This window comes from Mobula birostris, chromosome 9, assembly GCF_030028105.1.
Source record: "Mobula birostris isolate sMobBir1 chromosome 9, sMobBir1.hap1, whole genome shotgun sequence".
NCBI lineage: Eukaryota > Metazoa > Chordata > Chondrichthyes > Myliobatiformes > Myliobatidae > Mobula > Mobula birostris.
The window spans coordinates 149,061,943-149,206,121 of NC_092378.1; the positions used below are offsets into that span (position 1 = coordinate 149,061,943).

Consider the following 144,179-nt stretch of genomic DNA (forward strand, 5'->3'; position numbering starts at 1 on the left):
TAAACACAAGAGATTCTGTTGAAAATCCAAAGCAGCACATACCAAATATCTGAGGAACTCAACAGGTCAGATAATAGCAATGGAAATGAGTAAATAGTTGACGTTTCGAGCTGAGACCCTTCATCAGGACTGGAAAGGGAGAAGATGCTAGGATAAAAAGGTAGCAGATGGGGAAGGAGGATAACTAGGAGGTGATAGGTGAAGCCAGGTGGGCGTGATATGTAAAGGGCTGGTGGAGAAAGAATTTGATGGGGGAGCAGAGTGGAACATAGGAGAAAGGGAAGAAGGAGGGGACTGAGGGGAAGGCGATAGCCAGGTGAGAAGAGGTAAGAGGCCAGAGTTGGGGAATAGAAGAAGAAGGGAGGGGGAGGGAAAAACTTTTTTACTGGAAGGAGAAGTCGATATTCATGTCATCAGGTATTTTAAATTGGACACTTGATCTCATAATCTACCTTGTTATGAACTGCACCTTATTATCTACCTACCTGCAACACTTTATTTTGCATTGTTATTGTTTTACCTTGTTCTATCTCTATATGTTGTTGTAATGAATTGATCTGTATGAACAGTATGCAAGACAAGTTTTTCCTGTACTTCGGCACTGTACATGTTCAAAGTTCAAAGTAAATTTATTATCAAAGTACTTATGTCATCATATACAAATCCAAGATTAATTTTCTTCCTGGCATTGACAGTAAATACAAAGAAACAATTAAATTAAATTAAAAGCATCCGTTAGTCTTGCGAGACCATGGATCTGCGCCTGGAAAGTCTTCACTCTCCAGGGTGCAGGCCTGGGCAAGGTTGTATGGAAGACCGGCAGTTGCCCATGCTGCAAGTCTCCCCTCTCTACGACACCAATGTTGTCCAAGGGAAGGGCTTTAGGACCCACACAGCTTGGCACCAGTGTCGTCGCAGAGCAATCTGTGATTAAGTGCCTTGCTCAAGGACACAACACGTTGCCTCGGCTGGGGTTCGAACTCACGACCTTCAGGTCGCGAGTCCAATGCCTTAACCACCTGGCCACATGCCTGCAAAGAAACAAACCAAACAAAATAATAATAATAAATAAATCAGCAAGAAATATCAAGGCTGTGAGATGAAGAATCCTTGAAAGTGAGTTCATTGGTTGTGGAAACATTTCAGTGACGGAGTGAGTGCATTTGGGAAGTTATCCCCTCTCATGGGTTCTGTATAGATGTGCTCAATAGCGGGGAGGGCTTTACCCATGATGGGCTGGACCATATCCATTACTTTTTGTGGATTATCTGCTCAAGGGCGTTGGTGATTCCGTATGTCCCCCTCCTATATGTTGATTCGTCACCGCCTTTGATTCAGCCAGTGAAAGTGGTGTCATCAGCAAACTTAAATATGGCTTTGGAGCTGGGCTCAGTTGCACAGTCATAAGTGTGAAGCGAGCAGAGCAGGGGCTGAGCACACAGCCCTGTGGTGCACTTGTGCTGGTGGAGATGGTGGAGGAGATGTGGCTGTCAATCGAGCTGAATGGGGTCTGCAAGTCAGATTCATGTAATACATGTGACAATAACAAACCAATTCCAATTCCAGTTTGCTATCCCTCATTATCATATCAATGAGGGCAGATGAATGAGTGGGAGTTAAACTCACCGCTCTACCCAGTGCTGTAGGGTACAGAAAACTAATTGTTTTCAATGAACTAGTTTTCAAGGGAGTACATTGGATAGTGCACGTCCTTGCAGCACCGGAGTCCCAAGTTCAATCCTGACCTCGAGCACTGTCTGTGTGGAGTTTGCAAGTTCTACCTGTGACTGCATGGGTTTCCCCCAGATCCTCCTGTTTCCTCCCAGATCACATAAGACATAAGGTAGGAACAGAATTAAGCCATTTGACACACATCGAGCCAGTTCCGCTATTGAACCATGGCTGATTTATTATCCCTCTCAACTCCTTTCTCCTGCCTTCTCGCCATAACCTTTCATGCCTTTAACTCATCAAGAACCTATCAACCTCTGTTTTAAATATACAGTGGATTCCGGTTAATTGGGCCATCCATTAATCAGGGCAGCTTATTTGGGACAACTCTAAAACAACAAAATCTAATCAAGAAAATAGCCGGGATTCCCTTTGTTTATTTGGGATGCTATGCCACTTAATTGGGACGGGGTCTGTCGCCGAACAGTTTCTAACGAGCGTCAGTTGCATGCACCTACTTGGTCGTCTGAAGCACCATATGAAGGCAGTCCATTTTCTGCACCAGGTGTCTCTGCTGATCTTGTTCATTGACAGTCAATCAAAAAAACGTGGCAGCCTGCACTGGATTAATTCCTCTGTCAATAAATATTAGGAAGTAATACACAGTTTTATACACTGTTGTAGCATTGGTAATGTTCTAATTTGTTCTGTATTTCATTTAGATACATAATTTTTGTCACTCGGTTTGTCTTTTTTATATCTCAATGTTCAAAGTTCTAAGTAAATTTATTATCAAAATACATAGCTATATGTCACCATATACAACCTTGAGATTTGTTTTCTCATAGGCATACACAATAAATCCAAGAATAAATAAATCACAATAGAATCTATGAAAGACCACACCCAATAGGATGGACAATCCATGAGCAACCAAACTGTACAAATACAAAATGAAAAATAAAAGAAGTAATAATAATAATTGATAAATAAGTAATAAATATTAAGAACCTCAGATGAAGAGTCCTTGAAGATGAGTCCATCGGTTGTGGGAACAGATCAGTGATGGGGCAAGTGAATTTGAGTGAAGCTATCCCCTCTGGTTGAACAGTCTGATGGATGAGAGGTAATGACTGTTCCTGAACCTGGTGGTGTTGGTCCTGAGGCTCCTGTACCTCTTTCATGATAGCAACAGCAAGAAGAGAGAATGGCCTGGAGGGTGGGGTTCCTTGATGACGGATGCTGCTTTCCTGTGACAGCGTTCCCTGTAGATGTGCTCATTGGTGGGGAGAGCTCTATCCATAATGGACTGGGCTGTATCCACTAATTTTCATAGGATTTTCCATTCAAAGGCATTGGTGTTTCCACACCAGGCTGTGATGCAACTAGTCAGTACACATCCACAGAAGTTTGTCAATGTTTTAGAAGTCATTCCAAATTTTCGCAAACTTCAAAGTATACTGTTTCGACATGTGAGTTAAACCAGGTGAGGGAGGCTGGCTGGCTGGCCTCATACCATGTTGAGATAGGGACATGCCTGTCCTAACATGCGTAGTCAACTCTGGCAGATTAGGTGGATGAGATCAACAGTGAGATCCAACAGCCAGGAAGGCTGCTCTGCAGCGCAAAGGGCGTGACGAGGCACAGAATAAGTCATGGTCAAACACTGCAACCAAGAAGGATCCAAATTGTGATTACTAACTGTACCACTGGACTTGGACTTCTGAGTTTGAAAGAGTGGAACAGCCCCAGTGCAACACCTTTTCCACTTTAAATACTCTCCTACATTGGTGTCCTGTTTTCATCAGATACCGCAGGCAATAGTATTGATAGTGTTCTAATTCGTTCTGAATTTTATTCAAATACATAATTTGTTACTCAGTTAAGTGGTAGTTTGTCTTTTTATACCTTTTAAACTATTGCCATGAAACTTCAGCTAATTGGGGCATCTGCTTAATTGGTCCCAATGCGTCCACTGTATTCAATAACATGGTCCCCACAGCCATCTGTGGCAATAAATTCCACAGATTCACCACCCTCTGGATAAAGAAATCCCCCCTCATCTCTGTCCCAAAATGATGTTCTTCCACTCTGGGGTAATAGATTTACCCACTATTGGAAACATCCTTTCCATATCCAGTGTATGTGGACTCCTCATTCTTCTAAACTTCAGTGGGTACAGTCCATCAAACCTATAATTGCTTCAATATGTTTGGCCCAGGATAGATTTTCAGAGATATTGACACCCAGGAACTTGAAACTGCTCGTCCTTTGGAGCATGATGGTGTCTGGGGTGGGTGTGGGATGTAGTTCCTCTAGCATCTCATTGGTTGATCCAGATTCCAGCTGTTTCTTGTGTCTCTGCAGTTAATAATAATAATAACTGTAGAGACATATGACTCCTGGGCCCAACTTACTATTATTAAAAGAGGAAATTGAAAGACTATGGAGCATGAACAATGTATACATTGTCCCAATAGTAATATCTACAAGTGGTCTCATCTCAAAGTCATCACAATAGCATTAAACAACCAGGCCTACACAGTAATATCTATGTAAATCTGCAGGAAGCCACAATACTAAACACCACTAGAATAGTCCAAAAGTTCCTAGCGATTGAGAATTGAGTGTGCTTGGCTTTGCCTGGACCCCAGGTTGTACCAGCTCCAGTGGAGAATAAAAAATAGTAATAGAGAAATTTTCATATGATTATGTAGTTTGATGTGATTTACAATGGGATAAAGTGCAAACATTAAAATAAGTTGAAAAGTAAAAATAAACATGAAAATAAAAGACAAAAAATTAGTTAAAAGCAAGATTAAATAAATATGCTTTGAGCTGATATTTAGAAGTGTCAACCGAGTCTGCATCTCTTATAGTTTTAGGTATTGAATTCCACAGTTCAAAAAGCTAGCCGGCCAATTATCTTTTGAGGGAGATTGTTTAAATTTAAGGGACTGGCAAAAGAACACCTGAGAGCTCGAGCAGGATTATAAAAAAGTGATTCTGTGTTGTTCTCCACTCCCAGACCATTAAGAGCTTTAAAGATAAGTAAGAGGACTTTAAAATCAATTCTAAAAGATACAGGCAGCCAGTGCAGAGTAGCAAGGTCGGGAGTGATATGCTCCCCCATTCTGGTTTTAATTGAAAGTCCAGCAGGGGCATTCTGAATAAGTTGAAGTTTGTCAATAGATTGCTTAGGAAGGCCAGTAAAAAGTGTATTGCAGTAATTTAGTTGATTCAATATAAGGTATGAATTAGTTTTTCAGCATCATAAGGTTAAAGCCTTTGTGAGTTTTAATCTATCCCACACTGTACGTTGAGTACGCTGGACCAATATTTCACTCCGTAGCTTCACAAACTAAAGCTGATACGCCTGCAACAAGGGTCGACCATGCACTCATTCTGGGCTTGTGTCAGAGACAGGTTTCTGGCCTCTTGGAGGTACACTCAGCAACCAATTTATTATGCACTGTACACCTGCTCGTTAATGCAAATATCTAATCAGTTAATCATGTGGCAGCAACTCAATACATAAAAGCATGCCGACATGGTCAAGAGGTTCAGTTGTTGTTCAGACCAAACATCAGAATGGGGAAGAAACATGACCTAAGTGACTTTGACCACAAAATGATTGTTGGTGCCAGACAGGGTGGTTGAGTATCTCAGAAACTGCCGATCTCCTGCGATTCTTCATGTGCAACAGGCAGTTCGGTGGCTGAAAACAATTTGCTAATGAGAGAGGTCAGAGGAGAATGGCCAGACTTGTTCAAGCTGACGAGAAGGCGACAGTAACTCAAATAATGATGTGTTGCTACAGCGATGTGCAGAAGAGCATCTCTGAATGCACAACATGTCGAATCTTGACGTGGATGGGCTGCAGCAGCGGAAGACCATGAGCATACAGCCACTGGTCGCTGTATTACAGGAGGTACCTAATGAAGTGGCCGCCGAGTGTAGATTAAGTTTTGCTCAACTGTCTTTCTCCAGTTTGTTCACTTCTATAATCACCACTTGAAATAAACATTCAGTCCAGCAACTGGAAACAGCTGACTGCTGTGGTCTGTCCGCGAGGCAAATCAGAGAAAATAGTTTCCACACATTGTAACGGCAAGGGGATAGCACGAGATATATCTCACGGATAAGTCTCTGTGATCCATTTAATGCTTTAATTAGCAATTTACAGAGGGATAATCAGACAATTAAATGTATGTAGGGATCAGTTCTGTACTGAATTATTAACCCAGTGCAGCCTCAGCTTTGTGCTAATTTTACAGCAATAGGGAGAGAAGTATTTGGGATAAGCCACAGTTTTATCTAGGGAGGTTGAGTCCCTTGAGGAGTTTTATCGGGGTAGTTTATTTTTTTTATTTAGAGCCCAACGAGCCACACCACAGAGCATCCCACTGATTTAACCCCAGCCTACACTGATTTAACCCCAGCCTAATCACGGGGCAATTTGCAATAACCAATTAGCCTACTAACTGGTACGGCTTTGGACTGTGGGAGGAAACCAGAGCACATAGCAGAAACCCACGTGGTCACGGGAAAGGCATAAAAACTTATTACAGACGGCGTTGAAATTGAACTCTGAACTCTGACATCTCGAGCTGTAATATCAAGGCATCTGCTTGGTCATCATGTGCTTTATTGGAAGTGACTTGGCCTTTCAATAAAAACTTCTTGAATTTTCATATTTCTTTATTTTCCTGTCAACGCCTGCAAGAAAATGAATCTCAGGGTAGTATATGGTGGCATATGATAATGAAGTTTACTTTGACTTTCACTTTAATCATGGCTGATTTATTGTCCCTCTCAACCCCATTCTCCTGCCTTCTCCCTGACACCTTTGACACCCAAACTAATCAGGGGCTTATCAACTTCCAAAGTTCAAAGTTGAAAGTAAATTTGTTTTCAAAGGACATATATATCACCATTTATGACCCTGAGATTCATTATTTTGCAGACATTCACTGCAGAACAAAGAAATACAATAGGATCAATGAAAAAAATACACACAAAGGTTGACAAACAATGTGCAAAAGCAGACAAGCTTTGCAAATTTAAAAAAAAATGATAATTCATAAACAAATAGTAAATAAATAATAGATACATAAAAAATTACAGCACAGAAACAGGCCGTTCGGCCCAGCTAGTCCATGCTGAACCATTCAAACTGATAAACTCTCACGCACTTGCACTGGGACCAGAGCCCTCCATACCCCTACCATCCATGTACCTATCCAAACTTCTCTTAGACGTTGAAATCGAGCTCGCATGCACCACTTGTGTTGGCAGCTCGTTCCACGCCCTCACCACCCTCTGAGTGAAGAAGATCCCCCTCATGTTCCCCTTAAACTTTTCGCCTTTCAGCTTTAACCTATGACATCTAGTTGTAGTCCCACCCAACCTCACTGGAAAATTCTGCTCGCCTTTACCCTACTTATACCCTTATAATTTTGTATACCTCCAAGGAATAAAGTCTTAGTCTATTCAATCTTCCCTAATAGCTCAGGCCTATACCGAGAACATGAGTTGTAGAGTCCTTGAAAACGAGCCAATAGGTTGTGGAATCAGTTCAGAGTTGAGGTGAGTGAAGTTATTCACACTGGTTCAGGACACTGAATGTTGAGGGGTAATAACTGTTCCTGAACTTGGTGATGTGGGTTCTAAGGCTTCTGTACTTTCTTCCTGACGGCAGCGGTGAGAAGAGGAAATGGCGTGGATGGTCAAGGGGGCGGGGGTGGGCACTGCACAGGATCAGAAAAATCTGCAGAATGTTGTAATCTCAGCCAGCTCCATCATGGGCGCCGGCCTCCCCAGCATCGAGAACATTTTCAAAAAGTGATGCCTCAGAAGTACAGGGATGTTTGAGTATCTCAGAAATTGCTGATCTAGGATTTGCATGCACAGTCTCTAAAGTTTACAGAAACTGGTGTGAAATACAAAAAAAAACATCCAGTGAGTGGCAGTTCTGTGGGCGAAAACACCTTGTTATTGAAAGGTCAGAGGGGAATGGTCAGACTGGTTCAAACTGACAAGAAGGCGACAGTGACTCAAATAAACGTGTGTTACGACTGTTGTGTGCAGAGGAACATCTTTGAATGCACAACACATTCAACCTTGAAGTGGACGGGCTACAGCAGCAGAAGATGGTGAACATACATTCAGTAGCCACTTTATTAGGTACAGGAGGTAACTAATAATGTGGTGAGTGAGTGTCCAAACACTACACAGTAGGGAACATTTCATCGACATTTTGTCTTCAGTCCACATATGTCAGCTCAGCAAAATCGTGTTTGCTACTGCTCCTGTAAATCTTGTCAGGGTGCTTATATACACGATGAGGCCACTCTCAGGTTGGAGGAGCAAACGCACATATTCCACCTGGGTAGCCTCCAACCTGACAGCATGAACATCTAACCTCCAGTAACTTCTCCTCGCAGCACCCCTCTCTCTTTTCCCTTTTTTTTCGTGTGTGCGTGCCTTATTGTCCGTGCGTGCTGCGTGCGTGCGCGATGTTGGCGGGACGATGTCTTTTTCATGCCTTTACAAGGAGCAGAGTGAGAGAGAGAGACTGTGTGGTGCACCACTCCTCACACAGACATTTCGCAGTATTTTCCCCTTTATTTTACGAGGTCGAGTTGCGATCTCGACACTCAACCCGGCACAGATGGAAAGCGTACTCGGGAGTGGCCCCAACTGGGTTCGAACCCGGGGACCTCCGTTCCAGAGTCTGGCGCTGATGTCATTGCGCCACCAGCTGGCGCCCCCCCCCCCCTTTTCCATTCCCCGTTCTTGTTTCCCTCTTACCCCTTCTCTTCTCCTCACCTGCCGATAACCTCCCCTCTAGTTCCCCTCCTCCTTACCTTTCTCCCATGGTCCACTCTCCTCTCCTATCGGATTCCTTCTTCTTCAGCATGTTATCTTTTCTACCAATCACCTCCTAGCTTCTCACATCACCCCCCCTCCCCCACCCACCCACTCTCCCCCTCACCTGGCTTCACTAATCACCCATCCTAGCTTATCATTCTTCCCCTCCCTCACCTTCTTATTCTGGCTTCTTCCCCCTTTCCTTTCCAGTCCTGATGAAGGGTGTCGGCCCGAATCATTGACTGTATATTCCTTTCCACACATCAGGGGTTCCCAAACCAGGGTCCACAGACCCATTGGTTAATGGTAGAGGTCCATGGTATAAAAAAGATTTGGAACCCCTGCTCTACATAAATGTTGCCTGATCTGCTGAGTTCCTCCAGCGTTTTGTGCGTGTTGCTCCTTTAAAAATGTTTTATAAATTGTTTTTGATCTGATCAAAAATGGAGTGAGTTCGCTAAACAACACACACAAAACGCTGGAGGAACTCAGCAGACCAGGCAGCATCTTTAGAAAAGAGTACAGGCGACGGTTCAGGCCAGGACTCTTCAGCAGGACTGGTGAAGGGTCTCGGCCCGAAAGTCGAACGTATTTTCTTTTCCATACTGCAGGTGCAGCCTGGCTGGCTGAGCTCCTCCAGCATTTTGTGTGTGTTACTTGGATTGCCAGCATCTGCAGATTTTCTCTTGTTTGTGATTTCACAATTTGGATTCCACCTGTTAACATCATCTCCCTGATTTACCAGAAATAAAAATTGCCTTCCTTCTTCAGACTCTGAAAGGAAAAGTTTCGTATTCTGAGGGAAAGTTTCACATTCCCAGAATGTCCCAAAGTACCTCAGGACTACTGAAGTCATTTGGATTTTCAGTCACTGTTGCTATGCTGGAATCCAGGCGGCAAATCTTTGCACAACAAGCTCCCACGCACAGCATTGTAATAATCTCCAAATAATTTATTTATTCTTCGGAGTGCTTGGTCAGGCAATAAATGCTTCATTATTGTGTTAAAGCGATATTTAGCGCTCATTCACTCGGGAGGGAGGAGGATTAACAGTGTATTGGAAAGACAGCAGAAATCCTGACAGCATAGAAAGTGTGGAAAAAGCAAACTATATACAATCTGTGCAAAGGTGTTAGGCGCACACACACACACACACACACACACACACACACGCACATATCTAGAGTGCCTAAATGTTTGCACAGTAGATATTCGTCAACGTGGAGCAAACGACGTTGGGAATGGCGAGGGTGGTGTGTCGTGGGAGGGATGTGAGACAGGTGGCAGAGAAGGAGTGCCAGGGACGGGGCTGGTGTTGATGCAGACAAGCCCAGCCCTGAAATGCCAGTCAAGGTCATTAGATTCCAAACAATTAGCTTACTGATCATTACAGAATGTGTGTCTGGTCATCCCTGCTCCCTCCCCTCTCCCTTCCCCTTTTCCCAACCATGATTCGCCTCTCCATGTCCCCTTCCCACTCTCAGTCTGCAATGGAGATCCATGTCAGAATCAGGTTTATCATCGCTCACATATGTCATAAAATTTGTTTTTTGATGTCTTTTGCAGCAGTACAGTGCAAAACGTAAAATTACTACAGTACTCTGCAAAAGTCTTAGGCACCCTAGTTATATATATGCCTAAGACTTTAGCACAGTACTCTACTTGGGTTATATTTCTCTGAACATCATAAAATATCCCTGTTGTGTCCTTTCTCCCACTCCCCCTTCTTTCATACGACTACCCCTCTTCTTCTACAGTACTGTCTCCCTACCCTCTCTCTCCCATCTCCTCCATTTCCCTTTCACTCTATAATGATTCTCACACCCTCCTACCTTCCTCTTCCTCTCCTCCTCTTTCATCTATCCACCCCTCTTCATACACACTCTTTCCATCTGCTCCAACTCCATTTCCCTTCGCAACATCTCTCTCTTCCTCTTCCCTCTCACTCCCCTTCTCCTTCTTCTCTATCCCTCATCCTCCTCTTCCCTTCTGCTCCTCGTCTGTCCACTCGGACAGGAGGCACAGGAGCCCTGGGTCCCACGCCACCAGGTTCAGAAACAGTTGTTATCCCACGTCCATCAGGCGCCTGAACCAACGTGGGTAATTTAACTCACCTCAGTGCTGAATTGATTCCACAACCTATGGACTCACTTACAAAGATTTTACAGTATTATTTACATAATATTACACACACACAGTATATATAAAGAGAGGGAGAAAGAGAAAGAGAGAGAGAGAGAGAGAGACAGGAAATATATTTATATACCCTTTTTATTTGCAGAATTAGTTTTCTTTTGCACATTGGTTGTTTGGCAGTCTTTATTTATGTATAGTTTTCCTGATATTCTCTTGTATTTCTTTATTTTCCTCTGAATGTCTGCATTGAAATGAATCTCCGGCTGGTATGTGGCGAGGTTCACTGTCTACAGCAAACACTTTGGTAATAAACTTACTTTGACTTTTCCCGTTGCTCCCATTCACCTTCCTTTCATCCTCTCTGACCCTCCTGTTGACCAAACGTTTGGACAGCCCTCCTCGTATTTCCTCCTTTGACTTGGCGTCCAATGTTTTGATTGCATTTCTGAGTCACTATTTTCCATGTTAAAGGAACTTCATCAAAGCACGTTGTTGTATATTTTTCATTTAATACTCCCTGCTCTCCAAACCTCAGCTTCTATTTTCAATCCCGAGCAGTTTCTGAACTTCCCTTTACCTTGGTTTTGTGTTTGGTTTGGCCAACCTGGTCAACTCTATGCCCGAGCAATAAACTCTCGTTTGTCCACATTTTCTACCTTTCTTGAGCTCCTCTCCTGTCCCCAGAATGCCAGAGGGAGAGTCGTATACGCACTGTAGCAATGAAGTAGAAAAAGCAGAGAACCTTTCGGAGGGTGCAGATGATTCTTTGTAAGAATTGGAAAGATGAAAAGGAGATTTCATCAAAGTGTCCCAAACAACACACACCAGCCTCTGGTTCCCAGGTCTGCACCATGATTACGGACTGTTGAAGACCACATGGCCACTTTTCCAAAGGAAGAGGAGCCAAGAGTGAGGGAAGGAGGGAGGGAGAGAGAGAGAGAGAGAGAGAGAGAGAAAAGAAAGAGAAATAGAGTGAGAAAAGAGAGAAAAGAAAGAGAAAGAGAAATATGGAGAGAAAGAGAAAGAAAGAAAGAGAGAAAGAGCGGAGAGGGAGAAAGAGAGGGAAAGAGAAAGAGAAAGAGAGCGAAATAGAGAGCGAGAGAGAGAGAGAGAGAGAGAGAGTAAACATTAGGAGAGGGATGAGAGAACTTTATGTTGAAGTGAGATTACTATACAACACTTGCCTCACGAAGGGTAGAATCGGTACCAGAATCATATCATCACAGATGTGAAACTTCTTGTGGCAGCTGTTCAGTCCAAAGACATACAATTACTATAAAGTACAAAAGTAAGATAACAAGTGCAAAACAACAAGGAAGCTGCGATCATGGGACCACTGCTGTCTGTAAGGAGTTTGTACGTTCTTCCTGTGAACGCTTGGGTTTCCTCCGGGAGCTCTGGTTTCCTCCCATAGTCCAAAGACGTACCGGTTAGGGTTAGTGAGTTGTGGGCACGCTGTGTTGGCACCAGAAGCATGGCGACACTTGCAGGCTGCCCCCCATCCTCGTTGACGCAGACGATGCATGTCACTGTATGTTTTGAAGGACATGGAGTCAGAGTCATGCAAAAGTACAGCACATAAGCAGGCCCTTCGGCTCATTTAGTTCATGCCAAACCATCTTTCAAAGAAAGCTAATCTTTATCTTTTCGTTTGCTCTTTATCTTTAGAAACAGGCCCTTCAGCCCACAATGTCTGTGCTGAATATGATGCCGAATTAAATTTAATCCTCTCTGCCTGCACATGATCCATATCCCTCCATTTCCTGTGTGTTCACATGTTTGTCTGGAACAGGGGTGGCTGAACTGGGGCGCGGACCCCTTACTTAACGGTATTGATCCCGAGAACAAAAAAGTTTGGGAACCCCTGGTTTAGAAGCTTCTTAAACAACTAGTTATGTGATGTCACAGCAACAATCTTGTACTCTATGTCAGTAAGACCAAAGAACTGATTGTGGACTTCAGAAGGGGTAAGACAAGGGGACTCACAAGGGAACTTCCCTCATCAAGAGAAGTGGAAAGGGTGAGCAATTTCACATTCCTGGGTATCAACAATGAGGATCTATCCTGGACCCAACATATTGATGCAGTTACATAAGGCCCAACAGCGGCTATATTTCATTGGGAGTTTGAGGAGATTTAGTATGTCACCAAAGACAGTCACTAAGTTTCTTTCACGCATATTTACGATAACTCATGTTTTTTTCTATTATTTTGTATTGCATTTTATTGGTGCCACAAAGATAACAAATTTCACCGCATAAACTGGTGATTTTAAACCTGATTCTGAAACTGATCACAGCATGTTTGCGAATGACAAAAGGATTCAGCAATCTGATGTCAAGACTCTAATCCTACAGCCCGATCAGGTGTGGGGATCGTCCACGCGGAGAACCGATGATGTGCCACAGCCAGGTTAGTACTACTTGCATGTGGTTTGGAAACTGCGTGAAACTTTGACGGGGTGGGGGAAAAGGGGTCGGTGGGAGCAGGGGCATAGAATTAGTAATGATGGGGCTGGAAGGAAGGACAGAGATGGGGGAAATCAATAAAAGTTCAAAGTTCAAATTAAATTTAGACTTAGAGGTGCAATCAAAACGTTGGATGCCAGGCCAAAGAGGGAAATATTAGGAGGAGTCTCCAAACATTTGGTCAAAAGGAGGGTTGCAGAGGATAAGAGGAAGGTGAGTGTGAGGAAAGGGGGTGGGAGCAGAAAGAAAGGGAGAACGTTAAGGGCAAAAGAGTGAAGGAACTGGAGAGTGAGAGGAGGAATCAAAGTGGAAGTCAAAGTCAATTTATTATCAATGCACATCAATGTCAAACTCCACCATGGATGGTCACAAGCCTGGCTGTGAAATGAGCATGGCTGGGCACAGGGCTAGCAGCTCCATCCCATAAAAACCCAGAGCTGCAGACACACCAACAGAAGCTCCATAAGGCTTTATCCCTGGGAGAGGAGGTATCTTCGCCTGGAAGAGAGGGTTCAGTACACAGACAGGATCTCCCAGTAGCCACCCACTTCAACTCTGCTTCCCACTCCCATTCAGATATGTCCATACATGGCCTCCTCTACTGCCATGATGAGGCTATACTCAGGTTGGACGAGCAACACCTCATAGACCGTCAAGGTTGTCTCCAGCCCCTTGGTATGAACATAGAATTCTCCAACTTCCGGTAATTCCCTCCCCCTCCCTTCCTCTATCCCTATTTCACTCTGCCCCCTCCCCCAGCTGCCTATCACCTCCCTCATGGTTCCACCTCCTTCTACTACCCATTGTGTTTTCCCCTATTCTTTCTTCACCTTTCCTGCCTATCACCTCCCTGCCTCCCCCCCCCCCACCCCTTTATCTTTCCCCTTACTGGTTTTTCACCTGGAACCTACTAGCCTTCTCCTTCCCACCCTCCCCCCACCTTCTTTATAGGGCCTCTGCCCCTTCCCTCTTCAGTCCTGACGAAGGGTTCCGGCCTGAAACGTCAACCGATCTTTTCCACGGATGCTGCCCAACCTGCTGAGTTCCTCCAGTGTGTTGTGAGTGTTGCTTCAGTAAAGTTTCGATGAATGAGAGGCCTGGAGGCCAGAAGCCTGGAGAAGGGCTGGAGTCCTGGGTCTTGAGCAAGGTTTAATCAACGGGGTTTGTGGATTGGACTCTAGTTCACTTTGTGATGTGTTTCTGGTTTTTAGTTTCTCCTCTTTTTGTTGTTAGTTTGTGTGATTTCTCCTCTTTTTGTTGTTAGTTTGTGTGATTTGATCAGGGCGGACTGGCTCTGTGAACCACAGATAATGAACGACACGGCGCGAGATTGGACTGAACTGAATGTGCCTGGACGCTGCTGACGACTTTGTGGTTTGGTGTTTTATATTCTGTGTTAACTGCTCTTTTTTTTTGGCATTTGTGTGACTTGTTCTTTTTTTTTTGCATATTGGGGATTTGATGTCTTTCTTTCAATGGGTTCCATGGTTTCCTGTGTTCTGTGGCTGTCTCAGAATTGTATACTGCATACGTACTTTGGTAACAAATGTCCTTTGAATCTTCGAAACGGGCCCAGGACAGAGAACTCCGGCGAGCTGTGGTCAGTGGCCCATGCCCCAGTAGGGATGACCAGTTTAAGAAGAGGACATATATGTCACCATATACTATCTTGAGATTAATTTTCTTGTGGGCATTTACAGGAAAATAAAGAAATACAATAGAATTTATAAAAAAAACTACACACACACAAAGACTGGTAAACAGCCAATGTGCCAAAGAAGACAAGCTCTGCAGGGCCAGTAGTGTTCTGCTGTTCACTGTTCAACTTGTGTCATAAATGGACCTTATTATTTATTTGTGGTAACATTACCTTATGTGTGATGTGTGTGAGTTATATCTGTGTTATACACCTTGGGTCAGAGGAACATTGGAGGTGTACAGATGGATGACAATAAACTGAAGTTGCACTTGAAATAAGGAAATTAATAATTCTGAGAGTTTTTCAGAGGTATTTCATTGGATGTGGGGAGTGTGCTGGGATGTCCTAAGGACACGCAAGGTACTCTAAAAGTATAGGACTTAATTTGGGACCATCCTGTCCAGCTCCTCCATAAGCCAACCCTTCCCTACCCCGTTGCTTTGCTATTTCGACGTGTCACACATTGTCCAGCCATGATATCGGTAACACTCAGTGCAGACTAGAATGGATGCTTGGGATTTCTGGTCTGGTCTCGCTATTATCCTTTAAATCCTCTGGAAGAGTCTGCCAAGGGCTGAAGCAACTCCCCTGGGGAAAGGAGGGAGATCGCAAACATCTCTGTCGCAATCAGTCTGTCTGCCCAACGCAAGCTGGAAATCAGGATTGCAAAGTCTTTTCCAGGCACAAATATCTGACATTCACTGCCAGAAATTTGTTGTCTTCTTGCATTACGGGCTTGGAAGTGACTGGGAGTGGCTGTATGAGTTAAGAGATGCTGCCTGTGTCAAGAATGCAGAGGTAGTCCATCACAGGAAAATCTCTCCTCCACCATTCAGCACAGCCAAAAGAAAACGACATCGGTTATCAAAGACCCCCACCATCCAGGCCATGCTCACTTCTCACTTCTGCCACCAGCAAGGAGTTACAGAAGCCTTAGGCCTCTCATCACCAGCTTCACAAACAGTTATTACCCTACGACCATTTAACTCCTGAACCAACATGGGTAAGTTCACTCACCTCAGTACTGGACTGACTCCACATCCTATCGACTCATTTTCAAGGACTCCACAACTCATAATCTCAGTATTAATTATTTATTATTGTTTATATTTGCCCATTTTGTGTTCTTTTGAACATTGGTTGTTTGTCAGTCTTTGCAGTTTCTCATTGATTCTATCTTTGTTCTACTCTGAATGTTCGTAAGAAAAATCCCTGGGTTGTGTAAGATGACATATATGTACTTTGATAATAAATTTACTTTGATACTCGATCTAGTGCTGGGAAACACAGTAGCAAGGATAGTCCGTCTGTCTGTCTAGGTACCATATCCGATGTGGTTTTCCATATAGATCTATCCTTCGTTTGTTGGACGACTTCCATTTCCTCGATGTGTAGCCACCTGGCTATGCTTTTGATGTACATAAGCCAAGATCCTCCTCTAGGTTTGCTCCCCTCGATCTTTCCAGAGAGTATGAGTTTAGGATAGTACTGCTCAGATGTGGTCTGGAGTCTGCTTTGATGGGATTGGAAAGGAGGGGAGGAGAGAGGGGCAGGTGCAAGTGGGAGCAGGGGATAGAATTAGTGATGAAGGGGTTGGTAAAATAAAAGGACAGAGATAGGGGAAATCAGCCAAGGTTCAAAGTAAATTTATTATCAAAGTTCATACACTCAGTGGCCACCTGTACAAATGTTTGTTAATGCACTTTAATAAGTACACCTGTACATCTCATTAACACAAATATCTCATCAGCTTATCTTGCAGCAGCAACTTAATGCATAACAGTCAAAAGGTTCAGTTGTTGTTCAGACCAAACATCAGAATGGGGGAGAAATGCGATCTTTGACAGTGGGATGATTGTTGGTGCCATTCAAGGTGGTTTGAGTATCACAGAAACTATTGATCACCTGGGATTTTCACGCAGAAGAGCTTACAGAGAATAGTGAGAGGGAAAAAAAAACATCCCGTGAGCGTCTATTCTGTTTCAATGATAATGAGGTTGAAAGCGAGTCTATAGCGTGTGGAGTCAGTTCAGTGTTGAGGTGAGTGATGGTCCTGGAGCCTGTAGGTTGAAGGATAATAACGTTTCCTGAACCAGGCAGTTTTGGCTTGGTGGTGTGTCCCAGAAGTCCCTCATTGTACCTACAGCCACTGTGTGCTCCTTCTCCAGACACACCTAGGCCTGGACATTACCTCAGAAGAGAGACAGGCAATCAGCTCAGGCAGAACCCTTGACTTCTGGACTCACGAACAGCCACCGTGGCCAGGCCCAGGAGCAAAAGGCGTTTGAGAAGATTTGGTATGTCACCAAAGACTCTAGCAAATTTCTGCAGATGTACTGAGGCGAGCATCCTGACTGGCTGTATCACCGCCTGGTTTGAAGGCTCTGAGGCACAGGATCGGAAGAATCAGCAGAGGGTTGTAAGCTAGACCAGCTCCACCATGGGTAGCAGTCTCTCCACCACTGAGGACATCGTTAAAAGGCGATGCCTCAGGAAGGCAGCATCCGCCACTAAGGACCCTCAGCATCTGAGACGTGCCCTCTTCTCGTTGCTACCATCAAAGAGGAGGTACAGGAGTCTGAAGGCACACACTTTTAGGAACAGCTTCTTCCCCTCCGCCATCAGATTTCCGAACGGTCCATGAATCCATGAAACAACCTCTCTAATTTGCTCCCTTATTTATTTCTTATTGTATCTTGAAGTATTCTTTTTATGGCTTGCACTGTACTGCAATCTATACTGTATGTCGGTGATAATAAACCTGATTTTGATTCTGAAACTGACCAGGAGTTCCCCCGAGTGAACCCCCTATCCCCCACCCCCTGGAGACCGAAGATCAGGAGGGTGGTGCTGAAGTGTAGCCAGTACTTGAGGGGCAGCCCCTTCAGGCTCCTAATTGAGGGTGCAACCCCTCGCGCTCCCTATCCACATGAGGCACTGAATTCCGAAATACCCAACACCCTCCGCCTTCGGAATGTGCATGGAATTCTTTCTAATTTTTTCCGCTAGTATTCCGGAGAAGGTTTCCCCTCTCCTTTCAAGGGCTAGGGATTAATTCAAATCATGATAGATTCCTGAAACTTAGTGGTTCTTTGTTCCACGGGAACAGCTGATGAAAGCTGAGCTGGTGAAGTCGAGTGTGGGATCAGTTTCCCTCTCCTTTATCGACGAGGCAGCTGGAGACATTTTAACTGTAACATTTCGCCTCCGACATTTCGAAGGCAACAGGTTTATCCTCGCTGGGAAGCACCATAGCCTGCTTGCCCCACCATCCCACCACCCCCACTTATCACTCCAAAACCTCTTGCACATTTAATCGTGCAGCTCGGGGTTTGAGTATCTGGAGGTTTTAATCGAAAAGTCTTTCCGTAGTTTTGTGTTTGTGGAAAGTATCTGCTCATCACGGTGTTGATTTTCCAAAAGCTGTAAACGGAGAGCTTCATGTGCTGTGGAACTCAGTGGATCAGGCAGCATCAATGGAAAGGAATAAACAATCAATGTTTCGGGCCCAAGGCCCTTCATCAGGATAATTTATTGTGCATTTTTTATTAATGTCCTCTTTGTCTTATGGTGTGTTTTTTTTTGTGTGCTGCATTAGATCCGGATTAACAATTATTTCATTCTCCTTTACATTGGTGTGAATGCATGCAGGCTTTTTCCACTGAGGTTGGGTGGGACAACAAGAGGTTGTGGGTTAAGGGTGAAAGGAGAAAAATTTAAGGGAAACATGAGGGGAAAAGTAGTTTGTAGAACATAGAACATTACAGCACAGTACAGGCCCTCCAGTCCATGACGCTAAGGCAACCTTTTGACCTACCTTAATACCAATCTAGCCCTTTCCTCCCATATAGCCCTTTATTTTTCAATCATTCATGTGCCTTAAATGGGTGGTGTAGTTTCTTAAATGCCCCTAATGTATCTGCCTCTACCACCACACTTGTCAGGGCATTCCACGCACCCACCTCTCTGTGTTTAAAGAGAACTGTCTCTGACATGCACCTCTATCCTCCAAACAGCTGAAAATATTCCCCCTTGTCGTAGCCATTTCCACCCGAGGAAAAAAGTTTCTGGCTGTCCACTTGATTTATGTCTCTTATCATCTTCTACACCTCAATCAGGTCACATCTCTTCCACCTTCTCTCCGAAGAGGAAGGCCCGAGCTCGCTCAACCTAGCCCCATAAGAGGGAGGGATGTGTCTTGGGCAGGGAATTCCGGTGCTTCGATGTGAGCAGCTGAAGGCACGGATGCCAGAGCGAGACTGGTGTCGCAGGTGTGATAACAACGCACACTTGCCCCCGGTACAGGTGGCAGGACAAAGCCGAGCGGGATTCCGTTCTGGTGGCAACGTCCCGGCTGAACTCTGCAGTGGCATTTCAGTCACACTCACAGCGCATTCTGCATGCATTCCTTTCTGCAAATCTGCTCAGCAAATTTTTCCCTTCTCCTCTCTCCGAGAAGTTCTGGAAAGCAGCTGCTTTAAACTGTGGGTCTTATTTTATACTTCAGATTCAGAGTGAGATTGAGATTGACATTCAGATTTGGATTGAGATAGAGATTCAGATTTATTCATCAGATGTATGTACATAGAAATACAGGGTGAAAGGTGTCATTTATGTAAACAACCTGCAAACATTACATGCCCAAATGTTCAGCAGAACAACACAAGCAGCAACAACAACAACAACAACAACAACAAAAGAACACTTGCGTTGAAGTGCAGGTGAGAGTCTGATTAAGCTTTGACTGGGGGTCTGTAAGTGAGCTGGGGCTTTTCTCTTTGAAACTAAGAAGGGTGAGAGGTATAGATCGAGTGGACAGCCTGTGTTTTTTTTCCCAGTATACTATACTCCAAGTGTTGTCTAACCAGAGTTTTATGGAGCTACAACATATTTCACAGGTTCAAGTTCAATTTCAAGTTTATTGTCATTCACTTTGCATACATGTACACACATGTATGTGTATGGAGTGCCCAGGAAGGGGTAGCAGTACCCGAGTGCAAGAGTTTTTCTGCTTTAAAAACTCTCCCGCACAGGTCTCCTGCCATTGTTGGACATAATGGACAACCACTGTGCTGCCAAGTGAAACAATGTTCTTTGGACAGAGGTGCAGAACACAGTACGTACAACTCACACCTTTTATCATATCACTCATTTATCTGCCCAGCTTTCAAGAGTTAAGATTCAAGGTTGTTTAATGTCATTTCCTGTAAGGTCATAGAGAAGTACAGCACAGAAACAGGCCTTTCAGCCCATCTAGTCTGTGCCAAACCATTTAAAATGCCTACTCCCATCAATCTGAACTGGGACCATCGTTCTCCATAACCCTACCATCCATGTACCTAGCCAAACTTCTCTTAAACATTGAAATCGAGCTCACATACACCACCTGCACTGGCAAGATCGTTACACTCCCTCATGGCCCTCTGAGTGAAGAAATTTCCCTCACGTTCCCCTTAAGCTTTTCTTTTCCCCTTAACCCATGACCTCTTGTTGTTGTCCCATCCAACCTAAGTGGAAAAAGCCTACTTGCATTTACGCCAATGTGAAGGAGAATGAAGTAATTGTTAATCCGGATCTGATGCAGCACAAAAAAACCACATCATAAGATAAAGAGGACGTTAGTAAAAAATGCACAATAATTTGTCCTGATGAAGGGCCTTGGCCCGAAACATTGATTGTTTATTCCTTTCCGTAGATGCTGCCTGATCTACTGAGTTCCAGCATTTTGTGTGCGTGTTGCTCTGGATTTCCAGCATCTTCAGAATTGCTTATGTTACTAACTCTAAAGAGCAGAGATTTAAGGTGAGGGTGGAACGGATGTTAAGACGACCTGAGGGGCAACTTTTTCCACACAGAGGGTGATGGATACCTGGAATGAGCTGCCAGTGATGTAGTAGAGGCAGTCACTATAGCTAAGTTTAAATGACGTTTTGTCCATGGATGCAGATAAGGCTAAATGCGGGCAAATGGGTCAATCTCATGCAGGCAACTTTGTTGGCATGGATTAGATGGGCCAAAGGGCCTGTGGACATGCTATATCACGCTATGATTCAAAGAACACACGGGTTTCAATTCAATTTCTATCTTCTGCGTTTTTATTTTGTTTTTTATTTTTTTTAGATTATGAGAAAACTCAGTCCTCTTCTATTGTCATTCAGAAATGCATACATGCATTGAGAAATGATACAATGTTCCTCCAGAGTGATATCACAGAAAAACAGGACAAACCAAAAACTGACACTGACAGATCCACATAATTATAACATATAGTTACAGCAGTGCAAAGCAATACCATAATTTGATAAAGAACAGGCCATGGACACGGTAAAAAAAAGTCTCAAAATTCCCCGTGTCGATCGACCCCCGAGTCCCCGATAGCAGGCGGCAAAAGGGAGAAACTCCCTGCCATAAACCTCCAGGCACCGACAACTTGCCGATGCCTTGGAAGCAGCCGACCACAGCCGACACTGAGTCTATCCGTCTGAAAACTTCGAGCTTCCGACCAGCCTCTCTGATACAGCCTCCCGAGCGCCATCCTCTGCCGAGCGCCTTTGACCTCGCCCCGGCTGCTGAAACAAGCAAAGCCGAGAATTCAGGGCCTTCTGCTCCAAGATTCTGGTTACCACACAGTAGCAACGGCAGCGAAGTGGGCATTTCAGAAGTTTCTCCAGATGTTCCTCCGTACTCCCACGTCTGTCATGATATTGTGAGATGTTATGGTTATCTTAAATGAGACCAGGATTTTATCTGGATTCACTTGAACTTAAAATTCCCAGTGGAAAATCAAATTCCTGACTTTGGGTCAATAGTCCAGATTTCTGGGTAGTGCCTAGTAGAGCAATCACTCGAGTTGAGTATGTTGTTCTCCTAAGGAGTTGACAATTGGTGGGTCCAAGTCCCTGTAATGGTTGATCCAGGATCCATATGTTCTGGTGCAGCGTGGGCAAGAGTGAGTGGTGACTGTGGTGAGTGGTTGGGTCTTTTGGTTGTTCAGTTTCTCCTTTCACAGCTGTCACTTGTTCTCTGCGGCACAGCGGGGGACTCTCTCCTGTAGAGCAGCTCCCTCGTGAACAGATTTCCTCCAGGTGTATCTACTGAGAGCAATGTCTTCCCAGGTTTTAGATGTCATGTTGAATTTCTTCAGACTGATTTTGATGTTATCTTTGACATGTTTTCTTTGCCCACTGGGGACCTTCCTTTTTCTGGGATTAAAGGATCTGTTTGGGGAGACATGAGTTAGGCATCCAGATGAGACGACCTATCCATCGGAGTTGGTGTTGCTTTATCGTGGTGGAGGTGCTGTTCGTGTTGGCCTCCTCCAGTAACCTGGTGTCAGTGAGTCTATCCTTCCAGCTGATCCTCAAAATCTTTCCCAAGGTTCTTTGTTGGTATTGTTCCAGGGATTTCAGGTGCCGACTGTAGGTGGTCCATGCTTCAGTTCCATACAGTAATGTAGGAAGGGCGACCGCTCTATAGACCAGAAGTTTGTTTGGACCTGCAGGACGTGGTCTTCAAAGACTCTTTTCCTTAATCTTGCATTGCTCCACCAGCACGACTCAGGTGATGGTTGACCTTAAGAGTCGATGTCTGCTTTTGAGGAGGGAATGTTGCCAAGGTAGGGAATATATCCCCCAGAAATATCCCCCTTGAAAATATCCCCCATTTTGAAGCGGGATATTTTCAGCTTTTATGGAGGGCTGGATAAATGGCTGGTTGGGCGGTGGCTGATACAGGACCTGTGCCTTTCTTATATTCAAAACAAGATCTAGGCCCTATGTGCCTTGTCTAAGACATTCAGGACACTTTTCAGAGTGTGCTGCGATGGTGTTGGCATCTGCATACTGCAACTCCATGATGGTGGTTCTGGCCTTGTTCTTGTCCTTGAACTGGTTGAGGGTGAAAAGCCTGTTGTCCATTCTATACACGATCAAGATTCCCTGTGGCAGATCTTGGCCAATGAGGTGAAAGATGGCATCAGTAAAGATGGCAAATAATGTGGGTGCAATGGTATAGACATGTTTGACTCCTGTCTTGACTATGAAGGGATCTGATTTGGCGCCACTATTGCTGAGTACTGTGACTGACTTGCCACCTTGCAGAAGCCTCAGTATTCATAAGTACTTGTCAGGACAGTTATGTGTTGTTAGCATACAACAGAGAGCTTGGCAGTCTACTGTGTCAAATGCCTTTGTCAAATCTGCGAAAGCCAAGTACAAGGGTTGCCTTTGTTCACGGCATTTTTTCTGTAATTGGTGTGCTGTGAAGATCATGTCTGTGGTACCTATAGATGGGTAGAAACCACACAGCGATTCAGCGCATAAGTCTAACAACTTAACAAAGAACATAGAACATTACAGCACAGTTGGCCCATGATGTTGTGCCGACCTTTAAACCTACTCGAAGGTCAATCTAACCCTTCCCTCCCACATAGCCCTCCTTCTTTCTATCATTCATGCGTCTATCCAAGAATCTTGTAAATGTTCCTAATGTATCTGCCTCTACTGCCGCTCATGGCAGGGCATTCCACACACCCACCACTTCCTCTGTAAAAAGACTTACTTCTGACATGCCCACTTTACTTTCCTCCAATCTTATTCTCTTGTATTAGCCGTTTCCACTCTGGGAAGAAGTCTTTGGCTGTCCACTTATCATCTAATCCCTACCAGATCACCTGACATCCTTCTTTGCTCTAAAGAATAAACCCTAGCTCTCTCCACCTTTCCTCATAAGATATGCCCTCCAGTTCAGACAGTATCCTGGTAAATCTCTGCACACTCTCCAAAGTCTCTACATCTGTATGATGAGGTGACCAGAAATGAACACAATGTTCCTAGTGTAGTCTAATCAGGATTTTAAAAACTGCAACGTTACCTCGTAGCTCTTGAATTCAATGCCATGACTAATGAAGGCTAACGCACCATACGCCTTCTTAACAAGCCTATTAAGTTGCACAGCAACTTTGAGGGATCTATTGACCTGGACCCCAAGATCTCTCTGTTCCTGCACACTGCCTAGAATCCTGCCATTAACCCTGCATTCTCACTGCAAATTCAACCTTCCAAAAGGAATTACTTCCCACTTTTCCGGGCTGAAATTAATCACAATGAAAAAGTGCACCCTCAGAAGGTGTGGCTTAGCAACTATCTGGAGAGGGAATGGGTCTGGTGTCTACACTCATCCACACCATGAAGAAACAAGATATTATTTATGATGACTGCCTCAGTGTAACCAGCCATGTGTGATTAAGCAAATTTTAATTGCTCAGGATCAGACCTGGAATGAATGTGTTTCATTCCAGCTCACCCAGATCAGATCATTTCAAACACTAATGAAACAGCCCAACTCCATGAAATATAAGTCAGGTCTAATTATCCAAAGTATTTTTAAATTAAAATGCTTGTAGTTATTTTTTTCATTCTGGATGGATAAATATCCCTGAAGTTGATGGATGCAGGTTCGATTTCAATGTTCAAGAGAAGTTTGGATGGGTACATGGATGGGAGGGGTATGGAGAGGTATGGTCCCGGTGCAGGTTGATGCAACTAGGCAGAATAGTAGTTCAGCACAGACTAGATGGACCAAATGGCCTGTTTCTCTGCTGTAGTATTCTATAACTCTATGACCTTAGAGAGCCAAAGGGATGACCAGAATCACCATGGCAACCATTGCACATATACAATCCAATGGTATCCAAACCAGCAAGCCCTCCTTCCTTGCTCTAACAAGGTCGTGATTTACTTTGCTGTTCAGTTTGAGTAGCAATTGGCACCTGGGTATTGTTGATTTCATAGGAGTGGGGGCAGCTGACAAGGCAAGCAGTTCTCCTCCATGCTGTTCTATCGACCTCTCACATTTTCCTCTCTTTCTCTGCCTCCACCTGTCAATCACCTTCCATTGTCTCCCAGCTCCACCCACTCCCCTCTCCCCTACCTGGCACAACCTGCCTGATGTCTGGCAGAAAGTCTACAGGAAGCAGGCTTTTTCCACTGAGCTTGGGTGGGACTACAACCAGAGGTCATGGGTTAAGAGTAGAGGGTGAAAAGTTTAAGGGGAACATTAAGGGAAACTTCTTCACTCAGAGGGCTGTGAGAGTGTGGAACGAGCTCGATTTCAATGTTTAAGAGAAGCTTGGGTAGGTACATAAATGTTAGGGGTATGGAGGGCTAAGGTCCATGCAGGTTGATGGGTATAGACAGTTTAAATGTTTTCAGCATGGACTAGATGGGCTGAAGGGCCTGTTTCAGTGTTGTACTTCTCTATGACTCTGGGCCGTGGTGGATACAGCCCAGTCCATCACAGGAAAAGCCCTCCCCATCACTGAGCACACTTACAAGGAGTGCTGCCACAAGAAAGTAGCATCCTTCTTCGAGGACCCTCACCATCCAGGCCATGCTCTCCTCTCACACTAGGAGGTGCAGAAGCCTGAGGAACTACATCACCATGCTCAGGAACAGTTAGAAGGGAGGAGAAGATGGCGGTGCGATGCAGCACGTGCGGCCGTTCCAAATTGATATTGTATTTGTGAAGTAGGATGCCATGCACAATCCTGATTTGATAGAGACAGACGTGAAGAAACACAGAACATCTGGAGAAACTTCTGAAATGCCTGCTTTGCTGCCGCTGCTACTGTGCGATCAAGAATCTCCGGAGACGAAGGCCCCAAATCCTTGGCCTTGCCTATTGCCTGTTGCCGGGACCGGGGTCGAAGCGCTCAGCAGAGATGGTGCTCGGTGCATCAGTGTCGGGGAGCTGGTCGGAGGCTCAGAGTTTTCGGACGGACTCGGAGTCGGACTGCGGTTGGATGCTTCCGGGATGCTGCATCGGCAAGTTGGCGGCGCTGGAGGTTTACCGTCTGCGTGAGATGATGGGACTTTCGAGAGACTCTGTGACTTTACCATGCCCATGGTCTATTCTTTATCAAATTACAGTATTGCTTTGCACTGTTGTTACTATATGTTATAATTATGTGGTTTTTGTCAGTCTTTCAGTCTTAGTTTGTCATGTGTCTCTGTGATATCATTCTGGAAAAACATTGTATCATTTCTTAATGCATGCGTTACTAAATGACAATAAAAGAGGACTGTGGGTCCTCATAATCTAATTACCTCTTAACCACCAAGCTCCAGAACCAGCGTGGATAACTTCACTGAACTGATTCCACAGCCTATAGACTCACTTTCAAGAACTCTACAACTCATTCCACCATTCTTCCTTCCTCTACCTTTGATGTTGCCCTCAAGTGCATCTCATCCATTTACCAGACATCCGCTCTCACCCCATCTTCCTCTTATTCCGTCTGGGTAGCTCCAACCTGACGGCATGAACATCGATTTCTCTAACTTTTAGTAATTTATGCCCCCCTCTCCCTTCCCTCTTCTTCCATTCCCCAGTCTGGCTCCCCTTTCACCTCTGCTCTTCTCACCTGTCTAACAGGGATTAGATTTCCTCTTATCCTCACCCACCACCCCATAAGCCTTTGTATTGGTAAGGTCTGACGTAGACTGGGGAAAGCTATGTCAAGCATTCGCAAAAAGTAGGATTTCTCAGTGACCAGCCGTTTTAATTCCAATCCCCATTCCCATTCTGACATGTTGGTCCGTGGCCTCCTCTACCTCCGTGATGAGGCCACTCTCTGGTTGGAGGAGCAATACCTCTTATTCCGTCTGGGTAGCTCCAACCTGACGGCATGAACATTGATTTCTCTAACTTTTGGTAATTTATGCCCCCCTCTCCCTTCCCTCTTCTTCCATTCCCCAGTCTGGCTCCCCTTTCACCTCTGCTCTTCTCACCTGTCTATCACCTCCCTTGATGCCTCTCCTTTCCCCATTTTTCCCACAGTCCACTCTCCTCTCCTATCAGATTCCTTTTTCTCCAGCCCATTACCTTGTCCAACTATCTCCTCCCAGCTTCTTATTTCATTCCCCCCTCCTCCCCACCTGTCTTCACCTATCACCTGCCAGCTTGTACACCTTCCCCTCTCCCCACCTCCTTATCCTGCCTCCTTCCCCCTTTCCTTCCCAGTCCCAATGAGGGGGCTCAGCACGAAATGTTGACTGCTGGTTTCCCTCCATGGATGCTGCCTGGCCTGCTGAGTTCATTCCTCTGCACTCATGTCGTCAGTGTCGTTTATTATTAATATTTGCACAATTTTAGATTATTAGATTATGAGGACACGCAGTCCTCTTTTATTGTCATTTAGTAATGCATGCATTAAGAAACTATACAACGTTTTTCCAGAATGATATCACGGAAACACATGACAAACCAACTTAAAAACTAACAAAAACCACATAATTATAACATATAGTTACAACAGTGCAAAGCAAAACCGTAATTTGATAAGAACAGACCATGGGCAAAGTCTCAAAGTCTCTCGAAAGTCCCATCATCTCACGCAGACGGTAAACCTCCAGCGCCGCCAACTTGCCGATGCAGCATCCCGGAAGCATCCGACCACAGTCTGACTCCGAGTCCGTCCGAAAAACTCCGAGCCCCCGACCAGCTCTCCGACACCGAGCACCGAGCACCGTCTCTGCCAAGCGCTTCAACCCCGGCCCCGGCAACAGGCAATAGGCAAAGCTGAGGATTTGGGGCCTTCCCCTCCGGAGATTCTCAATCACGCAGTAGCAGCCGCAGCGAAGCAGACATTTCAGAAGTTACTCCAGGTGTTCCTCCGTGCTTCTTCACGTCTGTCTCCATCAAATCCGGATTGTGCACGGCCCCCTAGTTAACACGTAATCGATATTCATTCGGAACGGCCGCGTGAGCTGCGTCGCGCCGCCATCTTCTCCTTTGCACATTGGTTGTTTGTCAGTCTTTGTTTAGGTATAGTTTTTCCATATATTTTGTTGCAGTTTTATATTCCTGTAAATACCTGCAGGAAAATGGATCTCACAGTAGATAGTGATATATATATCCACTTTGATAATAAATTTACTTCGACTTTGACTCCTCCTCTCACTCTTCAGTACCGTCACCCTTTCTTCCTTACTTTTTCTCCTCCCACTCTTTTTCTCCCTCTCTCTCCCTCTTACTTTTTCTCCTCCCATTCACCTTCCTTTCATCCTCTGCGATCCTCCGTTTAACCCCTCCTCAGTCTACCAGTCACCGCGGACTCCTACCTCCCTTCTCCACTCTCGGTCCTGATGCAAGGTTTCGACCCGGATGTAGACAATGCTTCTCCTCCCAGAGATGCTGCTCGACCCCTCCCCCCGAGCCCCCCCAGCAGATTACTTGGTCCAACATGAGTCTCCATTAAACCTCTGCCCTCCAGGTTCAGACTGCCTTATCCTGGGAAAGACACAGCCCAGAAGAAAGTTTGCCAAGAACAATCACAGTCAAAGACCATGATCGCCCATGTCATATGACACGGCACATAATGACAGTGATGTTTATCCTGGGAAAAAGATCACTTACAGTCAACCTCATCAAGTTCAGAATCCTTTTCCCAAGCAAGAAATGTCAACTACTAGAGGATGTGCATTTAAGATAATGTTGAATGTTAATGTTGAAAGACATGGACAGAGTGGATGTGGCAAAGTTGTTTCCTATGATGGGGGAGTCTAGTATGAAAGGGCATGACTTAAAGATTGAAGGACGCCCATTTAGAACAGAGATGCGAAGAAATTTTCTTAGTCAGAGGGTGGTGAATCTATGGAATTTGTTCGCACAGGCAGCAGTGGAGGCCAAGTCATTGGGTGTATTTAAGGCAGAGATTGATGGGTATCTGAGTAGCCAGGGCATCAAAGGTTATGGTGAGAAGGCGGGGGAGTGGGACTAAATGGGAGAATGGATCAGCTCATGATAAAATGGCAGAGCAGACTTGATGGGCCGAATGGCCGACTTCTGCTCCTTTGTCTTATGGTCTAATGGGTTGGTTGTGGGGGGGGGGAGGGGCAAGTTTTTTTACACCCAATGGTGGATGTCTGGGGTGGGCAGTCAATAGTGGTGGTGGAAGCAGATGCTATGGAGGTATTTAGAGGCTGTTAGATAGACACAATATGCAGGGAATGGAGGGATAAGGATCATGTGCAGGCTGAAGAGATGAAGTATAATTTGGCATTGCGTTCAGACAGACCTTTAGGCAGAATGTTCTCTTCCTGTGCTGTAGTGTTCTGTGTTCTATATTCAGAATGCAGAATACAGTGTCACAGGGACAAAGAAGATAAAGTACTGCTGTGTACATACATCTACTGATGGTTCTGGACACATCTTCAGTGATGCTCCTGGAATCACTAGGTGTTTTGGGTCTTTCAACATCATACAACCTCCTCCAGGTGACCCAGCCGGGGCTGATCAGACCCCAGCTTGTGTCCAGATGGCTAGCTACTTATGACTCCATGGCTCCCCTCTCTTGAGCCACAACCATCTCGAGGCCCTCTCTGCCGCATCGGTGGTACTGCGGATGGCTCTCCTCTTCCTCTCTCCCTCGATGCCCAAAATGCTGAAGGCACTAACTAAGGAACAGGCTGCAAATCCCCTACAACCAACCTCCACTGGGAGACACCTCGCTTTCCATCCAGCCTGTGTACAATTAGATATAAAATGCAAGGTGCACAGTGAGGTCAGGAGTCTATTTTATTATCCTAGGGAGCCGTCCAATAGTCCTACAGTAGTGGGGTAGAAGCTGTTCTTGAGCCAGGTGGTATATGCTCTCAGGGTTTTGAATCTTCTGTCCAGTGGGTGAGGGAAGAAGAGAGACTGCACAGGCGGGTAGCTGGCTCCTTTACTGAATCGGCAAGAAGTGCAGGCAGAGTCCACAGAGGGGAGGCTGGTTTCCGTGATGTGCTGAACTGTGTCCAAAACTCCCCGCAGTTTCTAGCAGTCCTGCTGCCAAGCTGTTATGCATTTGGATAAGATGCTTTCTAAGGTTCATCACTACAAGTTTTTGTGGATCAAAGGGGCCATGACAGATTTCTTGTCTTCTGGGGAAGTAAATGCTTGGATGAGCTTTCCTGGCTATGGTGTGTACCATCAAGAATAAGGGACAGGAGCTTCAGGACTCATATCACCTGGCTCAGGAACTGTTATCAGCCCTCAACCATCAGGCTCCTGAACCAAAGGAAAAACTTTACACAAATACCCTCATCCCATCACTGAAGTGTTCCTACAGCCAATGGACTCACTTTCAAGGACTCATCATCTCATGTTCTCAATATTTTTTTGCTTATTTATTTATTATTATTATTATTGTTTCCTCTTTTTGCATTTGCAAAGTTTGTTGTCTTCTGCATTCTTGTGGAGTAGTCTTTTATTTATTCTGTTATGGTTATTATTCCATAACTTATTGAAGATGAATCTCAGGGTTGTATATGGTGACATGTATGTACTTTGATAATAAAACTTACTTTGAACGTTAAGTGTGGTTGGACAATGGCAAATTATTGGTGATGTTCACTCCAAGGAATTTTAAGTTCTCAACCCTGCTAAACCACTTGGGATTTCTGAGTGGTCGGATCACAACTTACTGGAATTATATTGTGATTTGTTTTGGTTAGGTAAGAGTAGAAAGTGCTGGGAATACGCAATGCGCTGAGCAGCATCCGTGGAGAAGGAAACAGTGTGATAACTTCTCATCTTCCAGTTGTGTTAACTTTGTTGATCAATCTTCCATTCTTCCTAACAGAATGTAATGGGATCTTGTACACACTGGCGGAACAGTAGCGTAGCTGTTTGCGCGATGCTTTAGAATGCCAGCAATCAGTGATCTGAGTTCATTTCTCACCGCTGTATGTAAGGAGTTTGTACATTCTCCCTGTGACTACATAGGTTTCCTCCAGGCGATCTGTATCCTTGCATATTCCAAAGACGTGCAGATTAGGCTTAGTAGGATATGGATATTCTATGCTGGCGCAGGATGCATAATGAAACTTACAGGCTGCCCCCAACACATCCTCGGACTGTGTTGGTCTTTGACGCTCTCCACTTAACGTTTCAATGTTCTGATGTACCTGTGACGATAAAATCAATCTTAAATCTTATCTTGATCTCTAATCTCATCGATATACCTCCCTACGAAGGCAGACAATCACTGCTTTTATTTGTGGTTGTTTGGGATATTTTAAATTACATTGGCATGAGCTTAATTATGGCCCTCATAATTACACCCTTAATATTGGGTTTTTCAAAGGGATTCTTGCAAAATGGGAGTTGTCAGTTCTTGTAGATCTTGGAATTAAATTGTGATTATACCCGAATTAATACATATTATTAGCTTCAAAATTAATGCCTAGTAAGCCGTCAGTATTAGAAGTACTAATTGGCAGGAAAAGACGAGAACTAGTCTTCTCTTTGTTGCTGTCCGATCGTGTTGGGTTGTGTGTTGTACGTTGTTGCCCTAAGCATGGTGTTCTTAAAGGGGGAGGGACACCTGCCCGCGCTTGAACGAATGTTTGATGTTGCATCTGAGGGGAAGTCAAGCGTTAATAATACAATGTTAGCCAATGAAATGGAGGGGGTACATGGGATTGGCTTGGCGGGAAGAGCAAAACCATCTACTCAGGAAACAGTTGAGGAAAATTGGATTAGCCACGATGAAATGGTGGAGCAGACTCGATGGGCCAAATGGCCTAATTCTGCTCCTATATCTTATGGTCTTACTCTACATTCAATCTCTTCCCTCCCTCAGACACCTCCATTTTTCTATCATCCATGTGCCTATTCATGAGTTTCTTAAATGTCCTTAATGTATCTGACTCTACCACCACCCCGGCAGGGTGTTCCATACAGCCACTACTCTCTGTAAAAAACTTACCTCTCCCCCCTATACTGTCCTTCAATCTCCTTAAAATTATACCCCCGCCGCCCCCCAGTATTAGTCCTTAATGATGAATGCAGCCTCCTTAAGGCATCCAGTTGATCTTTCAATCAACTTCACGAATTACTATTTGAGGGAGCTGTCTGCCGTTGTATGCTATGTTACAGTGACTACCCTTCAGAAATATTTCATTGGCAGGAAAACACCGCAAGAATGTGAAGAGATCCGGCTTCCTTTAAAGTTAAGACCAGGTAGTGAACAGACGAAGAAGCTGAACATTCCTCACCCAGATGAGCATAGAATTTCTTCCAAAAAAAACCCCCACATAACATGACCCCATCAAAGTTCCATGTGATTATTCGTGATGAATGAGGCCCATCTCCACCTTCGTCTTGCTATTCAACATTGTGTTCTGGCTGAGGAATTTAGGATAAGGTTTAATAAATGTTCTTCATGCAGTTCCACTTGTTTCGGGTCACAGTAGTAATCAAAGGGTGCTGAGGAATTTACATCTTCAGCTATTCATCCAAGTGAGTGCTAGAGGTTTTTAGCAGAGAAGTAGTTAACCCATATTATTTATCGGCTTTGCAGTGAAGCTTGTTAAATAAAAGCCAGTGATATACGCTTACACTTGCCTGCTGCAACTTCTCCCTTGTTCTTAGATTAGATCTGGGGTTTTCTACAATCACCCTTGAAAAAGACTGATGCGTTAACTCTTGGACAACACTGACTTGCCTTTTCGCAGCATCATCCTCTGAAGCGGAGGTTTTTGGAGGGAGGCTTTTGTTCCGTGCACTGAACACCACTTCATCAAAGGAAAGTTCAGGGGCATTAAGTTTGAGAGAGACATTTTTACCCCTGTCAGTGTCCCCTGACAAGCTGCACGCAATGTTTTAATCTTCACTCCCTCAACGCCGTCAAGGCTTTTGGTTTCCTAGACAAAGAAAGAACCAGGAAGGACAATCAGGAGTCATGTTATCACTTATGGGAACTAATGACATGAGCAGACAGGTGAATATTAATTCTCTGAGCTCCCTTTGATGTGAGATATATTAATTACATTTAGTTCCTGCTCAAAGCAGGTGATGGCCTGAACTGTCAACTTCTTAAACACTGCTGAAAGTATAGAATCGATGACAGACATGAAATTGCTGGCTTCTGCAAATGCCAGCTCCTTTTTAACCCTTTCCCTTCTAAAGCTGTACGGCAATCTCTTACAGCTTTATACTCAGCCAGTGAAGAACTAGTTTTTATGCTGCTCTGCTGGGTTATAGGATGCTTGCACTGAGTGGAAATGAAATATTGCATAGGCTTAGCCTTGAACTTGACTTTCCAGCAGAGAACTTTGGAAAGGTATCATAAGAACATAAGAACCTAGGAAATAGGAGCGGGAGTAGGCCATCTGGCCCTTTGAGCCTGCTCTGCCATTCACGGCTGATCTAACCATGGACATCTCCACCTACCTGCCTTTTCCCCATAACCCTTAATTCCCCTACTATGCAAAAATCTATCCCACCTTGTCTTAAATATATTTACTGAGGTAGCCTCCACCGCTTCATTGGGCAGAGAATTCCACAGATTCACCAGCCTCTGGGAAAAGCAGTTCCTCCTCATCTCAGAATCAGACTCAGGTTTATTATCTCTAGTATGTGTCGTGAAATTCGTTAAATCCCCATCCGAAATCTGCTCCCCTGAATCTTGAGGCCATGTCCCTTAGTTCTAGTCTGACCAATCAGTGGAAACAACTTTCCTGCCTCTATCTTATCTATCTCTTTCATAATTTCATATGTGTCTATAAGATCTCCTCTTATTCTGAATTCCAGCAAGTATGGTCCCAGATGACTCAATCTCTCCTCATAGTCTAACCCCCCTCACCTTGGAATCAACCTGGTGAACCTCCTCTGCACCGTCTCCAAAGCCAGTATATCCTTCCTCAAATAAGGAGACCAAAACCGCACACAGTACTCCAGGTGAGGCCTCATAGTACCTTGTATGGTTGCAGCATAACCTCCCTGCTCTTAAATTCAATCCCTCTAACAATGAAGGCCAACATCCCATTTACCTTCTTGATAGCCTGGTGCACCTGCAAACTAACCTTTTGTGATTCATGAAGAAGCACTCCCAAGTCCCTCTGCATGGCAGCATGCTGCAATTTTTTGCCATTTAAGCAATAATCTGCTCTTCCATTTTTCCTTCCAAACTGGCCGACCTCGCTTTTACCAACGTTGTACTCCATCTGCCAGACCCTTGCCCACGAGTGCACGCAACTTCTAATCTCAAAGTGTGTGACTTCTAGAACATAGAACAGGAACAGGCCCTTTGACCCACAGTGTTGTGCTGAACTAATTAAATTAGTAATCAAATGGCTAACTAATTTCTTCTGCCCACGCAATGTCCGTATCCTTCCATTTTCCTCACATTCATGTGCCTATTAAAATATCTGTTGAAAGTCTCTCTACCACCACCCCAGGCAGCACTTTGCAGGCACCCACCACTCTCTACGTAAAAATCCTTGTCCTCGCATCTCCTTTGAAATTACCCTCTCTCACCTTAAAAAGAGGGATAAAAATATTGTTTGTCTACTCTATCTCTACCTCTCATAATCTTATAGATTATGAGAACACTCAGTCCTCTTTTATTGTCACTTAGAAATGCATACATGCATTAAGAAATGATACAATGTTTCTCCGGAGTGACATCACAGAAAACAGGACAAACCAAAGACTAACACTGACAGAACCACATAATTATAACATATAGTTACAGCAGTGCAAAGCAATACCATAATTTGATGAAGAACAAACCATGGGCATGGTAAAAAAAAGTCTCAAAATTCCCCGTGTCGATCGACTCCCGAGTCCCCGATAGCAGGCGGCAAAAGGGAGAAACTCCCTGCCATAAACCTCCAGGCACCGTCAACTTGCCGATGACTTGGAAGCAGCCGACCACAGCCGACACTGAGTCCATCCGTCTGAAAACTTCCAGCTTCCAACCAGCCCCTCCGATATAGCCTCCCGAGTGCCATCCTCTGCCGAGCGCCTTTGACCTCTCCCCGGCCGCTGAAACATGCAAAGCCGAGGATTTCGGGGCCTTCTGCTCCGGAGATTCCGGTTACCACACAGTAGCAGCGGCAGCGAAGCGGGCATTTCAGAAATTTTCCAGATGTTCCTCTGTACTCCCACGTCCGTCTCCATCAAATCAGGATTGTGCACGGCACCCTACTTGACAGATAACAGACATCACCACCGAAGTGGCCGTGTGCGCTGCCGTCGTGCCACCATCTTCTCCTCCTCCGACATACATCTATAGTAGATCTGCCCTTAGCCTCCAGGGCTCCAGAGAAAACAACCCAAGTTTGTCCAACCTCTCGTTGTAGCTCATGCCCGCTAATCCAGGGATATTCAGCAGCTCGATAGTTCCATTGAATATCAGAGAAATGTGTACAATATACAACCTGAAATTTCTGTTCTTCGCAGACATCCACGGAAACAGAAGAGTGCCAAAAAGAATGAGTGACAGTAAAAATGTTAGAAGACCAAAGCCCCCCTACTTCGTCCTCCCCACTTACTTCAACAAATAAACATCAGCATCCTCCGCCTACCAAACAAGCAATAGCAAAGTCCTCCAGAGAGACCATGATCTTCTGTACCACAAAAACTAATTGTTCACCTTGACAATTCGACATACCACAGGCTCTCCCTCTCCCCAGTAAAGGGACACAGTGAGAGGGAAGACATAAACAAACTATCTCTCTGACTTTTGATGGTAATGTCTGCTGCATTGCTTTATCTCCCAAGAGTCCTCCGACTTGAGAATCGACAGCAAACTCTCCCCCTCCGATGAGAGAGAGAGCGAGATATAGCGCGCAATTCGCTGAGTACAGAGCCCCTAACTGCCGGTCCGGTGTTCCCGAAGTTCTACTTTCTCCATGACACTTCTGTGCCGTCAGCACCAATGTAGGGTTGGCTTTTCCACAGGACCGTGAAGCCTTGAAACCCCAAAGTGCGCTTGCCTTCTAGGCTGCATCCTTAGGGTATCGGAAAACGGCCAGTCGTGAGCCCCCGAGAGCGGGTCCCACCACCACAAAGAGCCAAAGTCTGAGTGTAACTCTAGGACAGAGTGTCTGACAGAACCCCATCAATCTTGAAAAGGAAAAAGAGAGACATCAAAGGTAGAAATTGAGCTGTTTCTGCAGATGAGCTCGAAGTAGTCGCTGTTAAGCGCCATTGTAGCTCTGCCCCTCCCGTATAATGGGATATTATTCATGGTCAGTAAGGTTCAAAGGTTTAAAGGTGCATTGATTATCAAAGCATGTATCCATATACAACTCTGAAATTTGTCTTCTCCAGATAGCCACAAAACAAAGAAAGAGCATGAAAGTCATTCAGAGAGAAACATCAGTGACCCCTTCGCCATACAAAAAAAGAACAGCATCCTGATCTTCAACCACCCAAAACCCCCTCCCCACCACACAGAACAGAACAGGAGCATCGACCCCCAAACAACCCCTCCCCCGCACAAAAAACTACCAGAACATCAACCCCCAAACCCCCTCCCCCAACACAGAACAGAACAGGAGCATCGACCCCCAAGCAACCCCTCCCCCGCACAAAAAACTACCAGAACATCAACCCCCAAGCCCCCTCCCCCACACAACAAAACAGAAAAGGAACAGGTGATAAACAAACACAGAATACAAAAATTAGAAGTCTGAAATAAGTCCACAGTCCATAAACGCAGTACAGTAGTCCAATTCCAAGATGCAGAACCACGATACCATCCTATGATATCACCTAGATCTATCACAAGAGAGGGACAGCACACGAGGCAGAGAGGTCTACCCACCTACAACGCCGAGTCACACAGCGATAGGCCGCTCACAGTCTCCTTCTCCGGCAGCGATCAAAAGGCAGGCAGTCGGTGCAGAAACTCCCGCTCGCCTTCCGCACTCGCCTCGATGTCTCAATCTTCCTCAACACTTTAACCGACGATCAATGGAAACTTTATACGGTGAAATGGAGTTGAACAGTGACTCGCGATTTCTTCGCATCGAGGCCATCCGAGTACGCACTCACTTCCCGGAATCTTCTCGGAGACAGCCAAGCTTTGGGTCACGCAAACAATTTCCAGATGGCAAATTGCAGGCTCTAATCCGATCACAGAAACGCGTTTAAGGTGAAAAATAGATGTAAAGGAAGTAAAAAATATATTTTCGTGAGCTATCTGGAGGATATCAACTGGCGCCATCTTAACCAGATACAGTAAATACAGTATTTGTACCCTCACAGATTATCTCTCAGGCTTACTGTTGATTAATGGCCAGATATAGAACGTAGAACGGTACAGCACAGAACACGCCCTTTGTCCCACAATCTTGTGCTGACCTTTTAATCTACTCCAAGATCAATCTAATCTTTCCCTCTCAATAGCCTCATAGTTTTTCTTTCATCTATGTATCTATCGAAGGGTCTCTTAAATGTCCCTAATGTATCTGTCTCTACCCCTGGTGGTGCTTTTCATACACCTCCAACTCTCTGTGTTAAAAAAAAAACGACCTCTGACATTCCACCCTTATTTTTCTCCCATCACCTGAAAGTTATGTCCACTTGTATTAGCTGTTTCTGCCCTGGGAAAAAGGGTGTTGTCTGTGCACTCAGTCTGAACACAATACTCCAAGTGTGGTCTGACCAGGTTATGGTTAGGTTTTACAAACAAATCACTGGAGGAACTTTGCAGGTCGAACAGCGTGTGGAAGGAGTGAAATTGTTGAAAAGCTCCACCTGTCCTAATTCCGGCATCTGCAGTCCCCTGTACCCGTCAGGCAGGAGGTACAGAAGCCTGAAGTCCCACACCACCAGGTTCAAGTCCTGACGAAGGGTCTCGGCCCCAAACGTCGACTGTACCTCTTCCTAGAGATGCTGCCTGGCCTGCTGCGTTCACCAGCAACTTTGATGTGTGTAACCAGGTTCAAGTACAGCTTCTTCCTTTCAACCACTCTGTTCTTGACTGACACAATTGTAATCAGCGCAGTTTAGAAACACTGTGATCACTTCAAAGGTTCATTTATTATCAAAGTATACAACACTGAAATTCTTCTTCTCCAGATAGCCACAAGACCAAGAAAGAAAAGGATGGCAGCATAATCATCAGCCCCCAATTCATTCCTCCCCCAGACAAAAAACAAACAAAAACAGAATAAGCACATCAACCCCCACCCCTGTACACAAAGAAACAAGAAAGATCAGGTGGAAAACACATAATATAAAGATGTATAAGACTGGGAAAAAAAGTCTACAGTCCAAGTCCATATCTGAAACGCAGAAAACCTGGGTAACATTCACCGGGCACAGTGGCAGGCCGTTCCCTCTCTGGCAGTGAGTGATCCCAGCAGCGATAAAAAGGCAGTCGCCCCTCTCCGACAGCAGAGTGATCAGTTTGATCACTTTGCACTACAGTGCACATTGTTTTTCTTTGTTCTATTCATGTTCTTTCTTGTAAAGAAAGTATACTGACTGGCTGCGTTACAGCCTGGTATGGAAACACCAATGCCCTTGAACAGGAAATCCTACAAAAAGTAGTCAACACAGCCCACTCCATCACGAGTAAAGCCCTTCCAACCACTGAGCATATCTACATGAAACACTGTTGCAGGAAAGCAGCATCCATCACCCGGGACCCCCATCACCCAGGTTATGCTCTCCTCTCATTGCTGCAATCAGGAAAAAGGTACAGGGACATCAGGACTCACTCCACCAGGTTCAGGAACAGTTATTACCTCTCAACCATCAGACTCTTGAATCAGAGGGGATAAATGCCCTCAACTTCATTTGTTCCATCATTGAAATTTTCCCACAACCAGCAGACTCACTTTCAAAGACTTCACCTCATGTTCTTGGTATTTATTGTTTATTTATTTATTATTATTATTATTTCTCTCTTTTTGTATTTTTACAGTTTGTCATCTTCTGCACTCTGGTTAACACCCAAGTTGGGCAGTTTATCATTGATTTTGCTACGGTTATTATTCCATAGATTTATTGAGTATGTCTACAAGAAAATCAACCTTAGGGTTGTACAGTATTTGGTGACATATACGTACTCCGATAATAAATTTACTTTGAACTTTGAATTTTGAAGTCTCCATAGATGCTGCCTAGCTTACTAAGCTCCTCCAGCACTTTACATGCATCACTAACATTTACAGAACCTTTTGTGTTTAATCAAAGACCCAATCCACCCCAGACCTTCTCTCTCCTCTCCTCTCCCACTGGACAGAAGATACAAAAGATGGAAGTATGTACCACCAGGCTCCAGAACAGCTACTATCCCACAGTTATAAGACTATTAAACCGTTCCCTGGAATGTTGAGATGAACTCCGAACCTCACAATCTATCTTGTTATGGCCTTGCACCTTGTGTCTACCGGCACTGATTTTTCTCTGTAGCTGTGACACTATTCTACACTCTTGGTATTGTTTTACCTTGCACTGTTGTAATGTCTTGACCTCTATGAATGGAAATGCAAATCAAGATTTTCATTATATCTTGGCGTTTGTGACAATAATAAACCAATTTTCCAATTTACCAGTTTGAAAGGCAAATACCCCTTCTCTTCTCACCTGCTCATCACCACTCTTGAGTGCCCCTTCCTCCTTCCTTTTCTCCCTTGGTCTACTCTCCTCTCCTATCAGATTCCTTCTTCAGCTTTTCACCTCTTCCACCTATCACCTTCCAACTTCTTGCTTCATACCTGCAGCTCCACCCACCCCACCTTCCAACTTACCTGCTCTCACCTATCACCTGCCAGCTTGCACTCTTTCCTCTTCTTCCCACGTTCTCATTCTGACTTCTTCCCCCTTCCTTTCCAGTCCCGATGGAAGGTCTTGGCCCGAAACATTGACTGTTTATTCCTCTCCATTGATGCTGCCTGACCTGCTGAGTTCCTCCAGCATTTTTTACGTACTGCAGGTGCAGGAAAAGTCGGAATCTTTTCAAAGGGATAGGATGGGCCAGGGGCCAAATGGCCTCCTTCTGTTCTACAGTCACATCAGCTGCAATTGGTTAATCTTCATCTGCATACGCAAGACATTGCCACAAGCGTTGCAGCATCACTTCAAGAGAAGCACCCGGATTTAATGGCCTCTTGTCATTTCTGCCCTGACTTTCGATACACTGTTCACCTGAAGCGTAAAACTGGTGTGCAAGCGAGCGTGACTCTCTGCAAGAGCAAATGGCCAAGGAGACAGCAATAAAATTAGCTTCCATTGAAAAGGGGAGGCTTTAAAGAGCTTCAGACCAAGTTGCTTTCAACAGTTGCTGTAGAGAGGGTGAAATACAAGCTGAGTGTTGGCATCCTAATCCCCATGCTGTGGTTCTCTTCTGCTTCTCGGCTTTGAAGCATTAAGCCATCACGGCATTGCTGGTGAGAGAGAGAGTACATTCATTAGCCTGCCCTTCCCTGGTGGTCATCTACTTTAGTATCAGAATCAGAATTATCATCACTGTCATAGCTGGTGAAATTACACCATAGTATCAGAAGTCATAGGACTAGAAGTAGGCCATTCGGCCCATCGGGTCTACTCTGTCATACGATCATAACTGATTTATTTTCCATCTCAACCCCATTCTCACCAGACCTTTGACACCCTAGCTAATTAAATGCTTACTGAACTCTGTTGTAAATATACCCAATGACTTGGCCTCCACAGCTGTCTGTGGCAATAAATTCAACAGATTCACCACCCTCTGGCTAAAGAAATTCCTCCTCACCTCTGTTCTAAAGGGACACACTTATCTTCTGAGGCTGTGCCTCCTGGTGCTAGACTGGAGACATCCTCTGCATGTTCACTCCATCTCATCATTGTGTGTCGAGTTGTATGACATGGGTGATCATGGTCAATAACCATGAATTTTCGTGACAGATTTGTCTACAGGAGTGGTTTGCCATTGCCTTCTTCTGAGCACTGTCTTTAGAAGTTTGGTGACCCCAGCCATTATCATTACTCTTCAGAGATTGCCTGCCTGGTGTCAGTGGTCGCATAACCAGGACTTGTGATCTGCACCGGCTGCTCGTACGACCACCCACCACCTGATCACGTGACCCTGATCGGGGGTGCTAAGCAGGTGAAGTTATCCCCTCTGGTTCAAGAGCCTGATGGTTGAGGGGTAATAACTGTACTTCATGGCAAATAGAAGATTTGCCTTAATCGGAGTACACGTGGGGAGGTTTTGCCATATCTGCACAGAGCACTGCTGAAAACATTCTTATATCGGGTAGCATAGTGGTTAGCACAACACTTTACAATACCAGAGACCCGGCTTCAATTCCCAATGCTGTCTATAAAGAGTTTGTCTGCTCTCCCCGTGACAGCATGGGTTTCCTCCCACAGTCCAAAGACATGCCGGTCGGTAGGGTAATTGGTCATTGTAAATTGTCCCGTGATTAGGCTAGAGTTAAGTCGGAAGTGGTTGGTGCGGGTTAAATTGTGGGCAGTGCAGCTTGAAAGGCCAGAAGGGTGATAAGGAAAACTTCTGGCACATCGGCCTTCATAAATCAAAGTATTGAGTACAGAAATCGGGATGTTATGTTGTAACATGTTGCTGAGACTTCATTTGGAATATTGTGTGCAGTTTTGGTCACCCACTGATGGAAAATATATCAATATGTTTGAATGAGTGCAGAGAAAATTTACAAAGATGTTGCCAAGATTTGAAGACCCGAGTTATAGGGGAAGTTTGAATAGCTGAGGACTTTATTTCCCAAAGTATAGGAGAATGAGGAGAGATTTGATAGAGGTATACAAAATTATGAGGGGATAGATAGGGTAAATGCAAGCAGGCTTTTTCCACTGAGGCTGGTTGAGACTAGCACTAGAGGCCATGGGTTAAGGGTGAAATATTTAAGGGGCACCCCAGGGGGAACTTCTTCACTCAGAGGGTGGTGGGAGTGCGGGACAAGCTGCCTGCAGAAGTGGTTGGTGTGGGTTCAATTGGAACATATAAGAGAGGTGTAGTTACATGGATGGGAGGAATATGGAGGACAATGGTCCGGGTGCTGGTCAATGCACATTGGCTTGTGAACAGTTTAGCATGGACTAGATGGGCTGAAGGGCCTGTTGCTGTGCTGTAGTACTCTATGACTCTATAACCCAACTAGCTCATACTGACAATGATGTCTACTCAAGTGTGTCCCACTTATCTACATTTGGCCCACTTCCTTCCTAAACTTTTCCTATCCATGTACCTGTTTTCCTTTTGGAAGGAAGGATATATTTCCACCGCATACCTTGCTTTCATCTTGCCTCATGGAAAAGGGGTTTGTTTTGCTGTTATTGTTCTGTTGCTCCTTGTGTCCTGTGGTTCTGTGTTGTTCTGCTGAGCCTGCTATGCCAGGGCTCGAATGTGTGCCGACACTTGTGGGCTGGCCCCAGCATATCTTTGGGTGTGTTGGCTGTTGACACAAATGATGCATTTCTCTGTCTGCTCCGATGTGCATGTGGCTCGTCGACTACTTACTCTTTTCCATAAATGCTGCCCGGCCAGCCAGCTGAGTTCCTCCAGCATTCTGTGGTAGTTGCTCGCATTTCCAGCATCTGCAGATTTCCTCACGTTTGGGACATAGAACATAGAAATCTACAGCACATTACAGGCTCTTTGGCCCACAACGTTGTGCCAACCATGTAACCTACTCTAGAAACTGCCTAGAACTACCCTGCTGCATAGCCCTCTAATTTTCTAAGCTCCGTGGTCTCCATTAAAAGACCCTATTGTATCCGCCTCCATCACCGCTGCCAGCAGTGCATTCTGCTCACCCACCGCTCTGTGTGTGAAAAACTTACTCCTGGCATCCTCTCCGTACCTACTCCCAAGCACCTTAAAAATACTGTATGCCCTCTCATGTTAGCGATTTCTGCCCTGGGAAAAAGCCTCTGGCTATTCACATAATTAATGCCTCTCATCATCTTATACACCTCTATCAGGTCACCTCTCATCCTCCGTCACAGACAAACCCCCTATAGGCATGAGTGGGAATTGAACCCATGTATTATGCCTTGTCTTTTTAAATGGTGGACATGTGGCCAAGTGGTTAAGGCATTGGACTAGCGACCTGAAGGTCGTGAGTTCGAGCCCCAGCCGAGGCAGCGTGTTGTGTCCTTGAGCAAGGCGCTTAACTGTACATTGCTCTGCGACGACACTGCTGCCAAGCTGTATGGGTCCTAATGCCCTTCCCTTGGACAACATTGGTGTCGTGGAGAGGGGAGACTTGCAGCATGGGCAACTGCCTGTCTTCCATACAACCTTGCCCAGGCCTGCGCCTTGGAGAGTGAAGACTTTCCAGGCGCAGATCCGTGGTCTCGCAAGACTAACGGATGCCTTTAATTTTTAAATGCCTCTTAAACACAGTGATTGTATCAAATACCACCAACAGTGAGTTCCAGATAGGGCAACATGGGAGCGTACCAGTTAACGCAGTGGCTTTATAGCGCCAGTGATCAGCAGCTGGGTTCAATTCCTGCCACTGCCTGTAACGCTGCACATTTCCTCAGGCTGCGCCGGTTTCCTCCTGCATTCCAAAGACTTATGGTTTGGATCTAGGTGGAGGTAGGGCGGGGAGGGGGTCACAGGGTGTTGCTGTTCAGTGGTGATGGGGAACTCGTGTCAGAACCTGGTAAACATCATCTCAAACTCAGGTAGAAAAGGCTTTCATCCCCAAACCAGAGCTTGGCTCAAAACCAGAGGTGGAGTTGATGAGACATTGTGGTAACCACAGAACACTATTTCAGCAGAGTTCACAGGGAGGTGGGAGCACCTGGAAAGAGGCCAATGCATCACACACTATCCTGTACAATGGCAATCCTTTAATAAAACCACAAACTGAATAGGGGTGCCTTCAGAACACAGCCAGTGAGCAAGCAGTGACGGCTCCTCTTACAGGCGAACAGTTGGCTCTTGGCATGTTCCTAGAACCTTCCAACTTGGGCTTTGCTGGGAATTCCCAGCAAACTTCAGCTGCAATAGTCGGCACTCACCAATTTGTCCTGGGACTCTCCCAGAGCGGGACCTTGTCAAAGTTCTCCAGGGCCCACAGTTCTCAAATTCACTGCTCAGTTTCATAACTTCTTAGGTCGCAAGTTCAAGGATATTGCCATGATGCAGGGTATAAATACCAAGAGAATTAGTTTTTGCAGCAGAGGCATAGTACATTACAAACATAATGAACATAGCTAAATATAAACTTAAATTAACATAAATCATACATAATTTGCCAGCTGATGGCAAGGTGGCATCAGGGCTGGACTTCGGAGCGAAGGCTCCTGAGTTCAAATCCAGCCGGCTCCCTTGCACGCTTTCCATCCGTGCTGGGTTGAGCATCGAGCTAGCAACTTGGCCTCTTAAAAATAAGAAAGCCTACTAAAAAAACGCTGTCATGACGGCGACCCGATGACTCCACTTGGAGTTAAGGGCTTTCTTCTTCTTCATACATAATTTGCATGACAAAATAAACATAAAACACTAATGCAAGTTGGGAGAGCAACAAGGAAATATAATCTGAGGTTGTATTAGAGTTTTTTCAGATTGTTTCAAGTTAATAGAGCTACATAAGTTGTATAGACAGGGTAAGTAGTCATATAACCATATAACAATTACAGCATGGAAACAGCCCATCCCGGCCCTTCTAGTCTGTGCCAAACTCTTACTCTCTCCTAGTCCCACCAACCTGCACTCAGCCCATAATCCTCCGTTCCTTTCCTGTCCATATATCTATCCAATTTAACTTTAAACGACAACATAGAACCTGCCTCAACCACTTCTGCTGGAAGCTCATTCCACACAGCCACCACTCTCTGAGTAGAGAAGTTCCCCCTCATGTTACCCCTAAACTTTTTCCTCTAACTCTCAACTCATGTCCTCTTGTTTGAATCTTCCCCGCTCTCAATGGAAAAAGCCGAACCACGTCAACTCTATCAATCCCCCTCATAATTTTAAACACCTCTATCAAGTCTCTGCTCAACCTTCTACGCTCCAAAGAATAAAGACCTAACTTGTTCAACCTTTCTCTGTAACTTAGGAGATGAAACCCAGGCAACATTTTAGTAAACCTCCTCTATACTCTCTCAATTTTATTGACATCTTTCCTATAATTCGGTGAGCAGAACTGTACACAATATTCCAGATTTGGCCTTACCAATGCCTTATACAATTTCAACATTATATCCTACCTCCTATACTCAATGCTCTGTTTAATAAAGGCCAGCAAACCAAAAGCTTTCTTCCGGACTCTCTTTTACTGGGGTGGTGATTATCAAAAACAAGAGGAGTGGTTTCAGGTGAAATAAAGGAGTTCTACAAGGGAGCTAAGGGGTAAGTTTTTGATATTATCGCTGACATTTTAAAGATTAGCTTTATTTGCCATGTGTACATCGAAGCATACAGTGAAATGTGTCACTTGCGTCAAATCAAATTGGTGAGGATGTGCTGGGGGTAGCCCGCGAGTGTTGCCACACCTCCAATGCCAACATAGCGTGCTGTAGAATAAGAATCAGATTTGTTATCACTGATGTAGGCCATGAGCTCCATTGTTTTGCAGCAGCAATACATGACAAATTACTATAAATTGCCGAGACTGGAGGGCCTGAGTTATAGGGAAAGGTTGAATAAGTTAGGATTTCACTCTTTGGAGCGCAGAAGAATTGGGGGGAGATTTGATTGCGATAGACAAAATTATGAAGCAAGCAGGCTTTTTCCACAGGCATTGTGTGAAACTAAAGCTAAAGGCCACAGGTTAAGGGTGAAAGGTGAAATGTCTCAGGGGATCATGAGGGGGAACCTCTTCACTCAGATAGTGGTGCGAGTTTAGTTACAATCTGCCAGTGGAAGTGTGGGTGTGGGTTGGATTCTGACCATGAGCAGTCTGTTGAAACACCTCATCACAGTAGATGTGAGTGCCACTGGGTGACAATCCTTGGTGCAGCTCACTCTGCTCTTCTTGGCACTGGTGTGATTGTTTCCCTTTTGAAGATTGAAGATGTCCTTGAACACTCCAGTCATTTGGTTGGCACGGGTTTTCAGAGCCCTGCCAGGTACAACATCAGGGCCTGAAACCCTGCAGAGATTCACTCTCTTGAAAGACGTTCTTGATGTTGGCATCTGAGGCAGAGGTCACAGGGTCACCAGATACTGCAAGTATTCACACAGGTGTAATTTTATTCTCCCTTTCAAAGCGTGCATGAAAGGCGTTGAGTTCAGCTGGGAGTGAAACATCACTGCCATTCATGATGCTAAACATAATGTCCTGGAAACCCTGCCAGAGCTGGCATGCATCTAAATCCATCTCTAACCTCAATTGGAATTGCTTTTCACTCTTAAAATAGCCTTCCATAGGTCGTACCTTGGCTTCTTGTATAGTTCTGGATCACCGGTCCACAGATCTAGCCCTCAGCAGACTACGGATCTCCTGGTTCATCCACACCTTTAAGTTTGGGTATGACTGGTATGATTTTGAAGGCATACACTCATCCACACAGGTCTTGATGGAGTCGGTGACAGCTGTGGTGTATCGATTCATACGCCTGGACCAAATCTCACCACAGTAACAATCCAGCCTAGAGAGACAAAGAGATCTGTCTTGTGGGAAGTTATCAAAAAGTTCAGTTCAAAGTACATGTATTATCAAATTATGCATACAGTATAAATCTTGACAATCATCTTCTTGCAGGCAGCCACAAAACAAAGATGATCAAATACTGAATGTGCAAAAAAAGAGATCAAGTCACACAAATAACAAAAAGCAAACAAGTGACGTTAAAGATCAAACCACAGAGTCCCTGAAAGCAAGTCCGCAGCCACGAGTCGCTGAGGCGAGTGAAGCTGGTCCAGGAACAGTCTTGCTGTTTATGTGCATTTGACTGAAATCTCTATGCGATCATCCACATCAGTCCTTTGATCACTCTTATTGAGATTAATCACAATTCCTTTCAAGGTGCCTTTGTTGGAAATTCAAAGGAAAATGTTCAGATGATTACAGTTTCTGATTTGGTAGACTAGCACTGAATGCACAAAGCTGGCTGAGAAATGCTCAGTGCCAATGAGTAATAGGCCATGGCCACGCACTGTCACTCTTTCAACTAAACAGTCACATTCTTCACCACAGTGATCAGTTGTCTTCATCCCAAATGTGTTGGCTGGACTTTATTATGATGTCTGTCAATTCCACAACCTATGGACTCACTTTCAAGGATTTTATAACTCATGTTCTCAACATTATATGTTACTTATTTACTAATTGTTATTATTATTTTCTTTGTACTTGCACAGTTTGCTGTCTTTTGCACATCGGTTGTTCGTGTTGGTGCGTGGTCAAGTGGATAAGGCGTTCGTCTAGTGATCTTAAGGTCGCTTGTTCGAGCCTTGGCTGAGGCAGCATGTTGTGTCCTTGAGCAAGGCACTTAACCACACATTGCTCTGTGACAACACTGGTGCCAAGCTACGTCGGCCCTAGTGCCCTTCCCTTGGACAACATCGGTGGTGTGGAGAGGGGAGACTTGCAGCATGGGCAACTGCCGGTCTTCCATACAACCTTGCCCAGGCCTGCGCCCTGGAAACCTTCCAAGGCGCAAATTCATGGTCTCACAAGACTAACGGATGCCTATATTTGTCTATCTTTGTGTGTAGTTTTTCATTGATTCTATTGAGTTTTGTTCGACTGTGAATGCCCACAAGAAAATGAATCTCAAGGTTGTATATAGTGACATACACGTACTTTGATATTAAAGGTACTTTGAACTGAACATTCCAGATCGAAACAAGACTACAGATACTGGAGACCTGAAATAAAACTATTATGTTCAATTCTGGTCACCTACTTATAGGAAGGATGCGGAAGCTTTAGAGAAGGTGCAGAGGAGGTTTACCAGGATGCTGTCTGGATTAGAGCGCATGCTTTCTGAGGATAGGATGAGCGAGTTAGGGCTTTTCTCTTTGGAGTGGAATGGATGAGGAGTGACTTGATAGAGCTGTGTAAGATGATAAGGCATTTATAGAGTTCACAGCCAGCAACTTTTTCCCAAGAGGAAATGATTAATACAAGGGGGGCATAATTTTAAGGCAATTGGAGGAAAGTGCAGGGCGGTGGGGTGGTGATATCAGAGTTAATTTCTTTTACACAGAGAGTGTTGGGTATGTGGAATGAGCTGCTGTGGGTATTGGTAGAGGTAGATACATTAGGGGCATTTAAGAGATTCTTAGCTAAGCACACGGATGAAAGAAAAATGGAGGGCTATGTAGTAGTGAAGGGTTAGATTGATCATGGAGTAGTTTAAAACGTCGGCACAACATCATGGGCTTTGAGGTAGCATAACATTTTAGAATGCCAGCCGTAAGATCGGTGTTCAATCCCATGGCGTGCATGGAGTTTGTATGTTCTCCCTGTAACTGTGTGATGGATATTTACTGCCCAGGACCATTGGACCTTTTTGCCAAGCTCGGCTTTCAAACATAGTAGCTGACACTTGTAGAGATCAATGAGTTGTTTCTGAGTAAGTTGAGCTTTCTACCAATATTCTTTGTTTTGCTTCTTGTCATAAACAGGATCCAGTCTTCAGTTGTTAATGTAAATGGCAAGCAATAATCAGTCTGTAGTTATAAGATCAGTTTTTCAGACAAACGGCAATGTCTATAGAGCACAGCATGGGGCTGGCTGCTCAAGTGATGCAGTGTAAGACAATGGGGTTGCGTTAATTGGTCTGTATCAAACCAGACAGCACTAGTTCAAGGAAGTTTGTAGACCAGATTGATACTATCACCTAACACATCAAATAGCTTATCTATCGATAGTTGAAAGACTTGTGTACTCAGAGGTTCAGCTTTCACCATGTTAATTTTCTGTGTTTGTGATCTCTGTCCCCAGAAACCTTTAGACCATCTGTGTGAGAAGGTATCAGAAAAAAAAAATCACAAAAAGATATCAGGGAGCTGTCAAGCTTGTTAGGAATGGTCAAGGAACAGCAAGAAGAATGACAGAAAGACAAGGTGACTAGAATCCATTCCTCTGCCTTTGATTTCTGCGATGAACAACTTGTTGGTATGTCTTTTTAGCTCGTAGAAATTATACCGGTGTTTTGGAAATCCTTTGTGTTTAAGAAATTGTTTGTAATTTGGAAATGTTTTTAAGATAGAAATCCTCTGCGAGTCTTAAGTGTGTTTTAAGAGCTTTGTCTGGATTTAACATGTATCACTAAAAATAAATGAACTTTTTGTTAGCTGGAAGTATCTCCCCCTTGGTAGGGAGGGGGGACTCACTGCTCAAATAGTTGGTATAGGCAGCTAACCTCATCGTGGAGGACAAACGGCGAAGTGATCTAGTCTTTGATGGCTACAGTATAGCCTCCTTTTAGTGAGACCACCCGTTGCTATCTATATCTGATAGGGCTTAAGTTCTTTGTTTGAGTTTAGAACTTCAACGTTAGTAAACCCAATATCTTCGTGGACTTCCTCCAGGTGCTCAAGTTTCATCCCACATTCCAAAGATATATGAATTAGGGCTAGTAAATTGTAGGCATGCTATATTGGTACCAGAAACATGACAACACTTGCAATCTGCATCCTACACATCCTTGGACTGAGTTAGTAGTTGACACAAACAATGCATTTCACTTTATGTTCCAGTGCTATGCAAAAGTTTTAGGCACATATACATAACAGGGTGCCTAAGACTTTTGCACAGTACGCATTTCTCAACGTGGAACAGTGACTGAGTTTGTAAATCAGGCAGAAGCAAAGGATGTTGGGAATGGCAAGGGTGGAGCGCCACAGGAGGCGTGTGGGACAGGCGGCAGAGAAGGACTGCCAAGGGCAGAAGGTGGTATGGGTAAAGAGACACCCAGCCCTGAGACACCAGGCAAGGCCATTTGATTCCAAACAACTGGTTTATTGATCATTACAGAATGTCTCTCTGGTGCTTCCTGCTCCCTCCCCTCTCCTTTCCCCTTTCCCCAACCATGATTCCCCTCTCCCTGACCCCTTCCCACTTTCAGTCCACAATAGATTATGAAGTTACGTAGTCCCCTTTATTTGTCATTTAGTAATGCACGCATTAAGAAATGATACATTATTTCCTCCGGTGTGATATCACAAAAACACAGGACAAACCAAGACTAAAAAAACTGACAAAACCACATAATTATACATACAGTTACAACAGTGCAACAATACTATAACCTGATGAAGAAGTCCATGAGCACAGTAAAGTTCAAAGTTTCTCAAATGTCCCACCTCTCATGCAGACAGGAGAAGGAAGAAAAACTCTCCCTGCCATGCCGACTACAATCTGACTCTGAGTCATCCGAAAACTTCGAGCTCTGATCAGCTCTCCGACACCGAGTACTGAGCGCCATCCCTGTCCGAACGATTCGACCTCTTTCTCGGTCACTAAAAGCAGGCAAGGCCGGGCATTTTGAGGCCTACCCTCCGAAAGTCCCGACCACACAGTAACGACAGCAGCGGATGGGCGTTTCAGAAATTTCTCCAGATGTTCCTCTGTGCTTTCACGTCTGTCTCCATCAAATCAGAAATTGTCCACAGCCCCTAATTAACAGATACGATATTTTTTCACCGGAGAGCCGCGCACGCCCGGTGCGCTGCCATCTTCTCCTCCCGCCTTTGAAGAGAGACCCATATCAAAAATTTGTCATGAAATTTGTTTTTGTTTGTACAGTGCAATACATAAATTTACTACAGTCCTGTGCAAAGTCTTAGGCACTCTAGCTATATATATTAGCTGAAGACTTTTGCACAGAGCTCTACATATGACAAATAAAGCTAATCTCAGTGTGGTCCAGGAGTCTTTACTAAGTGGTTGCTGGATCAGTGTGTATTACAACACTTCAAAGAGTATATCCTCTAACTGCAGGGGGGTTCAGATTATTCAAGTTTAATCTACATGAAAACAGGTCCTATAAGATTAAAGCAAATCCCTGGGAGTTCCTCCTCACACTGTGATTCCTGCATAGTTTTGCAATTGTGAGTAAAATATCTCAGAGGCATCGAACAATGAATCACTTGCCCGAATGACAGGCATTATCTGTCATTACCTCAGGCTTTATGAGACGTTGGTCAGTCCACACTTGGAGTGTTATGGGAAATTTTGGGCCCCTTATCTAAGACAGGTTGTGCTGGCTTTGGAGAGTATCTGGAGGAGGTCCATGAGAATGATCCCAGGAATGAAAGGGTTAATAATATATGAGGAGCGTTTCAAGGCTCTGGGCCTGTGCTGGCTGGGGTTTAGAAGGATGAGGGGGATCTCATCGAAACCTATCCAATATTGAAAGGCCTACATTAGATGGAGTGAACATGAAGAGGATGTTCTCTATAGTGGGAGAGCCTAGGACCAGAAGAAACAGCCTCAAAATGCAAGGGTGTTGCTTTAGAACAGAAATGAAGCCAGAGGGTGGTGAGTCTGTGGAGCTCGTTGCCACTGAAAGCTGTGGAGGGCAAGTCACTGGGTATGCTTAAAGCGGAGGTTGATAGGTTCTTGATTAGTCAGTGTGTCAAAGGTTATGGGGAGAAGGCAGGAAAATTGGTTTGAGAGGGATAATAAATTATCTATGATAATGGTCTTGTTACTAAATGTTTGAATTTATCACTGTGGATATTTTGTTAGTAGCTCTTCGCTGTGTGTTAGTTGAAAGTGAGAATTTGTGAATGTCTTACAATAAGAAGGGCCCGATACAGTGAAAACTTAAAACCCATGGTCCAAGTTTTGCTGGAATGAGGGGTCTCACAGCAGGCCCTGCCAGTTGGACTTTTGTCCCGATTTTGTTCAAGAGTAAGCTGATGAAGTTGAGTCTGGGACCAGGTGAGTGATAGGAACCACTTTTAACCCTTGTGAGCTGAGAACGATCACAGAAACACACGAATAACACGTCAGGCAGCAGTGTAGCCTAGCAGTTAGCGCAGTCATTTTATAGCACCAGAGATCACCGATCAGGTTTCAATTCCCACCACTGTCTGGAGAGGTTTGTACGCTCCTTGTTTAATCGCGTGGGTTTCCTCCGGGTTCTCCGGTTTCCTCCCACAGTCCAATGACGTACCGGCTAGTAGGTTAATTGGTCACTGTAAATTGCTCTGTGATTAGACTAGCGTCACATAGGCGGGTTGCTGGGTGGTTGGTTCATTGGGTCAGAAGAGCCTGTTCAGCCCTGTATCTCTCAGTAAATAAACACTCCAACAGAGCACAGAAATAATCTCTGCCACCAAAAAGGGTTAGTGCAACAAGTACATGGGAGAAGCAACCCTTGCAAGATCCACTTCAAGTCATAGACCGTACTGATTCAGATTCAGGTTCTGTTGTATTGAGTTGGAGAATTGACTTGGTCCTATTGGCTTGGAAAATATCACCTTTGCACCACAGTCAGTGGGACTAGATCCTGGAATTCCCTCTCCAACAACACCTTCACTGGCAGGATAGCTGTGATTCTGGAATATGACTCTCCACCTCCCCCCCCCCCCCAATTCTTCTGGATAGCTAGGGATGGGAAGTAAATGTTGGCCTTGACCAATATTCCCGCACATCAAAAATAAATACACTCGTGGCCACTTTATTAGGTACACCTGTACTCCTGCTCATTAGCTCATTAGGTGGAGGATTACAAATACCTGGGGATACGAATTGACAATAAAATGGACTAGTCAAAGAACACTGAGGCTGTCTACAAGAAGGGTCAGAGCCGCCTCTATTTCCTGAGGAGACTGAGGTCCTTTAACATCTGCCGGACGATGCTGAGGATGTTCTACGAGTCTGTGGTGGCCAGTGCTATCATGTTTGCTGTTGTGTGCTGGGGCAGCAGGCTGAGGGTAGCAGACACCAACAGAATCAACAAACTCATTCGTAAGGCCAGTGATGTTGTGGGGATGGAACTGGACTCTCTGACGGTGGTATCTGAAAAGAGGATGCTGTCCAAGTTGCATGCCATCTTGGTCAATGTCTCCCATCCACTACATAATGTACTGGTTGGGCACAGGAGTATATTCAGCCAGAGACTCATTCCACCGAGATGCAACACAGAGCGTCATAGGAAGTCATTCCTGCCTGTGGCCATCAAACTTTACAACTCCTCCCTTGGAGGGTCAGACACCCTGAGCCAATAGGCTGGTCCTGGACTTATTTCCATCTGGCATAATTTACATATTACTATTTAACTATTTATGGTTTTATTACTATTTATTATTTATGGTGCAACTGTAACGAAAACCAATTTCCCCCTGGATCAATGAAGTATGACCATGACTATGGCCATTCATGCACAGCAGTCTCCAGAGCAGGGGTGTCCGACCTACGGTCCATGGACTCCTCAGTTAATGGTAGTTTGCAGAGAATGGTGTGGTGTGAATAAAGAAAGAACATCCAGTGAGATGCGAAAAAGCAAAAAAAACCTCTGGTGAGTGGCAGCTCTGTGGGTGAAAATCCCTTGTCAACGAGAGAGGTCAGGGGAGAATGGTCAGACTGTTTCAAGCTGACAGGAAGGCGACAGTAATTCAAATAACCATTTCCCTCCATAGATGCTGCGGACCTGCTGAGTTCCTCCCGCATTTTGTGTGTGAAAGTTTGATATGTGAAGCGCAGTAATTCCCTGAAGCTTGTGGGGCTGTTACTGAGATCCCTTTCAGTGGGATTAAACCGAATTAAACAAGGTTCAGGTCTTTCTTCCAATCTGCCACTTACCTACATAGGATGCTTCCTGAACAGCTGTTTCCTTGGACTGTGTCCAGAGTGATTTACTGACTTTGCAATAGGGAAAAATAGATCAAAGGGTCCATGTCATCTTGTCATTAAAAGTTGCCAGTGTACTTTAAAGCAGACGTTTCTTTGGTGAGTGATCACAAATGATAATTTCTTCATACATGGCTACACCTCATAATGAGCTTCATAAATGAATGTGCTGAATTATTATTTTGAAACTAAACATCAGAACGAGAATCAGGTTTATTATCACTGAACTGCACTCAGTGGCTTTTTTATCAAATACCTTCTGTACCTAATAAAGCGGTCACTGAGTGTATGTTTGTGGTCTTCTGCTGCTGTAGCCCATCCACTTCAAGGTTCAACGTATTCTGCATTCAGAAATATTCTTCGACATATCACCATTGTAATATGTGGTTATTTGAATTACTGTCACCTTACTGTCAGGTTGAACCAGTCTGGCCGTTCGTCTCTGACCTCTCTTATTAGCAAGGCATTTCGCCCACAGAACTGCCGCTCACTGGACGTTTTCTGTCGTTTTTTTCTCACCATTCTCTTTAAACTCTGGAGAGTGTTGTGCGTGAAAATCCCAGGAGATCAGCAGCTTCTGAGATACTCAAACCACCCTGTCTAGCACCAGCAATCACACCACGTTCAAAGTCACTTAGATCACATTTCTTCTCCATTCTGATGTTTGGTCTGAACAATAACTGAACCTCTTGACCATGTCTGCATGCTTTTATGTATTGAGTTGCTGCCTCATGATTGGCTGATTAGATATTTGCATTAACAAACAGGTGTATCTAATAAAGCACCCACAGGGTGTTTGTCATGAAATTTGTTGTTTTGTAGCAGCAATACAGTGCAGTATATATAGTATAAGAAATATACAATACAAATATACAATAAAAATATATATTGAAAAAATAAATAAGATGTGCAACATAGAACAAAAATAGTGAGCAACACAGACAAAATGCTGGAGGATCTCAGCAGGTCAGGCAGCATCTGTGGAAAAGAGTGAACAGTCGACATTTTGGGCCAAGATTTTGTGAGGTAGTGTTCATGGGGTTGGTTCATTTTTAGTACATAAATCTGATGGTGGAGGGGAAGAAGCTGTTCCTAAAACATTGGGAATGCACCTTCAGCATCCTGTACCTCATCTCTGCTGGTCACCTTCTGGGGGCTGGGAATTCCTAATGATGGATGCTATTTTCCTGAGGCATCGCCTTGTGAAGGTGTCCTCGACGCTGGGGAGGGTAGTGCCCAAGATGGAACTGGCTGAGTTCACAATTTTCAGCAGCCTTCTCTGATCCTGCGCAGTGGCCCCTCCATACCATATTGTGTGCTGTTTTGGTCCCCCATTCTGAGGAAAGACATCCTTGCCACAGAGGGAGTACAAAGAAGGTTCACCAGATTGATTCCTGGGACGGCAGAACTTTCATATGATGAAAGACTGGATGAACTAGGCTTATATTCGTTGGAATTTAGAAGATTGAGGGGGGATCTTATTGAAACGTATAAAATCCTAAAGGGATTGGACAGGCTAGATGCAGGAAGATTGTTCCCGATGTTGGAGAAGTCCAGAACGAGGGGTCACAGTCTGAGGATAAAGGGGAAGCCTTTTAGGACCGAGATTAGGAAAAATTTCTTCACACAGAGAGTGGTGAATCTGTGGAATTCTCTGCCACAGGAAACAGTTGAGGACAGTTCATTGGCTATATTTAAGAGGGAGTTAGATATGGCCCTTGTGGCCAAAGGGATCAGGGGGTATGGAGGGAAGGCTGGTACAGGGTTCTGAGTTGGATGATCAGCCATGATCATACTGAATGGCCTACTCCTGCACCTATTTTCTATGTTTCTATGTTTCTATACCAGACAGTGATGTAACCAACGTACATCTGTAGAAATCTGTTAGAATCTTTGGTGACAATAGTAAATCCTCATGAAATATAGCCATTGCTGTGGCTTCTCCATCACGGACTAGTCTCACTCTCCCATAATGCTGCTGGATAGTACTGGATTCCTAGGTCTTGGGCAAGGATTAATTGACTCAACTTCTGGATTGGACTTTGTGGTTTATGTTATGAAGCATTTCTGCTTTCTGTTCGCCCTTTTTTTTTGTTGCTATATTTCCCTGCTGATAACAAACACTGAGCTGAACTGAATATGGACTCTTCCAATTTTGTGTTTTACATGCTGTGCTTTTGCTCGTTCTTTCTTGAATTGAATTGATTTTATTTCTTACTTCCTTCACATACATGAGGAGTATGTCCATCTTCATCTAAATATACAGTGTGCAATCATAGTAATTTGTAATAATTTATAACAACTAGAACAGTCAACGTAACATAGAAATACTCTCAAATCAGTGTGAGTTAATCAGTCTGATGGCCCGGTGGAAGAAGCTGCCCCGGAGCCTGTTGGTCCTGGCTTTTATGCTGCGGTACCGTTTCCCAGGATAGTAGCAGCTGGAGTAGATTGTGGCTGGGGTGACTCAGGTCCCCAGTGATCCGAGGGGGTCTTTTTACACACCTGTCCTTGTAAATGTCCTGAATCATGGGAAATTCACAAGTACAGATGCACTGGGCTGTACGCACCACTCTCTGCAGAGTCCTGCGATTAAGGGAGGTACAGTTCCCATACCAGGCAGTGATGCAGCCAGTCGGGATGCTCTCAATTGTGCTCCTGTAGAAAGTTCTTAGGATTTGGGGGGCTATACCAAACTTCCTCAACCGTCTGAGGTGCCAGCCATCTTGTTGCTATTTGCATAATTTTTTTCTCTGCTAGGGGGTTTTGGTGTTTTTCTTTGAACGAGTTCAACGGTTTTCTTTGTTTCGTGGCTGTCTGTGGGGAAGATGAATTTCAGGATTGTACACTACATAGATACTTTAATAATAAATGCACTTTGAATCTTTGAATCATTCATCCTTGTCCTTGGCTCGAGGTATGAGTTGAACCTCACCATGGTAACAGAGCAACTTACAACCAAATCAATAGATAACAAGCTGGGATCAGGAAGAGCGACTATGGTATGACCTGTTTTTTCTAATATTATTTACAAGCTGCCATTCCTATCTGTCCTATATGCATATGACTAAAGGCCTACAGAAATGTAGTTGACTGATATGACATGAGACGTGACAACTCTCAGAAACCCTGTTACCCATAACCTTTATAGACCTAATAGAAACTTATAAGATTGTGAGAGGTATAGATAATCTTTTTCCCAGTTTTGATATGCTGACTATCACGGAGCATGCATTTGAGGAGAGAGGGTGAAAGTTCAAAGAGATGTGTGAAGCAAAATTTCACACAGAACATCATTTTCCCCATATACCTCCTTTAAATCAGGAGGGCTAAAGGAAGGCATGAGGTTGCACTAAGCTACTCTACAGAAATGTTCAGAGCAAAAGGATTGCAATCCTCAAGAGGAGTGAGAGGTGACCTGATAGAGGTGTATGAGACAATGAGAGGCATTGATCGCGTGGATAGTCGGAGGCTTTTTCCGGGGCTGAAATGGTTGCCACAAGAGGACACAGGTTTAAGGTGCTGGGGAGTAGGTGCAGAGGAGATGTCAGGGGTAAGTTTTTTACTCAGAGAGTGGTGAGTGCGTGGAATGGGCTGCCAGCAGCGGTGGTGGAGGCGGATACGATAGGATCTTTTAAGAGACTTTTAGATAGGTACACGGAGCTTAGTAAAATAGAGGGCTATAGGTAAGCCCAGTCATTTCTAAGGTAGGGACATGTTCAGCACAGGCCGAAGGGCCTGTATTGTGCTGTAGGTTTTCTATGTTTCACTTTATCCTCTTGTTAAGACCATAAAACAGAGGAGTAGATTTAGGCCATTCAGCCCATCGAGTCTGCTCTGTCATTCCATCATGGCTGATTTATTATCCCTCTCAATTCCATTCTCCTGCCTTCTCCCCATAACCTTTGACACCCTTACTAATCAAGAACCTATCAACCACTGCCTTAAATATACTCAATGACTTGGCCTGCACAGCTGTCTGCAGCAATAAATTCCACAGATCCACCATCCTCTGACTAAAGAAATATTTCCTCATCTCTGTTCTAAATGGATGTCCCTCAGTTCTGAGGCTGTGCCCTCTGGGCCTTGACTCCCCCACTATAGAAATCATCCTCTCCACATTCACTCTATCTAAGCCTTTCAACATTTGATAGGTTTCAAAGAGATCCCCCTTCAATCTTCTGAACTCTAGTGAGTACAGGCCCAGAGCTATCAAATGCTTCTCATATGTTAACCCTTTCATTCCTTTTTTTCTTTTTCTTTTTGCATTTGTGCAGTTTGTTGTTTTTCTTTGTACATTGGTTGTTGTCTGTCCTTCTGGAAGCGGTCTTCCATTGATTCTTTTGTGTTTCGTGTATTGATTGCTCAGAAGAAAATAAATCTCAGGGTGATATATACATACTTCGATAATAAACTTATTTTGAACTGTGAACTTTGAACTTTGAGGAATGACATTCAACTGGAGTTGCAGAGGGATGGGAACCAGAGCGCCAGAACAGTTGATAGAGAAGTTGTGGATACAGATGTTGTTAAGACCTCAGACAAAACTAGGAGTCAAAAGGTTGTACATGGTTTGATGAATCGTAGGCAAGTTATTGGAGAAAATTCTGAGGGGCAGGGTTTATGAGCATTTGGAGAGACATAATCTGATTAGGGATAGTCAGCATGGTTTTGTCAAGGGCAGATCATGCCTTACAAACCTGACTGAATTTTTTGAGGATGTACCAAAGCACATTGATGAAGGTAGAGCAGCGGATGTAGTGTATATGGATTTCAGTAAGGCATTTGATAAGGTTCCCCACGCAAAGCTCATTGAGGCTACATCCACACTAGACCGGATAATTTTGAAAACACCAGTTTCGAGTAAAAACGACAGGGGTCCACACTAGACATTTTTCAAAATATCTCTGTCCACACCAAAACGGATATTTGGGCGAATCTACTCCTACTGGGCATGTCAGACACATCTACAGGAAACAAGCGAAGAGGAAATGGTATAATATTTATGTCTCCATGGCGGCGTTGTGCTATTTCCATTGGTCAAAAACTAGAGTACCAACAACAACAGCGAAAGAAAGTTTTCAACAATGTCTTCGAGGAATACAAAGAAAACCTCCACTGGAAAAAGCAGACCGAACTTCTTCGTTTAGACAGACAATGAAGTCGAGTTGTTTCTGCGAGTTACAAATGACTACAAAGTCAGCAGAGCAGTGGAGAATGTGGAGATGTTTAACTCCAAACAAGCTATTAATGTAGACAATAAAGTAAACAACACACACATGAAGCCGTCCTCTACCGAAGATCAACAAGAGAGTGGAATCTTCTGCCACCAGATCTGCGCAGTATTTCTGACATTAATATTTTTAAAGATAGACTCAATCAAATCAGTTTAGGGGATCTAGTCAAAAAGCTCATTTTACAATTTAATTTTCATGCTGTTCACACCGACTGCAAGTTATAACAGCCGTCTGGCGGTGCTGGTGCAGTACCAAGTAGAAGCAGAAAAAGCATTGTTGTTGTGGTGTTGTCATGACAGTGTTTTTAAATATCTCCATTTACCCAGTCCACGCTACAACGCGCAACAATCGTTTTCAAATCTACACACTCTGGAGAGTGTTTTAGAAAAGCTCCGTTTTCAGGAGATGAAAATATCGTTTCAATGTGGACGGAGGGTAAAAATGAAGAGAAAAAGCTTTGTTTTCAAAATTATCCGGTGTAGTGTGGACATAGCCTCAGAAAGTAAGGAGGCATGGGATCCAACGAGACCTTGCTTTGTGGATCCAGAATTGGCTTGTCCACAGAAGGCAAAGGGTGTTTGTGGATCATTCGTAATCTGCATGGAGGACGGTGACCAGTGGTGTTCTGCAGGAATCTGTTCAGGAACCACTCCTCTGTGATTTTTACAAATGTCCTGGATGAGGAAGTAGAAGGGTGGGTAGTAAATTTACTGATGACACAAAAGTTGGAGGTGTTGTGGATAGTGTGGAGGGTTGTCAGAGGTTAAAGCAGAACATCGATAGGATGTAAAACTGGGTTGAGAAGTGGCAGATGGAGTTCAACCCAGATAAGTGTGAAGTGGTTCATTTCAGTAGGTCAAATTTGAAGACAGAATATAATATTAATGGTAAGACTCTTGGCAGTGTGGAGGATCAGTGAGATCTTGAGGTCCATGTCCATAGGACACTCAAAGCTGCTGTGCAGGTTGACAGTGTTGTTAAGAAGGCGTATGGCGTGTTGGCTTCCATCAACCATGGGATTGAGTTCAAGAGCCCAGAGGTAATGTTACAGCTATATAAGACCTTAGTTGGACCCTACTTGGAGTACTGTGTTCAGTTCTGGTCAGCTCACTACAGGAAGGATGTGGATACTATAGAGAGAGTGCAGAGGAGATTTACAAGGATGTTGCCTGGATTGGAGAGAATGCCTTATGAGAATAGGTTGAGTGAACTTGGCCTTTTCTCCTTCGAGTGATGGAGGATGAGAGGTGACCTGGTAGAGGTGTATAAAATGATGAGAGGCATTGATCGTGTGGATAGCCAGAGGCTTTTCCCAGGACTGAAATGGCTAACACGAGGGGGCATAGTGCTTGGAAGTAGATACAAGGGGGATGTCAGAGGTAAGTTTTTCACACAGAGATTGGTGGGTGCGTGGAATGTACTGTCAGCAAAGGTGGTAGAGTTGGATAGAATAGCCTCTTCGAGCTTAAAAAAATAGAGGGCTATGCGGTAGGGAAACTCTAGGCAGTTTCTAGAGTAGGCTACATGGTTGGCACAACATTGTGGGCCGAAGGGCCTGTAATGTGCTGTAGATTTCTATGTTTCTATGTTTTTTTTATAATGTCCTGAGCGGTGGATATTTCAATGCAAGAAGTATCGTAGGAAAGGCAGATGAGCTTAGGTCATGGATCAGCATGTGGAAATATGACTTTGCAGCCATTAGTTAGACTTGTTTCCAGGAGAGGCAGGACTGGCAGCTCAATATTCTGGGGTGCCGTTGTTTTAGATGTGACAGAGCGGGAGGGATTAAAAAATGAGGGGTGGCTTACTTATCAGGGAAAATGTCATGGCAGAGCTCCCTCAGGACAGACCAGGGAACTCATCTAGTGAGGTGTGGGTATAACTGAGGAATGTGAAAGGTATGACCATGTTAATTGGGCTATATTAAGGGCTACCCAACAGTTTGTGGGATTTAGAGGAATACATTTGTGGAGAGATTGCAGACTGTTGCAAGAAACGTAAGGTTGTTATAGTAGGTGATTTTAACTTTCCATATATCGACTGGGGACTCCCATACTGTAAAAGGACTAGATGGGATAGAGTTTGTCAAATGTGTTCAGGAAAGTTTCCGTAATTAGTACATAGAAGTCTCAATGAGAGAGTGTGCAAAACTGCATCTGCTATTAGGGAATGAGACAGAGCAGGTGGCAAAAGTTTGTGTTGGGGAACACTTTGCACCTGGTGATTGTAACAGTTATAGTCATACTTTATTGATTCCGGGGGAAATTGTATTTTGTTACAGTTGCACCATAAATAATTAAATAGTAATAAAACCATAAATAATTAAATAGTAATAAAACCATAAATAATTAAATAGTAATATGTAAATTATGGCAGGAAATAAGTCCGGGACCAGCCTATTTGCTCAGGGTGTCTGACCCTCCAAGGGAGGAGTTGTAAAGTTCGATGGCCACAGGCAGGAATGACTTCCTATGACGCTCTGCGTTGCACCTCGGTGGAATGAGTCTCTGGCTGAATGCACTCCTGTGCCCAACCAGTACATTATGTAGTGGATGGGAGACATTGTCCAAGATGGCATGCAACTTGGACAGCATCCTCTTTTCAGACACCACCGTCAGAGAGTCCAGTTCCATCCCCACAACATCACTGGCCTTACGAATGAGTTTGTTGATTCTGTTGGTGTCTGCTACCCTCAGCCTGCTGCCCCAGCACACAACAGCAAACATGATCGCATTAATTTGCAAGTTAATTTAATGGCAAACAATGCCATTAATTTCAAAGTAAATATGGAAAACGATAGGTCTGGTTCATGGGTTGAGCTTCTAAATTGGAGAAAGGCCTATTTTGATGGTATCGGAAAGGATCTGGCAAGTGTGGATTGGGACGGGCTGTTTTCTGACAAAGGTGTACAAAGCTTGTATGTGCCTGATAACAAAGATAAAGATAACAAGTTCAGGGAATCTTGGCTTTCAAGAGATATTGAGGCCCTGGTACAGCAAAACAAGAAGGCACGTAATAGGTATGGGCTGGTAGAAACAAATGAGGTACTTATGGTGTGGTGTGTAAGCAATGCAAGAGAACACTTAAGAAAGAAATCAGGAGGGCAAAAAGAAGGCATGAGGTTTCATTAAGGGACTCTACAGAAATGTTAAGAGCAAAAGGATTGCAAGAGGCAAAACTGGTCCTCTGGAAGATCAGAATGATAATCTATGTGTGGAGCCAAAAGAGATAGGGGAGATCTTAAATGGATTGTTTGCATCTGTATTTACATGGGAGATGGAGACAGTCTATAAAAGTGAGACAAAGGGGCATCAACTCCATGGACCTTGTACAGGTTAAAGAGGAGGAGGTGTTTGAAGACCTGAGGCAAATTAAGTCAGATAAATCCCTAGGGCCTGAACAAGGTGTTCCCTCAGACCCTGCGGGAGGCAAGTGCAGAAACTGAGGGCCCAAGCAGAGCTTTTTGAATCTTCTTTAGCGACAGGTGAGGTAGCAGAGGATTGGAAGATAGCTAATGTTGTTCGGCTGTTTAAGAAAGGCTCTAAAAATAAACCCGGAAATTATAGGCCTTTGAGCCTAATATCAGTAATGGGATAGCTGTTCGAAGGTGTTCTAAGGGGCGGGACACATGACTATTTTTATAGACAGGGACTGATTAGGCATAGTCAGCATGGCTTTATACATAGTAGGTCATGTCTAACCAATCTTATAGAGTTTGTTGAGGAAGTTAACAGGAAAGGATGAAGGCAAGGCAGTGGATGTTGTCTTCGTGGACTTTAGCAAGGCGTTTGACAAGGTCCTGCATGGGAGGTTGGTCAAGAAGGTTCAGTCACTCGGCATTCAAGATGAGGTAGTAAATTGGATTAGACATTGGCTTTGCGGGAGAAGCCAGAGACTGGTGGTAGATGGTTGCCTCTCTGACTTGAGGCCAGTGACTCGTGGAGAGCCGCACGGGCCGATGATCAGTCCATTGTTGCTTGTCACCTAGATCAACAATCTGGATGATAATGTGGTTAATTGGATCACCAGTTTTGCAGATGACACCAAGATTGGGGGTGCAGTGGACAGCGAGGAAGGCTACCATGGCTTGCAGTGGGGTCTGAACCAGCTGGAACAATGGGCTGAAAAATGGCCGATGGGATTTACTGCAGACAAGTGCGAGGAGTTGCACTTTGGTAAGGCCAACCAGAACGGGTCTTATACAGTGACTGGTAGAGTACTGAGGAGTGTGGTAGAACAAAGGGATCTGGGAACACAGATCCATAATTCATTGAAAGTAGCGTCACAGGTAGAGAGGGTCATAAAGAAAGCCTTTTGCACATTGGCCTTCGTAAATTAAAGTATTGAGTACAAGAGATGGGATGTTATGTCGAAGTTGTATAAGACATTGATGAGGACTAATTTGGAGTATTTTGCCCAGTTTTGGTCACCTATATACAGGGAATATATAAACGAAGTTGAAAGAGAGCACAGAAAGTTTTCAAGGATGTTGCTGGGTTATAAGTAAAGGTTGATAGGTTAGGACTTCATTCCTTGGAATACAGAAGATCGAGGGGAGATTTGATAGAGGTATACAAAATTATGAGGGGCATAGATAGGGTAAATGTAAGCAGGCTTTTTCCACTGAGGTCAGGTAGGACTACAACTGGAGGTCATGGGTTAAGGGTGAAAGGTGAAATATTTAAGGAGATCATGAGGAGGAACTTCTTCAATCAGAGGGTGGTGAGAGTGTGGAATGAACTACCAGCCCAATGGTGCATGCAAGCTCGATTTCAACGTTTAAGAGAAGTTTGGATAGATAAGTAGATGGGAAGGGTATGGAGGGCTATGGTGCCAGTGCCGGTTGATGGGACTAAGCAATTTAAATGGTTTGGCATGGACTAGGTGGGCCAAAGGGCCTGTTACTGCGCAGTACTTTTCTATGACTCTATCACCCTGATAAATAATCTTGAATCTTGAAACCTCTCAGCCTCTCCTTCTTTATAATCCTCTTTAAAATACCCTTCCACCACCCTGCATTTGATTAACCGCCCTACTTAATGCAGGGCTAAAGTCTATCTGATAATATTCCTGAGAAAGGCAAGGCCCTTGAGTCATTTTAGTACATCTGAGGTGCCATTAAACACAGCTTGTTATCCTGAATTGCTTAACTCTTGGCTTGGGTCTTGCTTCTCTTTTTCAGATCAATGACCCTGGAATTCGTTTGATATAAACACCAGCATTTTAACTTGGTGCAGCCCTTTATGTCAATCAAGGCTGGATCAATTAGGGTACTTTAGTCTGAGGTATAACAATAAAAGCGATTGTTTCATTTGATGAAGTGTGTTCAATGACTGAAATTGCTTTTATTTGTTGTGGTTGAATATCTCTTTGATGCAGGGAGCTAGCAACCAAGGAACAGTGCTGCAAACAGAGCGGTGAGATGAAAACACTCACGCGCTTGAGTGGGAAATCCTACAAAAAGTAGTGGATACGGCCCAGACCATCATGAGTAAAGCCCTCCCCACCATTGAGCCCATCTCCATGAAGCACCACTGCAGGAAAGCAACGTCCATCACCAGGGACTGCCACCACCCAGAACGTGCTCTCTTCTCACTGCTGCCATCAGGAGCATGAGGACTCTCTCCACCAGGTTCAGGAACAGTTATTACCCCACAGCCATCGGGCTCCTGAACCAAAGGAGATAACTCCATTCAACTTCACTTGCCCCATCATTGAAATGTTCCCACAACCAATGGGCTCACTTTCAAGGACTCTTCATCTCATGTTCTCAATATTTATTGCTTATTTATTCATATTATTACTTCCTCCTGTATGATCTGCACATTTTGTCTTTTGCACACTGGCTGAACGCCCAAGTCAATGCATTGATTCTGTTATGGCTATAATTCTACTGTGAATTTATTGAATTTGCCCACAAGAAAATTAATCTCAGGGGTGGTATATGATGACGACATATATATGTACTTAGTTAATAAATTTACTTTAAACTTTGAATATGAACTGTTCTGTCTTCCTCCACCATCCTTCTCCATACCTCACCTTACATCTCCTGCCAAGGTCTGCTTCTATCTCTATTTGATCATTTTCTACTGACCAAGCCTAACCTGAAGCTAGTATTTGAGCTCAAGAGACATGAGGTAACACTGCAGCTTGGTGCTTTACTTGTCACATGTACTTTGAAACATATCAGTGAAAGGTATCGCTTGCATCAAGTCAAAGCAACAAGGATTGTGCTGGGTGTAGCCTGTCAGGCTCGCAGCATCAACATAGCGCGCCCGCCCTCACCCTAGTGGTCTGTCGTTTGGACTGTGGGAGGAAACTGGAGCACCCAGAGGAAACCCACATAGTCACGGGGAGAACGTACAAACTCCTTACAGAGGGTGGCAGGAATCGAACCTCCTGATCGGTGGACACTGGCGCAGAAAAGCAATTGGGCTAACTGCAGCGCTAAGTTTATCTGTACAGAAAGAAATCAAAAAATTGCCAATGGCTACAAGAAGGTAGAGATGAGAGTTGAGGCTGGAAGTCTAAAAGTCAAATCTGCACAGCGATGAAAGACTCGGGTCATGCAGAAGGTCAATCCATCTGGGTAGCCTCCAACCTAATTTCCGCTAATGCCTCACCTCCCCCTCGTACCCCATCCGTTATTTATTTATATACACACATTCTTTCTCTCTCTCTCCTTTTTCTCCCTCTGTCCCTCTCACTATACCCCTTGCCCATCCTCTGGGTTTCCCCTCCCCCTTTTCTTTCTCCCTGGGCCTCCTGTTCCATGATCCTCTCATATCCCCTTTGCCAATCACCTGTCCAGCTCTTGGCTCCATCCCTCCCCCTCCTGTCTTCCCCTATCAATTTGGATCTCCCCCTCCCCCTCTGACTTACAAATCTCTTACTAGCTCTTCTTTCAGTTAGTCCTGACGAAAGGTCTCGGCCTGAAACGTCGACTGTACCTCTTCCTAGAGATGCTGCCTGGCCTGCTGCGTTCACCAGCAACTTTGATGCGTGTTGCTTGAATTTCCAGCATCTGCAGATTTCCTCGTGTTTGCGTCAATAGCCAAAGTTGAGTTTATTGTCATATGTACAGGGGCAATGATAAGCAGAAGTTTTGCAGGCACATAAAATCAGAGACACATTCAATAGGAAAACGACTTTAACAACTTCTTTCAAATATGATTCTATGACTAAACCGCAAGTCATTGGAACCTGTGAGTTACATTTTGATGATGTGCTTTAGGATCGATTGACTGATCTGGCACTTTGCTGCCTCCGAGGGGATTCGGTGAGGTTTAGGGAGGAGTGTGTGGGCCGAAGATCTGGTTGCCTGGAGACGGGGCGCGGGCCCACGATTGACTCCATTGCTTCTCTCCGATTGAGGCGTTGAGCAGGGTTGAAGTAGACGAGGACAGGTGTGGAAGTGGGCGAGTGTCCAGTGCTGTCAGCCTGCGTTTGACTGGACTTTCTCTCCCTCTTGCAAGCTGCTGTTGGAGGAAAGTGCAGGAGTCTTGGGATCCGGGTTGCAAGTATTGATCGGTGAGGCTGTGGACTTGTTCTGGGAGACTTTGTGGTTCATGTTGCATGGATTCTGGTTAGTCTATTTTTTTGCTCTTTTTCAGAGGTTTGATTGGGGCAATTGATGTGGACTGGGGCGCTTCGGTGAAGAACAGCCCGTGGTTTGCATTGGCTAACGGTGCAGCGCTGATCTGAACTAAACTGAACCTTACAGGCCTCCTGGTTTGATGTTTGATATTCCACGTGTTGTTCTTGCATTTAGCCGTGTGCACAATTTGTTCTTTGTTTGTATGTTGGGTGTTTGATGTTTTCCTGAACAGGCTCCATCTGTTTCTTTGTTTCATGGCTGTTTGCGGGAAGGCAAATCTCAGAGTTGTATTCTGTATACGTACTTCGATAATAAAAATATACTTTGAAAAAAAATTAATTAAAAATAAACTATTGAAATTATGCAGGAAAGCGAACAATTTAGAACAAAACCGCAGAAAGTTGTTTGTAGGTCGATGTGCTCTTAGTGTTGCTATACTGGAGGAACTCAGCAGGTCAGGCAGCATCGATGAAGGGGAGTGAACAGTTGACATTTCAGGCTGAGACCTTTCATCAGGACTGGAAATGAATTCCCCTCCATAGGTGTCGCCTGACGTGCTGAGTTCCTGCACCATTTTGCTTGCCTGTTGCTCAAGATTTCCAGCATCTGCAGGATCTCTTGTGTTTCAGTGTAGCTGTACGGAGGCAAGAGATTATGCTTGTGTAGGCTGGTTCAGGGACCCAGTGGTCTTGAGCCTGGTGGTGTGGGAATTCAGGTTTCTGTATGTCCTCTCTGATGGCAGCTGTGAGAAGATAGCATGGTGTTGGGAATCTTTCATGATAGATGCTGCCTTTTTGAGGCAGCTCCTCATGAAAATTCCACCCGTGGGATGTGTTTGTGATGTTCACTACCCTCTGCAGGGAAAAGCCACTTAAAGTTCAAAGTTCAATGTTCAAAGTAAGTTTATTACCAAAGTATTACCACCATCATTCATTTTCTTGCAGGCATTCACAATAGAACAAAGAAATAGAATCAATGATACCATAGAGGGAGTACAAAGAAGGTTTACCAGATTGATTCCTGGGATGGCAGGATTTTCGTATGATGAAAGACTGGATCGACTAGGCTTATACTCGCTGGAATTTAGAAGATTGAGGGGGGATCTTATTGAAACGTATAAAATCCTAAAGGGATTGGACAGGCTAGATGCAGGAAGATTGTTCCTGATGTAGGGGAAGTCCAGAACGAGGGGTCACAGTTTGAGGATAAAGGGGAAGCCTTTTAGGACCGAGATTAGGAAAAACTTCTTCACACAGAGAGTGGTGAATCTGTGGAATTCTCTGCCACAGGAAACAGTTGAGGCCAGTTCATTGGCTATATTTAAGAGGGAGTTAGATATGGCCCTTGTGGCTACGGGGGTCAGGGGGTATGGAGGGAAGGCTGGTACAGGGTTCTGAGTTGGATGATCAGCCATGATCGTACTGAATGGTGGTGCAGGCTTGAAGGGCCGAATGGCCTACTCCTGCACCTATTTTCTATGTTTCTATGAAAAACCACACACAAAGACTCACAAACGGTGAATGTGCAGAAAAAGACAGAATGTGCCAATCCTAGAAAAATAATAATAAAAATAGAAAATAAATAATATTGAGAACCTGAGTTGTCGGGTCATTGAAAGTGAGTCCATAGGTTGTGGAATCAGTTCAGGGTGGAGGTGAGTGAAGATATCCACGTTCAGGAGCCTGATGGTTGTAGGGTAATAACTGTTCCTGAACCAGGTGGTGTGGGACCTGGGGTTCCTGTACCTACAGTACTGAGCAAAAGTCTTAGGCATGTATATATAGCTGGGGTTCATAAGATTTTTGCACAATGCTGTATTTGTCAACATAGAGTGGAAATGCGAGTTTGTAAACCTGGCGGGAGCAAAGGATGTTGGGAATGGCAAGGGTGGAGTGCTGCGGGAGGGGCTTGTGACAGGTGGCAGAAAAGGAGTGCCAGGGGCAGGTGCAGACGCACCCAGCCCTGAGACACCAGGCAAGATCATTTCATTCCAAGCTATTGGTTTATTGACCATTACAGAATATCTCTCTGGTGCTTCCTGTTCCCTCCCCTCTCCCCTCCACTTTTCCCAATCATGATTCTCCTCTCTCTGTCCCCTCCCCACTCTCAGTCCACCATAGAGAGCCATATCAGAAGCAAGTTTATCATCACTCACATATGTCAAGAATTTTTTTTATGGCAGCAGTAAAGTGCAATGCCTAAAATTACTAGAGTACTGGGCAAAAGTCTTAGATGCTCAGCTATATGTATATGCTTAAAACCTCTTCATGGTACTGTAAATAAAGAAATAAATAATATTGTGAACATGAGTTGAAAAGTTTTTAAAAGTGAGTGGTAATATCGTTAGTTTGTTTAGATGGTTCAAAACTATGTTCCTTAAAGGAACATTATGTGAGTTGCAAATTTCAGCGATCGTAGCTGAAAAGAAACATATCCAATAGTTTTGTGAGCTGCCCATGAAATGTCGCCATATATCGCCAGTGCCTGAATAGCCATTTCCCCCTTATTCCTTCAGCACTGCAAGAATTCAAGAGTCACACCTCATTAATCGGTCCCTTATTAAACTAACGGTTGACAGAAATTTATTCCAAGCAAGCAGGGAAAACTGTTTTCTTAAACTCACTATGCCTATAACCCTGGGTCTTGACTCCGGCAGTGAAATTATTAAACAAATGTGCAATTTCCTATTAAATCTCCACTGAAGATCTGGCAATTAGCCAAGCCATTAAACTTTAGCAGAATGACTAGACACACCTCGACCATTAAGCACAGTTCAATGTGCGTCAGGCTGAGATAGAAATGGCCTAGGTTTCTCAGGCCCGACAGCATGAACACTGATTTCTCTAGCCTGGTAGTTTCTCTCCCCTCTCCCTTTTCTTCTTTCATTCTCTAACTGCCATCCCTCTTACCTCTCACAAGCAAGAGAAAATCTGCAGATGTGTGTGTGTGTGTGTGTGTGTGTGTGTGTGTGTGTGTGTGTGTGTGTCCCTCTTATCTCTTCTTATCATCCGCCCATTAGCTCCTTCTGGTGACCCTCCTACTTCCCATTCTCCCATGGTCCACTCTCCCCTACTATCAGATCCTTTCTTCTGCAGCCCATCACCTCCCAGCTTTTCAATTCATACCCTATTTCCAACCCATCCACTTTCCCCACCTCACCGTGCTTCGTCTGTCTTCTTCTAACTTGTTCAAAGTAAATATTATTATCAAAGTATATATATGTCACCACGTACAACCTCAGGATTCATTCTCTTGTGGGTATATCCAACAAATCCACAGAGTTAAAAATACACATGGACTAAGATGTTAACTGTCCTGTGCTATCACCAGTGGGATCATCAGCTGATCTGCCACCTGTCTTCAGGAGTTTCGGCCCGCTTATGATCAAGGCTCCCTCAAGGTGGTGGGCCAGCAGTGCTAAAGCACCGCCTCCCACTGGTGAGTTTAAAAACTTGGCATCTGCCTCTAACAGTCACTTCCATCCAACAGGTAGTCTGCTCTTCAGGTGTCTATGCAACTGCTGAAGGGTTTGCAAGATATATGTACACTGTCTGACTATCTGCCCCTCTGGACATACTTGGTCCACACCCATGCTGATCCTCTCTCTGCTGCCTCAGCTACAGCCCTGCTGGTTGACTTGATCTCTCTTCTAGTGAAGCCAAGGTCACGCAGCCACTTCTGGAGAGTGAACGCAATAAACCCACGGCAGCCTACTTCGAATGGATAGCATGAGACCTTCCGCCCTCTGTCTCTGCACTCTGATCTTAATTCTGCATACTTGGTTAACGTGCTCATGGGCTTCATCGATGTTGTCTTCCCAGGGGACTGTGAGTTCACCAATAACCACTTCTCTACTGGCGTCAGTAGAGAATAATAATGATAATGAAAGACCACCCAAATAGGACGTTCAGACAGAGTACAGATGACACCAAACTGTGCAAATAGAAAAAGAAGAAAACAATAATAAAAATAAATAAACAATAAATATTGAGAACATGAGAGGAAGAGTCAAGTGAGGCATTGACTTTGTGCTCCTTCTCTTTCCCCCATCTTGTTATTCTGGATTCTTCCTCCTTCCTTTCCAGGCCCGAAGAAAGCCCTCGACCTGCAAAGTCGACTCTTTATTCCTTTCCATGGACTTACTGAGTTCCTCCAGCATATTGTGTGTGTGTGTGTGTGTGTGTGTGTGTATTTCTCTGGATGTCCAGCATCTGCAGAATCTCTTGTGTTTGAGTCTCTCAGGAGGCATAACTGAGAACAGATCTGGACAAAGTGCAGGAGTTGCCTACAAGAGGTTCAGAAACAATGCTGGACAATAGGAGCTATTGCTTTCAAAGGTGTTCTTAAGTGTTTACAAACTGTGCACTCCAATGCTATTTAAAAGCTTAAGTGCATTATGGCCCAATGGCTATTTCTATTAAGGTATTCTGAGAGCAGTTTAATTGTTGGGTAAAGGCCCTGGGGAGTGTGACAACACAATGCCCATCATTAACATGATAGTGGATCATTTACTGAGGCAGCAATTAATTCCGGGAGTATTTACCCAGTGAGAAGGATTGGATTAGGGGAATGTTTTTGTTGCGCTCTCCACAATGTTACAGGGCATTAATTCCGTGGAACGGAGCAGATGTTAATTACTGGTCACGTTTGATGCTGGTGTCAGCATTCTCGGATTTGTTTAGAGAAGGGGCCAGGTATCTGCGGCGATATAAAAGTCCCGTGGTTATGTTATCAGTTTAATAATACAGAGTCGTCACCTAAGCCAACAGCATCGTGAAGGACTCCACGTTCCCCCTCATACAAACTCTTCTCCCACCTGCCATCTGGCAAAAGGTACTGAAGCATTCGGGCTCTCACGACCAGACTATACAACAGTTTCTTCCCCCAAGCCATCTGTCTCCTTAATACCCAGAGTCTAGACTGACATCTACATCATTTATTATTATATTGTAATTTGTCCTCTGCTGTGCCTATTGTCTTGTTTATAATTTATTGTACTGCCCTGCACTGTTTTGTTCACTTTATGTAGTCCTGTGTAGGTCTGTAGTCTAGTGTTGTTTTATGTAATCTAGTGTAGCCTTGTGTTGTCTCACTTAAGGCTGATTTATATTTGTGCATACGGGCTACGCCATAGCTTACGCCGTAGCCTACACAAGTGGCTTACGTCGTTGTGAGCATTTATACTTGTGCGTTGGTGTGCCTGCGTCGCTCTGCAATTCACCGCCAAAACGCTAGTTGGCGGTGGGGTTCCTATGCCACTGTGTTAAGTTTCTTCCTGTACTTCAAACAATGGCGATTGAAACTGAGCGCATCATGTTGGAGTTGGAGCTCATGTTGAGCTAAGAACGCTCAACTCATGTTCTTCTTCTTTCATCTCTCTCAGTTCTGAAATGGTGGAGAAGAAGAAGCAACCGGAAATGCGATGCTACCAAGTGGACCAATCACAGTTGTTGCAGTCTGCGTCGCCGCGACGCGTAGTTACATTTTGGGAGAGGTGCGCGTTAGTCTATGGCGTAGGGTTCGGCGTAGAGTACAGCATAGGGTACGGGGCTACGGCGTACATTTGACGCAGAAGTATAAATTGGGCTTTAGTCTAGTGTAGTTTTGTGTTGTTTCATGTAGCACCATGGTTCTGGAGGAACGTTGTTTCGTTTTACCGTGTACTGTACCAGCAGTTTATGGTTGAAATGACAATAAAAAGTGACTTGACTTGACTTGACTTCACTAATGAGCTGGAGATATGAGACTGAATCTAACCAAGGAGGTGGGAAAGCAAATTAGGTAAATGAATGGAGAACGAGAGAGACTAAGTACTGTGACAAAGAAATCTATTCAGTGGTGACTTTACTAGGTACATCCTGAGGATTTCCTCTGCGTGCCCCAGTTTCCTCCTACATTGAAATATCTAATTAATTCATGGACTTAATGATGACTCAATTACATTCAGTAGCCGCTTTAATAGATACCTCCTCTACCTAATAAAGTGGCCACTGAGTGTATGTTTGTCGTCTTCTGCTGCTGTAGCCCGTCCATTTCAAGGTCTGATGTGTTGTGTGTTCAGTCATGCTCTTCTGCACACCACTGTTGTAACCCGAGTTTATTTGAGGGTCTCGATCCAAAACGTCAACTGTTTGTTCATTTCCGTGGACGCTGCCTGACCTGCTGAGTTCCTCCAGCATTTTGTATGTGTTGTTCTGGATTCCCAGCGTCTGCAGGATCTGCTGAAGGGTCTCGGCCTGAAACGTGGACTGGTTACTCTTTTCCATCAATGCTGCCTGGCCTGCTGAGTCCCTCCAGCATTTTGTGTGTGAGATTCTGCACATGCTGGATATCTAGAGCAAAGCAATGCACAAAATGCTGGAGGAACTCAGCTGGCCAGGCAGCATCTATAAACAGTTGACATTTCAAGCTGAAATCCTTCATCAGAATTGGAAAAGAAGGGGGAAGAAACCAGAATAAGAAAGTTTGGGGAGGGAAAAATGTACAAACCGGCAAGTGGTAAGTGCGGCCAGCTGAGCTGGAAAGTGGGTGGATGGGGTAAGGGGGATGAAGTGAAAAGCTGGGCAGTAGAAAAGATAAAGAGCTGAAGAAGGAATCTGATAGGAGAGGGGAGTGGACCATGGGAGAAAGGGAAGGATGTCAATTTCTCTAACTCCTAGCGATTTCAACCCCCTCCCCTTTCACTCTTTTGCCACTCCCCATTCTGGCTCCCCCCTTGCCCCTTCTCTTCTCTTCACTTCCCCATCACCCCCCTCTGGTGCCTCTCCTTCCCTTGCTGCCATGGTCCATTCCCTGTGTCGGTTTCCTCTGGCTGCTCTGGTTTCCTCTCACGTTGCAAAGACGTACAATTGGGGTTATGAATAGCGAGTTGTGGGCGCGCTATGTTGGTGCCAGAAGCGTGGCGACACTTGCGAGCTGCCCCCAGCGCAATCCTCAGACTGTGTTGCTCGTTGACAGAAAATGACGCCGCTCGCTGTATGTTTCAACGTTTCGATGTACATATGGTAAATAAAACTAATTTTTAATCTCTATCTTCAAGCTGTTAGCAAGTGGATACAGGTGCAAGAAATTCCATACCAAGCTCAATTAAGGGAAATTGGTTGTGGAAATTGAGCACTGACTCTTAAAGCAGTTCAAAAAAAAACAATCCTTAAATGCGGAGCGCCAGGAAGGCTGCAAGAAAAGCTCTGGGGACTCTAGAGTTATGACTGTACACTGAAATACAACCCAGGGAACGAAGTGGTTTCAGTGGGCACTCTATTTTGTCTATCGGCACGAGGGAGGTCTGCCTTGGGAGCTGTGGGAGTCAAAGCTACCTCCAGGTGACTGTGGTGGCAGTAACAACGAATAAATCAGAGGAAGTCCAATGGGGATGTGCATTCACATGGCTCCTCAGAGGTGTCCAACTGGAGGTGCATTTGAGACAAGGGTGAAGGCTGAGTCGCCTGTGAACTATACTCATTGGAACTCGGAAGAACGAGAGTTAGTTTATTGAAACATATACAACTATGAAAGCGTAGATAAGGTGGGAGGCAGGAATGTTGTTTCCACTGGTGAGTGGGACTAGAATTAGGAGGAAAAGCCTCAGGAGTCATGGGAATACTGTGCTGTTCAAAAGTCTTCGGCACATATATATAGCGAGGGTGCTTAAGACTTTTGCACAGTACTGTAGTAATTTTGTGTATTGCACTGTACTGCTGCCACAAAAAAAACACAAATTTCATGACATATGTGAGTGATGGTGAACCTGATTCTGATATGGGTCTCCATTCTGGACTGCGAGTGGGAAGAGCATAGAGAGAGGGGAATCATGGTTGGGAGAAGGGGAGGGGAGAGGGGAGGGAGCAGGAAACAACAGAGAGACATCCTGTAATGATCAATAAATCAATTGTTTGGAATCAAATGATCTTGCCTGGTGTCTCAGGGCTGGGTGCATCTGCACCTGCCCCTGGCACTCCTTTTCTGCCACCTGTCACAAGCCCCTTCCGCAGCACTCCACCCTTGCCATTCCCAACATCCTTTGCTCCCGCCAGGTTTACAAACTTGCATTTCCACTCTATGTTAACAAATACAGCATTGTGCAAAAATCTTATGAACCCTAGCTATATATACATGCCTAAGACTGTAGGTACAGGAACCCTAGGTCCCACACCACCTGGTTCAGGAACAGTTATTACCCTAGAACCATTAGGCTCCTGAACGTGGATATCTTCACTCACCTCCACCCTGAACTGACTCCACAACGTATGGACTCACTTTCAATGACTCAACAACTCATGTTCTCAATATTATTTATTTTCTATTTTTATTATTATTTTTTCTAGGATTGGCACATTCTGCCTTTTTCTGCACATTCACTGTTTCACTTCCGCACAGTGCTGTAGATTTTGGACAGAGATGAAGTGAAACCGCTTTTCCCAGAGAGTAGTGAATCTGTGCAATTCTCTGCCCAAGAATTCAGGAACAGCTTCTTCACCTCTGCTATCTTATTTCTGAATGGACATTGAACCCATGAACACCACCTCACTACCTTTTTATTTCAATTTTTACACTACTTGTTTATTTAATATATATGCTTTCTGTAACTCACAGATACTTTTCTCTATCATTTTGTATTGTATTGTATTGCTGCAGCAAAGTCAACAAATTTCAGGACTGATTCTACCAGCACTACCTTTATTTTTGCTCTCTTTTTGAACTACTTATTTAATATTTAAAATATATTTCTTATAATTGATTGTATTTTTTATGTATTGGACTGTACTGCTGCCACAAAACAACAGATTTCACAACATATGACATTAAACCCGATTTTGATTCTTTTTCAGTATCTCAGTACATGTGACCATAATAAACCAAATCAAATTCCAATGTTCTACCTCATTGCACTGTAGAAAGAATTGATCTGTAAATAAGACAAGCGTTCCACTGTATCTAGGTATACCTGCCACAATAATAAACCAATACCAATATCAATATTCTGTGTTTTCCCTTGTACTACCTCAATGCATAATTGTAATGAATTGATCTGAATGGACATGTTTTTCACTATACCTCCATACAATCTGGCAAAAATAAACCAATTCACCAATTTAATTCTCTGATCTAAAAGTGGAAGTGAAAACCTCAAAGTTTGCTTTCTTTAAGTTTATCAATTGGGAAATCCAAAATCATTGAGACTAGAAAAAGTGAAAGGAAAAATATTTTGATAACACAATCAAGTAATTCCCGCTGTCTGGAATTTCCTGGAATGTGCCAGTTTATGCTACTGATCCTTGCAATTTCTCATGGCTCCGTCCTGTTTACTTTAATGGGGAACAGAGCTGAGTTTCTGATTCCAGATTCACCCATTAGTTCATGAGCTTACCCTTCCTTTGTGTTGTGGGGGAACATGAGAGACTGGCCACACGGTAGCGTTGCTTGACAGCGCCAGTGACCACTGATCGGGGCTCACTTCCCGCTGCTGTCTGTACATGTTCTCGCCGTGATGGTGTGGATTTCCCCTGGGTGCTCCAGTTTCCTCCCACAGTCCAAAGACATACCGGTTAGGGTTAGGGCTAGTGAGTTGTGTGCAAGCTACAATACTGTTCTAAAGTCTTAGGCACATATATATAGTTAGCGTGCCTAAGGTTTTTGTATAGTACTGTGTATTGGTTAAAATAAGAAGGTGTTTGGGTAACAGAAATAAGAGTCCTTAGCTTTTTATTAGCTCATTAATATTAAGTTGTATTTGGTAACTGGAAAGACATAATATACAGTACTGTGCAAAGGTTTTAGGCCCCCTAGCTATACATACAGGATGTGACTAAAACTTTTGAACAGGACTGTACTTTGGCAGCAGAAGTATGGTGACGCTTGTGGGCTGCCCCCAGCACATCCCCAGACTGTGTTGGCCTTCGATACAAAATGTTGTATTTCACTGTAAGGTTCAATGGACCTGCGAGAAATAAAGATAATCTTTAAAGAGAAGATAAAGCCACGAATGAAGGGTGTGCACCCAGGGGACATGGTGTTAAGCGGGAACCGTAGACTTCCATCTGTCATTGGCACAAATACATTACCAGAGTGTGGGGAGAGCTCTCCAGAGTGCAGGGAAAATGGCTTAATTCTGGATCCCTCTTCCCAGAGATGTAATAATCACTAGACCAAGTCCACTTGAATAATGAGACAATGATGATCTGTTTGAGCTGACAGGGCTCCAAAGGATTGCACGGATCATCGGGGTCTCGCTTCCACCCAGCAGAGATATTTATCGTGAGCACAGCATATGCAGGGCCCTTAGCATTGTCTATTATCCCTCCCATCCATCCAACAATCTCTTTGACCCCCTAACTTCAGGCAGGGCCGACCCTAGCACGAGGACAAGAACTGTTAGGATGGGAAACAGCTTCTTCCCCCAGGCTGTAAGACTACTGAACTCCCGGCCATCACCCAGGTCTCATCACGTATGAAGCGCCAATAACAGTACACAGTTTATTTTTTTAACTTGTGTTGGAAATGGCAGGAGGAGAAGATGGCGGCGTGACGCAGCGCGCGCGGCCCCTCCGATGAAATGATATCGTATTTGTTAAATAGGGGCTGTGCACAATCCTGATTTGATGGAGACAGACGTGAGAAGCACGGAGGAACATCTGGAGAAACTTCTGAAACGCCCGGTTCGCTGTTGCTGCTACTGTGCGATCGAGAATCTCCGGAGGGAAGGACCCAAATCCTTGGCTTTGCCTGTTGCTGGTGGCCGGGCCTGGGGTCGAAGCGCTCGGCATAGATGGTGCTCGGTGCTCGGTGTCGGAGGGCTGGTCGGAGGCTTGAAGTTTTCGGACAACTCAGAGTCGGACTGTGGTCGGGTGCTTCCAGGATGCTGCATCGGCAAGTTTGCGGCGCGGGAAGCTCATGGCAGGAAGAGAGTTTTCTTCCTTCTCCCGTCTGCGTGAGATGCTGGGACTTTCGAGAGACTTTGAACTTTTTTTTACCGTGCCCATGGCCTGTTCTTCATCAAGTTACGGTGTTGCTTTTCACTGCTGTGACTATATGTTATAATTAATGTGGTTTTTGTCAGTTTTTCAGTCTTGGTCTGCCCTGTGTTTCCGTGATATCACACCGGAGGAACATCGTATCATTTCTTAATGCATGCATTACTAAATGACAATAAAAGAGGACTGCGTGTCCTCAATCTAATCTAATCTAAATGCACTTTGTTATTTGTAGTAATACTACTTTATGTGTTGTGTGTGAGTTACATGTACTGTGTTGTGCACCTTGGGCTGGAGGAACATTGTCTCATTTGGCAGTATACATGTACAGAGTTGAATAAACTTGAACTTGGTAGGGGAATATGACTTTACATGACAATACCATGAGAGCCCCTCCCCATTAAGGCACCTTGTCATACTCTCCTGATTCATTCATGTCTTTGAACCAATTACTCACCCACCCCCACCCCATTCTTGACAGAGAACAGCCAGCCGATGCCAAACATCACAATCTCCAGAGGTGCTTCACAGTGTAGCAAAATGCAGTATAGGAAACACACCAGGCAAATACATGCACAGCAAGATGCCAAAATAGATTGCAAGGGCATAGACAGGATGAATGCACTCAGCCTTTTTGCCGCAGGGTCTTGGAATCAAGAACTACAGCACTGTGCAAAATGTCAAAAAATTCTGTAAAGTGAAGATGCTTTCCAAAATAATGAAATGACAAATTTCTAAATATCAGAAGATTTACTATAAAGAGCAGTAAACAGTAAAAATCCAACTTAAGTCAATATTTGATGTGATCACTCTTTTCCTTTCGAACTGCAACAATTCTCTTGTAAGAAAATCAGCTGGTAGATAGTTCCAAGATTTGACTGATCTTGGAGAAGGTTAAAAGGTCAGCACAAAATTATACCGTTTCATGTTCTATGATACTTTCTGCAGCGCACCTATAAAATGTCTGAGGGAATCCTCCTGAACGAGCTGAATCTCAGACACCTAAGAAAGTGTATACTCTGATGAGCTTTCTGGATCACCACATCAGGAAGAAGGGACGAGGAGGGATTGCTGGTTATATGGAAGCCAGGAAGGTTGAATCCTTCAACTGTCTCCACTGCAGCTCTGTTGGTGAGCAGCTGCTGTTTTGTTTGGATTCCAATACTGGTGGGTCAGGAGTCATACGGACACCAGACAGGGTAAGGATCGGAGAGAGTCGGTCGATCAGACCCAGTCCGGATGAAGGGTCTTGGCCTAAAACATCGACACTTCATTCCTTTTCACAGATGCTGCCAAGCCTACTGATTTCCTCCAGCATTTTGTGTGTGTTATGCTGGATTTCCAGCATCTACAGAATCTCTTATGTCAGAGGTAGGCGAGGGCTCATCTCCTGCATTAAACAGGATGGATTTCCATGATAATACATTAGTTTTGAGTTCATCGTTGCTGCTTATTTTGTTTTAGTACCAGACTATTAACAAACTTAAACTCGAGTTTCTGGGTTAGTTGTCCTGTAACTTACGGATAGTAGATTTAGGTCCTGCCAGCACCACCACACCCCATGGCAGAGCTGAAAAAGCTTGCTTGCTGAGGTTTACCTAACTCTTAAACAAACTGCAGAAACACGTAAAGGAAAACCTGACCTCCCCTCACCTTCGGGGAAACAATTCTTGATTATGTGGTTGTTTTTTGGAACATACCATAACTTGTTACAGCAGTGAGTAACGCCAGGTTTGGACGCTTCTGCCAAACTATTACTGTGTCCACAGTACAGGTACTGCAAGTTCAAACCAAAGACTGTCAAGACCTGAAAATTCATTTCAGTAGAATAAAACATTGTATGCCTTATGTGAATTATAAAGGCCCTTCTTGAAGACAAGTGATTGTATTAAATAAATATAGAAAATGCAAGAAATACCCAGAAGGTCGGATAGTATCTGTGGAAGGAGAAACATCTAAAATTAACCTTAAAAGAATGGTTAGGAAAATTACACTAAGGAATTGAGCTTCTGGTTCTGAAATACATTCAGTGGCCACTATATTGTGTACCTTCTGTGTTATTGGATACCCATATTGGGTACCTTCTTACTGAAGTGGCCATTGAATGTATCTTTTGGGTCTTCTGCTACTGTAGCCCATCCACTTCAAGTTTCAAAGTGTTCAGCATTCAGTGATGCTCTTCTGCTTATTTGAGTTACCATAACCTTCCCGTCAGCTTGAACCAGTCTGGCCATTCTCCTCTGACCTCTCTCATTAGTAAGATGTTTTCACCCACAGAACTGCCACTCAATGGATGTTTTTATTTTTTGCACCATTCTCTGTAAACTTGAGAGACTGTTGTGTGTGAAAATCCCAGGAAGTCAGCAGTTTCTGAGATACTCAAACCACCCCGTCTGGCACCAACAATCATTCCACAGTTAAAGTCACTTAGATCACATCTCTTCCCCGTTCTGATGTTTGGTCTGAACAGCTGAACCTCTTGACTGTGTCTACATGTTTTTATGCATTGAGTTGCTACCACTTGATTGGCTGTTTAGATACTTGCATTAATGAGCAGGTTAAAGTGGACACTGAGTGTCCATAACTATTACCATCCTTTGGCGCTTGTAGAAGCAATTAAGTGATCAAGTCGGAATTAAATAATTACCACTGTCCTTCTACAGGTCTAATGGTGTGTGTGTGTGTGCGTGTGTGTGTGTTTGTTTGTCTGCGTAAATTGTCTGCACTCATTTGGAGTATTATGAGCTGTTTTGAGCCCAATATCTAAGAAAGGATGTGTCCTCCAATGCCTTCCATCCATGTGCTTACCCAGACTTCTCTTAAATGCTTCAGTTGAACCAAACATTCATCACTTCCATTGGGATAATTTTGTATATCTCTATCCAATCTCCCCTCATTCTCCTTCGCCCCAGGAAATAAAGTCCCAACTGAGTTCCCAGAGTTCTGGGAAAATCTTTGTCAATTTTTTTTCTATGCTTTCAAGTATATTGATAGGTGACCAGAATACACAAAATACTCCAAACTTGGCCTCATCAATGCCTTATATAACTTCAACATAACATCTCAACCCTGTGTCCAGTGCTTTGATTTATGAAGACCAATATGCCAAAAGCTCCCTTTACAAGCCTTTTGCCCTGTGCTGTCACACTCACGGTATTATGGATCCGTGCCTCAGTGCTCTACAGGTGGATATTGATCAGCTAGGCATGTGGGCAAATGATTGGCAAATGGCTTTCATTTTAGATCTGTGCAAAGTGTTGCATCTTGGTACATCAAACTAGGGTAAGACTTCTATAGTGAATGGTCAGGCTTTGGACAGAGGGACCGAAGAGAGAAAATCCTTTATTCACTGAAACCAGTGTCTCAGGTAGACAGGGTAGTGAAGAAGACTTTTGGCTCGCTGGTCTTCATCAGTCAGGGCTTTGAGTACAGGAGTTGGGATGTTATGTCGCAGTTGCACATGACTTTGGTGGGACTACACCTGGAGTATTGTGTACAATTTTGGTTGCCCTGTAAAACATCATTAAACTGGAAAGAATGATGGGAAGATGTACGAGGATTCTGTCTGGATTAAGGGGCCTGATTTTTAGGGAGAAATCGGGCAACCTCGACCTTTATTTTTTGAATCATAGGAGATTGAGGGGTGACTTTAATGAAGTGGTAGAGGTAGGTTGAACGGACATGGTCTACTCTCCCCTCCTCCCCACCAAGGGAAAGGGAACTAAAAGCCTGGGGACATAGGTTTATGGTGAGAGGAGAAAGATTTAATTCTCCAAAAGTCCAACCCCTCGTCCCCGTCATGAGAGGTGGAAATGGATAAGGCTGACCCACAGGGCCCAGGTGAAGCTGTATAGGCCAGTACTCTGTAGTGTGGATGTAATGGGCTGTAGGAGCATTGACGAACTCCAATCACGCCATCTTTACTTCAGAGGACAATCGAGACGGGAGGTCATTGATGCCCTATGCTCCACTTAGGAGCGAAGGGTCAAGTATATACGAGCTTCCAGTAGAAGTGGTAAAGGCAGGTTCGGTTTTGTCATCAAAAAAAAATTGGATAGGTATATGGACAGGAAAGGAAGGGAGGGTTATGGGCTGAGTGCAGGTAAATGGGACGAGGTGAGAGTAAGTGTTTGGCACAGACTAGAAGGGCCGAGATGGCCTATTTCCGTGCTGTAATTGTTATATGGTTCATATATAAGTAAGAAAGATGCAAAAGGAACCTGAGGAGCATACAAGCTGCCAGAGAGAGTGGTTAAGGCAGATGCAATTCCAGTATTTAAAGAACATTGGCAATTCTACATGGATAGGAGAGATACATGGGTCCAATCTGGGCAAGTGGGACTAGCTTGGTGGGCAACATATTCAACATGGATGAGTCGGGCTGAAGGGCCTGTTTTCATGCTGTATGAGCCTATGACTCTAATCTGTCAACCGGCATGTCTTTGAGATACGGGCAACTGGAGAGGAAACCCGCTTGGTCACAAGAAGAATGTGCAAGCTCCGCAGAGAGAGCACAACGGTCAGGATCAAACCTGGTTCACTGGAACTGTGAGGCAGCAGCCACGTATGTTATGCCTTTCTTTTGACTGAATAAACTTACTTTGAACTTTGAATGGGAGCTGCTTAAACCATTATAATCTATTAAACCATTTTAATTCCAGGAACAATCCCTGCATCCTAAGCTTTATTCCTACCACCTTCCAACATTTCCATAAATAGTTGATGCTGCAGGCTGAGACCCTTCTTCATCAGTCCTGATGAAGTGTCTTCACTGGTTATTCCCCTCCATAGATGCTGCCCGACCTGCTGGGTTTCTCCAGCGTTTTGTGTGTGTTGCCCGCTTTCAAAATGTCTCCTGCCAAAGCTGCTCAGGAGCTGGTGAGGATGTTGCATTTCTTCACAGAGTTTTTGAGCGAATCCTTGAATCTTTTAATCTGTCTGCTTGAGAATCTTTTCCCCTGATGGAGCTTGGAATAGAGTGTCTGCTTTGGGAGTCTGGAGTTGGGCGTGTGAATGATGTGGCCAGACCAACATAACTGACAGCGTGTAACTGGGGACACTGGCCCGGGAGACTCTCCAGAGCTTTTCCATGCAGTGAGTCACTGAAGGAGTTTTCAGCAAGAGAAAGAGATCAAAACAGCATGAAAGGAGGAGAGAAAATGGAGATTTATAGAGGTTCTGGTAGGGAGATACAGAACCTCGGGTTTGGTAAAAAAAAATGTTTTACATTACACCTGCACATTCATGTGCAATAAACCTTGACTTTGAAGGCAAATACATCAGTGTTAGAGAGTCATAATCAGAATCAGAATCAGAATCAGAGTCAGACTTGTAAGTCTGCAGAAGAACTGCTGCAAGATCTTTAAGATGCTTTAAGATAACTTACCTTATTATTATTACCTTATTACCAAGGATTACTTATCCTTGTAAGCGGAACAAGTGCTACACATGCCCTTACACTTCCTCCCTTACCACCATTCAGGGCCCCAGACAGTCCTTCCAGGTGAGGCAACACTTCACCTGTGAGTGGCCTGGGGTGATATACTGCGTCCGGTGCTCCCGATGTGGCCTTCTATATATTGGCGAGACCCGATGCAGACTGGGAGATCGTTTTGTTGAACACCTCCACTCTGTCTGCCAGAGAAAGCAGGATCTCCCAGTGGCCACACATTTTAATTCCACATCCCATTCCTATTCTGATATGTCTATCCACGGCCTCCTCTACTGTAAAGATGAAGCCACACTCAGGTTGGAGGAACAACACCTTATATTCCATCTGGGTAGCCTCCAACCTGATGGCATGAACATCGACTTCTCTAACTTCCGCTAATGCCCCACCTCCCCCTCGTACCCCATCCGCTATTTATTTATATACACACATTCTTTCTCTCTCTCTCCTTTTTCTCCCTCTGTTCTCTGACTATACCCCCTGCCCATCCTCTGGGTCCCCCCCCCCTTTTCCTGGGCCTCCTGTCCCATGATCCTCTCATATCCCTTTTGCCAATCACCTGTCCAGCTCTTGGCTCCATCCCTCCCCCCTCCTGTTTTCTCCTATCATTTCGGATCTCCCCCTCCCCCTCCCGCTTTCAAATCTCTTACTCACTCTTCCTTCAGTTAGTCCTGACAAAGGGTCTCGGCCCGAAACGTCGACTGTACCTCTTCCTAGAGATGCTGCCTGGCCTGCTGCGTTCACCAGCAACTTTGATGTGTGTTGCTTGAATTTCCAGCATCTGCAGAATTCCTCGTGTTTACGTTACATAAGAGGGAACTTTTTCCTTTGAATAATTGGACATCAACTAATTCTAACCTTCCTTTTAAAATTGTAAGAAACCAATTTACTTACTTAGGTCTAACAATTACTAAAAATTATAAGTGCTTATTTAAAGAAAAATTTCTTACCCTATTGAATTATATAAAAAGGACACTATCAAATTGGTCACCTCTTTCGTTATCATTCATTGGTCGAATTAATCCTATTAAAATGAATATTTTACCTCAATTTATATATCTTTTTCAGGCATTACCTGTTTTTATCCCTAAATCTTTTTTTGATTCTCTTGTTTCTATTATATCATCCTATATATGGAAAAATAAGTGTTCTAGACTAAACAAAATTCATCTTCAGAAAGTTAAGAAAAATGGAGGACTAGCTTTACCAAACTTTAGGTTTTATTATCGGGCAGTTAATATATGTAATCTTACATTTTGGTTATATTACATTAATTGTTAGGATTGTCTGATGTGAGTTTCTTTAGAAGCTAACTCTGTTAATACATTTTCTATTATTTCCCTTCTTGGATCCTCACTCCCTTTGTCTCTGAGGAAGTTAACTGATAATGTGGTAGTTAAACACACTGTGAGAATTTGGATACAGTTCCGAAAATACTTTGGCTTATTGAGATTTTCTCTTTCAAGTCCCATTTATTCTAATTAATTTTTAAAATCTTCTATGATAGATGTGGCTTTTAAAGAATGGGATAGATTAGGTATTACATGCTTCCAAGACTTGTTTGTGGAGGGAAGTCTCCTTTCGTTTGAGCAACTGTCAACTAAATATAGCTTACCCAAAACTCACTTTTTTCGATACCTACAAATAAGAGACTTTTTACGGTCTCAAATATGTCCACGTCCTAAAAGCCCTGATAAGAATCTACTAGATGTAATTTTTAACTTGAAACCTTTTTGTAATGCATCTATATCTAATATTTATAATATGTTGCTGGGAATGAGAAGTTTTCCTTTAGATAAAATTAAAAATCTTTGGGAACAAGACTTACAGACCGATTTCTCAGGAAACTTGGAATGAAATTTTTAAATTGGTTAACAGTTCATCGTTATGCGCTCACCACTCTCTCCTACAATTTAAAGTGGTCCAAAGGGGCCCATATGACCAAGGACAAGTTGTCTTGCTTTTATTTAGATATATCTCCATATTGTGATAAATGTAATAATGGAGAAGCTTTACTCATTCATAGGTTTTGGACATGTCCAAGTCTTGAAAAATATTGGAAAGAAATATTTCAAATCTTCTCGGTACTTTTTAAAGTAAATTTTAAGCCTAATCCTTTGACTGCTTTATTTGGTATTGTTGGAGGAAAGGATATTATTTTGGAGAAATCGGATTTGCACATTTAGGCTTTTATTTCTCTTATGGCTAGGAGGGTGCTCTTGCTTAAATGGAAAGATGCGGTCCCGCCCACTCACGTTCAATATCTGCGTGATGTGGTGCCGTGTTTAAATTTAGAGAAGATTCGGTGTTCAATCTCTGAATCTAATCAAGACTTTCAAACATTGTGGAGACATTTTCTGAACTATTTTCAAAACCTTTGATTTGCTGTTAAAGCACAGATGATGGCTAATAATGTACTTTCTTTTCTTTTTCTTTACTAATCAGCTTCGGTCTTGGTAGTGGGTTAGATTTTTTTTCCATATAATAAAGTTACTATATTTCAATATTATGAATTAATCAATTTGTATGAATATAGAGTAAGGAGTTTGTATGTGCGATTCAGTATAAGGTACTTGATATATTTCTTTTTTCTTGAACTCTGTATTCTCCTATATAGAAAATTAATAAAAAATATTGAAAAAAAAAGAAAATATCAGAAAATTGAAGGGCCGGAGTGGTTACAGAGAGAGGGGAAAGACTCCGGCTGGGAATTTTGGAAAACAACACAAATATTTCAAGGTGATGCTGTGGGGGAGTGAGTGAAGAACTGCAGCAGATCACAAGCACCTCACTGGGAGGACATTCCCTCAGGGACGTGGAATGGCTGACATAAACACAAGCTCTCCCTTTGAAGTCCTTCCTTCCTACAAAGCGGAGTCAACCCTAAATACTAAACTCCCGTTAGTGTTTCCCCAGACACCTGACTGGCTCCCAAACCGATTGCTCTCTAGCCAAAACAAGCAGAGAGTGGGGGAGCGGGAAGCCAGAGGCAGAGCAGCGATCTGCTCAATACAAGCAGGAGCTCGTCCAACCCACCGAGCCGAAGGAACAAACACCCTCATTCTTCCCGATCATTTCACTCCTGAGGAAGTAAACAGCAGGTTCTTTCTGGATACTGGATCTTTCAACATTCTGAAAATACACGGAATGAAACCCGATTACACAAACCAAACACCAATGTCTGTGTTTTCTTCCCTTTCTTGTCTTGTGATGAATTGTTTAACTAATAAACCATTTGACCTCTGGCAAAGAGAGCCTCCAGGTTCTTACTGTACCACCATATAAATGATGGGATCTATAGCTTTATGGGTCATAATTGAACATGTCAAATACAATTACCTATTCACTTAATCCCAGCCCCTAAGGTGGTTCTGTAAGGTTACTATAGCTCGGGCAAGTAGCTGCCACTACCTATTAAATGGTCCCAATGGTGTGTGTCTCAAATAGCCTCTGACAACCAGGTCCAGCTCCTGGCCTTCACGTGTGGCTTAGCTACTAAGCCCGGCGTAACAGTTTATACTGACAGGAGGAGAGGCAAAGGCTGGTTACTGCCACCTTGATACTATTCGCTTCGGGCAGATGGGGCTCGTCAGCTGTGACTAGCAGCTCATCTTGGAAAAGGAAAGCCCTGATCTCAAATCTCTGCTCCCTTGTAGCGGTACCCACTCACGGTGAAGGCTTTGGGAGTAAAACCCGTGGACAATTCTCGGAACTGGAGTCCCTAAGGCAGTTCAATGTTGAGTTCAACGCTGACTGGCAACTTCTGCAACACCGTTGGTGCCAAACTGTGTCGGTCTCTACCATTCCTTTAGATTCATCAGCTGCATGGGCAACAACTTGCTTTCCATATGATACTGCCCTGGCTTGCATACCGCGCAGCTAGGACTCAATATCAATGGTCTATTCTGACCAGTGGAAGGCCCCATAGTCCCACTGGGGCAGAGGCTGTTGATAAAAGCTCACCAGAGTCCTCTATCCTGGGCCAGTCTTTCAGATTGTCCCCAGTTGTGGCCCATCTTTAAAGATTCTTCCTCTCCCGGGGATGAGGTATTTTAAGTTTCTGTTGGTGTTTCTGTAAAATAATCTATAAAGATTGTGGGTCACCTTGTAAACCTCCTGATTTGTGACGTTCTCTATACCTCAAGGATTGTTATGGAGGATCCTTAGATCTCACACAAAATGCCGCAGGAACTCAGCAAGACAGTAGCATTCCTAGATGGAAATGAAGAGTCATCACTTCAGAGTTAGACCCTTCATCCGGACTGGAAAAGAAAGGGGAAGAAGGCAGAATAAGAAGGTGCAGAATGTGGCAGTGGGGGACAATTGCAAGCTGGCAGGTGATAGGTGAAGCCAGTTGAGGGGGTGGGTGGGGGAGGGGGCGGTTACTAATGACTAATTTTTATTTTGGTTTTCACTTAATTGAAAAAAAGGGAACTAGAAAGGGAAAAATAAGAAAATATGTCTCAGTTCTGATGTCACGGCCCAGAGCTAAATCATTAACTCTCATTCCCTCTCCAGAGATGCTGCTTGAACTTCTGAGATTTTCCAAAGTTCATATTTCCAGCATATGCGGTATTTTTAAAATTTATTTTATTGAATTTGAGATGCTATAAAACCCTGGTTAGACCACTTGGAATATTGTGTTTAGTTCTTGTTGCATCATTATAGGAAGGATGTGGAAGCTTTAGAGAGGGTGCAGAGGAGATTTACCTGGATGATGCCTGGATTAGAAAGCTTGTTTTATGAGGAGAGCTTGAGCAAGCTGGGGCTTTTCTCATTGGAGGGGAAGAGGTTGAGAGGTGGCTTGGTAAGAGGTGTACAAGATGATCAGAGGCATAGATGAAGTGGACAGCCAGAGAATTCTTCCCAGGGGGAAACAAAGAGGCATAATTTTAAGGTAATTGGAGGAAAGTATAGGGGGGGATATCAGACATAAGTTCTTTACACAGAGAGTGGTGGGTGCATGGAAAGCCCTGCCAGGGGTGCTAGTAGAGGCAAATACGTTACGGGCATTTACCAAACTCTTAGATAGGCAGATGGATGATAGAAACAATGGAGGGCTATGTGGGAGGGAAGGGTTAGATTGATCTTACAGAAGGTTAAAAGATTGGCACAACATTGTGGGCCGAAGGGTCTGTAGTGTCTCTGAGTCCTCTGAAACTTGTGAGTCATGAAAATAATATTAGATCACGAGCTCAGTAATGTGGTCCTATTATGGCCGGGCCTGGTAGGTGAGATAGTTGGAGAGGGAACTCCTGAATAGACTGGGTGGATGTTCCACCTCTGCCCCTCTGACCCCACCTCTCCCTTCACACCACCCCACCCGAATGAGTGAGACAGAGACATTGGTGTCTACTTTTAAGTGCGCTTGACTCAGACAGGAAGGGGAAAGCACCACACCACCCTCCAAAAACAGCCCAGGCAAATCCCAGTAAAAATATAACTAGCAGACCACACAGCCTTTGCTTATCTTTCCACAGTCTTCCCGCGTGGAAACCAAAGCTTTTCTATTTAAAAGCAGAAGATGTCAGAAAGTGCTTAAAATTAGTCATGAAAACCCCAGTATTCAGCTGCTACCTGGAATTTGGAGAGTGGCTGAGGTAAACTCGAGCCTTGAAAGACTTCAAAGAAGTTCAAAGTTCAAAGTTCAAACTATTATCAATGTCTGTCTATGTCACCGTATACTACGTTGAGATTCATTTAAATGTGGATATTCACAGTAGGACAAAGAAATACAATAGAATCAATGTAGAATGACATGCGAAGACTATCGAGCAACCAATGTGTAAAAGAACAAGAACTGTGCGAATACAGGAAACTACTACTACTACGTCGACGTGGGCCTAGGGGGCCGGCGTCGGGCAATAAGTACAGGAAAAGCAAATAATAATATTAAAGTAAGTAAGTAAATAAATAAATAATTGATACTGAGAACAATAAATAATACTGGGAATGTATTAGAGACTTGCACACTATGTGAAGTAAAAGATTTACGAAAAGCCACAGTCAAAATGCATGGATTCCTTGGGGACAAGAGAAGACGTTGGTCTTGCCCTCCTGCTCTTTGGGTCTAATGCTGCACAATAGAAGAATGAGAGTTGATCTTATAGGAACAAATATAATTATGACAGAGGTAGATAAGAAAGGGGCAGGAATGAGGGGAGATTTGATAGAGGTATATAAAATTATGATGGGTATAGATAGAGTGAATGCAAGCAGGCTTTTTCCACTGAGGCAAGGGGAGAAATAAACCAGAGGACATGGTTAAGGGTGAGGGGGGAAAAGTTTAAAGGGAACATTAGGGGGGGCTTCTTCACACAGAGAGTGGTGGGAGTATGGAATGAGCTGCCAGACGAGGTGGTAAATGCGGGTTCTTTTTTAACATTTAAGAATAAATTGGACAGATACATGGATGGGAGGTGTATGGAGGGATATGGCCCGTGTGCAGGTCAGTGGGACTAGGCAGAAAATGGTTCGGCACAGCCAAGAAGGGCCAAAAGGCCTGCTTCTGGGCTGTAGTTTCTATGGTTGTATGGTTCTATGGAAGTTGTTTTCACAGGTAGGTGAGAATAGACATGTGGAAATTCTGTAGTCTCAGGATTCTGGGGAAATTATTTAGGACGGAGACGAGGAGAAACTGCTTCTCCCAGAGAGCAGTGAATCTGTGGAATTCTCTGCCCAGTGAATCACTGGAGACTATTTTGTTAAATATCTGTTGGTATTGGAAACATGCTGACACTTGTGGGCTGCCCCAGCACATCCCCAGATTGTGTTTGTTCGAGGATGCAAACGGCACATTTCACTGTATGTTTCCATAATTTGATAAACAGTACTGTGCAAAAGGCTTAGGCATCTATATATAGCCAGGGAGCCTAAGAATTTTGCACAGTACTGTTGTAATTTTATATACTGCATTGTACTGCTGCCACAAAAAAAACAAATTTCATGACATGTGAGTGATGATAAACCTGATTCTGATGTGGGTCTCTATTGTGGACTGAGAGTGGGAAGGGGGCAGGGAGAGGGGAATCATGGTTGGGAAAAGGGGAAGGGAAATGGGAGGGAGTGAAGCAATAGAGAGACATTCTGTGCTAATCAATAAACCAAATGTTTGGAATCAAATAACCTTGCCTGCTATCTCAAGGCTGGGTGTGTCTGCATCTGTGCTATCCCCCATCCCTGGTACTCCTTCTTTGCCACCTGTCCCACACCTCTCCCGCAGCGTTCCTCCCTCGCCATTCCCAACATCCATTGCACCCACCAGATTTAGAAACTCGTTCTCTGCTAATTGTTGACAAATATAGTACTGTGCAAAAGTCTTATGCACCCAAGCTATATATATGTGTGTCTAAGACTATTGCACAGTACTGCGTATTTGACAAATAAAACTAATCTTTAATCTTTATATTCAAGACACTGTTAGATAGATATTTGCATGTCAGGGCAAAGTGCTCAAGACATCTTTGGGGAGTGGTGTCTCAGAAAGGCAGTGTCCATTATTAACGACCTCCAGCACCCAGGGCATGCCCTTTTCTCACTGTTACCATCAGGTAGGAGATACAGAAGCCTGAAGGCACAAACTCAGTGATTCAGGAACAGCTTCTTCCCCTCTGCCATCCGATTCCTAAATGGACATTGAACCCTTGGACACTACCTCACTTTTTTTTAATATACAGTATTTCTGATTTTTGCACATTTTTTAATCTATTCAATATATGTATACTGTAATTGATTGATTGATTTTTCTCTTCTATATTATAGAAACATAGAAACATAGAAAATAGGTGCAGGAGTAGGCCATTCGGCCCTTCGAGCCTGCACCGCCATTTATTATGATCATGGCTGATCATCCAACTCAGAACCCTGTACCTGCCTTCCCTCCATACCCGCTGACCCCCGTAGCCACAAGGGCCATATTATATATTGCGTTGAACTGCTGCTGTTCAGTTAACAAGTTTCACGTCACACGCCGGTGACAATAAACCTGATTCTGACTTTGGGGAGAAAGGCAGGTTGTTGCAGCTGAGTCCACGTCCAATCGGTCATTAATTTACCACGTGGTAGAGCAGGCTCGGCAGGCCGGATGACCAACTTGAGCTCCTATTTCTTATGACCTCTTGTAAATCAGAGACTGAGCACTTCGAAAGACAAATGTGAACTCGGGGATGTAGTTGACTTTGAGATATTTCATTATTTTCTCGTATATACTGTATGTACGCATGTATAAAAATAAGGAAGTCATGCTGAGGCTTTATACGGCACTGGTGAGGCCTCACCTTGGGTGTTGTGAACAGTTTTGGGATGCTTGTCTCAGAAAAGATGTGCTGGCATTGAAGATGGTTCAAAGGAGGTTCACAAAAATGAATGAAACAAGAAGGAAAGGTTTATCATATGAGGAGTGTTTGACGCCTCTGGTCCCGTACTTGCTGGAATTCAGAAGAATGGGGGGGATCTCATTGAAACCTATCGAGTGTTGAAAGGCCTCAATAGAGTGATGTGGAGAGGATGTTTTCTACTGTGTGAAGGTCTAGGACCAAGGGGCACAGCCTCAGAATAGAGGGACATCCATTTCGAACACAGATGAGGGGGCATTTCTTTAGCCAGGGAGTGGCGAATCTGTGGAATCCATTGCCACAGGTGGCTGTGGAGGCCAAGTCATTGAGTATATTTAAAGCAGAGGTTGATAAGTTCTTGATTAGTCAGGGCATGAAAGGTTACAGGGAGAAGGCAGGAGAATGGGATTGACGGTGAAATGGATCAGCCATGATGAAATGGTGGAGCAGACTCAATGGCCCGAATGGCCTAATTCTGCTCCTATATCTTATGGTCTTTAATACTGTATGTATGGACCATATGTATGAATGTAATATGGGCCCTCTGGGGTTAAGGTGCAAAACACAGTGGGAGAGGTCACACACAGCACACAGCACATATAATTATGATAGCAGAAAGCATACATTTACAAAGTAAGTATTGCTCAGGTCTCCGAGTGTCAAGGCCTGTAGATGGATGGTGCACGGGATGTCGTCCTGGAGCCACGTTTCTGCAAGAGCTGCCTGCAGTTCCTCATCTCGTGCAGGCGAACACAGCCCAGCTTGTCTTCCACTAAGTGAACACTGGGAGGCAGCACTGATGGGAGGGGGCCAGCCTTCAACCCAGCACGGAATCCAGCGGCACCCAGTCAAGTCCAGCGTCTCCTTCCCCAACGTCTGCAATAGGCGACCTTGAGGCATGAGGGCCTTGTCTGCGTAACAGTCGAGCCCACCTAGATCCCCCGCCATTGGCCTTGCCAACGAACCAGTGAATGGGATTCGCAACACTCTACATTACCAATGTCCTGCAGGGTCTTGTGGTCACAACAAAAACGTCCAAGGCGATCACCGGCACCATGCGTTGGGCTGCGCACTGCCTCCACACACCACCTCTGACACCTTCTTCCCTAGGTGGCCGAAACAGGTTGCAATATGGTGCACGAGAAGTCCAGACGCTCCCTATCGAGTAACTTGCTAGTAAGTTAGACCTGAAGTTCCTGGTGCTCTTGATAACCAGCAGTGACTTGCAGTTGTGAAAAAGGACGAACAATTACGCATTTGTTTGGACCCAGAGAGGCTGCGGTGCCTGAGTGTGCCACCATCTTACTGGAAATATGTGTGTGTATATATATATAAAACATTGTTCAGTCTACGCCTGATTTGTCTTCTGAAAATACAAGACATGTTTCTTAGCCTGTCTATGTTCTTATGGTCAGAAAGTCCAGTAATGTTTTCCTCCCCAGTGGCCAGTAATTGGGAAATGCCACTGTTGGTCAATCTGTCTTCCTGTGGGAACACTAAATTGTTTCCAATTTCCACAAATGTCTCATCACTCCTCCAGCCTTTAACCAAAGGAACTATTTTACTCTCAGAGCTCCAAGTATTTCTGTTACACTCGACCATATACTTTTCAGTGCAGCACCAAACGCTCGCATCTCCGAGTTAAAATGCTCCGAATCCTCCTCTAAATCCCGCAGAGGTCATGCATTTACGGGATCAGCGAGAGATTTCAGCTTCTCTACCACATTAGACAGTGGAGAGAACATTTTGCTTCTCAGAGGAGAGATCCTATCTTGTCAGTTAGTGAAGGGCTTCCCATTGGACTCAGGCCAATTGGGAATCACTAAAATAGTTATTCCGTCTTCCAGTCACTGAAATATTGGCAGAATTCCACTCAGGCCTGTGTTGACCATTGACTGAACCCACTGAACATGATTTACAAAAAGCAAAAAAAATAAATTAACTGGTTGAATACACCCTCAGTAACACACAAGAAGCTTGGCACAATCTCAGCTGAAACTCTGTCCACCAACCTAAAAGCTCACTCCTTCCATAGACAGAGGTACAATCACTCCAGTCGAGTATGATGTTCTCCTAAGGGGTTGAATTTTGATGAGTCTTCAGGTGTCTGTGGAGGCTGATCTGAGATCTACATAACTGGGATGTTATAGTGGATTCACTTAACGGGGGAACATCTTTGCATGAATTTGTGGGGAGGCTGATGCACGACAGCCACTACGTAGTCCTTGACAGATCGGGGGCCAGGGACCAGCAGCATGTAGACAGCTGGGGACCCTTCACTGTTGCAGACTTCCTCTGCCTTCACTCCCCTTGTATTGTGTCACCAACTTCTGCCAGCTCCAACACTGGGTGCCGCTCTCTTCTGTGGCTGTGTCCTCTGATCTAAGACTCTCCCACCACAGGAAACATTCTCTCCACATCCACTCTATCAAGGCCTTTCACTGTCCGATAAGTTTCAATTAGGTCCCCTCTCGTTCTTCTGAATTTCCAGTAAATACAGACCCAGACCCATCTTCATATGGCAAGCCGTTTAATCCTGGAATCGTTTTCGTGAACCTCCTTTGAACCCTGTCCAGTGTCAGCTCATGCAGTGCAGGTAGACAATAGTGTGCAGGAGTTATGATGCGGTACATTGTGAGGTTAAAGATTCATCTTTATCATACAGGGAGACTGCTCAAGAGGCTTATGAGAGTGGGGCAGAAGCAGTCTTTGAGCTGGCGGTACGTGCTTTCAGATTTTTGTATCTTCTGCTCGATGGGTGGGGGAGAAGAGGGAATGTCTGGGGAGGGTGGAATCTTTGATCGTGTGGGATGCTTTACTGAGGCAGCAAGAAGTGTGGACAGAGCCCAGGATGGGCTCAGCTGCGTCCACGACTCTGCGCTGCTCGAGGCACGCAGTGAGTGGGACCAAGGAACTGATCATGGGCTTCAGGAAGAGGAGGTCGAGGGAACACACACCAGTCCTCATCGAGGGATCAGCAGTGGAAAGGGTGAGCAGCTTCATGTTTTGAATCAGCATCAGGTTTAATATCACCGGCATGTGACGTGAAATTTGTAAACTCAGCAGCAGCAGTTCGATGTAATACAGAATCTAGAAGAGAAAAAAATTAAAAATAATAATGATAAATAAACAAGTAAATCAATTACTGTATGCATATAAATAGATTTTAAAAACATGCAAAAAACAGAGATACTGTATATTAAAAAAAAGTGAGGTAGTGTCCAAGGGTTCAATGTCCATTCAGAAATCGGATGGAAGAGGGGAAGAAGCTGTTCCTGAATCACTGAGTGTGTGCCTTCAGGCTTCTGTATCTCCTACCTGATGGTAACAGTGAGAAAAGGGCATGCCCTGGGTGCTGGAGGTCTTTAATAATGGATGCTGTCTTTCTGAGACACAGCTCCCTGAAGATGTCCTGGGTACTTTGTAGGCTAGTACCCAAGATGGAGCTGACTAGATTTAACAAGCCTCTGCAGCTTCTTTCGGTCCTGTGCAGTAGCCACCACCACCTCCATACCAGACAGTGATGCAGCCTGTCAGAATGCTCTCCACAGTACAACTATAGAAGTTTTTGAGTGTATTTGTTGACATGCCAAATCTCTTCAAACTCCAAATGAAGTATAGCTGCTGTCTTGCCTTCTATATAACTACATCGATATGTTGGGACCAGGTTAGATCCTCAGAGATCTTGAAATCCAGGAACTTGAAGCTGCTCACTCTCTCCACTTCTGATCCCTCTATGAGGATTGGTATGTGTTCCTTCGTCTTACCCTTCCTGAAGTCCACAATCAGCTCTTTTGTCTTACTGATATTGAGTGCCAGGTTGTTGCTGCGACAGCGCTCCACTAGTTGGCATATCTCACTCCCGTACGCCCTCTCATCACCACCTGAGATTCTACTAACAAGGGTTGTATCGTCAGTAAATTTGTAGATGGTATTTGAGCTATGCCTAGCCACAGAGTCATGTGTATATAGAGGGTAGAGCAGTGGGCTAAGCACACACCCCTGAGGTGCACCAGTGTTGATCGTCACTGAGGATATGTTATCACCAATCCGCACAGATTGTGGTCTTCTGGTTAGGAAGTCGAGGATCCAATTACAGAGGGAGGTACAGAGGCCCAGGTTCTGCAACTTCTCAATCAGAACTGTGGGAATGATGGTATTAAATGCTGAGCTATAGTCGATGAACAGCATCCTGACATCAGTGTTTGTGTTGTCTAGGTGGTCTAAAGCTGTGTGAAGAGCCATTGATATTGCGGCTGCTATTGACCTACTGTGGTGATAGGCAAATTGCAGTGGGTCCAGGGCCTTGCTAAGGCAGGAATTCAGTCTAGTCATGACCAACCTCTCAAAGCATTTCATCACTGTCGATGTGAGTGCTACCGGGTGATGGTCATTAAGGCAGCCCACATTATTCTTCTTAGGCACTGGTATAATTGTTGCCTTTTTGAAGCAAGTGGGAACTTCTGGCCATAGCAGTGAGAGGTTGAAAATGTCCTTGAATACTCCCGCTATTTGGTTGGCACAGGTTTTCAGAGCCTTACCAGGTATTCCATCAGGACCTTCCACCTTGAGAGAGTTCACTCTCTTTAAACACAGCCTAACACCGGCCTCTGAGACAGAGATCACAGGGTCATCAGGTGCAGCAGGGATCTTCACAGCTGTAGTTGTGTTCTCCCTTTCAAAGCGGGCATTGAGTTCATCTGGTAGTGAAGCATCGCTGCCATTCATGCTATTGGGTTTCGCTTTGTAGGAAGTGATGTCTTGCAGACCCTGCCAGAGTTGCCGTGCATCCGATGTCACCTCCAACCTCATTTGAAATTGTCTCTTTGCCCTTGAAATAGCCCTCTGCAAATCATACCTGGTTTTCTGGTACAGGCCTGGGTTGCCAGACTTGAATGTCACAGATCTAGCCTTCAGCAAATGATGTACCTCTTGGTTCATCCATGGTTTTGGTTTGGGAATGTACATTAAGTCTTTGTAGGCACACACTCATCCACACAGGTTTTAATGAATTCAGTAACAACTGCAGCATACTCATCCAGGTTCGAAGATGAATCCCTGAATACAGTCCAGTCCACCGATTCAAAGCAGTCCTGTAGGCGCTCCTGTGCTTCCCTTGTCCAAACCTTCTTGGTCCTCACTGCTGGTACTGCAGTCTTCAGTCTCTGCCTATACTCAGGGAGTAGAAGTACAGCTGGGTGATCAGACTTCCGGAAGTGAGGGCGTGGAATAGCACGGTAGGCATTCTTGATGGTGGTGTAGCAATGGTCCAATGGGTTGTTTCCTCTGGTATTGCAAGTGATCTGTTGATTGTAATTGCTTAGTGATTTTTTCAGACTGGCCTGGTTAAAATCTCCCAAAACGATGGTGAAGGTGTTAGGGTGTGCTGTTTCGTGCATGTTGATCCCATTACTCAGATCATCTAAAGTCTGCTTGACATTGGGCTGAAGTGGAATGTAAACTGCTACCAAAATGACCCCAGAGAACTCCGGTGGTGGGTGAAAAGCACGGCACTTTACTGCTAGATATTCCAGGTCTGGTGAGCAGAATTGGGACAGCAGCGATATATTTGTGCACCAAGAGTTGATCATGAGGCATACTCCTCCACCTCTGCTGCTGAGAGACTCTGTAGATCTGTCCTGACGGTGTATAGTAAACCCGTCGATCTGCAGGTCAAAATCGCTGAACTCTATTCTGGGCCGAACATTTCGATACAATTACAAAGAAGGCACACCAGTAGCTATATTTCATTGGGGGCTTGAGGAGTTTTGAGAAGATCAAGGACTATCAAATTTCTAAAGATACACCTTGGAGAGTATTCTAGCTGTTTGCCTTACTGTCTGGTATGGCAGGACAACTTTGTAGTACGAGAAAACCTTAACCCTAACCCTAACTCAGCCAACTCCATCATTGTGACTAGTTTCCCCTGCATCAAGGACATCTTCAAAAGATGATACCTACAAAAGATGGCATCTATCATAAAAGAACACTGTCACCCAGGACATGCTCCTTTCTCATTACTACCATAGGGAGGAGGTACAGGAGCCTGAGGACTCACTTTCTACATTTTAAGAACAGATTCTTCCCCTCCACCATCAGATTTCTGAATAATCCATGAATCTATGAACACTACCTCACTATTTCTGCTCTCATTTTGCACTACTTTATATATATATAATTTATAGTATATTTTTTGTATTGCATTGAACTGCTGCAGCCAAACAACAAATTTCGCAACATATTTCAGTGATAATAAACCTGATTCAGATTCTGAGGTTATGATACATGGGGCATCTTGGACAGTGGACTTTGGAATTCACATTTAACTTGGAGCCAGCTCCGGCATGAATAATATTCAATAACCATGGCCTCTGACCCTTTGTACCCTGAAGATCTTCGCACGAAGACCATGATTTGTGTGACACAGTGAAGTTAGTGGGCTACCAGCCAAGATCCTGGACCATTCAGCCTGAGATATGTCTTCCAATCCCTTTGAGGCAGTAGAAAAATTGAAATCCAAGACATGAGATAAATCTGGATTTTAAAAATAAATATAGTGCTGAAACCATTGGATTGGTATACAAATTTTTCTGGTTCACTTTTCATTGGAGATGGTGTCTTCAGAACAAGGAAGACTTGCTTCTGTTCTAGGTCAGATTTTCCCATGGTTCTTTCTCCTCTTTCCTTTTCCATCTATCACGTCTCAGTTTCTCGCTTCATCTCCCCTCCGCCATCCACATATCTTCCCCCTGACTGGGCTTTACCTATCATGTTCTAGCTTGTACTCCTTTACCTACTCCCCACCCCCTTTATTCTGACTTCTTCCCCCTTCCTTTCCACTCATGACGAAGAAAAATGTGGATAAGTGTGCTTCCAGGAGGAATCTCTATGGTTTCTAGCCCTGGAGATACTGTAGGGCAGTGTTTCCCAAACTTTTTCAGCCCACCTAAAGCACCTTCATACTTGCCAACGCCTCCTTCAGGCACAAACTACTTTCCGGCGCTCCTATAGTTTAAAACATGTCTCCCTCTGTGATATGAGAAAAATGATTCTGCTTTAAATTTTTATGTGTTTGTAAACCTAGCTTACAAAGTACCTGTGGGCCGTACGGCAGCTTCAATATGAATGTGAACCTTGGGTTTGATGGTTTTTAGCAAAAGTTGAAATATTTAGTTTAAGTTGTGACGGTAAAAGTCCTCACATGTAACACCATCCAAGTGGTTTCTGTTTTTTGTGAGTATGTGGTTCACTGTACTGAAGCCTCTTTCAACAAGTTAGGAGGATGGAAATGCAGTGAAGAGCAGTTTGGATCCTCAAAGACCAGGAAACTTCGTATGAGAGTGTAGCCACATATCAGAAAAGCCAACATTTTTGAAAAACATTTTTGCTTCTTCATCATTCTGAATTTTGATAATTTCTTCATGTAAGCTCTCTTCCTTTTCTTCCACCTTGCAAAGAAGTTGGTTAATTACCCAGTCCGGAATTTCCAGATCATTCAAGTCATTGAATCAATGCTGAAAATCCTTCTTCAGTGACTGTAGGTGTAAGCAGTACTCTTGCAAATCACTGTCTGTGAAAGAGAGTACCAGACATTCCATGCAGGGAAGCTGTGAGAACATTCTTCTCCCAACGTTTTGATTATATATTTCCAATTTTCAGATAAAAGTAGGCACTGCACTTTTTGCCTGGATTAAGTTGAAATTCTCACCCTGCAGTTTCATATTTAGAATGTTCATTTTGTCATACAGATCGGCTAGGTATGCCACATCTCAACGTAGAAGTTCAATCTTGTTTCCCAAGCTCTTGTCGAGTTTGAGCAAAAATTTAACCACAATGTGCAAAAAGCAGCAGCCTTTTGACAACCAACATAATGCAATGTGAAAAAACAAGGGTTCAAGCTTTTCATTGTTATCTTGGTATAAATGGCAAAATATTCTGCTAATTAATGGATGGCAAAATCGTTTGATTCCAAACAATAGACTTATTCATCATTATAGAATGTCTCTCTGGTTCTTCCCACTCCCTCCTCACTCCCTTCCCCTTTTTCTTACTGTAATTCCCCTCTCCCTGCCCCCTTTCCACTCTCAGTCCACAACAGAGACTCATATCAGAACCAGGTTTATCATCACTCACATATGTCATGAAATTTGTTTTGTTTTTGTAGCAGCAGTACAGTGCAATACATAAAATGACTACAGTACTATGTTAAAGTCTTAGACATCATAGCTATATACAGGCTTTTGTACAGTACTGTAGTCATTTTATGTATTGTACTGTACTACTATATATATGTGTGTGTCTCAGACCTTTGCACAGTACTGTACTTCTGCTGCTTGGATCTCAACACAATCCAGAAAAGTATAAAGTGATTCACTTTGGAAGGTTGAATGTGAAGGCAGGGTACAGGGTTAATGGCAGGATTCTTAGCAGTGTGGAGGAACAGAGGGATCTTGGGGTCTTCATACATAGATCCCTCAAAATTGCCGCTCAAGTTGATAGGGTGGTTTAGGAGATACGTATATGGTGTAGAAACATAGAAACATAGAAAATAAGTGCAGGAGTAGGCCATTCGGCCCTTCGAGCCTGCACCGCCCTTTTATTATGATCATGGCTGATCATCCAACTCAGAACCCTGCCCCAGCCTTCCCTCCATACCCCCTGACCCCCGTAGCCACAAGGGCCATATCTAACTCCCTCTTAAATATAGCCAATAAACTGGCCTCAACTGTTTCCTGTGGCAGAGAATTCCACAGATTCACCACTCTCTGTGTGAAGAAGCTTTTCCTAATCTCGGTCCTAAAAGGCTTCCCCTCTATTCTCAAACTGTGACCCCTCATTCTGGACTTCCCCAACATCGGGAACAATCTTCCTGCATCTAGCCTGTCCAATCCCTTTAGGATCTTATACGTTTCAATCAGATCCCCCCTCAATCTTCTAAATTCCAATGAGTACAAGCCCAGTTCATCCAGTCTTTCTTCATATGAAAGTCCTGCCATCCTAGGAATCAATCTGGTGAACCTTCTTTGTACTCCCTCTATGGCAAGGATGTCTTTCCTCAGATTAGGGGACCAAAACTGCACACAATACTCCAGGTGTGGTCTCACCAAGGCCTTGTACAACTGCAGTAGTACCTCCCTGCTCCTGTACTCGAATCCTCTCGCTATAAATGCCAGCATACCATTCGCCTTTTTCACCGCCTGCTGTACCTGCATGCCCACTTTCAATGACTGGTGTATAATGACACCCAGGTCTCGTTGCACCTCCCCTTTTCCTAATCGGCCACCATTCAGATAATAATCTGTTTTCCTATTTTTGCCACCAAAGTGGAAAACTTCACATTTATCCACATTAAATTGCATCTGCCATGAATTTGCCCACTCACCCAACCTATCCAAATCACTCTGCATCCTCTTAGCATCCTCCTCACAGCTAACACTGCCACCCAGCTTCGTGTCATCCGCAAACTTGGAGATGCTGCATTTAATTCCCTCATCCAATCATTAATATATATTGTAAACAACTGGGGTCCCAGCACTGAGCCTTGCAGTACCCCACTAGTCACCGCCTGCCATTCTGAAAAGGTCCCGTTTATTCCCACTCTTTGCTTCCTGTCTGCTAACCAACTCTGCACCCACACCAATACCTTACCCCCAATACCGTGTGCTTTAAGTTTGCACACTAATCTCCTGTGTGGGACCTTGTCAAAAGCCTTCTGAAAATCCAAATATACCACATCCACTGGTTCTCCCCTATCCACTCTACTAGTTACATCCTCAAAAAATTCTATGAGATTCATCAGACATGATTTTCCTTTCACAAATCCATGCTGACTTTGTCCGATCATTTCACCGCTTTCCAAATGTGCTGTTATCACATCCTTGATAACTGACTCCAGCAGTTTCCCCACCACCGACATTAGGCTAACCGGTCTATAATTCCCCGGTTTCTCTCTCCCTCCTTTTTTAAAAAGTGGGGTTACATTAGCCACCCTCCAATCCTTTAGCCTTTATTAGTCAGGAGACTGAGGTCAAGAGCTGTGAGGGAATGTTGCCACTCTATAAAACCCCCAAACTCCTCTATTGCCCCTGTCACTGCACTGTAAGTGTATTGTAAATACATGCTGGTATTTATGTATTTATGCACATTTTATCCTATATCCATACTTCAACCTGTAACTTTACTAGTTTGTAAAAATTTTTATATAATTGTTTAATTTTTTTTTGTTGCATGTCGCACTCTGACCAACACATCGCAGCAAATTCCTAATACATGTAAATGTATATGGTGAATAAAGTCGATCTTTGATCTTGGTCCTTCAAGACTTATAACATAAGACCACGGGGTATAGGAGCAGATATAGGACACTTGGTCCTTTGAATCTGCCCCGCCATTTCATCATGGCTGATTCATTCCCTTCTCAGCCCCAGTGTCCTGCCTCCTCCCCACATCCCTTCATGCCCTGACTAATGAAGAAACTACCAACCTCTGCCTTAAATATACATAAGTACTTGGCCACCACAGCTGCCTGTGGCAACAAAATCAACAGATTCACCACTGCTAGGCTAAAGAAATTCCTCCTCACCTCCATTCCAAATGGTCATCCCTCTATTCTGAGGCTGTGCCCTCTGGCTCTGGTCTCCCCTGCCACAGGAAACATCCTCTCCACGTCCACTCTATCGAGGCCTTTCAACATTCAATAGGTTTCAATGACATCCCTCCTCATTCTTCTAAATTCCGGTGACTACAGTTCCAGAGGTATCAAGCACTCCTCATATGACACTCCATTCAATCCCGGAATCATTTTCATGGAACTCTTCTGAATCCTCTCCAATGTCAGTACATCCTTTCTTAGATAAGGGGTCCAAAATTGCTCACAACAGGGCAGAAGCCGTCTGTGATCCTGATGGTCTGTGCTTTCAGACTTCTGTATTTTCTGCCGCATGAGGTGACTTACCTGATCAAAACCGCATCCTCACTGAACTGATCCCACAACCTTCGGACTTACTTTCATAGTCTTTACAACTCATGCTCTCAGTATTATCTCGCTATCTATTTATTTATTTACTTCTTTATTACTGTATTTGCAGTTTGTTTTCTGCACATTGTTTTTTAGTCTTTGTGCATAGTTTTTCATTGATTCTATTGCCTTTCTTTGTTCTACTGCGAATGCTCACAGGAAAAGGAATCTCAGGGTTGTATTTGGTGACATAAGATCATAAGACCATAAGACATAAGAGCCGAATTAGACCATTTGGACATATACGTACTTTGATAATAAATTTACTTTGAACTCTGAACTGTGAACCAGGAAACACTCCCTTCCACTGCCTGAGGCTCTTTGTGTCCTTCTGTGTGTCTGGCTTTCAGGCATGAAATTCTTGTGAGGACTCAGAACAATCATGGAATTTCCATTATGTGTACATAGAACATTAAACTAAAACAGTAATTACTGTAATCCTCCTTTCTGAGTCTGTTGAGGTAGTCTGATTATGCATTGCTGCTACATGCCTCTAAAAGTAATGATTTGGGTTCAATGGCTTGATGTTGTTTTTCCAGCTCAGGATTGTACTTTGGCAGAGTACTACAAGACCATAAGACATAGGAGCAGAATTAGGCCATTTGGCCCATCGAATCTGCTCTGCCATTTCATCATGGCTGATTTATTATCCCTCTCAACCTCAGACATCTGCCTTCCCCACACCCCACCCCTTGTAAGCTTTCACGCCTGACTAATCAAGAACCTATCAACCTCCGCTTCAAATATATTTATTTCTATGCGTTTACTTACTTATTGAGATACAGTGTGGAATATGCCCTTCTGGCCCTTTGAGCTGTGCTGCCCAGCAACGCTTGATTTAACTCTGGCCTAATCACAGGACCATCATAATATCATATCATAACCTTCATGATATTATAATGAGTCATAGTCAAAGAATACTACATCACAGAAACAGGCCCTTTGGCCCATCTAGACTGTGCTGAGCTATTAATCTTCCTAGTCCCATCATCCTTCACCCAGATCCTAGCCCTCTATATCCCTCCCATCCATGTACCTATCCAAATTTCTATTAGATTAGATTATGAGGACACTCAGTCCTCGTTTATTGTCATTTAGAAATGCATGCATTAAGAAATGATACAATGTTCCTCCAGAGTGATATCACAAAAAAAAGGACAAACCAAAGACTAACACTGACAAGACTACATAATTATAACATATACTGTAGTAACAACAGTGCAAAGCAATACCATAATTTGATAAGGAGCAGACCATGGGCACGGTAAAAAAAAGTCTCAAAGTTCCGATCGACTCCCAATAGTCCCAATAGTGGGCGGCAAAGGGGAGAAGCTCTCCCTGCCATAAACCTCCAGGCACCGACAACTGCCAATGCATTGGAAGCACCCGACCACAGCCGACTCTGAGTCCGTCCGAAAACTTCAAGCCTCCGACCAGCCCTCCGACACTGAGCACCGAGCACCATCTCTGCCAAGCGCTTCAACCCCGCCCCAGTCGCCAAGCAACAAGCAAAGCCGAGGCCTCGGGGCCTTCCCCTCCGGAGATTCTGGATCACACAGTAGCAGTAAGCTGCGAAGAAGGCATTTCAGAAGTTTCTCCAGATGTTCCTCCGTACTCTCACGTCTGTCGCCGTCAAATCAGGATTGTGCATGGCACCCTACTTGACAGATAACAGATATCATTCACCGGAGTGGCCGCTGCGCGCTGCGTCGCGCCACCATCTTCTCCTCCTCCTTAATATCTTCTCTATTAAATGTTGAAATTGAACCCGCTTCTGCTGGCAGCTCATTTCACACTCTGTCCACCCTGAGTGAAAAGGTTTCTCCACATGTTCCCATGAAACATTTCACATTTCACCCTGAACCCATGACTTCTAGTTCTAGTCTCACCCAACCTCAGTGGAAAGGTAAGTACAACTTTTTACTAAAAACACAATGACAATCAGTTCAAATTCATTAAAAAAATACCATATACACTCACTGGCCACTTTATTAGGTACACCTATACACCTGTTCATTAATGCAAATATCTAATTAGCCAATCATGTGGCAGCAACTTAATGCGTAACAGCACACAGATATAGTCAAGAGGTTCAGTTGTTGTTCAGACCAAACATCAGAATGGAAAAGAAATGTGATCTAAGTGACTTTGACCATGCAATGGTTGCTGGTGCCAGGCAGGGTGGTTCGAGTATCTCAGAAACAGCTGATCACCTGGGATTTTCACAAACAACAGTCTCTAGAGTTTACGGAGAATGGTGCAAAAAATCCAGTCAGCTGCAGTTTTGTGGGTGAAAACACCTTGTTAATGAGAGAGGTCAGAGGAGAATGGCCAGACTGGTTCAAGCTGACAGGAAGGTGACAGTAACTGAAATAACCACACATTACAACAGTGGTGTGCAGAAGAGCATCTGTGAATGCACAATACATTGAACCTTGAAGTGGACGGGCTACAGCAGCAGAAGACCATGAACGTACACTCAGTGGCCACTATTTGGTACAAGAGCTAGCTAGTAAAGTGGCCACAGAGTATATTATCATTCATGCCTACGCTCAATAGTTCTTGAACTTTGCATAGTTGCATTCATTAGAACTGCTGAAGATTCTAAGTTGCAACATCAGCTGTAGTTAGAGGAGCGCCACATTGTGGGACCTCTCCAGAATAATTGCCATGTGTCTGCGACTTGCCGTTTTTGGGTGCTTTCCAGTTTAGCTTTGGTCTGACGAGCTGGGAAAGGATTTACAACCTGAGCTCAGTGCTGCTTGATTTCTCATTAGCTGCAAAATGGTGTCTGCAGCACACATTCCTCCGGGCTAATCGGCGAGTAACACAGTGAGCTGACAAGTGACGAGCTACTTCTGCTTTTCAGCTGCGTGTGAGTCTACCGCTTTCCAGCATGGTTCGAAATTCACATGTGGCACATTGGCCTTCCCTTCATAAATCAAAGTATTGAGTGCAGCAATTGGGATGTTGTGTTGAAGCTGTATAAGATGTAGATGAGGCCGAACTCGGAGCACTTTGTGCTGTTTTGGTCATCCACCTACAAGAAAGATGTCAATAGGATTGAAAGAGTGCAGCAAAAATTTAAAAACGTAAACACGAGGAATTCTGCAGATGCTGGAAATTCAAGCCACACACATCAAAGTTGCTGGTGAACGCAGCAGGCCAGGCAGCATCTCTAGGAAGTGGTACAGTCGACGTTTCAGGCCGAGACCCTTCGTCAGGTATGAACTTCAGATTGCGGCCCCTGCCACTGATCTCGCCGGCTCCAACACCTCAGGGCATATTCAAAACCCGGACTCCAGCAACGACCATGGACACCTTCACAGCGGTTGCGCAACCACCAACTGCGACGCCAGCCTTGAACTCCAGGCCGGGTCTTTATGTGCTGCTGTTGTGACTCCCGTCTCCCCTTCCCCCACCACCACTCCGCAGCCCCGTCTTCCTCAGATCCCATCGTCTACTCCTGGGCCCTCAGAGGCTCCATCTTCCTTTCACCCCAACCCTCCCCTCTCCATTGACACCCCCAGCCTCCCCCCTCCCCCCTCTGATCCCAGCTCTCATCTGTGCCGGGTCTTTACCATCCCCTCCAACTGTTTGAGGCAGAACGCTCTGTCGTCAGTAAGGGCCTCACCTTTGTCCCCCTTCGCCCACACCTCAGCGAGTTCCGTGTTCGCCATGATGCGGAACTCTTCTTCCGCCGTCTCCGTCTCCGAGTCTACTTCTTCGGCAAGGACTCTTCCACCCCCACCGATGACCTCTTCTCCCGTCTTCATAAAAAGTCCTGACGAAGTGTCTCATCCCGAAACGTCGACTGTACCTCTTCCTAGAGATGCTGCCTGGCCTGCTGCGTTCACCAGCAACTTTGATGCGTGTAGCAAAAATTTACAAGGATTTTGACCTGAGTTGTAGGGAGAGGTTGAATAGGTTAGGAATTAATTCCCTAGAGCGTGGGAGAATGAGAAGGTATCCGGTATGCCCCAGGCGGACCCCTCTACACTGGTGAGATCCATCATAAATTGGGGGACTGCTTTGATGAGCACCTCCACTCCATCAGCCAAAAGCAGAACTTCCCAGTGGCCGGACATTTTAATTCCAAGTCCCATTCCCATTCTGACATGTCAGCTCATGCCATGAGGAGGGAAGAGCGACACCTCGAGAGGGGGCTTGATCATAAGCGGGCCGAAACTCCTGAAGACAGGTGGCAGATCAGCTGATGATCCCACTGGTGATAGCACAGGACAGTTAACATCTTAGTCCACGTGTATTTTCAATTCTGTTTGGGTAGCCTCCAACTTAATGGTATGAATATCGATTTCTCCCTCTGGTAAAAAAGTTTCCCTCTCTGTTCTTCTATTCCCCACTCTGGCCTCTTACCTCTTCTCATTTGCCTATCACCTCCTCCTTCCCTTTTTCCTATGGTCCACTCTCCTCCCCTATCAGATTCCTCCTTCTCCAGCCCTTTACCTTTCACCCACCTGTCTTCACCTATCACCTTCTAGTTATCCTTCTGGCCTTCCCCCACTTTTTTATTTCGGCGACTTCCCCTTTCCTTTCCAGTCCTAAAGAAGGGTCTCAGCCCGAAACTTCGACTGTTTACTCTTTTCCATAGATGCTACCTGGCCTGCTGAGTTCCTCCAACAATTTGTGCGTGTTGCTTTGGATGTCCTGCATCTGCAGAGTCTCTTGCATTGATGTTTTTAATTGATTCATTTCAATGGCATTGTAGATAATTACACCAATGCAAACCCTTTGTATACAGGGTGGATTTTACACATGATTTTAGGCCTATTAGAAAGAATAGGTCATTGAGCATATCGCGGAACCACGGAATCTGACAACACAGCAGGGGTCTATTCAGCCAATTGTGTTTGTGAGCAGCAATCTAATTCACCGCAGTCTCTTTCACCATACCACAGTTACATCCTTCACATCCTTAAGACCATAAGACATAGGAACAGAATCAGGTCATTCAGCCCATCAAATCCACTCCGCCATTTCATCATGGCCGATCCCCAGATCCCATTCAATCCCATACACCTGCCCTCTTGCCCTATCCCTTGATGCCCCAACCGATCAGAAATTATCAACGTCCGCTTTGAATGTACTCAAGGACTTCGCCTCCGCCGCAGTCTGTGGCAAAGCATTCCACAGATTCACCAACTCTCTGGCTCAAAAAGTTCCTCCTTACTTTCTTTTTAAAAGTTTGAGGCTGTGTCCTCTAGTTCTGGATAATAATAATAATAAGTAAAATTATGCCAAGAAATAAGTCCAGGACCAGCCACCATATCTAGTCCTGATGGGGTTTCAGGGTATTTGAAGTCACATCCTTAAGACCATAAGATACTCATTCCACCGAGATGCAACACTGAGTGTCATGGGAAGTCATTCCTGCCTGTGGCCATCAAACTTTACAACTCCTCCCTTGGAGGGTCAGACACCCTGAGCCAATAGGCTGGTCCTGGACTTATTTCTTGGCATAATTTTACTTATTATTATTTAATTTTTTATGGTTTTATATTGCTATATTTATACTCTATTCTTGGTTGGCGCAACTGTAATGAAACCCAATTTCCCTCGGGATCAATAAAGTATGACTATGACTATGACTACTATGATAAAACAAGCCAAAGTCAGCATGGTTTCCTTCAGGGGAAATCTTGCCTGCAATTATTTAGAGATAAAGTGCTTTGGCCCTTTGAACCGCACTGCCAACAACCCCAATTTAACCCTAGTCTAATGATGGGACGATTTGCAAAGACTAATTAACCTACTAACCAGTACATCTTTGGACTGTGGGAGGAAACTAGAGCACCTGGGGGAAACACTCACGTATTCCACTGGAATAACATTTAAGCTCCTTACAGAGGACATCAGAATTGGACTCTGAGCTCTGACACCCTGAGCGGCAATAGCGTTGCGCTAACCATTGCACTACTGTCTGTTGGAATCGTTTGAGGAAATAACAGTCAGGATGGACAAAAGAGAGTGAGAGGATATTGCTTTCTTGCGTGCTCAGAAGGGCTTTGACAAGAACACACATCAAAGTTGCTGGTGAACGCAGCAGGCCAGGCAGCATCTCTAGGAAGAGGTACAGTTGACGTTTCGGGCCGAGACCCTTCGTCAGGACTAACTGAAGGAAGAGCTAGTAAGAGATTTGAAAGTGGGAGGGGGAGGGGGAGATCCAAAATGATTGCAGAAGACAGGAGGGGGAGGGATGGAGCCAAGAGCTGGACAGGTGATTGGCAAAGGGGATATGAGAGGATCATGGGACAGGAGGTCCGGGGAGAAAGACAAGGGGAGGATGGGCAAGGGGTATAGTCAGAAGGACAGAGGGAGAAAAAGGAGAGTGAGAGAAAGAATGTGTGTATATAAATAAATAACGGATGGGGTACAAGGGGGAGGTGGGGCATTAGCGGAAGTTTGAGAAATCAATGTTCGTGCCATCAGGTTGGAGGCTACCCAGACGGAATATAAGGTGTTGTTCCTCCAACCTGAGCGTGGCTTCATATTTACAGTAGAGGAGGCCGTGGATAGACATATCAGAATGGGAATGGGACATGGAATTAAAATGTGTGGCCACTGGGAGATCCTGCTTTCTCTGGCAGACAGAGCGCAGGTGTTCGGTGAAATGATCTCCCAGTCTGCGTCGGGTCTGGCCGATATATAGAAGGCGACAAGGCTGTTAAAGAAGATCAGAGCCCGTGGCACTACAGGATAGATATTAGCACGGATAGATGAATGGCAGACTGGCAGGCAGAAAAGAGTCGGAATAAAGGGAACCTTTCCTGGATGGCTGCTGGTGACTGATGGTGTTCCACGGGGGCCACTGTTGGGACCGATTCTGTTCACGTTATTTGTCAGCGATTGGGATGACAGAACTGATGGTTTTGTGGTCAACTTTGCAGACAATACAAAGATAGGTGGAGGGGCAGGTAGTGTTGAGGCAGTAGGGGGTCTGCAGAAAGATTAGGAGAATTGGCAAAGAAGAGGCAGATGAGAGGAATAATAAGTCAGCCATGATGGAATGGTGGAGAAGCTGTGATAGGCCTTATGGCCTAATCCTGCTCCTATGTCAAATGGTTCAAAGTAAAGATTCATTTTATTTGTCATAATAGCCAAAAGTGCAAATGCCTGAAAGCATGCACGACAAGACTCCAGGATGGCTTACAGTAAAATGCATTGTTTACGTCAATGACCAATGCAGACCAAGAAATGTGCTGGTGGCAGTCCACAAGTATCGCCATGTTTCCAACACCAACATAGTGTGGACACCTAAGCACCCAGAGGAAACCCACCCGGTCACAGGGAGAATGCACGGACTGTTACAGGCGGCGGCAAAAATTGAACTCCAATTGGTGTTGATGTAAAGTGTTAGACTAGCTGCTTTGCTACTGTGTTGGGTTCACAGTCACCATGTATGGCATAGAGTCATACAGCATGGCAGCAGAGAAACAGGCCCTTCAGCCCATCTAATCTGTGCCCAGACCCATCGATCTGCACCCAGACCAAAGCCCTCCATACCCCTCCCATCCATGTGCATCCAAACTTCTAAATACTGAAATCGAATCCACATCCACCACTTCTGCTAGCAGCTTGTTCCACACTCTCAACACCTTCTAAGTGAAGAAGATTGTCCTCATGTTCCCCTTAAACATTTCTCCTTTCACCTTGAACCCGTGACCTCTCGTTCTAATCTCACCCAGCCTCAGTGGAAAAGGCCTGCTTGCACTCGCTTAATTGTGACATGTTGGGACGAAGATCCCATTTCTATTTTAGAACAATCTGAGCAAATATTGATTGCCTTGTAAACTATATTAGAACATAGATGTCTCACCAAAAGTTCTCCAGTGGTTTAGAATCTCCCAATTGACAGCATGGAGATGGGAATCTTTATTTTCCCCTTTCCACATACTGAATAAACAGCGATGAATAATGCCAGGCATCAGAATGTTCTGTGGTGAGAATGTTTATCCATCAATTACTTGGCGTACTTGTACTGTCTGACTTGCACCAGACCGTCTTGTGCTGTGCCATTGTCAGTGCGGGCTTGTGGATATTAATGGTGTTTCCACTATGCTCTTTCTGAACTTTCCTGTGGTCACTTGATGTCTGTAAACATTCCTTGTGTGCTAGGGCTGCTCTGGATTCTGTCTTTCAAAAATTCTTCGGAGATATTATAGTTGCACATTCCTTTTTTGGGACTCTTCTGTTGATCTATATTTTGCAGCTTGCTGGCTGGAAGAAATAGCTTGGCTGCTGCTGCCAGGCTGCTCACCGCCAGTGTACGTGTGGCCGGCACGCTTGCTCTGGCTCAGAGGCTGCGGGCTCAAGTGAGAAGATCCGGGATGTCACCGTGCACCGTGGGGAGCGTTCTGACTGGCTGCGTCACCGTCTGGTACGGCAGCGCCGCTGCGCTGGATCGGAGAGAGCTGCAGAGCGTTGTAATCTCAGCCAGCTCTGTCATTGCCCCTCCATCATTAAGGACATCTTCAAAAGGTGATGTTTCAAAAGGACATGATCAATCATTAAGGACCCCCATCACGCAGGTCATGCCCCCTTCTCATTGCTGCCATCAAGGAGGAGGTAGAGGAGCCTAAAAAAACACACACTCAGTGCTTCTTCCCTCCACCATCAGATTTCTGAATGGAAAATGAACTCATGAACACTATCTCACTATTTTTGCTCTCTGTTTGCTCTATGTGTCTGAGTGCATTACAAGATGTAACATTCATAGTCATAGTCATACTTTATTGATCCTGGGGGAAATTGGTTTTCGTTACAGTTGCACCATAATAATTAAATAGTAATAAAACCATAAATAATTAAATAGTAATATGTAAATTATGCCAGGAAATAAGTCCAGGACCAGCCTATTGGCTCAGGGTGTCCGACCCTCCAAGGGAGGAGTTGTAAAGTTTGATGTCCACAGGCAGGAATGACTTCCTGTGACGCTCTGTGTTGCATCTCGATGGAATGAGTTTCTGGCTGAATGTACTTCTGTGTCCACCCAGTACATTATGTAGTGGATGGGAGACATTGTCCCAGATGGCATGCAACTTAGACAGCATCCTCTTTTCAGACATCACCGTCGGAGATTCTATATATATTAGATGGCGTGGTGGAGATACAGCTCTACCAGAGGAGATGTAAGGCGCTCCTTCCCTCTGCTAGCCTTGGGCAAGGTGTAGCACCTGCTTAGCTCCCTGATCAGGGTCACGTGAAGCCATGGGAGCAGGTGGTGGATGGTCGTACAAGCAGCTGGTGCAGATCACAAGTCCTGGTTATGCGACCACTGATAATCTCTGAAGAGTATTGATAATGGCTTGTGTCACCTGTCTTGTAAAGACACTGCCCAGAAGAAGACAATGGCAAACCACTTCTGTCGAAAAATTTGCCAAGAACTATCATGGTCAAAGACCATGATCACCCATGTCATATGACACGGCACATAATGATGATGATGATATATGTATATTTATATGTTTTATTTATATATATATATATGTTTTTAACTATATGTACTTACTACTTCGGGGTAGTGGAGGTATAATTTGTCCATCTGTGCTGATCACCCCATCCTTGTCTAAGCTGTTCCACTGTGAACATGATCTGTTATGAGTCAGCATGATGCTTTCAGATCAGGTCATGCGTAGCACATACCTCCTGCCGCACTGTTCAGGTGTGTTTCTGGGGTACAGGGGCTAGCGACCCTCGTGCCTATTATCGCTGAGCAGCAGTGAACCATCTGATTGGCCTATCAGAGTTCTCTTTGGGAACTACTTTATACTTTATACTTATTGTCGCCAAACAATTGATACCAGAACGTACAATCATCACAGCGATATTTGATTCTGCGCTTCCTGCTCCCTGGAATACAAATTGATAGTAAATATTAAAGATTTAAATTATAAATCATAAATAGAAAATAGAAAATGGAAAGTAAGGTAGTGCAAAAAAACCGAGAGGCAGGTCCAGATATTTGGAGGGTATGGCCCAGATCCGGGTCAGGATCCGTTCAGCAGTCTTATCACAGTTGGAAAGAAGCTGTTCCCAAATCTGGCCGTACGAGTCTTCAAGCTCCTGAGCCTTCTCCCGGAGGGAAGAGGGACAAAAAGTGTCTCTAGCTGACTTGATCAGCATTTCTGATCTGGCTATTGTTCACGATTGCACTTAATAAAAAAATTATAATTTATATAATTTATAGTATATTTCATGTATTGAAAAACAGCTGATTTCACAACATATGTCAGTGATATTAAAGCTGATTGTGATCCAGATTTAAGACAATCAATGGGATAAAAATTTAGGGTGATTCTCCAGTGTGGTAAGAGAGTGCTGGGAATACTGTGTTTTAGACAAGGTGTTAAAACAAGGTTTCTTTTGAAAAGGTGACCATAAAAAAAGGGGTTTCCATTGTGGGGTCCACAGACCCCTCGGTTAATGACATGAAAAAGGTTGGGGACCGCTCCCATGAGAGATCCCATGGCAGTACTTAGAGTGATAGTGCACTACAGCAAAGAAACAGGCCCTTCAGCCTGTCTAGTATGTGCCAAACTATTACTCTGTCTAGTTGCATCGACCCGCAACAATAATAAATCTTTAAACAGAACATTTTGGAGGAACTTAGGAGGTCAGGTGGCATCTATTCTGTGCACACTGCCCAGTTAATGCCCACACCTCAGCCATTCCTCTCTCCCCATCTTCTCACTCTGCCTCTTCCCGTTCCTTTCCAGTCCTGATGAAGGGTCTCAGCCCGAAGCCCTGACTGCCTGTTCCTCTCCATGGATGCTGCCTGACCTGCTGAATTCCTCCAGCATTTTGTGTTTGTTGCTCTGGATTTCCAGCATCTGCTGAATCTTTTGTGTTAATGATAAAACTTTTGCTACGTGTTCAATTTTTTTTAGTTCGCTGTTCAATGACACACCCTTGGCATCCATGACCACAGACCACTTGCCACGATAGACTGCACGTCCCACTATATACTTTTGAGGGACTGGTTGGGAGCGACTCCTGAAGATACGGCGTACAGGCGACCTTGTAAAGCTGCAGTGAGAGGGCTTTAAAGCCTCAATTAACATTCCTTCCCTTCATCTTTCTTCCAAGCCTTCCCTATAAGGGCATTTTGAGTTCTGTAAAAATACGGGCTTCAGAGGGATAGCTATGAATTAAGGAGGGATCTATAAACACTACTTGACATTCAGTGAGAGCTGGAATCTAAAACTAAATGCATTTGACGCCCTTGTGAAAAGTAGTTTATATTTTACAGAAACTGGTAATAAATAACTATTGCTATTTATGTGTATTTATATTTATATTTATATAGATATAAAGACGAGAGCAATCTGACTGGAGTCTCCAATGCACAGGATTGGAAGAGGCTGCAGAGGACGATAGACTCTGCTGGCTCCATCAAGTCCTCATGAAGGGTCACAGCCCAAAATACCGATGGTCTATTCATCCCTAGATGCTGCTTGACCTGCTGAGTTCCTCCAGTATCCTGTGTTTCTTGCTCTGGATTTCCAACGTCCGCAGAGTCTCTCGGGTTTGTGGGGTGTAGGCCCAGCCAGCTGATCCTTCCGGCCATCGATGGCATCTTGAAGTGGTGGTGCCTCACGAAGGCGGTATCCGTCACGAAGGACCCCGCCATCCTGGGCGTGCCCTCTTCTCGTTGCTATCGTCGAGGAGGTAATACAGGGGTCTGAAGTTGCACACTCAGCAATTCAGGAACAGCATCTTGCCCTCCACTATCAGATTTCTGAACGCTCCACGAACTTATGAACCCTGCCTCAGTATTGCTTCCTTTTACTCTATTTATTAATTTAATAATTGATATATTTTTACATCTTTGCACTGTACTGCTGCAACAAAACAACAGATTTCACATCATAGAAGTCAAAAATAATAAACCTGATTCTGAATCTGATTTGAATTCTGATTGCTCCCCCCATCAATGCCTCCCTTGCTCTAATCCCGAAGTCTTGGCAGTTCACGGGATAAGTCCATGATAGCGTAGTGGTTGGTGTGACGCTATTTCAGCTCGGGTCATGGGAGTTCAAGCCCAGCGTCCTCTGTAAGCAGTCTCTACGTCCTTCCTGCGGAATTTGTGGGTTTTCTCCTGGTGCCGTAGGCTCCACCCATGTTCCAAAGATGTACAATCGGTCATTGTAAATTGTCCCGTGATTAGGCTAGGGTTAAGTTGGTCGGTTGCTGGGTGGTGTGACTCGAAGGGCTGGAAGGGTCTATTCCACACTGTAGCTCAATAAATAAATAAATAAAGTCCCCCCACCCCACCTTTGCCATTCCCCATCCCCTTTTCCCTGTCTCACCTTATCTCCATTGCTTCCCTCTGGTTCTCCTCCCCCCTTTTCTTTCTCCCATGGCCTTCTGTCCTCTCCTATTAGATTCCCCCTTCTCCAGCCCTGAATCCCTTTCCCCAGTCAACTTCACCCCTCACTTTCCCGGTTTCACCTATCACCTTGAGCTTCTCCCTCCCCTGCCCACCTTTCAAATCTACTCCTCATCTTTTCTTCTCCAGTCCTGCCGAAGGGTCTCAGCCAAAATGTCGGCTGTACTTTTTCCCACAGATGCTGCCTGGCCTGCTGAGATCCTCCAGCATTTGTGTGTGTGTTGCTTGGATTTCCAGCATCTGCAGATTTTCTCTTGTTTGTGTATAAATAAAGTCATTCCACTTAGTGTGTACTCACGGAATGGGGACAGAGGCTGAAGCAAACACAACCCGATTATTCTGTTGTCTGTGCAGTTGGGCAGTGGATCTCTAACTGGTGGTGGGGTCTTTTCACCCAACACTCATCCTGGTGGCTGGTGACCTTCTTTGTTTCCAAGGGGTTAGTGCTAGGGGATTAGTTTGTGGCCCCTGGCCATTCCAGTACACATCTGGCCCTTGACTTAGTGCCCATTGCAAGAGGACGTTGTAATCCATCTGACTCCACACACTTACTTTGAAGATGCATTCATCCACCTTTATCTCTGTCTCTCACACCCCTCCCTCTGAATTACTTTCCAAAAACTGCCCACGGTTATCTAAACTGGAATCTTTTCTTATAAAGAGGCAGATCTACTCTTTTTAACAGCTAACTTAGTCTCTCATGATGTATTTTTAACTGAAGGATTACGAGGATCATGGTCAGAAGATGGGGAGTTAAGAGTGTAACTATCTACCAAATCAGTAAATCATAAACACAAGAGGTTCTGATGACGCTGGGAATCCAGAGTAACACACACAAAAATGCAGAAGGAACTCAGTAGATCAGGCAGCATTTGTGGAAAAGAATAAAGGGTCAAGATTTTGAACAGTCCTGATGAAGGGTCTTGGCTCGAAACATCAACTGTTTGTTCCCCTCCACAGATGCTGTTGAGTTCCTCCAGCACTTTGTGTGTGTCACTTTATCAGTAAGTTGCATCCATGGATTACAAGGGCACCGTGATTTCTTCAGTGCCAAGAAGTGATACTGAAGGAGCTCAGTTTAGCATTTAGCCCAGTTGTGTTAAAACCATAGGAATTAGGAGCAAAATTGGGCCTTCAGGATTTTAAACCATCCCACCATTCATCCAGACTGATCTCCTTTGTCCTCCTCTGTCTCCACACCCCTGGTTCTCCTAATATCCAGAAATCTATCAGTCTCCATTTTGAAAGACTGAACATCCGCAGTGTTGTAGTGGATAGAGCCACTGTCTTCAGGCTCCAGAGACGCAAGTTTAATCCTGCCCTCCCAATACTGTCTGTCTGGAGTCTGCACATTTTTTTCTGCAGAATTGCAGAAGTTTATTCACAAAATACAAAGGCCAGAGATTTATAAGACTTAACAATTTCAACTTAAAATATAGTTATCATTACCTTTGGTGTAGTGGCATCCACATCAGACACCATGCTGGGTTGAGTGTCAAGCTAGCAACTTGACCTTGTTAAAAAAAAACAAGACAAATGCTAAAGAGTAGGCAAAGTTTCCACCCGATGCGCCACAAGCTGCGGACAAGAACAAAACGCTCAGTCCCCCTGGCCACCATTCCTGGAAATCCCCCTGTTCCTCCTGGTGCTCTAGTTGCCCCCACATTCGAAAGGCCGGTTGGCATGTTAATTGACCTCAGTGTGTGTGGGTGGTTGGAAGAATCTGGGGTAATTTCATGGGAACGTGCAGAGAAAAATAATTTCTAGACATGAGAGATGTTGGAAATCTCGAGCAACACACACAAAGTGCTGGAGGAACTCAGCAGGTCAGGCAGTGTCCATGGAAGGAAATAGAGAGTGGACGTTTCCAAAAATTTTCAGAATAGTTTATTATCGTCACCTGCACTGAAATATGCTGAGAAAAAACCATTCTGTATGCAGATCATTTCATCACATCAGTACATTGATAGGATACAAGGGTAAGACAAGAACAGAATGCAGAATAAAGTGTAACCGCTACAGGGAAAGCACAGTGCAGACAGACAATAAGGTCCAAGGGCAGGATGAGGTAGATTTTGAGGTCAGGAGTCCATCTTATCAGTGTAATGAGTACCTAGTGATAAGTGCATAGCTGGTGAGCTGAAAGGCCGGTTTATGAGCTGTATCTCTCTATGACTCTAGCTCTCAAAAGGTTCAATAGAGTCACACAGCACTACAGCATCAAAACAGACCCTTTGGCCTATTTAGTCCATGCTGAACTGTTATTCTACCTAGTCCCATCGTCCTGCACTCAGACTATATCCCTCCATACCCCCCCATCCATGTACCTTTCCAAATTCCTCTTAAGAGTTGAAATCGAACCCACATCCATCACTTTTGCCGGCAGCTCGTTCCACTCTCACACCACCCTCTGACTGAGGAGGCACCTCTCAGGCTCCCCTTTTTTATTTCACCTTTTACCCTTAACCTATGACCTCTACATCCAGTCTCATCCAACCTTAGAGGAAGAAGCTCCTTGCATTTACCTTAGCTATACCTCTCATAATTTTGTATACCTCTGTCAAATCTCCCCTCAACCTTCTACGTTCTAAGGAATAAAGTCCTTTACCTATATTTAACCTTTCCCTATAACTGAGCTCCCCAAGTCCCGGCAAAACCCTTGTAAATTTTCTCTGTACTCTTTGAACCTTATTTACATCTTTCCTGTGGGTTGGTGACCAAAATTGCACACAATACTTCCAACTGGGCTTCACCAACATCTTATACAACTTAACATCCCAACTCCTACACTTAATACTTTTATTTATGAAGGTCAATCTCACTCCTTTGCTTCTGGGAATGAAGTTCTAACCATCCACTGCCTTGCTTTCATCAACTTACCTGGTAACTTCCTTGAGAAACTCTATAAGATTAGTTAGACACAACTTATCACGCATAAAGCCATGTTGACTATCCCTAATCAGACCCTGTCTTCCAAATACTTATATATCTAGTCCCTTAGAGTACCTTCCAAAAATTTCCCCATAACTGATGCTAGACTCACCAGCCTATAACTTCTTGGTTTATCTTTAGAGCCTTTCTTAAACAACAGAACAACATTAGCTATCCCCCAGTTCTCCGGCACCTCACCTGTTGCTAAGGATGATTTAAATATCTCTGCTAGGTCCCCAGCATTTTTCTGCACTTGCCTCCCACAGGGTCTGAGGGAACACATTGTCAGGCCCTGGGGACTTATCCACCCTGATTTGCCTCAAGACAGCAAACACCTTCTCCTCTGTAATTTGTCTACCATTTATTAGATTATGAGAACACTCAGTCCTCTTTTATTGTCATTTCGAAATGCATGCATGCATTAAGAAATGTTACAATGTTTCTCCCGAGTGATATCACAGAAAACAGGACAAACCAAAGACTAACACTGACAGAACCACATAACTATAACATATAGTTACAGCAGTGCAAAGCAATACCATAATTTGATGAAGAACAAACCATGGGCACGGTTAATAAAAAGTCTCAAAAGTCCCCGAGTCCCCAATAGCAGATGGCAAAAGGGAGAAACTCCCTGCCATAAACCTCCAGGCACCGCCAACTTGCCGATGCCTTGGAAGCAGCCGACCACAGCCGACACTGAGTCCATCCGTCCAAAAACTCACTTTAGGAGCCCTTTATCTTGTTATTTCATGCTTGTTATTTATTGCTATTTGTTTATATTTGCACTTGCACAGTTTGCTGTTCACTGATCCTGTTTACAGTTACTATTCTATAGATTTGCTGAGTATGCCCACAGGAAAAAGAATCTCAGGGTTGGTGACGTGTATGTACAGTGATAATAAAATTTACTTTGAACTCTGAACTTTGAATCTTCACTGTAGTCCCTCTATGGCAAGTGTTTAATGTCATTTCCAGTACAAAAGTGAATGAAGAGTGAAATAATTGTTACTCCAGATCCAATGCAGCACAAAAAAAACACCCACAAAAGATAAAGAACACAATAATAATAAAAAACACAATAAGAGTAAATACACAAGATAGCTTATATACATAGAGTGACGCTAGGCTGTACGTAAGATGATTGATAGGAAATAGTAAAGTTGTGGTGGAGTTAGTGGGTAGAGGTGTTGATCAGCCTGACTGCTTGGGGAAAGTAACTGTTTTTGAGTCTGGTGGTCCTGGTGTGGATGCTGTGTAGCCTCCTCCCTGATGGGAGTGGGACAAACAGTCCATGAGCAGTGTGGGTGGGATCCTTCACTGGCCCATTTCCGGCACCTTTCTGTTTATATATCCTTGATGATGGGTAGGCGGGCGCCGATGATGCATGGGGCAGTTTTGTAGAGACTTCCTGTCCGCCGCGGTGCAGTTCCCATTCCAAGCCATGATGCAGCTTGTCAGAATGCACGGTACTGCGCATCTGTGGAATGGCCTGGGAGTGGAAGGGAGACCAGGGTAATCAAGGATTCGAAGGCATCAGTTTAAGGTGAGAGGGGAGAACTTTAATAGGAACCTGAGGGGCAACCAATGCACCCAGAGGTCGTCCTCATATGGAGTGAGCTGTCAGAGGGAGTGGTTGAGGCAAGTACATTAGCAATATTTAAAATAGAGGCGTTTGGAAAGGTACATTGAGGGAGGGGCTTGAAAGTGGACAACTGGACCCAGCGGGGAGGATGCTGTGGTTGGCATGGACCTGTTTCTGTGCTGTATTATTCTCTGCCTCCTGAGTTCAGGAGCCACGAGGTAACGTTGCAGCCTGGGTAGACCACACTAGGCGTATTGCATTCAGTTGTAAGGAAGGATGTGGAAGCTTTAGAGAGGGTACAGAGGAGATTTACCAGGATGCTGCCTGTATAAGAGAGCATGTCTCATAAGGATAGGTTGAGGGAGTTGGGGCCTTTCTATCTGGAGCAAAGGAGGATGAGAGGTAACTTGATAAAGATGATAAGAGGCATAGATCGATTGGAGAGCCAGAGGTGTTTTCCCAGGGTGGAAGTATCTAGTACAGAGGCTATAATTTTAAGATGTTTGTAGAAAAGTGTAGGGGACTGTCCTAGATAGGATTTTTACACAGAGAATGGTGGATGCTTGGAACAACCTGCCAGGGATACATTAGGGGCATTTAATTAATTAATTAATTTGGCCTCTACTTGTTCTGGAGTAAGCGGAGATTTGGCGCGACATCAAAAACCTTGGCAAACTTCTATAGATGTGTGGTGGAAAGTGTGCTGACTGGCTGCATTACTGCCTGGCGTGGGAACACCAATGCCTTTGAGTGGAAAACCCTACAAAAGGTAGTGGATCCAGCCCAGTACATCATGGTAAAACCTTCCAAACCATTGATCACACCTACATGAAACGTTGCCGTAGAAAAGCAGCATCCGTCATCAAAGGTCCTCACCACCCAGGCCGTGCTCTTTTCTCTCTGCTGCCATCAGATAGAAAGTACAGATGCCTCAGGACTTACACCACCAGGTTCAAGAACAGTTATTACTCCTCAACCATCAGGTTCTTGAACAAAAGGGGACAACAACACTCACTTAAGCACTCTTTTATCTTGTCATTTCATGCTGATACTTATTGCTATTTATTTATTATCAGCATTTGCACAATTTGTTTACAGTTTACAGATCCTCTCTACAGTTACTGTTCTACAGATTTGCTGAGTATGCCCACAGAAAAAGGAATCTCAGGGTTGTATGTGGTGATATGTATGTACTCTGATAATAAATGTTACTTTGAACTTTGAACTTAAGAGACCCTTAGGCCCATGGATGATAGAAATATTGAGGGCTGTGGGGGAGAAAAGGGTTAGATTGATCTTAAAGTAGGTTAAAGGTATTGGTTAATAGGTACAATATTGTGGGCTGAAAGGCCTATACTGTGCTGTACTGTTCTATGACTCTGAAACCAAAACTATATGCATACTCCCGGCATAATAACATCAACACACACAAAATGCTGCAGGAAATCTGCAGGTCAGGCAGTATCTGTGGGAATGAATAAACAGTCAATGTTTCGAGCCCAGATCCTTCTTCAGAGCAGCATGTATTAAAATTCACAAGACTATTGAAAGAAGAACATATGGGACCTTGACAAGGTCCAGTATGTTTTTCTTCCGATCATCATGTGAATTGTGATACATGCTGCTCATATCCTCAGTTATGGAGGTGACATTTACACTGTTGGCCTGCCCAAATTCCACAATACCTGTCAATGTTAACTGAGTTCAAGGTCTCCAATTCTTGTTTGTGTTTCTTCATTAAAATTGCTTCAGCCCCCAGCACCACCATTGCTCAAGAGTGCTCCGAATGCACTCTGAAGTTTGTTCTCTGAAAATAGATCCTTAAACACTTGCTGCCAAGACAAAGGGCCTAATGTTTAACTCTGTATCTCAAAAATTCCTCTCATGAGGAAGGTGCCCTACTGGGGACTGGTTGACGTAATCCTCTGCATTCCTCACTCCTTACTATTTTTGAACCATCAAGTGGGCAAGTGAAGAGTGGCCTCTTTCACACATAGATGCCTTTGTCCGGTTTCCACCTGCCCTTGCTCTCTGGATTCACCTGCTTTTTGACAAGGAGTTATTTTGGTTTGAAGGGCAAGTTCCACAGGCCCGATAAGCAGTCAGATGTTTGGATGGGAATGGATGAGGAAGCCCTTTCTGACCACTTTTCCACGTTGGCTGTGATCACTGAGTGCCACGTTGGTAATATCCAGAAATAATAATTTGTCCGTCTTCTCGTTTAAGATGTGACTTTATTCCAAGCACGGGACCAGCTCAGGTGCAAGCCTTGGTCAGCATGGACCAGTAGGGCCGAAGGGCCTGTTTCTGTGCTGTGTGACTGTATGACTACCTGGTACTATCTTGAGGGTATTGCAGGCTGGTCTAGTACTTACTGCCCTTCCTTTATCACTGTTGACCAAGTGGTGGTGTGTTATTTTCTTGAACTACGGTGCAGTCCTTTAGGTGAAGGTGAGACACAAGAGATTCTGCAGATGCTGGAAATCTTCACCAACCCACACGAGACAGCAGGGTCTGAGTGACGTCGTCCAGCATGCTGTGTGTGTTGCTGTTCTTGGTGAAGGTTCTCCTCTCAACCCTGGGAGATCTAGACAGCAAGGGTGCAAACATCAGGATGCTCTTTATCGACTACAGCTCAGCGTTCAATACCATATTCCCATCAATAAGCCTCAATACCTCCTTGTACAATTGAATCCTCAATTTCCTCCTTGCAGACCCCAGTCAATTTCGATTTGTAAGAACATCTCCTCCACAATCTCCATCGGCACAGGTACACCACGAGGCTGTGTGCTTAGTCCCCTGCTCTCCTCACTTTACATTTATAACTGTGAGGCTAAGCACAGCTCCAATTGCCATAATTAAGTTCGCTGAAGACACCACTGTCGTTGGTCAAATCAAAGGTGGTGATGAATCAGCATATAGGAGGGAGATTGAAAATCTGGCTGAGTGGTGCCACAACAACAACCTCTCACTCAATGTCAGCGAGACTAAGGAGTTGGTTAGTGACTTCAAGAGCAGCAAACCAGAGATCCATCAGTCAGTCCTCATCAAGGATCAGAGGCGGAGAGGGTCAGCAATTTTAAATTCCTCAGTGTTATCATTTCAGAGGACCTGGGTCCAGTACATAAATGCAATTAGGAAGAAAGCATTGCAGCACCTCTACTTCCTGAGAAGTTTGCGAAGATCCGAAAATGATATCTTAAAATTTGACCAACTTCCATAGACGTGTGGTGGAGAGTAAATTGACTGGCTGCATCAGAACCTGGTATGGAAACACCAATGCCCTTGAGCAGAAGATCCTACAGAAAGCAGTGGATATGACCTAGTCCATCGTGGGTAAAACGATTCCCACCATTGAGCACATCAACATGGAGCATTGTCACAGGAAAGCAGCATCGATCATCAGGAATCCCCAGCACCCAGTTCATGCTCTCTTCAAATAAAGTGCCCCGGATGTTGGGGGACAGTGAAATACATAAGATTGTTTTAAGTTAGAATAAGAATAAATAAAAATTAAATCATCATCTTCATTACGTACCAGGTCGTATGATGTGGGAAATCATAGTCTATGGCAAATTTTTCTGCAGAACTGGTTTGCCATTGCCTTCTTCTGGGCAGAGTCCTTACAAGACAGGTGATCTCAGCCATTATCAATACTCTTCAGAGATTGTCTGCCTGGAGTCAGTGGTCACATAACCAGAACTTGTGATATGCACCATCTGCTCATACGACCTGTTCCCATGGTTTCACGTGACTGATTGGGGAGGGGGGATGTGAGCTAAACAGGTGCTACACCTTGCCCAAAGGTGACTTGCAGGCCGGTGGAGGGAAGGAGTGCCTCACACCTCCTTTGATAGAGATGTACCTCCACCCCATCACACAAATATTAAACATGTAGTGCAAAAAACAGAGCAAAAATAGCGAGGTAGTGTTCATTGGTTCACGAACCATTCAGAAAACTGATGGTGGAGAGGAAGAAGATGCTCCTAAAACATTGAGTGTGCACCTTCAGGCTCCTGTACCTCCTGTACCATGGAGGGCATTCTAACTGGCTGCATCACCGTCTGGCATTGGGGGCGGGAGGCTACTGCACTGAATCAAAATAAGCTGCAGAGAGTTGTAAAATTAATCATCTCCATCATGGGTACTAGCCCCTGTAACATCCAGGACATCTTCAAGGAGCCGTGCCTCAAAAAGGTGGCGTCCATCATTAAGGCTCCCCATCACCCAGGACATGCCCTGACCATCAGGAAGGAGGTACAGGAGCCTGAAGACACACGCTCAGTGATTCAGGAACAGCTTCTTCCCTCTGCCATCTGATTTCTGAATGGGCATTGAACCCATGAACACTACCTCACTACTTTTTTATTTCTATTTTTGCACTAATTATTTAATTTAGCAATTGTGTATATATGGAGATATTTACTGTAATTCACAGTTTTTTCTCTCTGATCATGTATTGCATTGTACTGCTGCTGCAAAGTTAACTCGACATGTGTTGGTGATATTGAATTCTGTTTCCTCACTGATGATAGTAATGAGGACAGGGTATTAGGACTTAGGGTTTCTACCTGACGATGTGAGGTTTTGACCTGTAACATTGATAGTTCTTTTTTCCCTCCACAGATACGGTTTGACCCGTTGAGTTTGCCCAGCAGTTAGGGTGCCTCTTCAGATTCCAGCACCCGCTGTTTGCCCTTCCACCTTGAAGGGTGGTTTGCTGTGAGATGTAATACTGGTGAAGTGTCAGCCACAGACTGGATTTTATTTCTGTTCTGCTGTCAGTGATGATGAGAGGTCAGAGAAGAACATAATTCCTGGTTGGTTTTGATGCGGTTCTTACTCCTACCTCAGGCAGCTGCTCAGAGTTGCTATTTATTTTTGTGTGGTCTAGGCTGATTGCATCAGTGATGACCTTACTCTGGGGTGAGCTGGAGTACAGATAGGAGACTCCTCTGTTTAAAGTATCGTGCTAAGTACGCTCCATCTCCTCTCCAACCCACCGATCGCCTCAACATGATGGGAGGGCAAGGAGTTATTGCCTAAATGCCCCTTGGAGAATCCAACTCAAAATCAAAGTAAATTTATTATCAATGTACATACACTCCGTGGCCATTTCGTACATACAGTTGCTCGTTAATGCAAATATCTAATCAGCCAATCATGTGGCTGCAACTCAATGAATATAAGTATGCAGACATGGTCAAGAGGTTCAGTTGTTCCGACCAAACATTAGAATAGGGAATAAATATGATCCAAGTGACTTTGACTGCGGAATGATTGTTGGTGCCAGACAGGGTGGTTTGAGTATGTCAGAAACTGCTGATCTCCTAGGATCTTTTCACACAACGGTCTCCAGAGTTTACAGAGAAAGGTACAAAAAAAAATCCAGTGAGCAGCAGTTCTGTGGGCAGAAAAACCTCGTTAATGAGAGAGGTCAGAGGAGAATGGTCAGACTGTTTCAAGCTGACAGGAAGGCACCAGTAACTCAAAAAAAAACAGACATTACAACAGTGGTGTGCAGAGCAGCATCTCAGAATGCATAGCACATTGAACCTTGAAACAGGTGGGCTACAGCAGCAGAAGACCATGAACGTACACTCAGTGTCCAGTTTATTAGTTACATGTGGTACCTAACAGCGTGCCGCTGAGAAGAAAGCAGCAATTGGATTTGGATTAAAAGGAATGACAACAACTGGGCTGCAAGATGAAGACAGGAGGGTAGGGAACTGAGGGGGGTGTATCTGGGACGCCAGGTAGCACCGTTGAGCCCTCTGGAGATGTCATGGGCTTATCAACGAAACGTCAAAGGAGGAGGGTGCCCACCTGATGACCCCGATGACGTACCTACCCTCCCTCCTTGTCACCACTCCAAACCCACTGCCAACATCGAGAGTGCCGACTTACCATAGGGATTGAAACATCAAGTCCTAGTAGCTCTATTAGCTCTACTATTGAGATAAACTTTCTTGCAAGCATTCACAGGAAAGCAAAGAAATACAATAGAATCAATGAAAAACTACAGACAAACAACCAACATGCAAAAAGAGACAAGCTGTGCAAGTAAATAAATAGATCTGAGAACATGAGTTGTCAAGTCCTTGAAAGTGGGTCTGCAGGTTGTGGAATTAGTCCAGTGTTGAGGTGAGTGAAGCTACCCATGCTGGTTCGGGATCCTAATGGTTGGGCGGTTGCTGAAACTGTTGGTGTGGGACCTAAGCCTCCTGTACCTGCGGACAGCACCACAACCCCAAGGTTTTGTGCTGAGCCCATTGTTGTACACTCTACTCACACGTGACTACGTGGCCAAACACGCAAGTAATCACATTGCTAAACTTGCTGATGATATAGCAGTGTGGGGCTCATCACCAAGAATGATAAGATGAACAGAGGAGAAGTTGGAAGAGCTCAAGGCCTGGTGCCAGGAAAATAACAATGTCACCAATGTCTCAATGTCACCAAGGCAAAGGAGATAGTCATTGACTTCTGGAGAACTAACACCACCCACACACCCCTCTTTACCTCAACGGCACTGTAGTGGAAACTGTGAGCAGTTTCAGTCTCCTGGGAGTGCACATCACACACAACCTCTCAGGGTCCCAGAACACATTTTAGATAGATAGATAGATATACTTTGATCCCGAGGGAAATTGGGTTTTGACACAATAGGAAAGCTCACCAATACCTCTACTTTCTGAGGAGGCCGAAGAGAGCTGGACTATGCACATCTGTACTCACATCATACTACAGATGTGCAGTAGAGAGCATCCTTACATGCATGCATCTCTGCTTGGGATGGAAACTGCATTGTGGGAGACAGGAAGGTTCTACAACAGGTAGTCAAAACTGCCCAACGCATCACCAGCACCAGCCTACCCACCATCAAGGACATACATAGAGAAAGGTGACAGAAAAGGGCTGGTAGCATCATGAAGGGTCCCACCCACCCAGCTCGTGGATTTTTTGTCCCACTCCCATTAGGGTGGAGGCTACGTACAGTAGCATCCACACCAGAACCACCCAGACTCAAACACAGTCGCTTTCCCCAAGCTATAAGGCTGATGAACACCTCTACCCACTCACCCACCCTTCCAGCTCATCCTGATTCTGATGGTATGAGCTTTCAGGGCCTTGTACCTTCTGCCTGATGGGAGAGGGAGAAGGGGGAATGACCAGGGTTGGGGTGGGGGTGGGGGTGGGGTCTTTATTGAGGTTGAAAGAAGTATAGAAGGGAGTCTAGTTCTTGTGACATGCTGAGCACAAATCTCTGCAGTTTCTTGCAGTCGCGGGCAGAGCATTTGCCGTACTAGGCTGTGATGTATCCATCCAGAATACATAAACACAAAATAATCTGCAGATGCAGTTGTCAAAGGAACACTCACAATACGCTGGAGGAACTCAGCAGGTCAGTCAGCATTAGTTGAAAAGATTAGTCGACGTTTCCGGCCAAAACCCTTCGTCAGGACACATCCAGAATACATTCTATGGCACATCAATAAAAAATTTCAAAGGTCAATGGGGACATGCTGAATCCTTTTAGCCTCCTGAGGAACTAGGGGCATTGGTAGGGACATCCACATGGGTTGGACCACGACAGGCTTTGATGACGTTTACATCTTAGAACTTGAAGCTCTCATCGTCCTCAACCTCAACGCTGTTGATGTGGACAAGAACACAAGCACTTCCTCCCCTCTCCCCTTTCTAAAGTCAATGACCAGCTCTTTTGTATTGTTGACATTGAGAGAAAAGATTGTCACCATGATATCTATCTCTCTATTTCCTTCCCGTATTCAAGATTTATCTTTACTTGAGATAAGGTCCACCACAGAGGTATCATCTGCAAACTTGAAGATGGAATTAGAGCAGAGTCTGGCCAAACAGTCATGATTGTATAGCAGCCTTTCTCAACCTTTTTGTCCTGGAAAAACCCTTGAAATAATTTTCAGGTCTCAGGAAACCTGTCCATAAAAATTATTAAATCTACAACTCATGATACATTAGGGTGATCAGGAAGTTGTAGGTATAATAATTATCAATGGTCTTTTGAGTAGAGAATGAATTTTTAGCCAACCTTTCTTGAAAAAAACAGGTAGTTAAACTTAGCTTACCTTTCTTGAAATTAATCTCTTTCTTTCCCTTTCATAAATTTTAAAATTTATAAGGCAAACATAATAAATTTCTGTTAGATAACTGTCTTAAGCCAAAATGAGATTTAATTTTTCTAAAGGTAGGCTCAGTAGATTTAATTTAAATAACGGTTGTAAATTGATTTTAATGAATGCTATTTACAATATAATATGAAAATTTATTGACAATATTGAATAGTAAAGCTACTAAAAATCATAAACTAAAGCAATATGAATAAAAATATAGCCTAAGACACAATACTATACAAGGCTTTGAAAAATCATTTTCTTACTAAGTGACATAATCAGACTCAAACATAGGCCTAGTGTGTGAAACCTGTGCTTGTTTTTTGCTGCACAAATACTCAGTTCTGGGTCGAACTTGAGATAAGCACACACTGATTTCACCTTCAACTAAAATAAGACAATTTCCACCTTGCTGTAATGCTTATTAAACAAGAAAAAGCTTGCTCACACATGTAAGAAGTTGAAAACTGCATCAAAATGTTGTTTGCTTTCCTATGAATGGCCGGATACTCTTCTTTCACAGAAATCTAGAACTTGTCCGGGGCAGGTCAGTAAATCTCATCTTGAGTGCATGATCAGAGTGCAGCTCACAAAGTTCTTCCTCTTCTCTCAAAGCCAAATCCTCAGGCTGAGCAGAAGATTCAGAGAAAGGGTCCCTCACCCAGTCATACACTTGTGTTGAAAGGGAGGAAAAATACTGTTTAATTTTGTTTTGCAGTACCTTCAGGTGGTTTTCAATAAGATCTGAGACTGTCTGAGATATCCTTCCTCACTCTTAAGCCCAACCAGCAGTGGAAACATTTCAAGATTTCCTTTTGCAACATGGTTTTTCCAAAGATTCAATTTCTTTTTAAATCCAAGAATCTTGTCTCTTGAAGTCAAAACATTTTCTCCAGAGCCTTGCAGAGATTTGTATGATGAAAAATGTCTCCTTAGTAGGCTAGTTTCTGCAGCCATTCTTCATCTTCAAAGCACTCAGCAAAATCTGGCCCACTATTTTCTTGAACGTACTCCTGCTATTCATCTTTAAGCTCAAACACTCTGTTGAAAACTCTTCCTCTGCTAAGCCATCAGATTTCTGTATGTAGCAGGAGATTGGTGTGTTCTTTGCCCTGGTTTTCACACAGTTTTTTAAACATTCTTGAGTAAACTGGTCTTTGTTTAATAAAGTTAACCATTTTTGCTAAAAGGGCTGCTCGGTCACTGCCCATGACTGTGAGCATCAGCATTGCACGTCGCGTGAAGTTCAAAAAATTATGTTTATTCTTTTCTAATCACGATGTCTCGCGGAACCGCAGATGAGAAACCCTGGTGTAAACCCTCCTGCCTAATGGTAATGGTGAGAAGAGAACAGGGCCTGGATGGTGGGGGGTCCTTGATGATGGATGCTGCTTTCTTGTGGCAGTAGTCTTTGTAAATGTACTTAATGGTGTGGAGGGCTTTGCCTGTGATGGACTGGGGGTGTAACCAGCACCTTCTATCCTTGGGTATTGGTGTTTCCATACCAACCCTGATGCCATCAGTTAGGAGGCTCTCCACTGTGCATCAAGTACAAGCAGGATTAGGTCTTCTTTTCAAATAGAATGCTTCAGCTTCATTAGATCAATGCTAAACTAACATTTTTTTCCATTAGCAATCAAATTTATTAGATAATTGGTAACGATATCCAGGATTTGTACTGAATTATAAAGTGCTGACTTTTCAGAACAGTGATGTAATCCTATCAATTTACACGTGTGCGTAAGGTTACAGTCTGATGCCCTCAACTCAAAGTCACTTCACTTCCATTCCCTTCTTTGTTGATTACATAAATTTAATCAGTGATTATAATCTCTTCAGAGCCAATGAAAGGACCTCAAATTATCATCAGCAGATTCCTGCAGCTCTCTGCATGACAAAGACTGACTGAACCTTGTGCAAACGAAACTGACTTTGAGCTGTGTGTTTGTGCTGGAATCTACACCTGGGAAGGGGGGAACTGTGGGTCACCCAGAATCAGGTTTATCATCTGACAAGCGTGTGTGGATCTAAAGTATGTGGGCACCAAATGTCACTCCTGTTGAGATTCTTGACTAGACTTGAAGGCGTTGTACAAGATAATAGGAGGCATAGTTTGAGTGGCATTCATAAGTTACACCAAGGGATGGGTTGACAAAAGTTTTAAAGAGTTTATTAGAACTTCTCGGTTTGGAGATAGATGGAAGGCCCTACACATAAGGCATCCGTTAGTCTTGCGAGACCACGGATCTGCACCTGGAAAGTCTTCACTCTCCAGGGCACAGGCCTGGGCAAGGTTGTATGGAAGACCAGCAGTTGCCCATGCTGCAAGTCTTCCCTCTCCACGACACCAATGTTGTCCAAGGGAAGGGCATTAGGACCCATACAACTTGGCACCAGTGTCGTCGCAGTGCGATGTGTAATTAAGTGCCTTGCTCAAGGACACAACACGTTCCCTCGGCTGGGGCTCGAACTCACGACCTTCAGGTAGCCAGTCCAATGCCTTAACCACTTGGCCACGTGCTCACACTGGAAGGCCATGCTCACACATAAAGAAGGCAAATGCAATGTTGGCATTTATTTCAAGGGATTTAGAATATAAAAGCAAGGAAATAATGCTGAGCCTTTATGAGATACTAGTCAAGCTGCACCTGGAGTATTGTCAACTGTTTTTGGCCCTCATGTCTCAGAAAGGAGGCGTTGTCCTTGGAGAGTGGCCAGAGGCGGTTCACCAGGATGATTCCAGGAATGAAGGGGTTAACATATGAGGAGCGTCCGGCAGCTTTGGGCCTGTACTCACTGGAATTTAGAAGAATGCGAGAGGATCTCACTGAAACCTACTGAATGTTGAAAGGACGAGATAGGGTGATTGCGGGGAGGAGTTTTCCAGTGGAAGCAGCTTATGGTTTTATGGGCTTCTGGCCTATAATGATGATGATTTTATTTACTTATTGAGATACATCACAGAACCAGCCCTTCCAGCCCTTCAAGCCAGCAATCCTTGGATTTAATCCTCGCCTAATCATGGGACAATTTACAATTAACAATTAACCTCCCAACTGGTACGTCTTTGGACTGTGGAAGGAAACAGGAACACCAAGAGGAAACCCACATGGTCACGGGGAGAACGCACAAACTCCTTACAAGCAGCAGCAGGAATTGAACCCGGGTCACCTGTACCATAGAGCGTTGTGCTGGCCACTATGCTACCACGATGAGATTAAGTGGACAGCAAGAAACCTTTTTCCCAGGGCAGAAAAATCTAATACCAGGGGGCATAATTTTAAGGTGATTGGAGGAAATTATGGGGGGGGGGGGGCAGATGTCAGAAGTTGGTGGGTGCATGGAGCCCCCTGCTCGGGGTGGTGGGAGACAGATATATGAGCTTCATTTCAGAAAAACTTAGATAGGCACATGCATGAAAAAATGTAGCACTCTGCAGGAGGGAAGAGTTAGATTGTTCTTAGAGTTGGTACAAAGGTCAGCACAACATTGTGGACTGAAAGGCCTGTACTATGCTGTAACGTTCATAAAGTCAATGCTGAGGCTTTGTAAGTATTGGTCAGAACACACTTGGGTATTGTGAACAGTTTTGTTCAAAGTTTAAAGTTAATTTATTATTGAAGGCAGGAGGAGAGAAAGCAGCGCGCCACGCATGGGCAACCCTCTGGTGAAAAATGATATCGTATCCGTTAAATAGGGGCTGTGGACAATTCTGATTTGATGGAGAGGGACGTGAAAGCACAGAGGAACATCTGGAAAAATTTCTGAAACGCTCGCTCGCTGCTGTCGTTACTGCGCGGTTGGGAATCTTTCGGAGGGAAGGCCTCAAAATCTCCAGCTTTGCCTGCTGTTGGCAACCGAGAAGGAGGTCGAATCGTTCGGAAAGAGATGATGCTCGGTACTCGGTGTCGGAGAGCTGATCGGAGGCTCGAAGTTTTCGGATGACTCAGAGACAGATTGTGGTCGGGCATGGCAGGGAGAGTTTTTCTTCCTTCTTCCGTCTGTGTGAGATGTGGGACATTTGAGAGACTTTGAAGTTTTTACCGTGCTCATGGACTGTTCTTCATCAAGTTATGGTATTGTTGCACTGTTGTAACTATATGTTAAAATTATGTGGTTTTTGTTAGTTTTTTCAGTCTTGGTCTGTCTTGTGTTTTGTGATATCACACCGGAGGAAATATTGTATCATTTCTTAATGCATGCATTACTAAATGACAATAAAAGAGGACTGTGTGTCTTTACAATCTAAAAAATCCATAATAGACTAATAGCCATAATAGAATCAATGAAAGACCGCACCAACTGGGTATTCGATGTGCAAAAGACAACAAATTGTCAAATACAAAAATAAATAAGTAAGCAGTAAATTTAGAGAACATGAGATGAAATGTCCTTGAAGGTGAGTCCATTGGTTGTGGGAGCATTTAAGAAAGAATGTGCTGGCATTGGAGAGGTTCATAAGAATGATCCCGGGAATGAAAGAGTTAATGTGTGAGGAGTGTTTGATGACTCTGGGCCTGTACTCGCTCAAGTTTAGGTGAATGAGGAGGATCTGATTGAAACCTACTGGATACTAAAAGGGCAAGATAGAGTGGATGTGGCAAGGATGTTTCCAATAGTCGGAGAGTCTAGGACCAGTCTTAGAATACAAGGACATCCCTTTAGACCAGAGATGTAGAGGAATTTCTTTAACCAGAGGGTGGTGAATCTGTGGAATTCATTGCCACAGATGGCTAAGAAAGCCAAGTCATTGGGTATATTTAAAACGGAGGTTGACAGGTTCTTGATTAGTAAAGGCATCAAAGGCTACAGGGAGAAGGCAGGAGAATGGGGTTGAGAGGGATACTAAATCAGCCATGATTAAATGGCAGAGCTCACTCAATGGACCAAATGGCCTAATTCTGCTCCAATGTCTTATGGTCTGTCTTGTGTTCTATATTCTCCGTTAACACCCATGAACCATCAATTTACAAGACATGTCACTTAGGAACTTGGGGTATACATAGTATATATAGATTTTGTGTGACTGTATGTTCACTTGCTATCTTATATGTTCCAGATAGACCTTGTGCTGTGTATGACTGTTGGTACTGTGTTTTGCACCTTGGTCCTGAGAAGTGTTGGCTTGTTTGGCTGTATTCATGGATATTCAAAGTTAAAAGTTCAAAGTAAATTTATTATCAAACTACATATATGTCACCATATACAACTCTGAAATTAATGTCCTGTGGGCATGTTCAATAAATCTATAGAATATGTAGATTCATGATCATGTACGGTTGAATGACAATTGAATTTGAACGATGTTCTACCTGCTCTGGTGTTGTGGAGGATAGGTATGCTCTCATTGACTCCCACCCATCCTTTGAGGAAAGATTCTTTCAAGCAAGGACCTTAGACCACAAGTCCATCAGGCTCTGGTCAGCGCAGAATGTCCTGCAGAGGACTCTGCGGAATCTGTGGGGTGGTTCCCCGAGCAAACTACCCAAACCACGTGGCGGAATGCCTCATCACCTAAACTCGCTTGGCTGTAGTGCGAGGGGCTCTTTCCGTCCGATCCTTCCTGCACAGATAAAATATCATCTCCAACGCATGCCGCCAGGATAGTGGGGAGGAGGTGTCCCCCTACTTCTTTGCTAAGAAGGTGCGGAGAATGGTGGAAGTGTCGGAATCAGAATCAGCTTTATTGTCACTGACAGATGTTGTGAAATTTGTTTTTTTGTGGCAGCCGTACAGGGCAATAGATAAGTAAAAATCACTATAAATTACAGCAAGATATATACTATATACAGTACTGTGCAAAATTCTTAGGCACGTGTATATAAGTTTTGCACAGTACTGTATTGCACTGTACTGCTGCCGCAAAAAACTAATTTCATGATATTTGTGAGTGATGTTAAACCTGATTCTGATATGGGTCTCTATTGTGGGAAGGAGGCAGGGAGAGGGGAATCATGGTTGGGAAAGGGGAAGGGAGGGGAAGGAAGCAGGGAGCACCAGGGAGACATTCTGTAATGATCAATAAACCAATTGTTTGGAATCAAGTGACCTTGACTGGCAGCTCAGGGCCAAGTGTGTCTGCACCAGTGCCAACTCCCATCCGTGGCACTCCTTCTCTGCCATCCATCCCACATCCCTCCCACAGTGCCTCACCCTCACCATTCCCAACTCCCTTTTCTCCCTCTAGGTTTACAAACTCGCTCTCCACTCCACATTGACAAGTACAGTATTATGCAAAACTCTGAGGCACCTGAGCTATATATATCCGTGACTAAGACATCTGCACAGAACTGTAAAAAATAAATAAATACTGCAAAACATGAGGTAGCGCTCACGGTTTAATGTCCATTCAGAAACCTGATGGCAGAGGGGAAGAAGCTGTTCCTGAATCGTTGAGTGTGGGTTCTCAGGCTGCCGTACCTTCTCCCTGATGAGAAGAGGGCATGATCTGGATGGTTGTGGTCCAAGGTGATGGATGCTGCCTTCCTGAGGCGTCACGCTTTTTGAAGATGTTCTTGATGCTGTGGAGGCTTGTGTCCACGATGCAGCCGGCTGAGTTTGCAACCCTCTGGAGGGTTTTCAATGGACCCGCCCCGCGATTCATCCCAAGCAGCTGGGTAACAAAGGATCCTCTGATCCTGGGGACTTACACGCTGAGACGGATGTCAAGCGCTGCTGGCAGGTGATAAAGCTAATGAAAGACACCCTTCGGTCTGCCCAGAACTTGTTTCCCGTCCAGCACAGCGATACGCCCATAAGGGAACGATTCCGACCGTCACATTGCAGGCTGCAAGGGGACGAGCTGAGGGACTGACTGAGGCTTTGTTCGGCCAATACCAAGGCACTAAGGGGACGGGCCACAGTCTGGGCTCCTTCTACAACCTCACATGGAGGAGCTGGGCAGGTGGGGGCACCTCTCAAACAACAAAAATATGTATCACCCCAGGGGACGTTGCTGGTGTGGCTTGGCTCGAAGGTCTGGAAGGGCAGTTGTGCACTGTTTCTCAATAAATAATAAAAATTGTTTTAAAAATTTTCTTCGAGATACTGTGTGGAACAGGTCTTTCCAGTCCACGAAGCCACGTTGCCCAGCAACCCACTTACTTAAGGCTGATTTATACTTGTGCGTCAAGCTTGCGCCGTAACCTACGCAAGTGGGCAATGCCGTTGTGAGCATTTATACTTGTGCATTGGTGTATCTGCACTGCTCTGCAATTTGTGCACGTCACGCATGCGCATATACCTGCCCGTGCAAGGCTTCATGGTCATGGTAGTCTTTCTCGGGGTAAACAAGTTTAAAGCGAGCATCTTTTTTCGTAAAATGTGTCCTCCATAATTTCGGAGGTCTGTAAAGCTTCTATGGAAAACATTGCAGCCAGAGTTCCTTCCCTGCCCTTCAGTCACCCAATGGGAAGCTATTACAGCGTAGGAGGAAATGCGATGCTACCAAACGGACCAATCACAGTTGTTGCGGTCTGCGTTGCCGTGACACATAGTTTCATTTTGGGAGAGGTGCGCATCAGGCTACGGTGTAGGGATCCGCTTAGGCTCTGCGTAGGGATTGCGGCTACACCGTACCTACGGCGTCGATTTGATGCAGAGGTATAAATCAGCCTTTAACCCCAGCTTAATCACAGGACAATTTACAATGACCAATTAACCTAGTAACTGGTATGTCTTTGAACTGTGGGAGAAAACCAAAGCACCTGGAGGAAATCCATGCAGTCAAGGGGAGGACTTATGGAGCTGAACTCCAAACTCCAATGCCCCAAGCTATAATCATGCTGTGCTAACCACTATGCTACCATGCTGCCCCTTCTTTGCCAGTTTTCCTATGGCCCTCCATTCCCTTACCTTTCAAAACATTACCTACTTCCTTTTTTATCTACCTTCATTGACTGAGCTTTCACAACCCTCCAGAGCAGAGGATTCCAGAGGTTCACCACCCTCTCAGAGCAGAAGTACTTAGACGCCTCAGTTTTAACTGACCACACTCTCATCTTGTGACTGAATCCCATGAACCAAGATGCTCCCACTTACTATTTCTTCTTATTTTTTTTTTGTATTTTGCACAGTCTGTATTCTTTTGCACATTGGTCATTGTGTGTACTTTTTCACTGATTCTATTGTATTTCTTTGTTCTAGTGAGGATGCCTGCAAGAAAATGAATCGCAGCAGTATATAGTGACATATATGTACTTTGATAATAAATTTGCTTTGAATCTTTTGAAGTTTGACGCAAACATTTCAACATCTGGTACTTGCTTAGTTTCAATAAAATCACTCCCTATTCATCTAAGCTCCACAGAGAAAAGGCTCATCTGTTCAGCTGTTCAGACAGCACAATCATCCTATCTAAGAATTAACTTGGTGAGTCTTTTTTGCTTTGCCTCCAGTGCTGGCATATTCTTTCTTAAATAAGAGGGACCAAAACTGCACAAAATATTCCAGGTGTGGCCTCACCAACACAGTCAAGGTCAAGCTTATTGTCACAAGCACCAGGACAATGGTAAACCTGGAGCAGCATTGCAGGTACAGTACCGCGCAAAAGTCCTAGGAACATGTAACAGAATTCTGTAAAGCGAAGATGCTTTGAAAATAGATGAAGTGAAGAGTTTCTAAATATCAAACAAATTACTACAAAGAGCAGTAAACAGTAAAAAACTAAATCAAATCAGTATTTGGTGTCATGATATGTGCTGGCAAAGTTGAAACCCAAGTGCAGAGAAAAGACTGGCTCTGATGAAGAGATAGCGACCAAAGTTTATTCATAAGATTTCCAACAGAACATTGGTGCCTTGGCCGAGCGACACCTCGAGAAGTAACATTCTCAAAACTAGAACCCTGCATTTAACACTAATTGGGTGTCCACTTAAATAATGCAAGCAACATGGAATCCGCAAGCCAATCAAAATAACAGGTCTAAACAGAAAGTATCTGGAGACCGCACTACAAAGACTGAACCCCTGAAGAAAAAACACAAGGAGACCAAATGATTAAAGACTCTCGTTAAACAACTATTAAACAGATCAGGAGGTCTTAGAAACCTTGGAGTCCAATGCTCTCCAGCTCCCTGCACAGGCCCGAAAATCGTCTGGTAGGATGTTCCAATCATCGTGGAGAACCTGCCACAGTTCTTCTGCAGACTTTGGCTGCTCGCCTACTTCTGTCTCTCCAGGTAATCCCAAACAGCATCGATGGTGTCGAGATCAGGGCTCTGTGGAACCCATAGCATTTGAAACTATATTAAAAAATCTAGGGTGCCTAAGACTTTTGCACAGTACTGTACATGGTATCGGATAAGCAGTGCTTCCAGCAAAAAATAAAATCTACATGGTTTTTACAAGAATAAAGGAAACCAAATTCCATTGTCTACAAAGTAAACAAAGTTGTCACAGTGTTAGAGAGATATAAAGATTAACTTTATTTCCCTAACATTTCTCTGAACTACAATCTGCAGTTTAGGTTAGATGAGACAGTACGACAGCGTAGTGGCTACTACAGCGCCAGCAACCCAGTTCAAGTCCCGCTGCTGAACGTATGGAATTTATACATTCGCCCCTTGGCCACGTGGGATTTCCTTTCGGTACTCTGGTTTCATCTCTCATTCCTTTGGCGCTGAAACCATGGCAACACTTGGGGGCTGCCCCCAGCACATCCTCAGACTGTTTTGGTTGTTGACGCAAAATGACGCATTTCACTTCACTAGATTACATTAGATTAGATTATAAGGACATGCAGTCCTCTTTTATTGTCATTTAGTAATGCATGCATTAAGAAATGATACAATAATCCTCCGGTGTGATATCACAAAACACAGGACAGACCAAGACTGAAAAACTGACAAAAACCATATAATTATAACATATAGTTACAACAGTGCAAGCAATACCGTAATTTGATGAAGAACAGGCCATGGGCACGGTAAAAAAAAGTTCAAAGTCTCTTGAAAGTCCCACATCTCATGCAGATGGGAGAAGGAAGAAAACTTTCCCTGCCATGCCCGACCACAGTCCAACTCTGTCCTTCAAAAACTTCGGAGCCTCCGACCAGCCCTCCGACACCAAGCACCATAAATGCCAAACGCTTCGACCCCAGCCCTGGCCGCCAGCAGCAGGCAAAGCCGAGGATTTTGGGGCCTTCCCTCCGGAGATTCTCGATCGCACAGTAGCAGCGGCAGCGAACGGGGCATTTCAGAAGTTTCTCCAGATGTTCCTCCGTGCTTCTCACGTCTGCCTCCATCAAATCAGAATTGTGCACAGCATCCTACTTACGAATACGATATCATTTCACTGGAGAGCTGCGCGCGCTGCGTCGCGTTGCCATCTTCTCCTCCCATCTCAATGCTTCAACGTACTTGTGACAAATAAAGTCACATGCAACTCGAAACCTGTATGTCTGGAGTATTGCACACCATTCTGGTTGTCCCACTATCGGAGGCAGTTGAGGCTCTGGAGAGGGTGCAGACCAGGATGCTGCCTGGTTTAGAGGGCACGTGAGAGGCTGGACAAACTTGGGTTGTTTTCTCTGAAGCCCCGGAGGCTGAGGTGAAATCTGATAAAGGTTTATAAGAATGTGAAAGGCAGAGATAGAGGAAACGAGGAGCACCTGTTTCCCAGAATTAAAATATCTATTACTAGAGGGCATGCATTGAAGGTGGGAAGGGGTAGGTTCAAAGGGGATATGAGGGGTAAATCTTTTACTTGGAGAGTGGTGGATGTCTGGAATGTGCTGCCTAGTATTGTGGTAGAGGCAAATACATTAGAGGCTTTTAAAAGACGTTTAGATAGACGCATGGATATGGGGAAGATGGAAGGATATGGACATCGTGTAGGTAGGAGGGATTAGTGTTTAGGTGTTTTTGATTTGCTTTTTACTTGGTTCAGCACAACACTGTGGGCCGAATGGCCTGTTCCTGTGCTGTACTGTTCTATGTTGATGGCTATGTCTGAAGTCACTCTTTTAAAGTCTTTAATCTTTAATTTTACTCCCCCCCCCCGCCCAAAGCGCAGAGTGCCGATAGGTTTGGCCCAATTTCGATGCACTAAAAGTAACACACAAAACGCTGGAGGAACTCAACGAGTCAGGCAGCAGTTGCGGAGGAGAATAAACACTCAATGCTTTAGGCCCAGGACTGGAAGGGAAGGGGGAAGAAGCCATGAATAAACAATGTGCACTAGGAATTCGTCCGGGGACGCTGACCCCTCATTTCATTCGCCCTTCAAGCTGTGAACCGGAGTTCTGGGGAACAGATAGTGTCCGTGTTCGAGGCTGCAACTTCAGTGTCACATTCCACAGCTCCCACCGCACAGTGCAACCACTGTGCAAGCATTCCTTTCAGCTGCCCTGTAATGTTTACTGGAGAAAACCTTTAAATACATACTTCAGATAATGACATAGTTTGGTGCATGACCTTGCCGTTGCTGCTTGAGGGTCTTGAGGAATTTGCAGATAGATGACAAGTTATGCTAGGTTGCCTGTTAACACATTATAGCAGAATGAGTTCTAATCTTAGTGCAATAACTTGGAAAAATAGTGTTTAATGGACACTCAGAGACCACTTCATTACTGTAGGAAAACCAGTACACCTGCTTATTAATGCAAATATCTACTTGGCCAATCATGTGGCAGCAACTCAATGCACTAAAGCATGCAGACACATTCCCATGCATCTGAAGAAGGGTCTCGGCTCGAAACATCATCCTTGCATTCATTTCCATAGATGCTGCCTGGCCTGCTGAGTTCCTCCAGCATTTTGTGTGTGTTGCTTTGGATTTCCAGCCTCTGCAAAACTTCTCATGTTTATGGTCAGGGCTGTTCAGACCAGACATCAGAATGGGGAAGAAATGTGATGTAAGTGACTTTGACCGTTGGTGCCAGATGGGGTGGTTTGAGTATCTCAGAAACTGCTGATCTCCTGGGAGTTTCATGCACAACAATCTCTAGAGTTTACAGATAATGGTGCGATAAACAAGGAAGAATCTAGTGAGCGGCTTTTATAATGGCCAACTCTATGGCTTTGGTGGCATTTTTCACTTCTTTTGCTGGACAGAGCTCTTTGGCATGGAATGGAGACTTGCTGCATCTCCTGCAGTTGGACATTTTACCTGCTCTTTGTTTCGTTTGAGCTGAACTCTATTGTCAACTCTTTTTGTGGTCTTTCTGACTGCACCTTGTTTGTACCCTTCCTTTTGTACAGCTTCGAGCTATACCTCAGCATCGTTTTCGTGCCCGAGTTCTGCCTGTTGCTGATGGACATTCTCACTGAGTGGCTGGGTATTTTGTCCTAGATATATGCGAACAAAAACAGTCTTTCTGGAAATTCTTTCTTGTCAGGGATCTGCTTTGGTCTGTAGGCTGAATTCATTGACAATCACCCACTTCAGGCACTGTCTTGTGTTCATTATGAGGGAGATTGCAAAGCCCACCCCAACAGAGAGCAGGCAGGCTACTCAACGGACACACACAAAATGCAGGAGGAACTCAGCAGGTCAGGCAGCATCTATGGAAAAAAGCAAACAGTGGACGTTTTGGGCCGAGACACTTCATCCGGTCTGGAAAAAAGGATAAGAAGTTAGAGCAACAGGATATGGGGAGGGGAGGAAGAAGAACAGGGTGGTGGGTGATAGGTGGAACTAAGACGGGGTGGGGTGAAGTAAAGAGCTGGGAAGCTGAGAGGTGAAAGAGATAAAGGGCTGGAGCAGGGAGAAATTGGATCAGAAAGGGTGGAAGACCATGGAAGAAAGGGAAGGGGGAGGAGCACCAGAGGGTGACGGGCAAGTAAGGTGATAAGGTGAGAGAGGGGAATGGGAATGGTGAAGGTAGGGGGTCAATTACTGGACGTTTGAGAAATCACTGTTCATGTCATCGGGTTGGAGGCTACCCAGGTGGAATGTAAGGTGTTGCTCCTCCAACCTGAGTGTGGCCTCATCACGGCAGTAGAGGAGGCCATGGACTGACATGTCGACTATTCACCTGAACTTCACTGATAAACACTCCTTGTACAGTATTTGAACTCCTCCCATGTAGAGTGGCTAACATAGGAGTAACACTATTAACTACCACTACAATAGAGTGATACAGCTGGGAGACAGGCCCTTTATCCTACCTGATCGTGCCCACCGAGCGAGCCCCATTTGCCCACGTTTGGCCCACATCCCTCTAAGCCACCCTTATCCCCGTACTTACACCAAATGACTTTTAAGTCCTGTTGTGGTGCCTGCCTCAACCACTTCCTCTGGTAGCTCGTTCCAAATATGCAGCACCCTCTCACTGAAAAGCTGTCCCTTAGATCCCTTTAAAATCTTTCATTTTCCCCCTTCAACCTCTGTCCTCCAGACTTTAGTCCCTTTCCCTGAGGGAACGATAATGTATGGTCACCCCTCAATCTCGTACATTCCAGTGAACTAAGTCCTAGCCTGCCCAAATGAGGCCCTCAAGTCCTGGCAGCGTTAGCCCACACTGACCAAGACACCCATCTCTGTTCATCCTGTTTGCTCTTTAATCCTTTCCTGTGTGCAAAGTTTCTACAGACGGATGGTGGAGAGCATTCTGACCGGTAGGGAGGCTCCAATGTGCGGGGCTGGAAAAGGCTGCAGAGGGTTGTAGCCTGCTCCATCACAGGCACAACCCTGGCCACCATCGAGGAGATCTTCAAGTAGTAGTGCTTCAAGAAGGTTGGATCCATTACTAAGAGCCCTCTCCATCTGGGGGTGCCCTCCTCTCATTGCTACCATTGGGGAGGAGGTACAGGAGCCTGAAGACCCACACTCAGCTTGTTCCCTTCCACTCTCAGATCTCTGAACAGTCCATGAATTCATGAACACTAACTCGCCATTCCTCTTTTGCACTATTTTTTTATTTCGTGTAAGTTATAGCAATTCTTAAATGCTTTTCACTGTACTGCTGCCTCAAAGCAACACATTCCACATCATATGTCTGTGATAACAAACCCGATTCTGATTTTGATCCATTACCTGCCGAAATGACCACTTGCTGAGTGTTTCCAGTATCTAAGTCCTAAAGCAGGGTTTTGACCTGGAATATTGACTATCCCTTTACCCGCACAGATTTTCCATGGACTGGAATATTGACTATCCCTTTGCCCTCACAGATGCCCCTTGACTTGGAATGTTGACTATTCCTTTGCCCTTAAAAATGCTCTTTGACTGACTGAGTTCATTTTCTTTCACTCACACTACAGTATTTCTGGTGCATCCAGCACTTCCTGTTTTTCTTTACTTCAGATTTCCAGCATCTGCAATTTTTTTTTTCTAGACTTACACTTACTGCGCAATGGCATCAGTTGAACTGGCCATCTGGCCATCGATCTGTTTCCATTGGCAACTCTTGAATCACATTGAGCTTTTTTTGGGAAAATACACATGAGAGCCACAACAAAGTGACTTGGACGTTGGGGAAGGTCTGGATCAGAAATATTGTTGTAAAAGGTGCCAATGAGGTTCTCGACGAACTGCCAGCTGTGATAGAAGAAAAAAGGGTCTGAAGTAATATCAGAGAGCAACCAGGAGGCAGAACAACAACAGTGGGAAGTATCAGGAGAGATGGCTTGGTAAGCAAGAAAGTTAACCCTATCATCCACCTTCCTGCTCACCTAGTCTTCACCGTCTCTGATATCCCTCTCAGTTTCAGTTTTCCTCTGGTGCCTCTTCTTCTTCCCTTTCTCCCGTGGTCCAATCTCCTCTCCTATTAGATTCCTTCTTCTTCAGCGCTTATCACCCCCCCAGCTTCTTGCTTCGTACCTGCACACTCACCTGTCCACTCACCCACTCACCTGTCCTCACCTATCACCTTCTAGCCTGCACACCTTCCCCTCCTCCTACCTTCTTACTCTAGCTTCTTCCCCCTTCCTTTCCAGTCCTGATGAAGAGTCTCAGCTGGAAACATTAACTGTTTATTCCTCTCCATAGATGCTGCCTGAATTGCTGAGTTACTCCAGCACTTTGTGTTTGCTGCCCTGGATTTCCAGCATCTGCAAAATGTCTGATGTTTACGATGGTTCTAAATAAGAGTTATGGAGTTGTAGACTACTAGAGCACAGATGCAGACCCTTCTCCCATCTAGTCAAACTATTACTCTGCCTCATCCTATCGTCCTCCACCCCGACCATAACCCATCATTTCCCTCCCATTATTGAGTTATAGACTACTGGCACACAGATGTAGGCCTTTCAGCCCGCCGAGTTCATGCCGAACTAAATCGGTTTTGTTTTTTTTTCTCCAATTACTCCACAAGTGTGTGGACATAAACGGGTAGAAGTTGTAATGAGTCCCAATCTGTCCAAGGGAGAAAACCGATACAGTATTTGGATTATCACTGGAGCTGGCACACTGGGAATCCTTGGCACACACCCAATTCACGTGGGGAAGTATTGCAGTCGCTACATATGTGGTCTCGTTCAAAGGTCCTGTGGTTAGAGTGGGTGCGAAATATTCCTTTGTTGAAACAATGCTAGCCTTGTTCCAGCTATGATCACTTTTATTAAAAGCAAAGAAGGAAAGATACATAGTTTATGCCTGTCTTGGGCAACACTGCCACATCCTCTCAGGATTATATATTAAAAAAAACCTGAATCCTCCACACAACTATAAATAAAATGCCAGGAAGAAGAAGAAGAAAAAAAAGCAGGCTTGAACTGTGCAAACCTTGACATGTCTGGCACAGTCCCATCGTCATATTTTTGCGCACTGAAAGAAGTTATTCAGTCAGAGTAGCATACACACAAATTCTGGAGGAACTCGGCAAGCCAGGCAGCATCCATTAGAAGACTTCCTCTCCGTAGGTGCTGCCCGACCTGCTGAGTTCCTCCAACATGTCTGTGTGCTTTACTCTGGATTTCCAACCTCTGCAGAAGCTCTTGTGCTATTCACTTGGAATAGGGGGAGAGATGGCTCCAACCCAGTGAAGTCCATGGTGAAACTCCCACCACCCTGAATATTTAGTTATCAAGGATCAACTTTATTCACCATATACATTTACATGTGTTAGGGATTAGCTGTGGTGTGTTGGTCAGGGTGTGAAATGCAACAAAAAACAACATTCAACAATTATACAGAATAAAGAATTATATAAAATAAAGTTAGAAGTACAGATATGGAACAAAATATACATAAATACCTGGATCTATTTATAATGCAAACAGCATTATAAAAGTTGGTTTAAAGTGCTTATAATGTAGTGATGTGTGTAATAGATAGAGGGGGATGTGGAGGCTAACTGGAATGGTTGATCAAATTAACTGCCTGGGGAAAGAAACTTTTAAGATGGCGTGAAGATTTTATTTTAATAGCCCTGCAGCATTTTCCAGAGGGAGCTTTGGGAAAAGGCATTTGCAGGGTGTATAGTGTCCACAATGATTTTCCTTCTGGATTCTTTATCCTGGACACAACAAGTGCTTATTTAATGCAGACAAATATTTAAAAAGTGTAAGAAAAAGCATTCAAAGTGGAACATAGAAAATACTTCTTGACTGGGCTCAAAATTATAGTGTAGGCAGTTTAGCTGTTTGGCTGAGCCTTATTGAGTTCAATTCACTGACGTGTTGCTGGGGCACGAGGAACAGAGTTACAGGGAAAGGTTGAGTAGGTTAGGACTTTATTCCTTGGAGTGTAGGGGAATGAGGGATGATTTGATAGAGGTATACACAATTATGAGGGCTATCATCAACAACGTGACATGGACGATCATGGTCCCATGACCAAGATTGTTCTTGGCAAATTTGTCTACAGAAGTGTTTTGCCATTGCCTTCTTCTGGGCAGTGACTTTACAAGACAGGTGGTCCCGGCCATTATCAATACCCTTCGGAGCTTGTCTGCCTGGCATCGGTGGTTGCATAAGCAGGACCTTTGATATGCACCAGCTGCTCATACGACCCTCCACCTGCTCCCAAGGCTTCAGGTGACCCTGATCACGATTGGCTAAGCAGGGGCTACACCTTGCCCAAGACTGACCTGAAGGCTAGTGGAGAGAAGGAGCACCTTACACCTCCTCCACCCCGACACCCAGTGACGAGTATAGATAGGGTAAATGAAGAAGGCCTTTTTCCACTGAGGTTGCGTGGGACTACAAGTAAAGGTCACAGGTTAAGGATGAAAGCTGAAATATT

General features: G+C 44.3%; 1 long non-coding RNA gene across 4 annotated transcripts; it reads left to right on the forward strand.

Moving 5' to 3' along the window:
• The first annotated feature begins 15,537 nt into the window (after positions 1–15,537).
• LOC140203183 (uncharacterized) lies at positions 15,538–118,233 on the forward strand. Of its 4 annotated transcripts, none has more exons than XR_011887317.1 (3): positions 15,538–15,850; positions 48,510–48,683; positions 113,302–118,233. It is a non-coding gene; the product is annotated as an uncharacterized lncRNA (long non-coding RNA). The 4 variants fall into 4 exon arrangements; XR_011887319.1 differs by lacking the exon at positions 113,302–118,233 and adding an exon at positions 66,223–66,571; XR_011887318.1 differs by lacking the exon at positions 113,302–118,233 and adding an exon at positions 63,986–64,699.
• Positions 118,234–144,179: the final 25,946 nt, after the last annotated feature.